Here is a 144179-nt window from a genome sequence, read left to right on the forward strand (position 1 = left end):
ATCTCCGTCCCAGTCTCAGGGTCTTTTGCAGACTCCATCAGGTTTTCTTCCAGAATGGTCCTGTATTTGGCTCCATCCATCTTCCCATCAATTTTAACCATCTTCCCTGTCCCTGCTGAAGAAAAGCAGGCCCAAACCATGATGCTGCCACCACCATGTTTGACAGTGGGGATGGAGTGTTCAGGGTGATGAGCTGTGTTGCTTTTACGCCAAACATAACATTTTGCATTGTTGCCAAAAAGTTCAATTTTGGTTTCATCTGACCAGAGCACCTTCTTCCACATGTTTGGTGTGTCTCCCAGGTGGCTTGTGGCAAACTTTAAACAACACTTTTTATGGATATCTTTAAGAAATGGCTTTCTTCTTGCCACTCTTCCATAAAGGCCAGATTTGTGCAATATACAACTGATTGTTGTCCTATGGACAGAGTCTCCCACCTCAGCTGTAGATCTCTGCAGTTCATCCAGAGTGATCATGGGCCTCTTGGCTGCATCTCTGATCAGTCTTCTCCTTGTATGAGCTGAAAGTTTAGAGGGACGGCCAGGTCTTGGTAGATTTGCAGTGGTCTGATACTCCTTCCATTTCAATATTATCGCTTGCACAGTGCTCCTTGGGATGTTTAAAGCTTGGGAAATCTTTTTGTATCCAAATCCGGCTTTAAACTTCTTCACAACAGTATCTCGGACCTGCCTGGTGTGTTCCTTGTTCTTCATGATGCTCTCTGCGCTTTTAACGGACCTCTGAGACTATCACAGTGCAGGTGCATTTATACGGAGACTTGATTACACACAGGTGGATTGTATTTATCATCATTAGTCATTTAGGCCAACCTTGGATCATTCAGAGATCCTCACTGAACTTCTGGAGAGTTTGCTGCACTGAAAGTAAAGGGGCTGAATAATTTTGCACGCCCAATTTTTCAGTTTTTGATTTGTTAAAAAAGTTTGAAATATCCAATAAATGTCGTTCCACTTCATGGTTGTGTCCCACTTGTTGTTGATTCTTCACAAAAAAATACAGTTTTATATCTTTATGTTTGAAGCCTGAAATGTGGCAAAAGGTCGCAAAGTTCAAGGGGGCCGAATACTTTCGCAAGGCACTGTATTTAACTAGGCAAGTCAGTTAAGAACAAATTCTTATTTTCAATGACGGCCTAGGAACAGTGGGTTAACTGCCTGTTCATGGTCAGAACGACAGATTTGTACCTTGTCAGCTCCGGGGTTTGAACTCGCAACCTTCCGGTTACTTGTCCAACGCTCTAACCACTAGGCTACCCTGCCGCCCCGTACGCCCTCGCATTGACCTGTAAAAGTTAGTGAGGGAATACCACGTCTGCCTATTTTCTGTTTTTGAGAAACGACGAGAGCACCCTGAGCCTTGTTTTTTTTAGGATTATTCTGTGTTTTTTGGGGATTCACAGAATGTGAAATTAGGAGGTTTCAAATGAATTAACATCACCCCTTTGAGCTAGCCCCGAAAAAGAAAACAAGTAAAAACATATATTAAAAGGTAATACATTTGTAGAATTGAGGAGAAGAAAAAGAAAGACCAGACATTCAGAACTGACAAATAGAAAGTACAAGTGGGAAAAACAGAAAGAAATTAGCTGAATTTCTAGGATATCAAAAATACAAAGGCCAGGTATTCCGAACTGACAGAGGGAGTAGAAAACGGAGTCAAAATGTGACTCGGCAGATACGGCATCCTGTGATGGGCCTTTTATTTGAGTGAGACGACTTCTGTCTCAAAGTGGTGAAATGATAAGACCTTGACATGAACATTAAAAACAAACCCAACATAAAGCATGATAAGATGGCTGAGGCGCCAAATGAGGGATTGTGACCCTGTGAACATGGCCGACTCCATATAATGGGGTGTGACAGTGGATTTGTCATGCGGCGTGATAGAGGATTTCTTGTGTCCGTCCGTGACCGTGCCTGAGTGGGAGAGAGACAGACACACACTCTTACAGACAGTCAGACAAAGATTACACAGACAATGCACTCGCACAGACTGACAGTCCTGGCTCTCAGAAGTAGAATGAGTACAATGGGACAGACGCTCAAATTTAAAGTATTGCATAGTGTGAGGCCTGGCAGCCATATTTAAGTTCATTTGGAGTTCCCCTTAAATTGATTCCCCTTAAATTGATCACATTAATCTTTGAGGTTCTCTGTATCCTATATGGTATATCTTAAAGATTAGAGACAAAGACATGCATAAATAACATGCATTACACAGATATGTCACTTGTCTGGATAATCTCTTTTATGTCAGAATAAAGTTTATTTAGGCACCAAAAGCAGAAAAATGGCCTGAAACAGGTATGGACTAACTGGACTCATCCAATAGGAAAAGCTGATTATCGTTTTCCTTTGCAGAACATTTTGAACACAACACTAATGAACACAACCCAGGAAAGGTAAAGGGGTTAGGGTGTTTCAACCCAGTCTGGGTTGTATTTATTAGGTATCAAACAGAAGAAATTAGATTGAAACAGGAAGGGACTACCTGGACTAAATGCACATTTATTTTTCTTTTGCAAATCGTTTTGATACGTTGTGCACTAATGAACAAGACCCAGGTGGTGTGAAGGGTGTCAAGGTGTTTCACCATAGTCTGGGTACACAGGGATCTGTGGAAGTTTAAGGATGCATCCCAAATGACACCCTATTCCCTATGCGCCCGATTCCGACTTAAGAAATGTATTCCTTTCCTACACACTTCTCAGTAGTTGGTATTTAGACTTACCTTAAGCAGGTGCGTAACGACCTTTGCTGGCATGGTTCCCTTATTTATGCACATTTTAGGTTAGGTATGAATTAATCATAAGGTTTGGAGAGCCTTTACGCAGAAAAATATATTGATGAATCAAAAAATACAGTGATACATGTCCCAAATTATTGCACGTTAGCCTAATAAGACCGACTAATGATAGCGACCCTCAGGAACAACTACACAGACATGACAGAGGAAAGGTAAACGGAATGGAATGATGCAAAATGCAAGCTACAAATCTAAGAAAACTAACACTAAAGTAACAGTTACACTGAACAAAAATAAAGATTTTACTGAGTTACAGTTAATATAAGGAAATAAATAAATACATTCAGTAGGCCCTAATCTATGGATTTCACATGACTGGGAATACAGATACAGTGGGGCAAAAAAGTATTTAGTCAGCCAACAATTGTGCAAGTTCTCCCACTTAAAAAGATGAGAGAGGCCTGTAATTTTCATCATAGGTACACTTCAACTATGACAGACAAAATGAGAAAAAAATCCAGAAAATCACATTGTAGGATTTTTAATGAATTTATTTGCATGCAGCGTGACACATGGCCTTCGCATAGAGTTGATCAGGCTGTTGATTGTGGCCTATGAAATGTTGTCCCACTCCTCTTCAATGGCTGTGGTAAGTTGCTGGATATTAGTGGGAACTGGAACACACTGTCGTACACGTTGATGCACAGTATCCCAAACATTCTCAATGGATGACATGTCTGGTGAGTATGAAGGCCATGGAAGAACTGGGACATTTTCAGCTTCCAGGAATTGTGTACAGATCCTTGCGACATGGGGCCGTGCATGCTGAAACATGAGGTGATGGAAGCGGATAAATGGTACGACAATGGGCCTCAGGATCTCGTCACGGTATCTCTGTGCATTCAAATTGCCATCGATAAAATGCAATATACCATAACTCCACCTCCACCATGGGGCACTCTGTTCACAACATTGACATCAGCAAACCACTTGCCCACACAAGGCTATACATGTGTTCTGCAGTTGTGAGGCCGGTTGGACGCACTTCCAAATTCTCTAAAATGACGTTGGAGGCGGCTTATGGTAAAGAAATAAACATAAAATTATCTGGCAACAGCTCTGGGGGACATTCCTGCAGTTAGCATGCCAATTGCACGCCCATTTGAAACATCTGTGGAATTGTGTTGTGTGAGAAATTAGCACATTTTAGAGTGGCCTTTTATTGTCCCCAACACAAGGTGCATATGTGTAATGATCATGTTGTTTAATCTGCTTCTTGATATGCCACCCCTGTCAAGTGGATGGGTTATCTTAGCAAAGGACAATTGCTAACTAACAGGGCCGAAAAAAATGTGCACACAAAATTTGAGTGAATTAAGCTTTTTGTGAGAATGGAATATTTCTGGGATCTTTTATTTCAGCTCATAAAACATTGGACCAACACTTTACATGTTGCGTTTATATTTTTATTCGGTGTATAAATGTCTGTGAGTATTACTGATGGTGGCTCCTGATAGTGGCTAATATTTAACATGATACAAATTGTAAAATAAAATGGTGAAAAGCTTATATAATTAAAACATTTTAAAGCGCATACATCGATTCAGCCCTACATAAACCTATAGTTTGGTAATCCAAATTGCATACACACATTATGAGGGCACACAATACAATTTTTGAATAACTGCGTAGCTATTTATAGCCTACTTCACTGAGGAAAATGGGCCACAATACATATGTTATTCATGGTTTCCTCGTGCATCAAGGTCAGAATACATCTGTAGACACACCTCAAACACACCTTTATTTCTTAGATCTCCACCCAAAATGAATAACGTGTGAACAGCATGCTATTCTCATGCTTAAGTTCAAGGTCAGAATGCGCATAGAGAGTGCATTAAAGGGAATTACGTTCCATTTACGCACGCTTAACTCAGGTTAGAATCGGCCCCAATATGCCCTACTGGCCCTGGTCAAAAGCAATGCACTATGTGGGAAATAGGGTGCCATTTGGAATTAAATCTGAAACACACTGACTGGCCTCAGCGGTAATTAAACACTAACTGATAAAATGAGCTCTCAACAGATTCTAATTATCCTAATTTCAACCTCTAATTCCACCAATCAGCCAGATCTTCCTTTTCCGTGGGAGCAAATTGGGAGGTAATCACTTCAGCACAGAGATCTCCTCAGTCTTAATTGTTGAGGGTGATTCAGTCTTTATCAGCAGTAAGACTGGGTCTACGTCCCAAATGGCACCCTATTCCCTAAATAGTGCAATACTTTGACTAGAGCCCTATGAGCTGGTCCAATGGGCCCTGGTCAAAAGTATGGCACTATGTAGGGAATAGGGTGCCATTTGGGAAGCAGCCTGGGCCTCTCTGTTATCGTAGAGGGCTAATTTATCTCAAATGGGAAAGCTAAACTGGGTTGAAAATCTTAATGAATCATTTGGGTGAGATGAGTCATCATGTTGGTGACTCATAATCAGGACAATTTGCATAACTTTGCAATTTCATCATCCTGTAAAATGAGACAGCTAAATTGGTGAACAATAAATTAATTCATCTTGGCATATTGTATATGATCATTTACAATGTCTATTTCATGCACGGCATAATATAAAAACATGCATTTACAAACAAAGGTTAAAATGTATCGTCATCAACGTACAATATGACATGATATGGTCAGCGTTGTGATTCTTTACCATCACACAAGGGACATTTATTTAATTTATTTTACTAGGCAAGTCAGTTAAGAACAAATTCTTATTTTCAATGACGGCCTAGGAACAGTGGGTTAACTGCCTTGAAATGAGATCAATGGCGAGAAAGGACAATAATCCCGGTGCATATGAGTAACATGTTTAAGTGTCTCTCTTAGGCCTTTATCACTGGGAGACTGTTTTTGTGCCCCAAATGGCACCGTGTTCCCTATGTGGTGCACTACTTCTGACCAGGGTTCATAAGGCTATGGACACAGCCCATTAGGGTCCTGCTCAAAAGTATATAGGGAATAGGGTGCCATTCGGAACACAGGCCATGTGATGAATAAATATAGTTAGTCAACACAGAGCATACATTTACATTTTTTCAACAGTGTCTTTATGATAACATAACCTAAATTTGACACAGCCGTTTAAATCATAAACACAACACACATTATGGGCAGCAGAAATTTGTTATAGGCAAAAAACTGTTAATGGAATTTGTGGAAGGCCACAACCAAAACAAAACACTTTCAAAAGACACCCACATCTAAAAAGGCGGATGGAAGGGACACGGCAGGCGGGCAAAAATGCTTTGATGTGGACTTCATTTCCTGTTCCCTACTTCCTGTTCCTCCGACCTTGTTTCTTAGGATCCTGTCCAGTGTCAACTTCTTGTCCAGTTGTCTTCCGTTATCTCGGGAATAGGGTGCCTTTTGAGTCGAAACCCTAACTTCACCATCCCTGGCCTCTCACTGTTGTTCCAGAAGGGGAGGGGCCTGTTTTTAAGCTTGTTTCAAAAAGTTTGTGCAAGCCAGCAACCCTGCAAGAGTTTGGCTGGTATTCAATTAAAAGTCTCTTTCCAATCTGTAAATCATGTCTACCTCCAGTCATTCTGGACGCCTGTGAATCTAAAATAAATCATTTACATCCCCACACATGCATAAAGAAACACACATTTCTAAACATGTCTCTATACATACTGTACACATACAGAACTTTACTGCTTCTAAAACATGTCAGCAGCTGAGAGGAGTGTTCTGATGATGGCCTGGTCCATAAACCACCCCTTCCAAATGGCACCTTATTCCCTACATAGTGCACTACTTTTGACCTGGTCAAAAGAAGTGCACTAGAAAGGGAATAAAGTGCCATTTGGGACGCAAACCCTTCCCCTACTGCTGATGTTTGTAGATCTCAAAGACCTGGATAGGTGTAAGCAGTATGGCTCACGCCCATTGGACGTCTAGTTGGAGCCGTATTATTTACACCACTCTGATTCCTTCAGATTTGCAGACACCAAATGAGGTAGGGGGGCGAGGATGTTTTCAGACAGGGGGCTGTAGAGAAGCAATGAGTGGGTCTGATTTAGGGTTGGAGTAATCAGTAATCTTTCCAAAATTCCAAGGTTTTCCAAAAATCCTGCTTGGAAGATTCCAGGAATCAAGAAGAAATATGGCAGAAACCAGGGAATCTTCCAACTGGGATCTTCCCGGAAAATCTGGGGAAAGTTAACAGAATTCTGCAATACCAGTCTGAGTCCTTCTAGCTATGGCACCTACACCACTCCGATCATGCTGTTCTTCTGGCCTGGGTCTGGCTGCCTGCCGTCCCTGTAGCCGCCGCCGTAGCGCTCAGGGCTGGCATCACGGTAACCGTCCCTGCCCACTGTCTCGTAGCGGGGGGCACGGGTGCCTGGTGGGGGGGGCACATCCTGGTGCTGGTCAGCCCGTTGGGGCGAGGATGGGTAATACCTGGGGTCCACCTGTAGTGGCCCAGGGGGCTGGCTGGAGGGGCGGGGCTGGGCCTCTTTAGGGGGGTAGTAGTTGCCTCGGCCGGAGTAACCGGGTGCTGTCCTAGACTGGGTGGGGTAGTCATTCGGATCCGCGCTCCTGCGACACACACACAGAGGACAGAATCATATTAGAGAGTGTAGACATTTATTTTCCATTCCCCCCCAGTCAACTTGTGTGTGTGCATAAGCTTGTGTGTAAATGCACATATCTGATTGAGTGTGTGAGTGTGTGTGACCAGGGGGGGGGGTAGCGCAGTAAGGAGGCTGCAGGCAGCTGGGTGTCTCTGATTCCCTACCAGTGACTGTGGGGTGATTAGGGGACTAAGCTCCTGGGGTAAGGAGACACGCAGGGCGACTCACAGAGGCAGGGTGGATCATCTTTCACAGCCACATCCACATTTTTTCCTGCTCACGCTCTGCCCTGCCTGGGCTAAGTTACACACACAGCCAACAACCAGAACCAAATCCCAAAACTAGGCCTTCTCCCAGGTCAGATAGAGGTGACAGAGGGGAAACTGCACTGGTAAATTCCCTGCACATTTTCATACATGTGTTTGTGATAACAACATGCGTTGCTTTGCTTTACACACACACACACAAATAAGCATTACACACATGACCACATCCCACCCGCCAGCTCTACATCCTCTGAGGACAATAAATGTCGATCTATTCATCAATTCAGCCATCCCTCAATCTCTGGATGGAGAGACGGATAAAGGAATAGATTAATAGATGTGATGCTGTGAAAGGGTAATTTCGGGGTCATATTTGGCCTGTGTAAGCTGGTGGAAAGATGTTTAGGCTAGTGGGAAAATGGAGAAGGATGTGGAGGTGAAAGCCTGTTTGGAGGCCTTGAGCTGGGGTGAAGGCTCAGGTGCTCTCCCCTCCCTCAAAACCCCCGCTGGCCAGCTGCTAATCACTAGTGATGAAACATCTGGTTTTCATTTCTCTCTCCACTTCTTTCTCACTCTCCATCTCTCGCTCCCTGCTTATCGCTTCTCTGGGCCCTTAGTGAGATCATAGGGCCCCCGGTGCTGAATGATAAGGGACCACCTGTCCGTGTTTGGGTGGTCAAGTCTACATAAACCACATGCTGTTGATATCTGGCATGCCTAGCCCACTGCCCCACACACCACAGAGATCTCCCAAGGGAAGCACATACACAACATGTTATGGCGCACAGTCAACAGGTGCAGAGCTGTCACACTGAGCACGCAGAGCTCTCTCACTGTCCACTGTGAGTGGACAGTGAGAGCTCTACTCTCACTAACTCTAGGAGAGCTAGAGACAGAGAGAAGGGTGCAAAGAGGGCTTTCAAACTCCATGCATACATTTTTTATTTTATTTTATTTGTACCTTTATTTAACTAGGCAAGTCAGTTAAGAACAAATTCTTATTTTCAATGACAGCCTAGGAACACTGGGTTAACTGCCTGTTCAGGAGCAGAATGACAGATTTGTACCTTGTCAGCTCGGGGATTTGAACTTGCAACCTTTCAGTTACTAAATGGGTGTATCTAAATGCATGTCTGTATAATGGATGTGTGTGTGTGTATGTATATGTATGTGTGTGTGTGCATGTTTGTGAGTGTATGCGAGTATGTGTAAGGGGTATAATGCACACTATATACACAAAAGTATGTGGACACCACTTCAAATGAGTGAATTCAGCTATTTCAACCACACCCGTTGCTGACAGGTGTATAAAATTCAGCACACAGCCATGCAATCTCCATAGACAAACACGGGCAATATAATGGCCTTACTGAAGAGCTCATGGTTTCCATGACCGAGCAGCCACAGACAAGCCTAAGATCACCGTGCGCAACGCCAAGCGTCGGCTGGAGTGGTGTAAAGCTCACTGCCATTTGACTCTGGAGCAGTAGAAACGCATTCTCTGGAGATGAATCATGCTTCACCATCTGGCAGTCCGATGCCAGGAGAACACTACCTGCCTGAATGCAACTGTAAAGTTTGGTGGAGGAGGAATAATGGTCTGAGGCTGTTTTTCCATGGTTCGGTCTAAGCCCCTTAGTTCCAGTGAAGGGAGATCTTAACGCTACAGCATGCAATGACATTCTAGACGATTCTGTGCTTTGTGGCAACAGTGCACAAAGCAAGGTCCATACAAAAATGGTTTGTCGAGATCAGTGTGGAAGAACTTGACTGGCCTGCACAGAGCACTGACCTCAACCCCGTCAAAGACCTTTGGAATGAATAGGTACGCCGACTGGGAGCCAGGCCTAATCGCCCAACATCATGCTCTTGTGGCTGAATGGAAGCAGCAATGTTCCAACATCTAGTGGAAAGCCTTCCCAGAAGAGTGGAGGCTATTATAGCAGCAAAGGGCAGACAAACTCTGATTTTGGAATGAGACGTTCGATGAGCAGGTGTCCACATACTTTTGGTCATGTAATACAACCTGACAGAGGGAAGTGTGATCCTATCCACATGGGCCAAGTGAACGCTACTAATAACATGTCATGTAATAAATCAGACTCACACCTCTCAACTGTCAACACTATGGCTGCATCCCAAATAGCACCCTATTCGCTATATTGCGCACTACTTTTGATCAGGGACCATAAGGCTCTGGTCAAAAGTAGTGCACCCTGTAGGGTATAGGGTGCTACTTACATTTTGGGACAAGCTACACCATGCAAACAGCCCTTGAGATGTGGCCTGAAAACAGGGAGAAGGTGCATGTGGTGTGTGTTTATGTGGTCTGTGTGTCTCTATGTGGCGTGTTGTGTGTGTTATGTGTATGCGCTGTGCGTTTGTGTGTGCGCAATGACATTTGGGCATAGTTTCCACCTTACGACAAGGAGGAATTTGGCCCTGGTGAGTGAGGGGGGACTATTTGCACCTGCCCAAGGAAACGGAAGGAAAATTAGGCCCTGTGGTTCTTACCTGACCCTCAATAAACTCCATTGGTGTGAGGGAACACAGCTGGTAGATAGCAGCCATGGAGGCCACCGAGGGCCTGCTTGGAGGGGATCTAACCCATTCTCTGGAGGGTCCATAGCACTTACTGACAATCTGCATACGTGTGTGTGTGTGTGTGTGTGTGTGTGTATACGTGCGAGTGTTTCAGTTTGTGCTATGGACTTTCCAAAATAATGGACAGACGGAGGGACACACACACGGCAGGCAGAGTGCTAAAAACAGGCCAGACCAGGCTGGTTTCACATTAAAGGGATACTTTCAGGATTTTGGCAATACAGTCTTTAATCTACTTCCCCAGAACTAGACACCCATAGATTTCCATTCATTGCGCTAGTACCTCTAACTTCATTCATACTGGGCGCAGAGACATACAAATGGTATCCACGAGTTCATCTGACACTGGAGAAGTAGATAACGGGCCTCATTGTAAAAATCCCAAAGTATCCCTTTAAAGGAAAACCATTAGGCTGCAATGGAGAGAGGTTTATTTGTGTTAATGAAACCAACCTAGATAAACATTGGGGAGAGGGCTTTCACACAGACATGCATGCACACACCCACACACAAAATGTCTCTGTGTTCTCCATCACTCTGTCTATTCTATAGTGAGTACAGTATGAATTACACTTTGCAGCACTGTATCCCACTGAGACCTTTACACAGGAGTAACACGCAATAAATGAGACTGAATAGCACCAACAATACTATCAGATATCCTGGTGGCCAATGACTAAGTGGCCATCTGTAAAGTCAAAATAAATATTCCAGATTTAACTACTGGTACTTCAGCTGGTTCAGATCTAAAATACAGTGTCAGCCTTGACTAGATCTTTCCATCTGTTTTGTGACTTCACTGGTCAGCGGTCAAAGACCTCACTCACTCAGTCTCTCTCGAAGTGTGTGTTTATCCTTTGTTTTATTTATAAATCCATGATTTAATTTTCCATAAATGCTTGTGTCTGCCTCGGTGTCTGTCGGAGAGGGAGAGACCGAAAGAGGGAGACAGAAAGAGCGTGACCTCTCCAGGCAGCCAGAGCCCATTGACGCGATGCCTTTATGGAAGCCTAAACGGCTAAACCAGTTTCATTTCCAAAATACTGATTTCATTACGGGCCCGTTTCATCGAAAACAGAGTTAGCGGGGGAAAAGAGTGCCTGCATTTACTCCGGACAGAAACGGCAACACACTGCCACAAAAAGGAGCAATGAAGTGGCGACGCCAAACAAAAAAAGGTCAAATCACTTCGTAACAGGTTCCACAGAGATTTGAAGAACAAACCAGGACTCGTATTCAACGTTTCCCACAGTAGGAGTGCTGGTCTAGAATCAGTTCACCCATGTCATTTCTTCCATTGTGATCATAAAGCACTCCTACTCTGAGATGCTTGATACATACAGCAAGGAGCATCGTGAATGAGGAAGCCGGTACGGAAAGTCTGCGTTTGGGTCTGAGAAACCTAAAATGACTTAGCATACCAACAAAAAGGTCAATGAATTGAAATGATCTGAATTGAAATGAAAAGTAAGGGATGAGATTAGTGAGAGACCAACGCTCATGTGCTGATCAAACATTTACCCAGCATGCACCTGTTTAAGCAACATACCGTGCTGACGTGGCCATCTGTCGGAGAGCGAAGCCATGCTCACAAGGGAGAAAACGCACACCAACACACACAGCTCCAATCACGGATCATTAGGAGGAGAGAAGAGACCACAGATCAGTGGGTCGGAGATAGGTGCCGTGGAACAAAACTACTGAGCTGAGACCAGGGAAGGTTAAACAGAGTGTATGTGTGGTCAGACTGGTCCTCATGTGTTCAAGAGTAGCATAGCCTTGCACTTTGTGAAGACATTTACATTACTACAGTAGCTCTGGAGTTAAAATGTGCCATTCAGACCAGACCCCCCCCACACACACACACACACACACACACACACAGACACCTTCTGCAGACCCCAATTGATGAGGGTAATATCATTCCTCCATCTGAAGCACTGGCCACCGGCTGCACATTAATCACGCAATTATCAGCCCAGCGACCACTGTTCACGCACACAACCTCGGCTTAGCGGCCTAATCCAATCACCTATGGGGTCATGGGCCGTTCAGACTGGATAACCTGGGGCTGAGCCGTGGAGCCCATGACCCAGTGCTTCAGAACAGTAATGACCTTAATGTGCTCCATATGGGGTAGAATGAGTGTGTGTTTTACCCCTCCCTCCCTTCCTCTGCCTCCCCCCGAGCACTAACACCCCAGTCTAGGGAAAAGCTGATCCCCACTACAGGAGCCAGGGTTGGGATGGGGAGAATAGAGGGGTACCACCATTCCCCCCTAAGGCACTAGACTTTCCAGACGTGCAGCCCCAGCCGCATCCCCAGCAAGTGCAGGCTCCTTCCTCACAAAAGACAGGCCAAATGTATGCTAATGGAACACAGCCGCACAGCAGAGACACACTCATTTGTGAGGAAATGACTCTCAATGAGCTGGGCCCCGGGGGGGGGGGGATCTCGCACAAAGTTCAGCTTGGTTTGAAAAACACATTTATTTCACTTCCCTCTCGATTCCTCTCTACATATCGCTCTCCCTCTTTCTGTATTATTTCCCCTCCAAAACCCAGAAATCATACACCCCCCCCGCCCAATCTCTCGCTCTTTGTTTTGTCAAATTCCTGGAATAAATTTAGGTCCCCCCCGTCTTGGTATTGACGCTTCGGGGAGATGTAGTGTTTCTGGGGTACAGGGCTCGTTTCATCCTCGAGTGAACATCTAAAACAAGAGAGCAAACATATAAGATTTGGAATGACTCATTCGGAGGCAGCGCGTGGCACTTTCCTCCCTCTTTGTTCTGGTGCTGAAGACGTGCTGCTCCCCACCAGCGGTTGAATGCTCTGTCACTCTGTGTACCGTCGTCTCACACAGAGACTTGAACAAAGGCTTGTGGGGTTGACACCTCTAACTAAAATCCGAAGAGAGGGCTAAGCGACAGCTCGGACATTTCTCTCGACAGTTCATTTAACCGCCTGCGATCCGACGCCGGTCGAGTGTGAGTAACCATAAGTTACCTCGTCTGAGACATGTGTTAGCATAAACTTAGCATTAGCTCAGGAAGTGCCTACATGCAGAAAGCCTTAGGCTTTAGCTCACAGTCCAGACCTAGTCAGGAACACTGCTCCTTTCAGTGGATGCTCTGTTCAGTTTTAGTGCATCTCAGTCAGCGTGTCTCCACTCCCTTCTCCTTGGTGCCCCTCATGTCAGCCGGAGCAATAACCCGTGAAATGACAGCTCTCTCCGCACCACTCCACTGTGTGCTCTGGTTGTCTCCCAGGCCCACCACACTCCTGGTTAGCGCTGGGGGACTTTAACACAGCAGAGTGTGTGTGTGTGTGTGTGTGTGGGTGGGTGGGGGGGGGTGGGGGTAGCGGGGGAAGAGTGTGTGAGTGAGTATGTGTACAGCAGGTACTAAGTCTACATGTGTGCACATGTGTAAGTGCCATCTGACATGAGGATGTTGAGTCAGATGGAGAGAGAAACGTAATAAGTGTTATATAATATAATGTATGTCATTTAGCAGACCCTTGATTCAAAGCGACTGACAGTAGAGCATGCATACATTTCCGTATGGGTGGTCCCAGTCGGAATCGAACCTGCGACTTTGGCATTGGGCCGTGCTCCGCTAACAGAGCTGCACAGAACCGCATCATGCTCATGCATAATCTAGGTGGACCTTTGTGGCGCAGAGAAAGGATCCATCCCCCGTCTATTCTTCGTCTCCCAGGAGCTGATCAGGGCTACTCCCAGGATGAGGAGGCTTTCCCAAGGCAAACACTCCAGATTTAATTATAAGCTCTAAAGAGGATTACTCTCTCTACTGCCGTGTGTGTGTGTGTGTGTGTATTGTATTGTATTGATGGTGGCCTAAAACAGATAAGACAGACAGACACACAGACAGACGTGCATGCACACACACGCCAAGGTTGGGCTCAATTCAAATTGAAGGCAGTCAATTCAGGAAGTGACTTGAGATACAAATTCAGAAATGTAAAAAACTTTTCAAATAAACAGCAATCACTGAAGTCACTGAAAATAACAAATGCCTTCTTTACGATTATTGAATTGTAATTAAAATGTACTTCCTGAAATGAACCTACCTGGAGTGGGCTGCGTACTGTCGCTCCTTGTCCTCATAGCAGGGTCCCGGGCGGGTATCAGGTCCTCTCACGGCCATCTGTGGAGGAGAGGGGCACATAATGGTTAATATTATTACTACACATCTGTCTGTCTGTCTCTCTCTCTCTCTCCACCATCACTAGCTAAGCCGGCTTAATGTTAAGGTTCATATTAGGGTTAGCGTTAGCTATAAGGGTAAGGGTTAATAATGGTTAGACGTAGCTGTAGCCTACAGTCACGTGAGAGAGGACAAATAATGTTATTACAAATACATGCCTGTCTACCCCCACCGTCACATAATAAGTCTCAGAATGGCTTAGTGGTAGGGAAGGGCTTTACAGTGCGACCATTTTACTCGCATATGCGCCTAAATATTTTGCTGTGCGACCAGGAATTATTTTAGTTAGAAAATGTAAGGAGTCTAGCTTTAATATCTAAAATATTTTCCATTGTGATCCTAGTTTTGTTTGTGTGCGACTATATTTTTCAACTTATGTGCACACATGTTCCTTGTAAAAAAAGGTCAGGGTAGGGTTTGTAGTCATGGTTAGAGGGTGGGCTTGGCCAACGACAAAAACATGCAATCCCCTGAAAAGAGCTTTCTACCGCCACATCCCACTCAACACATTCACCGTGTATTTATTCCCATGACACTACAAGTATTCATATATATATATATATATATATATATGAATTCTTATATATATATGAATTCTTATCGTGTAGAGAAACAATATACACTGCTCAAAAAAAGGGAACACTAAAATAACACATCCTAGATCTGAATGAATGAAATATTCTTATTAAATACTTTTCTTTACGTAGTTGAATGTGCTGACAACAAAATCACACAAAAATTATCAATGGAAATCAAATGTATCAACCCATGGAGGTCTGGATTTGGAGTCACACTCAAAATTAAAGTGGAAAACCACACTACAGGCGGATCCAACTTTGATGTAATGTCCTTAAAACAAGTCAAATTGAGGCTCAATAGTGTGTGTGGCCTCCACGTGCCTGTATGACCTCCCTACAACGCCTGGGCATGCTCCTGATGAGGTGGCGGATGGTCTCCTGAGGGATCTCCTCCCAGACCTGGACTAAAGCATCCACCAACTCCTGGACAGTCTGTGGTGCAAGGGGATTGGCGTTGGTGGATGGAGCGAGACATGATGTCCCAGATGTGCTCAATTGGATTCAGGTCTTTGGAACGGGTGGGCCAGTCCATAGCATCAATGCCTTCCAGGAACTGCTGACACACTCCAGCCACATGAGGTCTAGCATTGTCTTGCATTAGGAGGAACCCAGGGCCAACCGCACCAGCATATGGTCTCACAAGGGGTCTGAGGATCTCATCTCAGTACCTAATGGAAGTCAGGCTACCTCTGGTGAACACATGGAGGGCTGTGCGGCCCCCAAAGAAATGCCACCCCACACCATGACTGACCCACCGCCAAACCGGTCATGCTGGAGGATGCTGCAGGCAGCAGAACGTTCTCCACGCCGTCTCCAGACTCTGTCACGTCTGTCACATGTGCTCAGTGTGAACCTGCTTTCATCTGTGAAGAGCACAGGGCGCCAGTGGCGAATTTGCCAATCTTGGTGTTCTCTGGCAAATGCCAAACGTCCTGTACGGTGTTGGGCTGTAAGCACAACCCCCACCTGTGGATGTCGGGCCCTCATACCACCCTCATGGAGTCTGTTTCTGACCGGTTGAGCAGACACATGCACATTTGTGGCCTGTTGGAGGTCATTTTGCAGGGCTCCGGCAGTGCTCCTCCTTGCACAAAGGCGGAGGTAGCGGTCCTGCTGCTGGGTTGTTGCCCTCCTACGGCCTCCTCCACGTCTCCTGATATCCTGGCCTGTCTCCTGGTAGCGCCTCCATGCTCTGGACACTATGCTGACAGACACAGCAAACCTTCTTGCCACAGCTCGCATTGATGTACCATCCTGGATGAGCTGCACTACCTGAGCCACTTGTGTGGGTTGTAGACTCAGTCTCATGCTACCACTAGAGTGAAAGCACCTCCAGTATTCAAAAGTGACCAAAACATCAGCCAGGAAGCGTAGGAACTGAGAAGTGGTCTGTGGTCACCACCTGCAGAACCACTCCTTTATTGGGGGTGTCTTGCAAATTGCCTATAATTTCCACCTGTTGTCTATTCCATTTGCACCACAGCATGTGGAATTTATTGTCAAACAGTGTTGCTTCCTAAGTGGACAGTTTGATTTCACAGAAGTGTGATTGACTTGGAGTTACATTGTGTTGTTTAAGTGTTCCCTTTACTTTTTTGAGCAGTGTATATATAATGTGTATATATATATATATATATATATATATATATATATATATATATATATATATATATATATATATATATATATATATATATATATATATGTGAAACTTAGAAAAAACAAAACAATAAAGAATAAACGAACCGTGACGACAATTCTTTGCTAACAGGCAACTAAACAATATCCCATAACCCACAGGTGGATTATGACCCACAGGTGGACAACGATTACCAGCTGCCTCCAATTGGGAATCATACACAAACCCCAACATAGAAAATAAACCTAGAACCCCACATAGAAATAATAAACTAGACTAAAATGCCTAGTCACGCCCTGACCCACTCTATCATAGAAAATACAGGCTTTCTATGGTCAGGACGTGACAATTAGTTTACACCTGTTCTTTACGAAGCATATGAGAAATACAATTGGATTTGCTATACAGTACCAGTCAAAGGCTTGCACACACCTACTCAAGAGTTTGCAAACCTGTCATCAAGGCAAAGGGGGCTACTTTGAAGAATCTCAAATATAAAATATACTTTGATTTGTTTAACACTTTTGGTTACTACATGATTCCATATGCGTTATCTTATAGTTTTGATGTCTTCACTATTATTCTGCAATGTAGAATATAGGTAAAATAAAGAATGGAATGAGTAGGTGTGTCCAATCTTTTGACTGCTATTGTATATTTTCAATTTATCCACAGGGCTGCACACACACACACACACACACACACACACACACACACACACACACACACACACACACACACACACACACACACACACACACACACACACACACACACACACACACACACACACACACACACACACACACACACACACACACACACACACACACACACACACAGTTTTCGGACAGTGGGTTGAACATTGTACTCCAAAACACCTTGATAACTGGCTGATTCCCTGATGTCTTGCACACGTTTAAGGCTTCCAGAACCTCTAATGTTTGCTTGTCGGGAGAGTGTTCTTTTCTTTGAATGCTTTTTTGGTTGTTGGTAGCTCTGGGGTGCCAATAATTGTAATTCAAATCGTAAACAAAAATGTAACTGGTTCTGCAATGTTGAAAATCCAATAAGGTGTGGAGACCAAACCTTTTATCAACTTATTTTAGAAGAAATGGGGAATTATTTAACAAAAGTGCAAGGGTGCCAATATACTGTATTTGGCTGCAACTGTAACTAGCTACGACAAGGCTTTCCTAACCATACCACCATACCCATAACTCTCATCTGAAAATGAATGTAGAAAGGGAAATGGGGAAATGCAACATCCTAGTCAGTTGTACAACTGAATGCATTGAACTGAAATGTGTCTTCCACATTTAACCCAACCCCTCTGAATCAGAGAGGTGGCGGTAACAGAGGGTTAACTGCCTTGTTCAGGGGCAGAACGACAGATTTTTACCTCGTCAGCTCGGGGATCCCATCCAGCAACATTCCGGTTACTGGCCCAACGCTCTAACCACTAGGCTACCCGCCAACCCTCCATGTCTCGAGCTAGACAGAAACCATGAGCATAAACCACATTATGCCGAGGGGTAGGCCATTTGGGTATTGAGTATTGAGCCGCTCAATCTTTGTGTGAAGGTTAAAGGCATTATGCAAAGAGGTGCGGGGTAATGGCTGTCGTCGCTGTGTGCCATTTGTCTCGTCGGCCATGTTCCAAATGGCACCCTATTCCTTACATAGTGCACTACTTTTGAACAGTGCCCTACGAGCTGGTACTATGGGCCCAGGTCAAAAGTAATGCACTATAGGGAATAAGGTGCTAGTTGGGACGAAGCCAAGGAGAGCGGGAAGCCGGGGGCCAGGGTTCAGGTTAGAGCCGCTCGGTTGCATGTTAAGTTTGGTCATATGTGCCTCTGGGGAAGAGGGAGAGATGGAGGAGAGAGGGAGAGAAAGGATGAGAGGAAGAGAGAGAGAGTGAAAGGGGGGATAGGAGGGGAGAGAGAAGCAAAGAAAGAGAAGAGCAAAAGAGCGGGAGAGAAACCGGGGGAGAGAAAGGGGAGGGAGAGACAGGGAGACAAAGAGAGCGACAGACAGAGAGAAGGAAAGAGGGAGAGAAAGAAAGACAACGAGAGAATGTCAGCATAGAGAGCCGAAATTCACTCCAAACATTTTAGTAACAGAGTTGGATGGGTGAATTTGATTATCGGCCAGTGGACTACTAGTGGACTAGTTTATATTCAAACAAGAATACAAAATGATCATTTTGTTCATGTTGTAGCTATCGAGCGGGTTACTGTCAGTCTATGAATAGTGACCAGAAAAGAGTGTGTGCCGAAAGGCCTCGACTCCTCTAGGGTGGTGGTGGTTAACACTTCCTGGAGTCTGACCCCTCAACCTCCATCCCAAGCATAACTGCTCACCATGGCAACGGGGTAGAGTATAAATCTTTTGGACACAAAACAGAGAAGATCATATTAAATTCGGTTTCCTATTAAACTCACGCACATTTTGGTTTTGATCCTGATGATGTTGTGTAAGTGTAAGTGTGTGTGTGTGTGTGTGTGTGTGTTGCTGTGGATCGCAGAGGCAGTGTTAATGTGTTCTACAGGCAGGGTAGCTTACAGAGGAACAGCCTTTCTCTGGACACACTAAGCAGCTGAGGCCAGGCCACATGCAGCCCATGGGGCATTTTGAGAGGTTGGGGTTTCCCTCCTGCACTGAGAAAGTTAAGTGCGCCATGTGGCAGCCCACTCATCCCACCATGGACGACCTTTACGTCGTATGAAATTAAAACTACAGACTGCCATACAAGACTGACGGACTACTTACCCTCACAGTAAAAGACAAATGTCACAGCCAAATGGAGAACCACACAGTAAGAACACGGGCTTTTGAGTAAAGGACGAGTTGATTTTCAAGCTCGAAAATCACCCTCTCTCGCTCGTTTTCCCCAGAAAACTAAGCGTCTGGAGTGCCACTAAGTGTGCCGCAAAAACACACCAATCAAGTAGTTAAAGCCAGCTGTCGCATTCATCAAAAATACTGTGCATATACAGGAAATGAGTTTCCTGGAGCACTTCACTCCCCTAAGCAATTTACAGTCACGTGCGTACAATAAGCCTCAAACGAGGGCCTGAATGTCTTGACATAAAATACGAGGAATGCTTTCATGGTAAAACGGAGGTACGAGAGGAAAAAAAATAATATTCTGAGCCCCTCTCTTTCTCGCACCCTCTCTTTTTGAACAGAGTAATTGCTTGTGTTCTCTCTGCCATCCATCCATCTCTGATGCTAATTAGCCGCATCTCTCAGTGAGGAATCGCAGCCTGGCAGCGGACGTGTCCGCCTGCGGTCGACTGGCATGATGCAGCGGCGGGCGAGATCCATCCAATATCTGCACTTCCTCATAATTTTCCGTAATGAGATTCCATTGATTTCCGCTCGGGAAACAAACTGGCACTGAGGGAACAGTTTTAGCCGTGGCAGGAGGGTGGGGGCTTTCATGGGGACTGAAGTCTCAAACTGTGTTACTTTGTTCAAACTGTGTCTCACAAAACTCACACTGTGTCTCGCTACTAACTCAAACTGTGCTCATGGTGCTCTTGGTGTTTCGTAAAACAAACAAACTGTACTCAGTCAGTCTCTAAATCTCACTCTGCGGATCTCTCCCTTATGTCTGGCCCTACATTACGTGTGGTATTGGTCTGTTTGACGCTTCACTGCTACAGTCATGCAGCACTGTGCCCCCCCCTCAATGTCCCCTAAACACTCCCAGAGCTCGTTAGCAGCAGATGGTAAGACTGGCTCATTTGGGGCCTAGTCATGCCTCCCCATACAGCCATGTAAGGTTACTTCCAAACTGAGTGGAGAGCTAGCTTGATCAGTGCAAGTACATGGTACAATCTGCCTGTATTGTATTAACTTGTTTTGGGAAATTGGGGTGGGATGGTGGGTAAAGGGGTAGGGTCGAGGTTCAGTCATTTACATATAAACTTATTTGTAGCCCTTGGGGTGTGCGCTGTCCAATTGGCCTCTGATTGACTTGTAACTTTTCAACGACAGGGTTGGCCAAAGAAGCCCTCCCCCCTGGAGAGCTATGTAGGTGCATGGTTTTAGTTAAATCCTGTTGTAACACACTGGTTTGGATACCGGTCATTAAGGTCCCGGTGAGCAACTGATTAGGAGAATCAGGTGTGCTAGATTGGGGTTGCAGCAAAAGCCTGCAGGAGGGAGATCTCCAGGAGGAAGTATTGGCACAACTGTGGGTTTGAGTGGTGTTCTCCACATGTTCAGGGTTACACCTTTGAGTTGGTAGGGGTGTGAGGAAAATCCACAAACGGTCTGACCAATGATTTTGGTGGAGGTGATGAGGAATTGGGGTATTTCCCCTTGCCTGGCTCCAGGTGAGCTGCAGTATCGGATCTCCCATCTATTTAAAATGTTTGCTCACAGCACGTGTGTTTGTGAGAGGAAAATGTCCCCCATAGTCTAGACACACAGAGTGCTTCCAGTCCTATGAGCATTACAGTATTCTGTCAAGTCATGGCAGCATGCACACCCAGGGAGCCTGCCAACATCAAAGATGGGAAATTATGACCTCAACACACACACACACACACACACACACACACACACACACACACACACACACACACACACACACACACACACACACACACAACACACACACACACACACACACACACACACACACACACACACACTAAAAATAAAATAAAAACTGAGGGAAAGGTGATGAGGTGATGTGTCCCAACCCAAGCGAAGGCGAGAGTGTGGGGAATCGGGATTGTGTTCGATTGCAGTTTAAACTGCAAACAGATCACACACACACACTCCTGTTGGTCAAAGACAAGCTTTCAAGCCTCGGTGATAAAGAGGCCCAAATCAGTCCCGGTAGCCTTCGTCGGAGAGATAACCTAGTCTGGACTGTGCTCACGGAATTCAGAATGAACCGACATAAAACAAAGAGAAGAAGTGAAGCAATTTGTGTCAGGGGTCAGGGGATGAGGAGGCGGCGCGGGGGAACGAGGAGGGAGAGGAGAGGGGTTCCGTGTTCGGAATGACTCATTGTGACTTTGAAAAGCGTGGAGGAAAACTCTGGAGAGAACGGATGCGACACCTTAAAAATGTGTGTGTGTATTGCACATTACATGTAAGGTGTTTGCAAACACATTCATCAAAGGAACATCAGAGCGGACAGGAGAAAAAAGGCCATATCAAAAGCCATTCCAAAGACAACGGGAGGTAAGCTAGCTAAGCCACCAACGAAACTTAGAAACAAAACAGAATAAAGAAGCTGATGACAGATTGAGGGTTGAAGATGACTCTAGTCTCTAGATGCTGATCTAAGGTCAATTTGTCATTATACCCTCTTATGGTTATTTTAATTTCACCTTTATTTAACCAGGTAGGTCAGTTGAGAACAAGTTCTCATTTACAACTGTGACCTGGCCAAGATAAAGCAAAGCAGTGTGACAAAAACAACAGAGTTAAACAAACAAATGTACAGTCAATAACACAATAGAAAAATATATGTACAGTGTGTGCAAATGTAGAAGATTAGGGAGGTAAGGCAATAAATAGGCCATAGAGGTGAAATAATTACAATTTAGCATTAACACTGGAGTGAGAGATGTGCAGATGACGGAGATACTGGGGTGCAAAAGAGCAAGAAGAGAAATAACAATATGGGGATGAGGTAGTTGGGTGTGCTATTTACAGATTGGCTGTGTACAGGTACAGTGATGGGTAAGCTGTTCTGACAGCTGATGCTTAAAGTTAGAGAGGGAGACATAAGTCTCCAGCTTCAGTGATTGGGTGTGGTGGGTAGTATATGGGGCTTTGGTGACAAAACAGATGGCACTGTGATAGACTACATCCAGTTTGCTGAGTAGACAGTTGGAGGCTATTTTGTAAATGACATCGCCGAAGTCAAGGATCGGTAGGATAGTCAGTTTTAAGAGGGTATGCTTGGCAGCATGAGTGAAGGAGGCTTTGGTGCAATATAAGAAGTCGATTCTAGATTTAATTTTGGATTGGAGATGCTTAATGTGAGTCTGGAAGGAGAGTTTACAGTCTAACCAGACACCTGGGAATTTGTAGTTGTCCACATATTCTAAGTCAGAACCGTCTAGAGTAGAGATCGACCGATTAATCGGAATGGCCGATTAATTAGGGCCGATTTCAAGTTTTCATAACAATCAAAACAATCAAACGCCACTCGCTCTGAGCCTTCTAGTAGTTGTTCCCCTTGCTCAGCATGGGAAACGCTGCTTCGAAGGTGGCTGTTGTCATAGTGTTGCTGGTTCGAGCCCAAGGAGGAGCGAGGAGAGGGACGGAAGCTATACTGTTACACTGGCAATACTAAAGTGCCTATAAGAACATCCAATAGTCAAAGGTTAATGAAATACAAATGGTATAGAGGGAAATCGTCCTATAATTCCTATAATAACTACAACCTAAAACTTCTTACCTGGGAATATTGAAGACCCATGTTAAAAGGAACCACCAGCATATGTTCATATGTTCTCATGTTCTGAGCAAGGAACTGAAACGTTAGCTTTCTTAGATAGCACATAATGCACTTTTACTTTCTTCTCCACTTTGTTTTTGCATTATATAAACCAAATTGAACATGTTTCATTATTTACTTGAGGCTAAATTGATTTTATTGATGTATTATATTAAGTTAAAATAAGTGTTCATTCAGTATTGTTGTAATTGTCATTATTACAAAAAAAAAAAAATGGTCCTATTAAATCGGTATCGGGTTTTTGACCCTCCTATAATCGGTATCGGCGTTGAAAAATCATAATCGGTCGACCTCTACTTAATAGTATGACAGAATTCCAGCTATGTCTGCAGTAGATTGCAACTCAGCCCCCTATGGCAGTTCTATTTTGTTTGTAAAATGTTGTAGTTGGGGATGGAAATTTCAAGATTTTTGGTGGCCTTCCTAAGCCAGGATTCAGACACAGCTAGGACATCAGGGTTGGCGGAGTGTGCTAAAGCAGTGAATAAAACAAACTTAGGGAGGAGGCTTCTGATGTTAATATGCATGAAACCAAGGCTTTTACGGTTACACAAGTCAACAAATGAGAGCGCCTGGGGAATGGGAGTGGTGCTGGGGGCTGCAGGGCCTGGGTTAACCTCTACATCACCAGAGGAAGAGAGGAGGAGTAGGAAAAGAGTATGGCAAAAGGCTATAGGAACTGGTCGTCTAGTGCGTTGGAACAGAGAGTAAAAGGAACAGATTTCTGGGCGTGGCAGAATAGATTCAAGGCATAATGTACAGGATGGTAGGATGTGAGTACAGTGGAGGTAAACCTAGGCATTGAGTGACGATGAGAGGTTTTGACTCTAGAGGCACCAGTTAAGCCAGATGAGGTCACTGCATGTGTGGCGGGTGTGACAAAAGGACTATCTAAGGCATATTGGGCAGGGCTGGGGGCTCTACAGTGAAATAAGACAATAATCACTAACCAAAACAGCAATAGACAAGGCATATTGACATTAGGGAGAGGCATGTGTATCCGCGTGATCATCGGGTCCAATGAACAGAAATAGGTGAGTCATGAAGCCGATTCAGGAGTCACTACTATGCTAGGCGAGCTGGAGACACGGCGATTCAGACAGCTAGCGGGCCGGGGCTAGCAGAAAGGCCTTCGGCAACGTCGCAACGGAAGAGCCTGCTGAAACCACCTTGGGCGATTACGTCGGCACACCAGTCGTGATGGATCGGCGGGGCTCCGTGTCGGCAGTAAAAGGTCCAGGCCAATTGGCAAAAGAGGTATTGTAGCCCAAGAATTAGCTGGTGGACCTCTTCGGCTGGCCGGGAGATGGGCCTAGCTCGAGGCTAGCTCAAGACTAACTGGTGCTTGCTTCGGGACAGAGACGTTAGCCACTCGGTTTGCAGCTAGTTGGCTGCGATGATCCGGTGTAAAGGTTCAGAGCTTGCAGTAGGAATCCGGAGATGTGGTAGAGAAAAAGCAGTCCGATATGCTCTGTGTTGATATCGCGCTGTGTGGACTGGCAGATATTGATCGAGTTGAGGCTGGCTGGTGTTCGAGTTAACGGTGAAGACCGCTAGCAGTGGCTTACTGACTACTAGCTTGTTAGCTTCTGATGGGGTTCCGGTAAAGTATAAAAATAGCAGATGTGTACCACATTGGGTGAGGCGAGTTGAAGGAGAGTATATTCAGTCCATAGATGGAAAGTGAGATTAAAATATACACGAAAAATATATGAAAAAAATGAGGAAAACAACATTTACATGGGACAGGACAAAACACATGTCCGACTGCTATACCATCTGGGAAACAACTGGTTAGGGATGTGAGGGAAGAACACTGTGCATAGGTCTAACTTCAATCTCTAATGCTGCTCATCCGGGGTGCAAGATCCCAGTCTCTCTTTGGACAGACCCATTGGTCTCCAGTTCAAATACACTACATGACCAAAGTATGTGAACACCTGCTCGTCGAACATCTCATTCCAAAATCATGGGCATTAATATGGAGTTGGTCCCCTCTTTGCTGCTAAAATCTCCTCTTCTGGGAAGGCTTTCCACTAGATGTTGAAACATTGCTGAAGGGACTTGCTTCCATTCAGTCACAAGAGAATTAGTGAGGTTGGGCACTGATGTCGGGAGATTAGGCCTGGCTCGCAGTCGGAGTTCCTATTCATCCAAAAGGTGTTTGATGGGGTTGGGGTCAGGGCTCTGTGCAGGCCAGCCAAGTTCTTCCACCCCGATCTCGACAAACCATTTCTGTATGGATCTTGCTTTGTGCACGGGGCCATTGTCACGCTGAAACAGGAAAAAGCCTTCCCCAAACTGTTGCCACAAAGTTGGAAAGACAGAATCATCTAGAATGTCATTCTATGCTGTAGTGTTAAGATATCTCTTCACTTGAACTAAGGGGCCTAGCCCGAATCATGAAAAACAACCCCAACCATTATTTCTCCTACACTAAACTTCACAGTTGGCACTATGCCTTGGGGCAGATAGTGTTTTCCTGGCATCGGCCAAGACAACCAGAAGGTGAAGTGTGATCCATCACGCTAGAGAACACGCTCCACTGCTCCAGAGTCCAATGGCAGCGAGTTTAACACTATTCCAGCCGACGCTTGGCATTGTGCATGGTGATCTTATGCTTGTATGAGACTGCTCGGCCATGGAAACCCATTTCATAAAGTTCCCGACAAACAGTTCTTGTGCTGACGTTGCTTCCAGAGGCAGTTTGAATGGGCACTCGGTAGTGAGTGTTGCAACCGAGGACAGACGATTTTTACGTGCAGAGCACTTCAGCACTCTGTGGTTCCGTTCTGTGAGCTTGTGTGCCTACCACTTTGCGGCTGAGCCGTTGTTGCTCCTAGACATTTCCACCTTACAATAACAGAACTTACATTTGACCGTGGCAGCTCTAGCAGGGCAGAAATGTGACAAACTGACTTATTTGAAAGGTGGCATCTGATGACAGTGCCACATTGAAAGACAATGAGCTTTTCAGTATGGCCATTCTACTGCCAATGTTCGTCTATGCAGATTGCATGGCTGTGTGCTCAATGTGATACAGCTGTCACCAACGGGTGTGGCTGAAATAGCCGAATCCACTAATTTGAAGGGATGTCCACATTTAAAAAAATATATATAGTTTACCTCTGTCATTACGGAAAACAAGCATCTCTTTCTCCCTCTCACCTCTCTAGCTCTCTGTCTCCTTCCTTTGTGTCATTCTCGTTCAGTCCAATCTCAGCTAAGCCTTAGATAAACACACGTGCACACACACACGCGCATACGTACACACACAAACGCGCACTAGGATTACCTAGGTGTGTTTGTGTGGTGATACGTTTTTTTCTTTTTAGAACCCCACCAGATACAAATTCACACACAGGCACACACCATCCAAGGGCACCGAACCTCAAATATGTGCAGACCAAAGGCAGTTACGAGTTCAGTGCTCTTCAGGGGGCCAAGCCAAAGCCTCCCGACCCACCCTGCCCCATAACAACTTACCCACAGTCCACGCACACACACCTTACAGGGCTAGAGCGAGGGCCACTGCCACGGCCGGCTTCAGTTACAGCCTATAGCTACTGTGATTAAAGGCTAGTGTTAGTCCCCACCTTTGATTTGGGCTGGGCTGAACTTCTCAATTATACTGCAGCTTATGTAATTATATGGGTCTGTTAGAAGTTAGTCTTTGTTTCATACTCCAGGAATAACTGAGCGACTGGCATAGTTAGGAAAGGGAGGGAGACTATGATCAGTTATATTGGGCAGTCAGTTATACCAAAGTGTCCAATAGACACGCTGACATGAGAAGAGCTTAGAAGGGAGAGAACGAGAGAAGGGAGAGAACAGACCTGGGTTGAGACAACTGAGACATGGATTGTGTATGTGTGCCATTCAGAGGGCCAATGGGCAAGACAAAAGATTGAAGTGCCTTTGAATAGGGCATGGTAGTAGGTGCCAGACGCACCGGTTTGTGTGAAGAACTGCAACGCTGCTGGTTTTGTCATGCTCAACAGTTTCCCATGTGTATCAAGCTGTCCACCACCCAAAGGACATCCAGCCAACTTGACAACTATGGGAAGCATTGTAGTCAACATGGGCCAGCATCCGTGTGGAACGGTTGACACCTCGTAGTCCATGCCCCCACGAATTTAGGCTGTTCTGACAGCTTCCTGATCTTCTCATATACCTCTCAGATATAGGACAGACACTTCAAAACAAACGTTCTTTAGATTTTCTTTTGACTATGTTTATCCATGGATGAATCTGGTATTCAATGCATTTCTATGGGCTAATAGCAGTAAGGCCAAATTCAATGTTTCATCAAATATATATTTTTTTATATCTGAAGGGGTGCTAAAATTCAAATATCAAAATGATCCCTGGTATGACCACCTTAAAACAATTCCATATGTTACCCCCACTATTTGTTTCTGTAGTGAGGATGAAGAGATAATTATTTTGTAAATTATCTGCAGAAAAACATTGTTTTGAGCTCAAAAAGCAGTAGTAGCAGTATGCAAATCAGGGAGCCAAATTAACAGCTCTTTCACTGACGTGATTCGGTTCATGAACGACCCATCACAAAAAACTAGGCTGTCGAAGTATGGCATTGTCCAAAAAAGTGTGTATATTGTCATAAATAATTACATTTTTATTATAAAATATTCACTTAGCCACTCAATCAATGTGATTTTGTGAGCGGAGTCTGTCTGTATATTTGGTTAATTGATCCATTGCTGCACACAAACATAGTAGGCTTATATAGAGCCTTGGCTATTTTCCTATCCAGTCCAAATCCCACTGACACCCAAAATCCTAACTCCTGTTTCGCATTAAAAATTCCTACGCATGTCAAAATAACGCTATAACATTTCCCCCAGCTTCTCTGTGCTGTCTCGTACTTGCTGCCCATATGAGAGCATCGGTAGAGAATGTGTGATCAACGGTAGGAGAGTAGATATGGATATTTTCTTAAACAGAGTTGGGTCTCCGTTAATAGATCTTGACATATAAACTATTTCCACTCTTCAACTCCCCATTTTTCACGAGCTGATCTGCGATCTGTATAATCATCAACAAAATGTTGCCAAATATCTGAGATATTCTGCCATTCGTTGAATGACTTTATCTAGCAATTTTAGCATCTATGGTCATTTTACTTTTGTTTGACTGTCGTTTGTATGATTCGAAAATTTGTGCGATTCGACAATGCTATCGCCTACTCGGCGTGCATCCTGAGAGTCATTATTTTTTGGGAGATCCCTCGCATAGTAGCTATATCTTGATTTTAAACACTTTATATATGCACTTCCGAGTTTGGCAGTTTTTCCAAGGACTATTGAAATTAAGGATTAATATTTTACAGAAATCTACTAACTTCTACATTCTCCCTCTCTTGATAAACCTCCCTTTTCTCCCTTCTTATTTTCCACCATAATTTGCAAATAAATTCATTAAAAATCCTACAATGTGATTTTCTGGATTTTTTTTCTCATTTTGTCTGTCACAGTTGAAGTGTACCTATGATGAAAATTACAGGCCTCTCATCTTTTTAAATGGGAGAACTTGCACAATTGGTGGTTGACTAAATACTTTTTTGCCCCACTGTAATTTATAATGGACAATATTAGTGCAATCAATAAGGTTAATTTCTCTGAGATCAAAAAAAATATGTTTCAGGAATGCTAATCTCACCTGTGTCTAACTACAGAAATGATTATTTTATAACAATCTGAGATGGTGGGTGTCATGGCTTGCTGAAATGACATGGAGGGACTCTTCTACCTTTTCTCTCACTGTTAATAAACCTCCCTTTTCTCACTTTTACTCTCTGGTGATAAACCTCCCTTTTCTCCCTCTCGCTACACCTTCCTGTTCTTCACCAGTCTCTCCACAAAGCAGCCTTTCTTTTCATTTCTCTCCCCCCTCTCTGCTTCCCATCATTCTACCCCCTCCCTCTCAGCCTCCTCCCCTCTCTCTCCTCCAGTCCACAACATAATTCTGTGGTAGGCTACCCACTGTGCTACAGTATGTAAGCAACCCCCCACAGTAAGCACACACACACACACACATCAGGAGAAGCACACCAGCTCATCCATTACCCCTTTTGTGTTGGTGCTGCTGGGCTGTCAGGCCCAAACAAGACTGATCTCTGGTCAGTGGTAGATCAGTCACTGATCTAAACACAACACAGGTCACTTCTCTGTAGTACAGCATTAGCTCCCTCCTATGAGGCTTTGATATACTAGATAATAAATAATGGTCCGACTATTGCTAGCAGGGATAATCTAGACTCCAGTAGGGGATGGGCGGGTATCTCCGGTCCTGGAGGGCTGTAGAGTCGGCTTTTGCTCCAGCTCAGCTCTAATAACATTTCTATTCAAACTTATTGGGGTCTAAATTGAATGGGCACATGATCGAGTCATTGTTTGAGTTGTTTAGTGCTAGGCCTGAACAAAAGCCTGCCGTTACCGTGGCCCTGAGTTGCCCCGTCCAACCCACATCTAAAGGGAACATCATGCTCAAAAGACCCGGCTATACACACCCACCACACACAATTATGGTTATGCCTGGGCATCTGCGTGGCTCTAGGGGTTCTCTTGCCCCCTGGGCGTCCAACACTCCCACAGCGCTCCTGGAGGTAGAGTAGACCATCACCATCAGACGAGAGGCACGCTAGCCATCCATCACTGTGACAGCGGTGGTTTTTGTTTACTTAATGATGTGGAGGGTGTTTATGAAGCGACGCCCGCCCGCCACAGCTCGCATCATCTGCCCCCAGGAGCTGACATTAAAACATCATCAACGTGATCGATGTCCACCCGACAACAGAGGGAGGGAGGGGGGACTGCTCCGGAGGAAACGGGTCCTATCTTTTGTGGAGTGTGTGGGAGAGTGGAGTGTGGGTAGTATGTGTATTTGTGCGATAGAGTAGGTGTGTATTTGATAGAGTGTGTGCGCGTGTGCTTGTCTGTGACTTGTGTTCGTTAATGTGCCACTCACACTGCCCCTGTGTGTGTGATTCCCAGGGTAATGCGTTGGAGATAAGGTGTTGATTGTATTCCTCCTGCGCTATCGGCCCCGCCAGCGCCCTCCCTGATATCCAAGTTACAGTCTCTTGTAGCCAGTTCACTTCCTCAAGCCTTCATTTTTCCTCCCTTCATGGCTTCAATTATGGTTGTATCCCAAATGGCACCTTATTCCCTATATGGTGCTCTGCTTTTGACCAAAGCCAATGTGTCTTCTATCCATCTTCCATGGTCAAGACCATTTTCCGCTGTAAATCGCAAACTTCGGTACATGGACGTTTCAGAAAAGGACTTGTAAAACACTTCATTTTATTTCATTTAGTTGGGTGTTTTTCAGTCGGTTAGACATTTACCGAATACCAAAGATGTCTGGATTTGACCAAGTATGGCTGCCTCCCTATTCCCCAAATAGTGCACTCCTTTTAACCAGGACTCATTTTGGACACACCCTTCCCTTGCCTATACCACATGCTTGTGGTAGAGTGGAGCTCCAAAATGGCTGCCAGATGCATGTGGCTTACTGGGTAGGGAACATCACTGCCAGCTACTGTGGCAGGCGAATAGACAGCCACATCTAAAAATACCAGAAACTGGCCAGTCTGTACACGGAGGCCCAAGAGGCGACATGACATCATATACACAATCATTATCATGTCTCGAAAGGATAAAAAGCTCTAGAGCATTGTCCCAAATGGCACAGTATTCCCTATATAATGCACTACCCTTAAGCAAGGCAGTTAACCCCTAAAAACAAGTGCTCCCCGGGCACTGATGGTGTGAACTTCGATTAAGGCAGTCCCCCGCACCTCTTTGATTCAGAAGGGTTGCGTTAAATGCGGAAGCCACATTTCGGTAGAATGCAATTAGTTTTACAACTGACTAGGTATCCTCTTTCCGCATAGGGGCCTGGTCAAAAGTAGTGAGCTATTTTGAGAATAGGGTTTTAATTGGGACATAGCCCCTGTACTTGGACAGATGGTACAGCTGAAGTCGGAAGTTTACATACATTTAAACTCAGTTTTTCACAATTTAATCCTAGTAAGAATTCCCTGTTTTAGATCAGTTAGGATCACCACTTTATTTTAAGAATGTGAAATGTCAGAATTATAGTACAGAGAATGATTTATTTCAGATTTTCTTTCTTTCATCACATTCCCAGTGGGTCAGAAGTTAATATACACTCAAATTTGTATTTGGTAGCATTGCCTTTAAATTGTTTAACTTGGGTCAAACAGTTCAGGTAGCCTTCCACAAGCTTCCCACAATAAGTTGGGTGAATTTGGCCAATTCCTCCTGACAGCTGGTGTAACTGAGTCAGGTTTGTAGGCCACCTTGCAGGCCTCCTCTCACACACTTTTTCAGTTCTGCCCACAAATGTTTTATAGGATTTAAGTCAGGGCTTTGTGATGGCCACTCCAATACCTTAACTTTGTTGTCCTTAAGCCATTTTGCAACAACTTTGAAAATATGCTTGGGGTCATTGTTCATTTGGAAAACCCATTTGTGGCCAAGCTTTAACTTCCTGACTGATGTGTTGAAATGTTGCTTCAATATATCCACATCATTTTCCTACCTCATGATGCCATCTATTTTGTGAAGTGCACCAGTCCCTTCTGCAGCCAAGTACCCCCACAACATGATGCTGCCACCCCCATGCGTCATGGTTGGGATGATGTCCTTTGGCTTGCAAGCCTCCCCCTTTATCCTCCAAACATAACGATGGTCATTATGGCCAAACAGTTCTATTTTTGTTTCATTATACCAGAGCACATTTCTCCAAAAAGAACAATCTTTGTCCCGATGTGCAGTTGCAAACCATAGTCTGGGTTGTTTATGGCGGTTTTGGGGCAGTGCCTTCTTCCTTGCTGAGCGGCCTTTCAGGTTATGTCGATATAGGACTCATTTTACTGTGGATATAGATACTTTTGTACCTGTTTCCTCCAGCATCTTCACAGGGTCCTTTGCTGTTGTTCTGGGATTGATTTGCACTTTTCACACCAAAGTACGTTCATCTCTAGGAGACAGAATGTGTCTCCTTCCTACGCGGTCTGATGGCTTGCGCAGTCCCATGGCATCTGTAGAGATGAACGTTGTACCTTCAGGCATTTAGAAATTGCTCCCAAGGATGAACCAGACTAGAGGAGGTCTACATTTTATTCTGAGGTCTTGGCTGATTTCTTTTGATTTTCCCATGATGTCAAGCAAAGAGGCACTGAGTTTGAAGGTAGGCCTTGAAATACATCCACAGGTACACCTCCAACTGACTCAAATGGTGTCAATTAGCCTATCAGAAGCTTCTAAAGCCATGACATCATTTTCTGGAATTTTTCAAGCTGTTTAAAGGCACAGTCAACTTAGTGTATGTAAACTTCTGACGCACTGGAATTGTGATAAGGTGAATTATATGTGAAATAATCTGTCTGTAAACAATTTTTGGAAAAATGACTTGTGTCATGCACAAAGTAGACGTCCTAACCGACTTGCCAAAACTATAGTTTGTTAACAAGAAATCTGTGGGGTTGTTGAAAAACAAGTTTTAATTACTCCAAGCTAAGTATGTAAACTTCAACTGTATGAGGTAGTGTACCGAGACGGACGTCTGCACCGAGTGTACCGAGACGGACGTCTGCACCAGGTGTACCGAGACGGACGTCTGCACCGAGTGTACCGAGACGGACGTCTGCACCGAGTGTACCGAGACGGACGTCTGCACCGAGTGTACCGAGACTGACGTCTGCACCGAGTGTACCGAGACTGACGTCTGCACCGAGTGTACCGAGACGGACGTCTGCACCGAGTGTACCGAGACGGACGTCTGCACCGAGTGTACCGAGACGGACGTCTGCACCGAGTGTACCGAGACGGACGTCTGCACCGAGTGTACCGAGACTGACGTCTGCACCGAGTGTACCGAGACTGACGTCTGCACCGAGTGTACCGAGACTGACGTCTGCACCGAGTGTACCGAGACTGACGTCTGCACCGAGTGTACCGAGACTGACGTCTGCACCGAGTGTACCGAGACTGACGTCTGCACCGAGTGTACCGAGACTGACGTCTGCACCGAGTGTACCGAGACTGACGTCTGCACCGAGTGTACCGAGACTGACATCTGCACTGAGTGTACCGAGACTGACATGTCAAGATAAATCTAGAGAGAAAGGGGAACATGTGATGAAAAGGAGAGGGAACACGAGAGAGCATACAGGAGTCACAGACAAGAAAAGACGAGAAAGGATCACACACACACACACCTATATTCATATATGTGTGGATAAAGGGTTTGAACGAAGCACCAATTCACAATCTGCGCTTTTCTCCTCAAAGAGCTGTGGAATGGTTTGGAGATAAGTTGGGAGATATTTTAGCCAGGGATGGAGGGGGTACAATATCTTGTTGGTTAAATTCCCTTATTGTATTTTATGCCTCAAATATGTTTTATTGAGGAGTAAACGAAGCAGGATTGTGTACTACCTTTCTACCATTAAAAGACAACAGTGAAAAACAATTAAACAGAAAGGACACAGAAATACGTACCCTTATTGTATTTTATGTTTGCTGTTATTGTACGTTTGTGAAAATGCCTAAATATACGTACAGTGGGGCAAAAAGTATTTAGTCAGCCACCAATTGTGCAAGTTCTCCCACTTAAAAATATGAGAGGCCTGTAATTTTCATCATAGGTACACTTCAACTATGACAGACAAAATGAGGAAAAAAAATCCAGAACAATCACATTGCAGGATTTTTAATGAATTTATTTGCAAATTATGGTGGAAAATAAGTATTTGGTCAATAACAAAAGTTTCTCAATACTTTGTTATATACCCTTTGTTGGCAATGACAGAGGTCAAACGTTTTCTGTAAGTCTTCACAAGGTTTTCACACACTGTTGCTGGTATTTTGGCCCATTCCTCCATGCAGATCACCTCTAGAGCAGTGATGTTTTGGGGCTGTTGCTGGGCAACACGGACTTTCAACTCCCTCCAAAGATTTTCTATGGGGTTGAGATCTGGAGACTGGCTAGGCCACTCCAGGACCTTGCAATGCTTCTTACGAAGCCACTCCTTCGTTGCCCGGGCGGTGTGTTTGGGATCATTGTCATGCTGAAAGACCCAGCCACATTTCATCTTCAATGCCCTTGCTGATGGAAGGAGGTTTTCACTCAAAATCTCATGATACATGGCCCCATTCATTCTTTCCTTTACACGGATCAGTCGTCCTGGTCCCTTTGCAGAAAAACAGCCCCAAAGCATGATGTTTCCACCCCCATGCTTTACAGTAGGTATGGTGTTCTTTGAATGCAACTCAGCATTCTTTGTCCTCCAACCACGACGAGTTGAGTTTTTACCAAAAAGTTATATTCTGGTTTCATCTAACCATATGACATTCTCCCAATCTTCTTCTGGATCATCCAAATGCTCTCTAGCAAACTTCAGATGGGCCTGGACATGTACTGGCATAAGCAGGGGGACACATCTGGCACTGAAGGATTTGAGTCCCTGGCGGCGTAGTGTGTTACTGATGGTAGGCTTTGTTACTCTGGTCCCAGCTCTCTGCAGGTCAATCACTAGGTCCCCCCGTGTGGTTCTGGGATTTTTGCTTACTGTTCTTGTGATCATTTTGACCCCACGGGGTGAGATCTTGCGTGGAGCCCCAGATCGAGGGAGATTATCAGTGGTCTTGTATGTCTTCCATTTCCTAATAATTGCTCCCACAGTTGATTTCTTCAAACCAAGCTGCTTATCTATTGCAGATTCAGTCTTCCCAGCCTGGTGCAGGTCTACAATTTTGTTTCTGGTGTCCTTTGACAGCTCTTTGGTCTTGGCCATAGTGGAGTTTGGAGTGTGACTGTTTGAGGTTGTGGACAGGTGTCTTTTATACTGATAATAAGTTCAAACAGGTGCCATTAATACAGGTAACGAGTGGAAGACAGAGGAGCCTCTTAAAGAAGAAGTTACCGGTCTGTGAGAGCCAGAAATCTTGCTTGTTTGTAGGTGACCAAATACTTATTTTCCACCATAATTTGCAAATAAAATCATTAAAAATCCTACAATGTGATTTTCTGGAATTTCTTTTCTCATTTTGTCTGTCATAGTTGAAGTGTACCTATGATGAAAATTACAGGCCTCTCTCACCTTTTTAAGTGGGAGAACATGCACAATTGCTGGCTGACTAAATACTTTTTGCCCCACTGTATATACAGTGCATTGCGAAAGTATTCGCCCCCTTGAACTTTGCAACCTTTTGCCACATTTCAGGCTTCAAACATAAAGATATAAAACTGTATTTTTTGTGAAGAATCAACAACAAGTGGGACACAATCATGAAGTGGAACAACATTTATTGGATATTTCAAACTTTTTAACAAATCAAAAACTGAAAAATTGGGCGTGCAAAATTATTCAGCCCCCTTAAGTTAATACTTTGTAGCGCCACCTTTTGCTGCGATTACAGCTGTAAGTCGCTTGGGGTATGTCTCTATCAGTTTTGCACACATTGCTTTTACGCCAAACATAACGTTTTGCATTGTTGCCAAAAAGTTCAATTTTGGTTTCATCTGACCAGAGCACCTTCTTCCACATGTTTGGTGTGTCTCCCAGGTGGCTTGTGGCAAACTTTAAACAACACTTTTTATGGATATCTTTAAGAAATGGCTTTCTTCTTGCCACTCTTCCATAAAGGCCAGATTTGTGCAATATACGACTGATTGTTGTCCTATGGACAGAGTCTCCCACCTCAGCTGTAGATCTCTGCAGTTCATCCAGAGTGATCATGGGCCTCTTGGCTGCATCTCTGATCAGTCTTCTCCTTGTATGAGCTGAAAGTTTAGAGGGACGGCCAGGTCTTGGTAGATTTGCAGTGGTCTGATACTCCTTCCATTTCAATATTATTGCTTGCACAGTGCTCCTTGGGATGTTTAAAGCTTGGGAAATATTTTTGTATCCAAATCTGGCTTTAAACTTCTTCACAACAGTATCTCGGACCTGCCTGGTGTGTTCCTTGTTCTTCATGATGCTCTCTGCGCTTTTAAAGGACCTCTGAGACTATCACAGTGCAGGCGCATTTATACGGAGACTTGATTACACACAGGTGGATTGTATTTATCATCATTAGTCATTTAGGTCAACATTGGATCATTCAGAGATCCTCACTGAACTTCTGGAGAGAGTTTGCTGCACTGAAAGTAAAGGGGCTGAATAATTTTGCACGCCCAATTTTTCAGTTTTTGATTTGTTAAAAAAGTTTGAAATATCCAAGAAATGTCGTTCCACTTCATGATTGTGTCCCACTTGTTGTTGATTCTTCACAAAAAAATACAGTTTTATATCTTTATGTTTGAAGCCTGAAATGTGACAAAAGGTCGCAAAGTTCAAGGGGGCTGAATACTTTCGCAAGGCACTGTATATATATTTAAAGATGGAGAAATGCTACACGCTCCTCTATATTCTTTTCAATTAAACATTTTCCCCAGCGCGGTACGAGGCACAACAGAAGAATGGGCCTTGTGTGACCTCGTATGAGCAGCGCAATACTCAAGTGTCATTAAATCTTAAAACATTCAAGGCTACCAAACTAGGCTGCTGAAAAGAGCAAAGACAGACAGCTGAAAGGAGGGCACAATATAGGCTACGCAGGGAGACACGGGCGCAACAATTGCCAGAGTGAATGAAATGTTGAAACATTTTGATTTACTCTCTCTCTCTCTCTCTCTCCGTGTATACATCGTGACGATTGGTCTGCTGTCTCTTCCCATTTAACTTACAGTATTTCAATTTTGTTCTCAAGGTTTACCTCACACATTTTACATAGGCTACACAGGAAATAGGTTTAACATGCTTCTATAAAGGTCTCAAGATGCTTTCGGTCTCTGCCTGTGATTTCATTGGAGTCTCTGTTTAAATGATAATGTTCCATAAGCAGCTGCCTCAGGGGAAGCACCTACAGCTGTGCTGTTTGACGTGGTGTGTGTTTCCACAGCAACTAACAATGAGAGGATGGCGAGTTGCCTCACACTCACTGCCTCCTAATTGTGTTTGAACAAGGGTATTCGAAGGAACACACAACAACCGATTCCAAGAGGCATCGTTAGGCTGTTTCAGCGTGTGAATAATGTTCTTTGACGGATCAAACAGAACCGGGGAGCATGAGGATGGTTTAATTGTCTCAGTGTTTGGAGAACGTTATAAGACGGTTCCACACACGCAGCCAGAAGTGAGCAAGAGAGGAAAGTGAAAGAGAGCATGTTTGTTTCGGGCTGAGCAGTAGCGCTAAAAAGATCATATGAAAATGTCACCACCTTAATGGTTATTTGCTTAAAGAGAGAGAAATAGAGAGAGAAAGAGGCGACTGTAGAACACTTAATCCTAACAAGAGAGAGCTACAAATAAAACAGCCAGGCAGGCTCTAAGAAAAAAAAATGGATCGATGCACCCCCTTTTGCCCTCAGAACAGCCTCAATTCTTTCGCTGCTTGGACCCTACAATGTGTTGAAATCGTTCCACAGGGATGCTGGTCCATGTTCACTCCAACACTTCCCACAGTTGTGTCAAGTTGGCTGGATGTCCCTAGGGTGGTGGACCATTTTGATACACAGGAGAAACGTTTGAGCGTGAAAAACCCAGCAGCATTGCAGTTCTTCACACCCTCAAACCGGTGCGCCTGGCACCTATTACCATACCCCGTTCAAAGGCACTTCAATATTTTGTCTTGCCCACTCACCCTCTGAATGGCACACATACACAATCCATGTCTCAATTGTCTCAAGGCTTAAACCTGTCTTTAACACATACTAGCCACATCTACACTGATTGAAGTGGATTTAACAGTTGACATCAACAAGGGATCATAGCTTTCACCTGGAGTCACCTGGTCAGTCTTTGTCATGGAAAGAGACATGTTTTGTACCCTCAGTATATAGAGTGCTTAGGATCTCCTTTCTCTCAGAGCCAGGGTGTGTTTGTCCCAAATGGCACCCAAGCTCGGGCTCTGGTCCAAAGAGCACTTTCTAAGGAATAGAGTGCCATTTGGGAAGCGAGCAGATAGACACTTGATATCTCTAGGCAGTGGGCAGGGACTCGAAGTATGGATTATCATGGAGTTAATCTCCATGTTCTGCTGAGATGATGCGCGTAAACCACTTGTGGTGGTTAATCTAGTCGTTGTGATCTGCGTAGGCACAGCAGGAGGCGAGCCAGAGGACTCCAAGTGAGGACACACACACATTCATGTCCACACTCATACATTCAAGCACCCACACAGATGCATAATGTGCCCGAGCACACATGCGCATGCACACGCATGCCCCCACACTCACTCGTGGTGGGTCGTAGTCGAGGGCTCTGCGGCGGCTGACCCCTAGCTCTTCGTAAGCAGGCGCAGCACGGGCCTGCTGGAGCTCTCTCCTGAGCTTCTGGTCACGCTCACTGAGAGCAAGAGAAATTAAAAAAAAGAGAGAGAGAGAGCTCCAATAAAATCACAGGAAGACACAGGAACCATACATGTAGAATGCACTCTGCATTACACAGAAAGAGACAACAGACCAATATAAGATGAGAGAGAGCGAGCGAGAGAGCAGGAGTTCACCAAGTTTGGTAACCCACACACACACACAAATATACAAATTTATGCACACACACCCACACACATACCCACAAACAAACTAGACTCCCAATCTCTCCCACTCATACTAATGATGTGACCCAAGGCAGGTATTGATTCTGGGGCAGGAGTGAGAGCTTCATTAGAGGGGAACCAGCACAGGCATAAATGCTAGAAGTTCCTTTAATGACCATGGCCTTAATTAGCAGGCCTGGCTGGTGCTCTGGTGGTGCGCTGACAAGAGGATGTGTATGCGTTGCTCTAAATCGTCCTACCTCCTGTCAATGGGGACAGACTGAGGCAGACATCCATTGATATGCAGAGTCTTCTCTCTACCCAACCCAGCCGAATACACAGAGGAACAGACTGACAGACAGAGCTGCAGTCCCTCACCTGCCACACAATCAAAAACAGACACACACACACAAAACGCAATACCCTGCAGCTACCGCCACTCAGGGACTAATACCAACTTGAAATTTAGGCGCATAACTTGAGTTCTCGCCTAATTCTTCCATTGATTTAAATGCGCAATTTACAATAGGGCCAAATTAGAACACGGTCCTAAAGGAATACGTGAAGACTAACCCTTGGTCTTCACGTAGCATCGTTGATGTCATTTGTTTTGAAATTGAGGACTTCACTGTTTAAAATATGGACCAATCCTTTCATCCATCACCAACTCAACTCCCCACCCCCCTCCATCCATCCCCCTTCTAACCCAGTAGCTACAGCAGCTGAGCAGGGACATTCAGGGCAGAGAAATAAAGACATTTTCAAAAACCCATTCATGCGGTCTTCGGACCATCATTAGGGCTGCCATCTTGATTGAGCATGCATGTCGTCTCTCGTAATGAATTAAAAAAATAAAAATATTCAAATTATTGCTCCAACTTAATCTCGCACACCTGATTCTAACAATTAACTGGTTGATAAGCTCATGTTAGTTACAACTGGGGATAGAGCGAAAACCTACAGGAGGGTAGCTCTCCAGGAATAGGGTTGAGCAGCCCTGCATTATGAAGAGCACTTCTTTTAGGGACTAGGGTGGTGCCATTTTAGACACAGTCCATGTGAAGGTTCAGCACATACCTACTAAATGACTCCCCATTCATTCTGTTAACCTTTTTGGGATAGGGGGCAGCATTTTCACTTTTGGATGAATAGCGTGCCCAGATTGAACTGCCTTCTACTCAGTCCCAGATGCTAATATATGCATAATATTACTAGTATTGGATAGAAAACACTCTGAAATTTCTAAAACTGTTTGAATGATGTCTGTGAGTATAACATAACTCATATGGCAGGTGAAAACCTGAGAAAAATCCAACCAGGAAGTGGGACATTGAGGTTTGTAGTTTTTCAAAGCTTGGCCTACCGAGTACAAATCGAATCAAATGTATTTGTCACATACACATGGTTAGCAGATGTTAATGCGAGTGTAGCGAAATGCTTGTGCTTCTAGTTCCGACAACGCAGTAATAACCAATGAGTAATCTAACCTAACAATTCCAAAACTACCACCTTATACACACAAGTGTAAAGGGATAAAGAATATGTACATAAAGATATGAATGAGTGATGGTACAGAACGGCATAGGCAAGATGCAGTAGATGGTATCGAGTACAGTATATGAGATGAGTAATGTAGGGTATGTAAACAAAGTGGCATGGTTTAAAGTGGCTAGTGATACATGTATTACATAAAGATGCAGTAGATGATATAGAGTACAGTATATACATATACATATGAGATGAATAATGTAGGGTATGTAAACATTATATTAAGTAGCATTGTTTAAAGTGGCTAGTGATATATTTTACATCAATTCCCATTATTAAAGTGGCTGGAGTTGAGTCAGTGTGTTGGCAGCAGCCACTCAATGTTAGCGGTGGCTGTTCAACAGTCTGATGGCCTTGAGATAGAAGCTGTTTTTCAGTCTCTCGGCCCCTGCTTTGATGCACCCATATTGACCTTGCCTTCTGGATGATAGCGGGGTGAACAGGCAGTGGCTCGGGTGGTTGTTGTCCTTGATGATCTTTATGGCCTTCCTGTGACATCGGGTGGTGTAGGTGTCCTGGAGGGCAGGTGATGCGTTGTGCAGACCTCACTACCCTCTGGAGAGCCTTACGGTTGTGGGCGGAGCAGTTGCCATACCAGGCGGTGATACAGCCTGACAGGATGCTCTCGATTGTGCATCTGTAGAAGTTTGTGAGTGCTTTTGGTGACAAGCCAAATTTCTTCAGCCTCCTGAGGTTGAAGAGGCGCTGCTGCGCTTTCTTCACGATGCTGTCTGTGTGGGTGGACCAATTCAGTTTGTCTGTGATGTGTACGCCGAGGAACTTAAAACTCTCCATTACTGTCCCATCGATGTGGATAGGGGGGTGCTCCCTCTGCTGTTTCTTGAAGTCCACAATCATCTCCTTAGTTTTGTTGACGTTGAGTGTGAGGTTATTTTCCTGACACCACACTCTGAGGGCCCTCACCTCCGACCTGTAGGCCGTCTCGTCGTTGTTGGTAATCAAGCCTACCACTGTAGTGTCGTCCGCAAACTTGATGATTGAGTTGGAGGCGTGCATGGCCACGCAGTCGTGGGTGAACAGGGAGTACTGGAGAGGGCTCAGAACGCACCCTTGTGGGGCCCCAGTGTTGAGGATCAGCGGGGTGGAGATGTTGTTACCTACCCTCACCACCTGGGGGCGGCCCGTCAGGAAGTCCAGTACCCACAGGGCGGGGTCGAGACCCAGGGTCTCGAGCTTGATGACGAGCTTGGAGGGTACTATGGTGTTGAATGCCGAGCTGTAGTCGATGAACAGCATTCTCACATAGGTATTCCTCTTGTCCAGATGGGATAGGGCAGTGTGCAGTGTGGTTGAGATTGCATTGTCTGTGGACCTATTTGGGCGGTAAGCAAATTGGAGTGGTTCTAGGGTGTCAGGTAGGGTGGAGGTGATATGGTCCTTAACTAGTCTCTCAAAGCACTTCATGATGACGGAAGTGAGTGCTAGTAGTCGTTTAGCTCATTTACCTTAGCTTTCTTGGGAACAGGAACAATGGTGGACATCTTGAAGCATGTGGGAACAGCAGACTGGGATAAGGATTGATTGAATATGTCCGTAAACACACCAGCCAGCTGGTCTGCGCATGCTCTGAGGGTGCGGCTGGGGATGCCGTCTGGGCCTGCAGCCTTGCGAGGGTTAACACGTTTAAATGTTTTACTGACGTTGGCTGCAGTGAAGGAGAGTCCGCATGTTTTGGTTGCGGGCCGTGTCAGGGGCACTGTTTTGTCCTCAAAGCGGGCATTGAGATATGGATGAGGTTGCACTTCCTAGGGCTTCCACTAGATGTCAACCGTCTTTAGAAACTGGCTTGAGGATTCTACTATAAAGGAGGGGCTCATAAGACCTCAGTCAGTGGCCTGGCAGAGAGCCTTGGTCACATGACGTGCGCTCCCGACAGAGTTACTTCTCGTTCCAGTGCTTTTTCGTTTGACATGTTTCTAAAGGACTGTAACGGAACTGAGTTTTTGTCTGGATGAAGTGCCTGCGCCTCATGAAGATGGATTACTGGGCTGAACACGCTAACAAGTGGCTATTTGGACATAAATGATGGAACAAATCAGTCATTTATTGTCGAACTGGGATTCCTGGGAGTGCCTTCTGATGAAGATCATCAAAGGTAAGTGAATATTTATGGTGTTGTTTCTAACTTTGTTGATTCCAAAATGGCGGATAGTCCTCTGGCTGTTTTGGGTTCTGAGCGCCGTTCTCAGATTATGCTTTTTCCGTAAAGATTTTTTGAAATCTGAAACAGCGGTTGCATTAAGGAGAAGTCTATCTTTAATTCTGTGAATAACACTAGTATCTTTTATCAATGTTTATTATGAGTATTTCTGCAAAATCACCGGATGTTTTGGCATCAAAACAGATTTTTGGATATAAATATGCACATTATCGAACAAAACATACATGTATTGTGTAACGTGATGTCCTATGAGTGTCATCATTTCTGCTTTTTGTGACTCCTATCTTTGGCTGGAAAAATGGCTGTGTTTTTTCGACTTGGTGGTGATCTAACAATCATATGTTATGCTTTAGCTGCAAAGCATTTTTGAAATCGGCCTCCTGGGTGGCGAAGTGGTTAAGGGCGCTGTACTGCAGCGCCAGCTGTGCCATCAGAGACTCTGGGTTTGCGCCCAGGCTCTGTCGTAACCGGCCGCGACCGGGAGGTCCGTGGGGCGATGCACATTTGGCCTAGCGTCGTCCGGGTTAGGGAGGGATAGGCCGGTAGGGATGTACTTGTCTCATCGCGCACCACTCCCTTTTCACAGGACAAATAACTGCGAGGTACGGGTAAATTATAAATTATTTATATGAACACATGGCGTGAAATGGAACTGTTAAATGACATGCAATGTCTAAATCTGGCTTCTCTATGGCCTCTGCATGATGAATCAACAACGCTCCGGGTGGGGACAGACAGCCCATCTCAGTATGGAGCGCAGTTCACAATGCATGTACAGCAGACCTATCTCATCATGGTAACTTACTTTTACTGTGACAGGTAGGCCTGCATTTTCTGCAGCATGGTCTATGCAGTAATATAAAGACGGAATGCGTGTCTGATTTACCCATCTCTATATGGCTTTCGGGGTCACCTTATTTATTAATTGTAAAGATGATATATACAAATGTATTTTTTATTTCAGCTTGAATATCAATGCACGCGTGAGCACTCCCACAGTCTTTCTCTCTCCATCAACTGCATTCAAATTGCATCCACACTAAATAATCCTGTTCTAGATTGACACAATATATATATATATATATATGAGAGAGAGAGACTCCTGGACCTAATGAAAAATGTTTACCCAAGAGAACATATAGCTTGCTCCATCTATGGGCTTTTAGGTTGTTCCTGTTGTGTGTAATGTGCAGTAGCCATATATAATATATGTATTGGATAATGGCACAATCATTTGGGCTTGGCCTCATTAAAGGCCTCATTAAATGTCTAATGTAGGGCTCATAAGGCTCAGGTAGCGTCAGGCTTGAATTTCGATCAAAGCTCTAATCATCGGCCTATTCATATGCTTTACAATTGAAGGACAATTCCAGTTTTGGCGGGAAATACCAGGTTATCTGGGAGAAAAGTGATTTATTCTCAGGATGGAACAATTGTCAATAATATTTAACCCTAGTGGGAACTGGGCAGAGGGTTCTTTACTTCAGTCAACTGTTTAACAGAATACAAACATTTCAGAATAATGTGGGAGGTTATAACTCCTCTATTAAGCATACACTTTAGGCAGAAAGCAGAAATACTAAGATTAGAGAATTGGTGATTCAGCTGGCCTTTGAGGCCAGGTACACCCAAATGCACCATGTCTATGCAGGCACGTGTGTGTGTGTGCGTGTGTGTGTGCGCATCGAAACCAGGTTGTCATCAGAAGCTAATTTCCCATCGTTTGCCACCCAGACACCAGGGAGCCCAGAGCACCAATGGAAAGTTCAGTAAAGGGTAAAGATATTTATTTTTCCTCTTATCCAGGGGGAGGGATGTGGGAGCCAGAACTTTCAGAACCTTCCATTCCCTTTGGTCTCAGGGATGTTTGTCCAACCTGTGCGTGTGTGTGTGTGTGTCCAACCTCAGGAGGGCTAATTAGGGAGACTTGGCCATTGAACTAGGGCCACCGGGACTCGGACTGTCTCTGACTGGCCACATCAAAGAGAAGACAGGACAGAATGAAGGAAAGTTTAAGTAAACCGAATTGGTGCTGTATTGATCATCCGTTGAGGAACGTTGCAATTATGGTGGCTGAGAGGGCAATGGTGCAACGAGTCGGTCAGCATAGTTCTGGAGAACTCCAACCACACCATCTCCCCGTCTTTCCTACTGAAACCACTAGTGCATACTGTCCTTATAGGTTGCAGATGGACTAGTGTCTAGGACTAGGGCTATATACAGTTGAAGTTGGATGTTAAAATACACCTTAGCCAAATACATTTAAACTCAGTTTTTCACAATTCCTGACATTTAATCCTAGTAAAATTCCCGTCTTAGGTCAGTTAGGATCACCACTTTATTTTAAGAATGTGAAATGTCAGAATAATAGTAGAGTGATTCATTTCAGCTTTTATTTCTGTCATCACATTCCCAGTGGGTCAGAAGTTTACATGCACTCAATTGGCATATGGTAGCATAGCCTTTAAATTGTTTAACTTGGGTCAAATCTTTTCGGATGCCTTCCACAAGCGTCCCACAATAAGTTGGGTAAATTTTGCCCCATTCCTCCTGATAGAGCTGGTGTAACTGAGTCAGGTTTGTAAGCCTCCTTGCTTGCACACAATTTTTCAATTCTGCCCACCAATGTTCTATGGGATTGAGGTCAGGGCTTTGTGATGGCCACTCTAATGCCTTGACCTTAAGCCATTTTGCCACATCTTTGGAAGTATGCTTGGGGTCATTGTCCATTTGGAAGACCCATTTGCGACCAAGCTTTAACGTCTTGAGATGTTGCTTCAATAAATCCACATAATTTCCCTTCCTCGTGATGCCATCTATTTTGTGAAGTGCACCAGTCCCTCCAGCAGCAAACCATAGTCTGGCTTTTTTATGGCGGTTTTGGAGCAGTGGCTTCTCCCTTGCAGAGCGGCCTTTCAGGTTATGTCAATATAGGACTCGTTTTACTGTGGCTATAGATACTTTTGCACCTGTGTCCTCCAGCATCTTTACAAGGTCCTTTGCTGTTGTTCTGGGATTGATTTGCACTTTTCACACCAAAGTACGTTCATCTTGAGGAGACAAAACGCATCTCCTTCCTGAGCGGTATGACGGCTGCTTGGTCCCAAAGTGTTTATACTTGCGTACTATTGTTTGTACAGATGAACGTGGTATCTTCAGGCGTTTGGAAATTGCTCCCAAGTATGAACCAGACTAGTGGAGGTCTACAATTGTTTTTCTGAAGTCTTGGCTGATTTCTTTTGATTTTCCCATATTGTCAAGCAAAGAGGCACTGAGTTTGAAGGTAGGCCTTGAAATACATCCACAGGTACACCTCCAATTGATTCTCAATGTCAATTAGCCTATCAGAAGCTTCTAAAGCCATGACATCATTTTCTGGAATTTCTTAAACTGTTTAAAGGCACAGTCAACTTAGTGTATGTAAACTTCTGACCCACTGGGTTAAATAATAATCTGTCTGTAAACAATTGTTGGAGAAATGACTTGTGTCATGCACAAAGTAGATGTCCTAACCGACTTGCCAAAACTATAGTTTGTTAACAAGAAATTTGTGGAGCTGTTGAAAAACGAGTTTATTGACTCCAACCTAAGTGTATGTAAACTTCTGACTTCAACTGTACATTCTGTATTCCGACGTTCATATTTCTTATTTAACTACATTGAAATACGATACATGGCTTTATAAGAAACTCCTCAGGTGACTATTTTTTGTTCCCTCTTTCCTCCCTCTCCCTGGTCTGTGGAGAGACTAGATGACCTTTTCTCTAATAATATTTGGCAAGCGTTTTTATCCACAGGTCCACCCCTAGTGTCGCTGTAATCAAATGTGACACCCATCCATGGACGCACCTGCCATCGAAGTCCTAATAAAAACATTTCCGGGCGCTAAATTATGTAGACACTTCAGAGTCAACTTGCTCCTCTCTGACAGGTGAGGGGGGAGGAGAACGCATCACTACTGAGCATGTGCACATCAAACACACACACACACACACACCACACACGTGTACACACAAACACACACTATAATTCAGCAGCATTGGATTCTAGACTGGAGGGTTGCTAGGTTACAAAAAGGCTTCGCAGCAAAACCACTGAGCGGGTTTGAGTGTGTGTCGGCAAAGCTGTGTGTCCATATGCATGAATGAATCAATGAATGGGTGCGTTTCGCAAGCAGATGTGTGTTGTAAGTCTGTAAATGTGTGTGTGGTTGGAACACAGGACCATGTGGTGTAACTAAACTATCATACAGTCAATTCCAACCAGAATAAGTTGATCATGTTACGCTGTTGCTAGCTCGAGTTAGTCTTCCATTACACATGTCAGTAGAATATGGAGCGTTCAGATTATGCTGCTGTAGTCGAGCAGGGAGAGGAGACGGAGAAAGAGAGGCAGAGACAAAGAGAGAAAGAAAAGGAGAAAGGGAAAGCGAGAGGGAGAAATAGAAAGAATGAGGGAAGAGGAAAGAAGAACAGAATGGTGGAGTAATTAAGTGGCCAGTTAGAGGAGAGGAGTCTAACTGATCTGTCAAGCTTGCTAGACTGTGGCTAATTATCCTCCCCTTTTTTCCCCCTCTCTATGTCTGACTCATTCCCTTCATTGCAGTCAATCTATTATTTTCCTATCCCTCTCTCTCTTTCCTTCCCTCTATCACAAATCGCCCTCTAACTTTCAAATAAAATAACATTTTATTTGCCATATGCTTCGCAAAACAGGTGTAGACGAACAGTGAAATGCTTACTGACTGACGGGTCCTTTTCTCACACATGCAGAGTTAGGATAAAACATTTTTAAAAGAAAAAGTAAATAGTGACATGAGGAATAAATACACAGTGAATAATGAATAACAATAACGAGTAAAAATAGCATGGCAATATAAAAGGGAGTACCAGTACCGAGTCGATGCGCAGGGATACGAGTTCATTGAAGGAGCTATGCCCATATACAGTGGCAAGAAAAAGTATGTGGTTCACCCTTTGGAATCACCTGGATTTCTGCATAAAATGGTCATAACATTTGATCTGATCCAAGTCACAACAATAGACAAACACAGTGTGCTTAAACTAATAATACACAAGTTACTGTATTTTTCTTGATCATGCCACAGCATCTCAAATCGGGTTGAATACATCATTTAAACATTCAGTCTGGGTCTGAAAAAGTAAGTGAAACCCCGAGGCTAATGACTTCTCCAAAAACTACATGGAGTCAGGAGTCAGCTGACCTGGATTTGAGTTTGCTATTCACAAGAAGCATTGCCTGATGTGAACCATGCCTCGAACAAAAGTGATCTCAGAAGACCTAAGATTAAGAATTGTTGACTTGCATAAAGCTGGAAAGGGTTACAAAATGATCCGTCTACGGTTATACAAAGTGTCTATAATTGGAGAAAGTTCAGCACTGTTGCTACTCTCCCTAGGAGTGGCCGTCCTGCAAAGATGACTGCAAGAGCACAACGCAGAATGATCAGTAAGGTTAAGAAGAAACCTAGTGTCAACTAAAGACTTACAGAAATCTCTGGAACATGCTAACATCTCTGTTGACAAGTCTATGATACGTAAAACACTAAACAAGAATGGTGCTCATGGGAGGACACCACGGAAAAAGCCACTGTCCAACAAAACCCATTGCTGCACATATTTAGTTCATGAAAGAGCACCTGGATGTTCCAAATGATTCTGTGGACAGATGAAACTAAAGTTGAGTTGTTTGGAAGGGAGTGGGGAGGGGAAAAAAAGGCACAGCACACCAACATCAACACCTCATCCTTGCTGTAAAGTATGGTGGAGGGAGCATCATGGTTTGGGACCATTTTGCTGCCTCAGGGCCTGGACTGATTGCTATCATTGACGGAAAAATTAATTCCAAAGTTTATCAAGACATTTTGCTGGAGAATGTAAGGTTACCTGTACGCCCAATTGAAGCTCAACAGAAGTTGGGTGATGCAACAGGACAACGATCTAAAGCACAGAAGTAAATAAACAACAGAATGGCTTCAACAGAAGAAAATACACCTTCTGGAGTGGACCAGTCAGAGTCCTGACCTCAACCCGATTGAGATGCTGTGGCATGATCTCAAGTGAGAGTGATTCACACCAGACATCCCAAGAAAATTGCTGAACTGAAACAGTTTTGTAAAGAGGAATGGTCCAAAATTCCTCCTGACCGTTGTGCAGGTCTGATCTGCAACTATAGAAAAAATTTGGATGAGGTTATTGCTGCCAGAGGGTCAACCAGTTATTAAATCCAAGGGTTCACATACTTGTTCCACCCTGCACTGTGAATGTTTACACAGTGTGTTCAACAAAAGACATGAAAACATAATTGCTTGTGTGTTATTAGTTTGAGCAGACTGCATTTGCCTATTGTGTTGAATTAGATGAAGATCAGATAACATTTAATGACCAATTTATGCAGAAATCCAGGTAATTCCAAAGGGTTCACATACTTGTTCTTGCCACGGTAGGTAGGGGTAAAGTGACTAGGCAAACATGGTAGATAATAGACAGTAGTAGCAGCATATGTGGTGCGTGTGAATGTGGCGTCAGTATACGTGTGCGTGTCGTGTGTGCGCACGTTCTATGTGTATGTAGTGTGTGTTGGGGTTTCAGTGTAAGTATGTGTGAGTGTGTGGGTAGGATCCAGTGTGTGTGCGCAGAGTCAGCACAAGAGAGTTGGTGCAAAAAAGGGTCAATGCAGGTAGTCTGGGTAGCATTTTGATTAGCTATGTAGCAGTCTTGTTTAGCAGTTTTATGTCTTGGGGGTAGATGCTGTTCAGGGCCCTGTTGGTTCCAGACTTGGTGCACTAGTACTGCTTGCCGTTCGGTAGCAAAGAGAACAGGCGTTTGACAATTTAGAGGTTGTTTGTTACCTCTCTCTCTTTAAAAATGACACCATCTCCTTAATGATTCTAAACAGCGTACATTAAATGTTTGCTTCGGGCAAAGCTTGAGGCTCTGCAGACCCTAAACCCCCATGCTGACAGACGCTACAGTACAGTCTACTGATAAATGATGCATCCACGGCTGCGCGTTGGGTTGTTAGCATTCGGAAAATATTCAGACTCCTTGAGTTTTTCCACAGTTTGTTGTGTTACAGCCTTATTCTAAAATCGATTAAATCGTTCTTTCCCTTCTCTCATCAATCTACACACAATACCCCTTAATGGCAATGCAAAAACAGGTTTAGAAATTTTAGCAAATGTTTAAAAAAAACTTTTTTTTAAATGAAATCACATTTAAATAAGTATTCAGACCTTTTAATCAGTACTTTGTTGAAGCACATTTGGCAGCGATTACAGCCTTGAGTCTCCTTGGTTATGACGCTACAAGCTTGGCACACCTGTATTTGGGAAGTTTCTCCCATTCTTCTCTGCAGATCCTCTCAAGCTCAGTGAGTTTGGATGGTCATTCCAGAGACGTTTGATCGGGTTGAAGTCCGAGCTCTGGCTGGGCCACTCAAGGACATTCAGACTTGTCCCAAAGCCACTCCTGCATTGTTTTGGCTGTGTGCTTAGGGTCATTGTCCTGATGGAAGGTGAACCTTCGCCCCCAGTCTGAGGTTTTCATCAAGGATCTCTCTGTACTTTGCTCTGTTCTGCATCTTTCCCTCCATCCTGACTTGTCTTGTGGTTCCTGAAGCACTGTCTATAAGCTTCAGGCACCAACTCATATCGTAGTGTAAACTGTCTTCCAGGGAGAGAGCAGCTAGTACTTCCTGGGCTTTCCCAGACAATTTACATTGCAACAAGAGCGGTCAAACCTCGAGTGGCCAATGCAGCGCAGCTGCCACACACTCAAACGCAGAGAAATAGGAATCAACTTGCGACTCTCGAAATGGAGGGACTAAAGCAATATGTTCACTCACATCGAAGTGGGCTTGATGATGAGCAGCTTGTGGAGTCGCACTGGAGCCAGCGTCTAGCGCCAGTTGTCGGATCCTCACCTCCTTGTCAGCTTCTATTTTCCTCATTTCAATTTCAAACTGCATCTGTCTCTCTTTATTTTTTTGCTCCATTTCTAACCGAGCCAGCCTCACCTTCAGCCTAGCGGTCCCATCTGAACAACCTGAAGCAGAAGATAAAGGGTCAAATCGGGGCAATGTAAAGGGGATACGAGCAACCCCTTCCTCCGCCCTGTCCTCCGACTTGGCATCGGAAGGTCTACCCGTCTCCTCTCCTTGCAACGTGAGAGAACGAATTCTCTCTAAACCCTCCCTGACCAGCACCAAAAGCTCAGCCTTTAGGGCTTTCTCAGGGATAACAAATCCATAATGGTCAGCTACAGCTAAAAGGTCTACTTTATGAAACCTCACCAAACAATCAATAGAGGGCGCTTCAAAAAAACTTGGAGATGGCGGAGGCATTCATCTTGTACACAGCAATCTACTGGACACACAAAAAACTAAACAAGTCATCCAAACTCACAACCCACCATCACACCTCAATCACTAATCACAGAGAGCTCAGTGCAGCAGGGTCCGGTGGGTTTAATGGAATGATCCCGGATGAGCCCCCATTATGTTATGTACGCCTCTGTGAAGAGGGAACGCAACACACTGCTACAACTCAACTCTCCATGAAGTGAAAGAGGTATGGGACTGTAGGTGCAAGTAAGGATGACAAAAAGCAGAGACGTTACCGTTTAGTAGGAATGTATTCCTTCACACGGTAATATGGGGAAAAGGGTCTGGACGGAACCAAAGCAAACAAAGTAAATATCAAAGCCCCCTCTCCTACCTTACCTGTCTACCCACCTCTTACCCAACTTAGCACCACGTGGTGCGCTAACCAAGACACAGAGGGTGGTCCGCCCAGGTCTTTCCTAGCGTGCCTAGACTGAATATACTATGGGTATATGTATGCCCGCGGGCCTCTTGCCTAAGCACTCCCTAGGTGCCGTCCCCTTACCCCCTGGGAACAAATGAAACAGAATATTATTAACAATTTCCCAAACACACTGAGAAACACAGGACACAGGCTCTGACTGAGCAACAAACTCACACAGAACATACCAAAGCTGCTCCCATCTACAACTAACATAGTACATAACAACTGCCTGAGAAACAACCAACCAGCAATGACCTCCCAGCAATGATCTCTCTCCTAAACAACAGAACACTGGCTTTTATAACTGGAGAACGAGTCTAATGGGATACAGCTGTAACTTTACGAGGGGGTGGGGTCAGCTCCAATTAGCCGTGGAGTCGACCAATCAGCTGCTTGGGGAATTTCAGGAAGCCATCTCCTGAAACACACACTCAAATACACAAACTACAACACAGAAACTGGGGAACGTAACACCCAGTCCCTGATGATCAAAAAAAAAAAACATCCCCACAGTATGATGCTGCCACCACCATGCTTCACTGTAGGGATGGTGCCAGGTTTCCTCTTGACGCATTCAGGCCAAATATCTCAATCTTGGTTTCATCAGACAAGAGAATCTTGTTTCTCATGGACTGAGAGTCCTTTAGGTGCCTTTTGGCAAACTCCAAGTGCCCTTTACTGAGGAGTGGCTTCTGTCTGGCCACCCTACCATAAAGGCCTGATTGGTGGAGTGCTGCAGAGATGGTTGTCCTTCTGGAAGGTTCCACAGAGGAACTCTGTCAGAGTGACTATTGGTTTCTTGGTCACCTCCCAGTCTAAGGCACTGCATCTCAGTGCAAAAGGCATCACTACAGTCCTGGTTCGAATCCAGGCTGTATGACAACCGGCCATGATTGGGAGTCCCATAGGGCGGCGCACAATTGGCCCAGCGCCGTCCGGGTTTCCCCAGGGTAGGTCGTCATTGTCAATAAGAATTTGGTCTGACTTGCCTAATTAAATAAAGGTTAAATATATGTTTTTAATTTTTTTTAATTTGCACACTTGACAATCCATCAACCAGCTTCACCTGGAATGCTTTTCCAACAGTCTTGAAGGTCTTCCAACATTTGGTGAGCACTTGTTGGCTGCTTTTCCTTCACTCGGTGGTCCAACTCATCCCAAACCATCTCAATTAGGTTAAGGTCAGGTGATTGTGAGGGCCAGGTCATCTGATGCAGCACTCCATCAGTCTCCTTCTTGGTCAAATAGCCCTTACACAGCCTGGAGGTGTCTTGGGTCATTGTCCTGTTGAAAAACAAAGGATAGTCCCTCTAGGAGTAAACCAGGTGGGATGCCATATCCCTGCAGAATGCTGTCGTAGCCATGCTGGTTAAGTGTGCCTTGAATTCTAAATAAATCACTGACAGTGTCACCTGCAAAGTGCCCCCACAACATCACACCTCGTCCTCCATGCTTCACGATGGGAACTACACAAGCAGAGACCACCTGTTCACCTGCTCTGCGTCTCACAAAGACACGGCAGTTGGAACCAAAAATCTCAAATTCGGACTCATCAGACCAAAGGACCGATTTCCACCAGTCTTGTGTCCATTACTCGTGTTTCTTGGCCCAAGCAAGTCTTCTTCTTATTTGGTGTCCTTTAGTAGTGGTTTCTTTGCAGCAATTCGACCATGAAGGCCTGATTCACGCAGTCTCCTCTGAACAGTTGATGTTGAAATGCGTGTTACTTGAACTCTGTGAAGCATTTATTTGGGCTGCAATTTGAGGTGCAGTTAACTCTAATGAACTTATCCTCTGCAGCAGAGGTAACTGTGGGTCTTCCTTTCCTGCGGCAGTCCTCATGGGAGCCAGTTTCATTATAGCACTTGATGGTTATTGTGACTGCACTTGAAGAAACTTTCAAAGTAATTGACATTTACCGGATTGACTGAGCTTCATGTTGTTTTTCTTTGTTTATTTGAGCTGTTCTTGCCATAATATGGACTTGGTCTTTTCCAAATAGGGCTGTTTTCTGTATACCAACGCTACCTTGTCACAACACAACTGATTGGCTCAAACACATTAAGGAAAGAAATTCCACAAATTAACTTTTGAGAAGGCACACCTGTTAATTGAAATGCATTCCAGGTGACTAACTCATGAAGCTGGTTGAGAGAATGGCAAGAATGCAAAGCTGTCAAGGCAAAGGGTGGCTATTTAAAGAATCTCAAATATAAAATATATTTAAATTTGTTTAACACTTTTTAGTTACTACATGATTCCATGTGTTAATTTCATAGTTTTGATATCTTCACTATTACTCCACAATGTAGAAAATTGTAAAAACAAAGAAAAACCCTGGAATGAGTAGGTGTGCCCAAACTTTTGACTGGTACTGTACGTATGTGCACACACAGATTCCATGTCAACCACACACGCACACACACACACACACACACTAGCAATTCACAGCTGAGAAATGGTACCCATCGCTCACACAAACACTATTACACCCACACACATATGAACCAAACTCACTCCCAAACGTTAGCGCCTTTTAGCGCCTTTTCCTCTGGTACAACGGTTAAAAGGTTGGTGATAATGCAGTGTGATCATTTTCCACAGTGTGTTAATGCAGTGGGTGTGTTAGTGAGTTGGAAATGTGGTTGAGATGATGATTAACTGGTATTAATATACAGCATGTATTCTGAACTGATACCACATGCTTTCTGACAGACAGAGGTGAGAGTGTGTTGCTCCGGGGAGAACTTTCCCCTAGGTACAGATCTAGGATCAGTAGGATCATCCCCCTACCCTAACCTTAACCGTTAGTGGGGAAAATGCAAAACAGACCCAAGGGTCAGCATCTACAGGAAACGTCACCTTAATCTGACCCCTAAAATATTTTAGTTTTATCTTCTCCCAGATATTGAACAAAAATATAAATGCAACATGCTAAATTCATTAAGCCCTAATCTATGGATTTCACATGACTGGGCATTGCCTCAGTCATGGGTGGGCCAAGGAGGGCATAGGCCCACCCACTTGGGAGCCAGGCCCAGCCAATCAGAAATAGTTTCCCCCAACAAAATAGCTGTATTACAGACACAACCCCCCCCCCATCCTCAGACAAACCAGCAGGTGAAGGAACAGGATATGGAGGTCCTGGGCTGGCGTGGTTACACGTGGGCTGCGGTTGTGCGGCCGGTTGGACATACTGACACATTTTCTAAAACGACATTGGAGGCGGTTTATGGTAGAGAGATTAACATTAAATTCTCTGGTAACAGCTCTGTTGGACATTCCTGCAGTCAGCATGCCAATTGCACGCTCCCTCAAAACTTGAGACATCTGTGGCATTGCATTGTGTGACAAAACTGCACATTTCAGTGGCCTTTTATTGTCCCCGGCAGAAGGTGCACCTGTGTAACAATCATGCTGTTTAATCAGCTTCATGACATGCCACACCTGTCAGGTTTATGGATGGATTACATTGGTCAAGGAAAAAATGCTCACTAACAGGGATGTAAACAAATGTGTGCACAACATTTGAGAGAAATAAGCTTTGTGTGTATGGAACATCTCTGATATCTTTTACTTCAGCTTATGACACATGGGACCAACACTTTACATGTTGCGTTTATATTTTTGTTCTGTATTGTTTATTGATTGATTCATGTCAGTAATTGGCCGAAGTCTATTTGCCTGGTATACCGGGTCTGAACCAGTCCCTGATTAGAAGATTCAAAACCAGGGCCTGTATTCACAAAACATCAGTAGAAGTGCTGATCTAGAAACAAATCTCCCCTCAATCATTTGGATTAAAAAATGCAAAAATGATCCTAGACAGCGCACTTTGTCATTACGAGCCCTACAGTGTTTTTGCTCTCCAGGCATGGAGTTGAATCACATGTCACTCTCCAGCTTTTTAAGGGACACTCTCAACCAAAACATGGTTCTCTGAGCTACTGATTATTCCCCCAATGGCCTTCACAGACAGAAAGACATACACATCCCTTGATTAATTCACATATCCATACTGAACGGGACCCGTGGTGTTTGGTGTGTGCGTGTGCCTGTCCGCTCCCAGTCCAATCTGATGTCTGTGTTTAGCTCATTAGGGACAGGGGCTTGTCTTAATTATTGTCACTGGCTCTTCTCATTTACAGCCCTGAGGGGGACATGGTGTGAATGGCAACCCAGACAGAGGACAGAGGACACACTCAAATCAGCTGATGATCACTGCACTGCTGCTGGGTTGCCAGATTGGAGGGGAATTATCACAGAATACAATCGCATTTTAACCTTGTCACTTTGTAGCTGACCCAGGTGCATGGGTTAGTCCTAGGCCATATTTTTCAAGCATCTCGGGGGTAGGATCACTTTTGCCTTTACATTATGGACAGGGAGGACCTGATCCTAGATCAGCAAATTACTCTGAGATGCTGGATAAATACGGACTCTGGAAAGCAAGCTAATGCTAGTCAACTTTGCACCAGTGACACTTAATACCTTTGAATATGAAAGTGCAGCCTCCATCAGCCTACTCCAGATTACATCTCCAGACTATAAAAACAGCTGGGAATAAAAAAGCTCACTTGGCATTCAAACATTTCTTCAAGGCCAACTAGCCTAGCATTGCTTCCCGTACCACCTGCAGACATTGAATCGTAATATGAATGGCGGATATTATTGCCCATTCTTAGCATGGTGCTGGCAGTAGTATCTATTTCACAGACACTGGCAGTCTGGCCCTCAATGAGAAAAGTGAGCTGGGTGGCTCGTCCCGCTCTTTCACACAGTATTGTGTGTGTGATGGAGATCCACAGATGGCCTGATCCTTATGTGTCCATAAATTAGACCACCTCTCGTGTGAGTGAGTGAGACAGAGACACAAATCGATATTAAACATTAGGAACACCTTTCTAATATTGAGACCCCCTCCCCTTTTTCCTTCAGAACAGCCTCGTCTGGGTATGAACTCTACAAGGTGTTGAAAGCGTCCGAAAGGAATGCTTGATCATGTCGACTCCAATGCTCCCCACAGTCGTGTTGAGTTGGCTAGATGGCCTTCGGCTGGTGGACCATTCTTGATACACACGGAAAACTGTTGAGCGTGAAAAACCCAGCATTAGGCTTGGGCAGTATGCAGATTTTCATATCATCACACAGTCCTCTAATTCTGGGTTTTACAGTATTACTGGCATAGCACACAATGGGGCACTAAAAACACAAGAAAAGCCTGTTGGGCTTCTGTTACCAGAATGCTAACAAAATGTGAAAAAACGAATAGTCAAAATCACATAGACGCTGGTAGCTAAATGCTAATGAGAGAAAACGAACAAAGTAATTGCATATCCAGATCATAAAGTTATACAAGCATAGCTAGTAGCTACTGAAAGTCATTTTCGGGAGGGTGCAGACATTTACAAGTGAAAGTTAACAAGATAAATTGTGCAAATGAACAGCTGTGATGCATTATTTTCTGAAGGAAGAGCAGCATGGGTACATGGAGCAAATGGGAGAAAAACTGATGGCAGAAAGCCACAAGATATCTGATGGCAAACATTTAGTAGTGAATTGCATACAAACACGTGACTGGCTCAACTGTTCTGGGGAACAACGGTAAGCTTCATAATGTACACATATTTTAAAGGTATCGAAAAACCATCCGTGTCTTTTCCCAAGTACCCCAGTATAGGGTATACTGCCCAAGCCTACCTAGCAGCATTGAGGTTCTTGACACATTCGAACCGGTGTGCCTGGCACCTACTACCATACCCTGTTCAAAGACACTTCAATATTTTGACTTGCCCATTCACCCTCTGAATGGCACACATACACAATCTATGTATCAAAGCTTAAAAATCCTTCTTTAAACCGGTCTCCTCCGCATTCATCTAGACTGATTGAAGTGGATGAATGAGGGATCATAGCTTTCAGTATTTTTACTTAAGTACTTTACACCACTGACACTCAGTATGTACCTGCCATGGGGAAGGTTCAAACCCACTTCCCCTCCATCATAACTTTTCACCCCTTCATTTCCATAATCTCTTCCTCTCTCCTCACCATTTCTTTTCCCAAGACAATCAGGTTGTGGAGATCTGAATTGGTGGTCAGATTTGTTTTAAGACAATAACAGAAATGTATCGAGCGAGACTCTTCGGAGCTGGATTCTATCTAAGCTGTGCAAATTTGTCCTTATATCAAATCATGTTTATTCAGACATACAGATGTCATTTCCTGTTCCCATTTGATGCTGAGATACCTGACAGTCCCACACGCTAGAGAAAACACAGGAAGATGGCCGCCACCCTGTGTGGGAAAGCTCATTGGGAGCCACCCACAGCCACACAAAGAGTGGGAGATCTAATTTAAAACACACTACACCTACATCATAGCACTGGCTGCATTACTTTCAAACAATGGTGTAATATGGATGCTCTGGGTTACTGGGTCATTGGTGTCAGGGTTTAATGTGGTCCTACTGTCACAAGGGGCCAAACGGAACCATTATTAGCATAGCACTGTCATCATTAGTCTGCCTTTGCCGGTGTGCCAGAGTCACCAGAATGTCTCCTGGGTTTACAACGGTGACACTCCCCCTGAAAGGAAATGAAAAAACTACAACCAATATCCCCAAAATGTCCAAGTATGACAAGACAAAAGACTGTCCGGTTGAGTCCCAGTGAAAATATACTTTTTTGGAAGGCGCCTTTACTCATCATCTTTAATCACCTCTTCCAGAAGCTTCCCCATGCTCATTACATGACATTCTGAGGAAGTGGGTGAGAGAAGGGGGGGGGGAGTAAAAGAAAAGGATTGTGTCTTCTTTCTAATGAGGTTCAAAACACAGTGAGATCACAGACAGCCTGGGTGATGTAACTGCCCTGCGACCTGTGGAATTGGCTCCCTAGGGAGGGAGGGAAGGGAAGGAAGGAAGAAGGGTAAAAAGAGGGAGAAACAGAGACGAGGCAGAGAGAGTGAGGGAGGGAAATAGAGAGAGTAAGAGAAGAAACATACTGTGGCCTATTAACCAGTATGTGTGCTAGCTACACGATATAACAGCTTTTACCTATGTGTGCTAGACTCATTTCCTCCATTATCATCTCTGTGGTTGGCAGCTCAGGAAATGAAGCTGCTTTTATTTTTTACAGTGTGACAACAAGCAGAGAGCAGGGAGTGGTGAATAAACAGGCTTCCTTCAGAGCTGGTGGACGGAGCCAGTGGGACACTGGTTACCGGTGAGCACTATCGAGTAGCTAAACAGGCATTCAGTCGGCAAGAGTGATGTGTCAGGAGACAGTATACAGTCTGTCTGTCGGTCTGTCAGGGGAGTTCATTGATGGCGTCTGTCTTTTATGATGGAAATGAATGAGGCTAATAGCTGAGATGGTGCGTCTGGTGTTACATATACGCGCACACTGCGGGCACCCGCACACTTCCAGTTCCACGCACACAAAACCTCTGACATTTTTCCAGATGGGTAGGACTGACCTCTTAGGCCAGCTGAAGCACCACATACACACACACACACACACAGACACACACACACATTCCACAGCACGAGGAGTTGATCGCCAATAATGCCAGCTAAATATGCATCTGCCTTTGAGTACCAAAATAACAAGCTGGGAGAGAAAGAGCGAGAACGATAACGAGAAAGCGCCCATGGAGAATGAACGAGAGAAAAAACGAGAATGAGAGAGGGAGGGATAAGCTAAAGCTCCCATGAAAGTAGGGTACGGTTGGAGCTTAGGAATATATAGAGAGAACAGTGAGGCTTCCAGTGGCGGTGAGAGAGATAGAGATAGAACACTTAATCTCACAGCCTATAAATGTTATCACGGTAATTAGATTGCTGTGTGTATTTTCTACCGGTACCTCGGTGGAGTTGGAAGTTTTGGAAGCCAGAGAGACAAGTAGGGATAAGTTCAATTAAAAACTACAGTTGAAGTCGGAAGTTTACATACACCTTAGCCAAATACATTTAAACTCAGTTTTTCACAATTCCTGACATTTAATCCTAGTAAAAATGCCATGTTTTAGGTCAGTTAGGATCACCACTTTATTTCAAGAATGTGAAATGTCAGAATAATAGTAGAGAGAATGATTTATTTCAGCTTTTATTTCTTTCATCACATTCCCAGTGGGTCAGAAGTTTACATACACTCAATAAGTATTTGGTAGCATTGCCTTTCAATTGTTTAACTTGGGTCAAATGTTTTGGGTAGCCTTCCACAAGCTTCCCACAATAAGTAGGGTGAATTTTGGCCCATTCCTCCTGACAGAGCTGGTGTAACGGAGTCAGGTTTGTAGGCCTCCTTGCTAGCACACGCTTTTCAGTTCTGCCCACTAATTTTGTATATGATTGAGGTCAGGGCTTTGTGATGGCCACTCCAATACCTTGACTTTGTTTGTTGTCCTTTAGCCATTTTGCCACAACTTTGGAAGTATGCTTGGGGTCATTGTCCATTTGGAAGAACCATCCATTTTGTGAAGTGCACCAGTCCCTCCTGAATCAAAGCACCCCCACAACATGATGCTGCCACCCTCGTGCTTCACGGTTGGGATGTTGTTCTTCGGCTTGCAAGCCTCCCCCTTTTACCTCCAAACATAACGATGGTCATTATGGCCAAACAGTTCTATTTTTGTTTCATCAGACCAGAGGACATTTCTCCAAAAAGTACGATCTTTGTCCCCATGTGCAGTTGCAAACCATAGTCTGGCTTATTTATGGCGGTTTGGAGCAGTGGCTTCTTCCTTGCTGAGAGGGCTTTCAGGTCATGTCGATATAGGACTCGTTTTACTGTGGATATAGATACTTTTCGCACCAAAGTACGTTCATCTTTAGGAGACAGAACGGGTCTCCTTCCTGAGCGGTATGACGGCTGCGTGGTCCAATGGGGTTTATACTTGCAGACTATTGTTTCTACAGATGAACGTGGTACCTTCAGGCGTTTGGAAATTGATCCCAAGGATGAACCAGACTTGCGGAGGTCAGGTTCATCATTTTTTCTGAAGTCTTGGCTGATTCCTTTTGATTTTCCGATGATTCCAAGCAGAGGAGCACTGAGTTTGAAGGTAGGCCTTGAAATACATCCACAGTTACACCTCAAATTGACTCAAATGATGTCAATTAGCCTATCAGAAGTTTCTAAAGCCATGACATCATTTTCTGGAATTTTCCAAGCTGTTTAAAGGCACAGTCAACTTAGTGCATGTAAACTTCTGACGCACCGGAATTGTGATACAGTGAATTTTAAGTGAAAGAATCTGTCTGTAAACAATTGTTGGAAAAATGACTTGTGTCATGCATAAAGTAGATGTCCTAACTGACTTGCCAAAACTATAGTTTGTTAACAAGACATTTGTGGAGTGGTTGAAAAAACGGGTTTTAATGACTCCGACCTAAGTGTATGTAAACCTCCAACTTCAACTGTAGATAAAGAGGTGTGATGTAACAAGGGCTCTTTGGTGTCTTCTGGTACAGAACACTTGAATGCTGCAGTGTTCTGTGCAGTAGTGTACATCACGCAGAGGACAGTTAAGAAGCTAGAAGTTTACAAGTATGTTGAGAAAGAATGAAACGGTCCATCTAAAAAAATCAGGGGGTCATGACTCTCATTTGTGTCCTTTCATTCAGAAACACAGACACGCACACAGAACTCTGCCACCCTCCACACTCTTCCCCACTATATCCCTCTCTACCTTCCTCTTCCCTTGATTGACAGCATGATAAGCTAATCCCAGTTCCTTCCTGGCAGCAGAAAGCTACGCCCCTCTTCAATAATTAAAACAGAGTCTCTCGTCTCTCGTTATTCCCACGGGGCATAATTAAATCTATTTATCTTATTTCTCTCCATATGCATACTGCAGCAGGCGGTGGCAATTTGGGCTAAATCACCTCCCATTAACGCTTCGTATTACGAGTTATATGACCAAATGGATCAAAACCAACCTCCCAGATGAATCTATTGCCGTTAGAACCGCCACTGCCGTCGAGCCAACTCGGATCATCGCAATAAAGACGGTGTTGAAGCGAGTTTTGAGTGAAATACCGTTTCGTTCAGCTGTAGGCCCAAAATGTATGCTGTTATTGATTTAACGGTTCCTCGATGGGGATGCAATATGCGTGCACCCGCACACATCCAGTTTCCATTGACGTCCCAGTTGCCTGGAAATCCAGCAGCACGCACAGACGAAATCAAGATATACAGTCTAAGAAATGAACGCAACACAAAATATGATTACCAATATCGAGAGGCAGAATGGGGAATGGAAGAAGAACCGAGGAGAAAGTAGGGTTGTAAGCAGAGAGAGTTGAGAGACCGAGAGAGTAAAAGTGGGTAAGCGACAAGACGGAGAGAAAAATATGTTTTCAGGGTGTGAGGTCGGACTGGTGTGATAGATATAATGTTATCAGGAGTGTCTTCATTAACGAGGGACGAGTGTGTATGTGTGAAGTGAAAGGTGTATGGCGTGCCTGTGTGAGAAAAGTGAAAGGTGTATGGCGTGTCTGTGTGAGAAAAGTGAAAGGTGTATGGCGTGTCTGTGTGAGAAAAGTGAAAGGTGTATGGCGTGTCTGTGTGAGAAAAGTGAAAGGTGTATGGCGTGTCTGTGTGAGAAAAGTGAAAGGTGTATGGCGTGTCTGTGTGAGAAAAGTGAAAGGTGTATGGCGTGTCTGTGTGAGAAAAGTGAAAGGTGTATGGCTGTCTGTGTGAGAAAAGTGAAAGGTGTATGGCGTGTCTGTGTGAGAAAAGTGAAAAAGGTGTATGGCGTGTCTGTGTGAGAAAAGTGAAAGGTGTATGGCGTGTCTGTGTGAGAAAAGTGAAAGGTGTATGGCGTGTCTGTGTGAGAAAAGTGAAAGGTGTATGGCGTGTCTGTGTGAGAAAAGTGAAAGGTGTATGGCGTGTCTGTGTGAGAAAAGTGAAAGGTGTATGGCGTGTCTGTGTGAGAAAAGTGAAAGGTGTATGGCGTGTCTGTGTGAGAAAAGTGAAAGGTGTATGGCGTGTCTGTGTGAGAAAAGTGAAAGGTGCATGTGAGTGTGCATCTTTAAACAGTGTCTGGCCAGTCCCGGGTGTAACGCTGCGTCAATCAGACTGCCTAGCCGAGAGAGGAATGAGAGGAGAGAGGGAGGGGGGCACTCCCTCTCTGACAGCCACAGAGTGAGAGATGCATCTGTCACCCAAGGGCGGCACGTGAAATATGGGCTTTATTTTAATTGTTTGCGTTTCTGACTTCTGGCATATTTTAACGATTCAGGCACAAAGCGCTAGCTCCAGGCAATTTGTCTTGTCTCCATTTCCCCCCCATTTCTGTCAAAAACAAATGAATATTTAACAAGTCAGTTACACGTTTTATTTTCACACTCATTTGGGAGGGAGAGAGTGATCTTTGGCGTGTGTGTGTGTGCGCGCAAGTGAGTGATTATTTGTGTTTGTGTGTGCGAGTGAGTGAGCATGTGTGTGCGCATGCGTTTATGTGTGTGTGTGTGTGTGTGTGTGTATGTGCTCATCTGTGTGTGTGTGTTTCTCCAAGCACTGTTTGAGCCAGTCACTATTCCAGCCGCGAGTCCAGGACAGCACACAGAAACCGTGATGAAGAGATACCGTAGGGTGAGAGAGGGACTGATCAAAGGTCCCAGTAGAACTACTCCATCCAGGTTACTAAAGGTGTCGAGGATTCAGACACACCAGAACAATGACAAAGACCCTAACAAGTAGTGAGCAGTTGTAATGAAAGACAGAGGGGGGAAAGAGAGAATGTACGTGACAGAGAAAAGGAAAAGAGAGAGAGAGGAAAAAGGCAGCCGCACCATTGGCCAGCCAATAATTGCACTGCACTTTGATTTCAAAACAGTCCAAGGAAGAAAACGAGAGAATAAGAAAGAAGTGTGACCCTCCATATCTCCAACTCCCCCCTACAGACTGCATTCCTACCCCATGAAAAGGGCACGGTTAGAGGTTAACGTGCTGTGACCACTCCTGCCCTTCTCCTTAGACCTCATAAGAGCCACTTAATCTTTTCCTGTGAGGGAGGGTACGTCACACACACACACACACACACACACACACACACACAGGCAGCCGGCAGATACCTATCGATCACATTGAGCTTGACGACGGGACGGCGGCAATGGGAAGAGGTGTAATCGCTTCCCGGCGTATGTTGTTTCTGGATAAAGACAGAGTGAATGACACAAAGCAATGCGATCAGATGACCAGTAGAAGGAGACAACTTCCTGATGGGCTTTCATTGGGCTTTTTCATTGGTCGATGAGCCTCCATGTTTCTGGATGAAGATAGAGTGAAGGACCTGAAGTGCTGTGGATCAGATGACCAGGAGACAACGTCCTGATAGCTCAGGACCACTTACAGTGGTTGAAGAGGTCTTAATGAGCTTCTTTCATTGGCGGATCAGCCTCCATGAAGACAGAGGCCATAATCACGAGCATCAAAGCCGTGATGAGTCATGGCTGAATTGTGACTGATCTACAAATCATTTTGAGTAGTTATTTATGATGCACGGAGATTCGTAGATAAGTCAGTCTCGAATGCAACGTGAAGGACCTTAAGTGCTGGAGATCAGATGACCAGGAGACAACTCGCCGATGGCTCAATGAGCTGCTTTCATTGGACGATGATGAGCATCCGTCGTCTGAGGTTGACTGGTGTTTTCGTCTAGCCATATACATATGTCTGGAATATCCAGACGTCCATATATAAGTCTTTACTGAAGACTCATCTCTTCAGTGGGTCATATGATTGAGTGTAGTCTGGCCCAGGAGTGTGAAGGTGAACGGAAAGGCTCTGGAGCAACGAACCGCCCTTGCTGTCTCTGCCTGGCCGGTTCCCCTCTTTCCACTGGGATACACCGCCTCTAACCCTACTACAGGGGCTGAGTCACTGGCTTACTGGTGCTCTTTCATGCTGTCCCTAGGAGGGGTACGTCACTTGAGTGGGTTGAGTCACTGATGTGATCTTCCTGTCTGGGTTGGCGCCCCCCCTTGGGTTGTGCCGTGGCGGAGATCTTTGTGGGCTATACTTGACCTTGTCTCAGGATGGTAAGGGTCAGTTTGTTATATCTGGAGTACTTCTCCAGTCTTATCTGGTGTCCTGTGTGAATTTAAGTATGCTCTCTCTAATGCTCTCTTTCTTTCTCTCTCTCGGAGGACCTGTGCCCTAGGACCATGCCTTAAGACTACCTGGCATGAGGACTCCTTGCTGTCCCCAGTCCTCCTGGCCGTGCTGCTGCTCCAGTTTCAACTGTTCTGCCTGCGGCTATGGAATCCTGACCTGTTCACCGGACGTGCTACCTGTCCCAGACATGCTGTTTTCAACTCTCTAGAGGCAGCAGGAGTGGTAGAGGTACTCTTACTGATCGGCTATGAAAAGCCAACTGACATTTACTTCTGAGGTGCTGACTTGCTGCACCCTTGACAACTACTGTAATTATTATTATTTGACCATGCTGGTCATTTATGAACATTTGAACATCTTGGCCACGTTCTGTTATAATCTCCACCCGGCACAGCCAGAAGAGGACTGGCCACCCCTCATAGCCTGGTTCCTCTCTAGGTTTCTTCCGAGGTTTTGGCCTTTCTAGGGAGTTTTTCCTAGCCACTGTGCTTCTATACCTGCATTGCTTGCTGTTTGGGGTTTTAGGCTGGGTTTCTGTACAGCACTTTGAGACATCAGCTGATGTACGAAGGGCTACATAAATACATTTGATTTGATTTGATATACGTATCCTGAAGCAATTTACCTTAGAGGTTGTCTTGTTATCCATCATCGTACATGCCAATATATTGCACTGAATGCGGGATTAGCAATACAAGGCCTTGAACCCGCCTGCCCTTTGTTTGTCAGGCCAAAGCCCAAGCCATTACACCAAGAGGTCCAAACCTCTTGACATAGATCAATGGTGTTGTACTAAGGGAGCTATGCTATACAGGAAAGAAGCCTGCCCGTCATGTTGACGGTTTAGTAGCCGATATATATGCATGGGGATTTTCCCTTTCTTTGGCCGTTTTTTCTTCTTCCAAAATCCCTCTAATGCTTGATTGACAGGTCACCACAGCAACAAGTAAATTACCAAATCATTTCAGGAAGCAGTCCAACAGAGCAAAAAAATATATATAATTTGTTTTTCTCGGGCTGCGTACCTCGATAGCGTGACCCGCTGTTGACGTCCATAGGAAAGATATAAATTAGAATTGCGCCATGCCAGAAATATAGGATATAGGATGCACCGTGCCTCAGAACGACAAACATTTTCAGGGAGGAGGCAATTTGGTGGTGGTTGCTGATGGACATTAGACAGGTTTTTAAATCAACATTCCAGAAAAATGACAAAAAAAACTACAACAAAAAAACGAAATGAAAACTACTGCCCTGACTACTCAAAGATTCTAGTTGTAAGTAAGTCATTTACCTACAGGATGAGTGGTGAGACAAACTTGGGAGTGAACGCAACCTGCAAACAGACACAAAAAAACACAAGACAAACATTCTCCAAGACACTCTGACATGTTTTTGAGGTGAAAACCTAAGGTCAACAAATCCCCTCCTGTGAGGACAAAGAGCCACCAGCCTTCAAAGCGTCAAAACGGTAAACCATGAAGTGACAAACCATGACAAACTTAGCTAACAACATTACGGTTAAGAAAAACATCCCAGCTTCAGCTCGTCACAGCTTAATGTCACGACACGTAAACACATCTAAACACGTCTTACAGCTCCAGCGTCACTCTAGTCCACTTACAAGAACTACGCCTAAGTCTCAATTCACCCAAAAGTGTGCACTTGCACACTCCCCGTCATGGATTTAAAGGTATTGGATTGGTGTAAGCATTGGCTAAATCCATGATGGAAAAAGTGCAAGTGTACACTTCGGGAGAAGGGTGGCAAATCGGGATGCAGGCCATCTATGGGGGATTTACAGTAGGTCTGAGGAGGGTGTGGTCCGTCTATGGCGCCCATCCTTTAGGATAACATAACCACATACTGGGCTTTCTGATGGAAATGAGAGAATGTAGGTCCGGAACTGGCCCTGCTAATTGGCTTGGTTCCCTGTCGGATTTCATCCGTCCCCGGGAAGAGAGAAAGAGAGGGAAGAGGATCGAAGCAAGCGGAAGGGGATTTGTAAACAGCGGATCAGCATGCTGGCTTTCATGTCCCCAATTTGGCAGTAGTAGCGGGGACGGCCGTGTCCTGTCTGTCTGTCACACCGAGGGCCTTAGTGACAGCCATTCTGAGCCGGAGTGACGGGCAGAAGAGGTGGGGAGGGTGACGGAGAGAGAGAGGAAGCAGTGTGGGATAGAAAGACCGGGCGCACAAATGTACAAGGATACGCACACATACAGGTCACAGGAAAGTGCCTGTTATTGGAGCTGTGATCAGGCAGAAGAGTAAATACAACCTACAAACAGCCACACAGACGAATGCATACAGACACACAGGCCGTGTCCGGAATTTGTCTTTACTATTACTTACTAAAACAAAATATTGTGTACTTATTATACTACATACTATTTAGAACATACGGTTTAGTAGAAAAAAAAATGCAGTAAGCAACAAATAACATACTTGGCTCACCCATACTGAGAATGCATTCACTGATGCGCAATTGTAAGGTTGGCGCCATTCATTCCTTTTAGCACAATGAGTCTTCTTATGGGCAATTCCTTGGTAACATGGAAGCCAAACTAAAACCGATGTTTGCAAAATTTAACCATACAACTCTATGCACGAGAACAACTTTTATCAATTTTCACTGAAAGTATTTACAAAAACACATTTACTTGAAGATCAGTGCAAAGTTTGGTAACAGAATGACGGCACAAACCGCACAAACTGTCCTTCTGTTACCAAACTTTGCATCTGCACTGTTCTTCAGGTCATTTTTCTTTTATGGGGGAGAAATTGTTATAAGTAGAGTTGTAAAGGTTTGTTTAACTTTGCAATGATCGGTTTTTGTTTGACATACATTTTAAAGTGAAAAATCTTTGTTACTGTGGAACTGCCCTTATCTGATTATCAGCTCATTATCAGCTGCTGTCAAACAGACGTGGGTCTGAAAAGACAATATCTTTCCTTAATAGCATGCAGCGAATTTGTACAAGATGAAAAGCTGAAATGAGTATGACATCTTGGCATTTAAAGTATGACATCTTGGCATTTAAAGCGCACAAAATGTTCTAAATGTCTCATACTATAAAACTACCTATTTTCGCATACCCAATCAGCCAACTATTAAGAATACAATTATGGGTTGGGTATTCGGGCACGGTCAGGAAGAGGACCTCAAAACAGGCAGGCTCGTGTTGACAGGACCATTGAGACACCTCATCGTGCAGTAAATGTAGACATCTTGCACACATACCCATGAGGATATATAGTCAATTTTAGGCTTCGCCAGCACTTTGAAAAAGCTGCCACACCAGCCTCTGTACTGAACATACTGTACACATCTTCCATAAGAGCCTATGAGAGAGTGTACTGTATATGTGTGCACACGGTGGGGAGTCTCACGTGGCGGACGAGTAACGTGGCTGATCTTCAAAAGGCCTGTCAATGCCGAAACTCCCTCAGGCGGTTTACTCGGCAAGGACACTTCAATCTCTACTGTTGTAGGTACTGAAGGGACAACCAGCCATCTCGCATCAAAGACCGTCTTTATGGTTGGGGGGATAGGAATATGAAGTGTGTAGGAGTGTGTGGATGGCGAGGGGAGTGCAGTTGAGATAAAAATCTAATTTTACTACAGGTGTAGTAGACCTAACAGTGAAATGTTTACTTACAAGCCCTTAACCAACAATGCAGTTTTAAGAAAATACACGGTCACGACTTCTACCGAAGTCGATGCCTCTCCTTGTTCGGGCGGTGCTCGGCGGTCGACGTCACCGGTCTTCTAGCCATCATTGATCCATTTTTCATTTTCCATTTGTTTTGTCTTGTCTTCTTACACACCTGGTTCCAATCCCATTCTTTACCTGTTATGTATTTAACCCCTTGTTTCCCCTCATGTCAGAGATGGCTTGTTATTATTTCCGTGTTGTGTGCATTGGTGCGTGTTGTGTGTATTGGTGCGTGTTGTGTGTATTGGTGCTCGTCGGGTCCTCGTACCCACTTTGTTTTGTGTATTTTTTCATGGTTTTGGAGTCCATTTTACCAAGATAAATTCTCCTGCGCCTGACTTCCTTGCCACCTATACACACGCCTATGACAACAACAAATAATGAAAGAGCAGAAGTAAATAACAATAGCGGGCCTACATACAGGGGGCGCCGGTTAGTCGAGTTAATTGAGGTAATATGTACATGTAGGTAGAGTTATTAAAGTGACTATGCAAAGATAACAGAGAGTAGCAGCAGCGTAGAACGGAGAGGGGGGGGGGGCAATGCAAATAGTCTGAGTAGCCATTTGATTAGCTGTTCAGGAGTCTTATGGTTTGGGGGTAGAAGCTGTTTGGAAGAAGAATCTGAGATGGAAGTATCTACTAGATTTTGTGAATGCAATAGAGACCATACTGTTGTCCTCTCAAGAGTGGGGGAAAGAATAAAATAAAGGAAAAGGGGACAAAAAAAGAGGGAAAGAGAGAAATAAAGAAACTAAGTACGATAAGATAGAAAGAGCAAAATAACGAGAAAAAGACAGAGGGCAACAAAGACAATAATCCAGTTAATATTGGCACGGTCAGTGTTTTGATTTCAGAATAGCCTTGTTGAGCGGTGAGTCCCAACTAACGAAACGGATTGTGGAAGTCCTGCCGACGCAAACAAAGGATCTGGCAGTCCCAAAATAATTCGGTAAACATGCATAAAAACCATAACGGCCGTGAAAATAACTCCGCTTCTCAAAATACATTTGTCCCGCTACAGTGTTGCACACACTTTCGATCAGAGGGGAATTAGAATCATATGTTTTTAATTTTCCAGTTTGAAATACAGCCATCAGAGTAAAACATTTGTGATCAACAATTAGATTGGATATGGGAGCGTTTAAGTGTCTTGTCCTCCACTTCTGCTCCAACTGCACTCCGCGTTTAAGACTACACTTGGCTGGAAGTTGAATTCCAATGTAAATGTGTCTTGGAATTTTGATTCAGTCAAATGGTTCAAGAATGTCCTGGCTAAAGCCTTCAACCCATTGAGTAGTCAGAGAGAGCACAAGGCTATGTCTCTAACCTTCTCCATTGAGGTTCCCCCTCACTGTATCAGAACAAGCTGGGGAGCAAGAGAGTTTGTGATGGACTGTGTGTGTGTGTGTGGTGTAAGTGAGAGTGCGTGTGAGTGTGGTTAGTGTGTAAGTGTGCGAGCATGGGTGTGTGTGTGTGTACACTGGCAAGTCTGTGTGTGTGTAGGGCCTCCCGAGTGGTGCAGCGGACTAAAGCGTTGCATCGCAGTGCTGAGGCGCCACTACAGACCGGGAGCCCCATGTTACGACGCACAATTGGCCCAGCGTCGTCCGGGTTAGTGGAGTGTTTGGCAGGGTGGGATTCCCTTGTCTCATCGTGCTCTAGCATCTCCTTATGGCAGGCCGTCGCCTGCAAGTTGACTTCGGTTTTCAGTTGGGCGGTGACACATTGGTGTGGCTGGCTTCCCGGTGAAGCGAGCAGTGTGTTAAGAAGCCGTTAAAGATGCATGACTCTCGACCTTCGCCTCTCTCAAGTCCGTTGGGGAGCTCTAGCAATGAGGCAAGATTGTAACTACCAATTTGATGTCAACGGCCCTTTCCTGTCATTTGTTGTGTGTGCACTGTGAGCATCTGTGTGCATGCATATCTGTGTACGTGTGTGATAAGAGGTCCAATACCAACAGCCCTGTCCTGTGACCTCTCCATCTCCTGCCTGCAACCCTCCCATAAACCAACCAAGTAAAAGGTTGTGTGTGTGTGTGTGTGTGTGTGTCCATCCTGGTACCAAGTCAGATGTTAACAGCGTACTTCTCCCCACCATTACCACCGACATGCTGGACGATTGGATTCTCATCGGAGGGCCTAAAATCGATAGACATTGAGGCTCTATATAAGTCCATCTATGATCGCAATCGAATCACAAATGTTTGAACTTCTATGGCTTAATAACAAGACCAGATTGAAAACAAATGTTTTGCTATACAGTATCACATTACAATTACAATTCTTAGCTTAGAACTAGTGCAGGGCTCTCCAACCCTATTCCCGGAGAGCTACCTTCCTGTAGGTTCTCTCTCCAACCCTATTCCCGGAGAGCTACCTTCCTGTAGGTTCTCCCTCCAACCCTATTCCCGGAGAGCTACCTTCCTGTAGGTTCTCCCTCCAACCCTATTCCCGGAGAGCTACCTTCCTGTAGGTTCTCCCTCCAACCCTATTCCCGGAGAGCTACCTTCCTGTAGGTTCTCTCTCCAACCCTATTCCCGGAGAGCTACCTTCCTGTAGGTTCTCTCTCCAACCCTATTCCCGGAGAGCTACCTTCCTGTAGGTTCTCCCTCCAACCCTGTTCTTGGAGAGCTACCTTCCTGTTGGTTCTCTCTCCAACCCTATTCCTGGAGAGCTACCTTCCTGTAGGTTCTCCCTCCAACCCTGTTCCTGGAGAGCTACCTTCCTGTAGGTTCTCTCTCCAACCCTATTCCTGGAGAGCTACCTTCCTGTAGGTTCTCTCTCCAACCCTATTCCTGGAGAGCTACCTTCCTGTAGGTTCTCTCTCCAACCCTGTTCCTGGAGAGCTACCTTCCTGTAGGTTCTCTCTCCAACCCTATTCCTGGAGAGCTACCTTCCTGTAGGTTCTCTCTCCAACCCTATTCCCAGGGAGCTACCTTCCTGTAGGTTCTCTCTCCAACCCTATTCCCGGAGAGCTACCTTCCTGTAGGTTCTCTCTCCAACCCTCATCTAGCACACCTGATTCTAATAATTAGCTAATTGATAACCTGAACTAGGTTAGTTACAACTGAGTTTACAGTGAAAACCTACAGGGTAGCTATTCAGGAACAGGGTTGGTATGCCATGTACTAGTGAAATAAATTGAGAGATGTGTTAAGTGCTTATTGGGATGGGGAAAACGGCGAGAAAACGTTGGGTGAGTGATACTGTAATAAGCCTTGGCTGAATGACCTGAACAGTTGAAAAAGGGGAGTGCTAAAAGAGGCAAGAATGGAACTAGAATTCAGAGATACATATTATGAAACGTAAAGAGGGGAAACATTGGTCCCGTGTGGCTCAGTTGGAAGATCACAAAGCTTGCAACGCTAGGATTGTGGGTCTGATTCCCACAGGGGACCAGTACAGTACTGTAAGTTGCTCTGGATAAGAGCATCTGTAAAATTGTGAATGGTTCCCTACCTTAAGAGGCCGAATCCTTTCTTCTTGGCCTTCTCCTGGTCCTCAGAATTCGCAGTTTTCTTCACTTTTTCTTTGCTTTTCTTCTCTTTCTTTTTCTTCCCTTTGGTCTTCTTCTTCCCTGCCCCTGATTCGATCTGGTCCTGGCGGGATGAGCCACTGACGGGCGTGTCTCGGCCGGAGCCCTGCTCTGACAGGTCACCTGAGAGGGAGGTATCAAAGGTCAAAATGTCAACGAGGGCTGACTCCATTTAGTCTGGTTGATTGTTCTGTCAATAGGCTGATGGTCGCCCGAGATTTCTTTAGTCGAGCAGTCACAATTTCTTTCTTTCATGGTGCACAAGACACCACCTGTCAGTTTCACGCCCGTCTCAGTGGACTAATCCATTGCTGAGGCCACGGGGATGGGACAGTCCATCACTCTAAGACACGTGATAGTGAAATTGTATGTGGTTATATTATGTCAAAAATAATGGCGCAACACTAATATTATTTTGTAACAAATGCGTTTTCTCCTGCGTTGGATACGGTCACTGTCTTCAGTTCTGAAACATGATCTTCATTTCGCCGTAGAATTGGTGCCTTTCCCTATGTCGCTATGTGCATAATAGCAAAGATAACCAGCATATTGAGATGTAGAACAATGCAGCAGAGGCAACAGCAGCAGAGATTGGGAAACAGCCCTTGCCTTAGACTGATTGTCTCAGAAAATGTAGGAGGGTGGCAAACCCAACTTAATTAGGTCTATAATCAATAGTCTAACTTAGATGTGCCTGGCTTTATAAATCATCCCTATATATCTACAGAAGTAAGACAGATCGTGCTTTTGTTGCCTGTCTGAGTGTTTGTTTAATAGCCTACTGATTCCGTGAGCACCAAGACTCATGCAACGGGCAAAATGTTGGATAAAGCAATTTCACAGATTCGTCTGTTTTTAAATCTTTGCTATGCTTTAATAAATGCTTTACACTTTTTTTCCCCCGTTACAAAAGACTGCTATTACTTATAATTTATTTAGTGTTGTTTACACTGTTCCAAACAGGCAGAAAAATTGTTGTAATCCAACAGCACCTGTTTGTCACACATAATATGCCAGCAGCTCTCGCTCCCACACCCTCGTTTTCTTGATCTCCTACTTAGTCATTACAATTATTATCATCATCATTATTATAATAATAAGCAATGTCGTTATCATTAGGAGGCTTTGTATAGTAACCCCCATTGAGCTGTATGTAGGCTTAAGAGCACATCATGTTTCGTCTTAATACCATAACTTATTTAGGCCTATATTTCAATATATAGTATCAATCAATCAATCAATCAATCATTCATTCATTTGTTCATGCCATCACACAGCATACGAGGCGTTCATGCTTTGAAATGGAATCAAGAATTTTTGTTCAAAATGTAATAAAGGGAGCTTTGAATAATTAGCCTAAACAATAAATAAAAGAGCAATTCACGAACGCATGCAACTGTTTTCAGTTTGCTGTAATTCGAACCGGCTCTCTGGTGCGCTTACATATTTAGTGTTGTATACGCTGTTCTAAAAGGTCAGGAAAAAATGGAATATTGTAATCTAACAGCAACCGTTTGGTACACATAATAGTCGCGCCACGCTTGCTCCTCTGCCCTCCTTTACCTTGATCGCCAGTAGCATTCACAACTAAGTTAAATGTCTTCCACAGATCCGACTTCCCCTCTACCTCCTGAGCAAACGTTCACCCGTTTCGAGTTTCTTTTTCACGTCCTCCACATCCATCTCGCTGTCACGTGTTACGGTGTTCAGAGATTGTTCAAACCAATTTATTGATGTGATTATGAAAGGCTACAAGTCAGGCCTTGGCCACATACTGTACATGCGACACTTGCATGTTTCAAGTAAAGAGAGCTCAGGGTTCAGGGAATATTTTCCCTAAACAAATTTCCGTAACGGAACATTTCAGTCAGAAACAAGTATTAAACTAAATGGCTGAACATGACGTTGCAGCTAACACCGTGCGTTAAACACTTGCTGTGCTGTGGTGCCTTCACGCTGCAGGAGGGAGGAGAGCGAGACAACGTGCGCCAGTCACACGATGCCATTGTTTTAACAGTGTGGCCATTGAGCTCTTTCTTGAGTCATTTGTGTGTCTTAACTATTTCATCAAACAGTGTGCTTAAAGCATCAGACAAGCTCAGTGCACATGTAGTTGATTTTATTCAAACACATTGGGCGTGTCTATATGTGGAAAAATAAGTTTAAACATTTCGACCAAACAATGTGAACAGGACGACTCACAGTCGACCAAGATTTTTTTTTTTTGTTGCCAGGGACAGCCTTAAGGTCAACACAGATGCCGTACACCCAATAAAGTAGGCGGACAAACACAAACTCATATACCTCCCCCATCCCTCCTGCAGTGACTCAACACTTTGCAGCCAGGTTCACCGACATCTCTTTTTGGGAAAGTGGGAGAGGGGGGTGCTGACTCCAATCTTGTATTCAGAATCACTGGTTCCCCCCTCTAAGCCTGAGGCAACCACTCCCTGAGGCCAGAGGGAAAGTCAGAGGCAATTCTAGTGCTTTACAGTTCAGTTTGGATGCTCAGATGGTCACACACACACACACACACACACACACACACACACATCACACACACAGACAGATCTTTGGCTTCACATGAAAGATGTTGCATCAAAAATGTGCAGCTGTGGGATTAAATAAGTTCCCTGGCCAGAAACGCTGACTACATATTCATTGAGCCGCTAAACAGTGTGTCCTTTTGCGACCCCCCCGTTCGCTGAACGTCAGCGAGTTACGCAATGGCTAAATTACTCATTATTAATATCCGTGATAAATCAAAGTTTATACAGCTCATGTGTGGATATTTCTGAATAATCGGTCCAAAGGCAATCATACACTGAGTGCACAAAACATTAGGAACACCTTAATAGTGAGATGCAAATCCTTCTGTCCTCAGAACAGCCTTAATTCATCAGGGCATGGACTCTACAAGGTGTCAGAAGCATTCCACAGGGATGCTGGCCCATGTTCACTCCAATGCTTCAAAATTCACTCCAAATACTCAAAATTAAAATACGTATTTGTCCTCCCTGCCCCTTCGACCCCTGGTTTAGAAGATAGGGCTGTGGGAACACTGGGCCGTGGGAACACTGGGCCGTGGGAACACTGGGCCGTGGGAACACTGGGCTGTGGGAACTGAGGGAACATAGGACCCAGGGTACATACGTCCAAGGGAACATAGTCATGTTCAGTGTTGCATTAACGTTTATGGTGATTTCCCTTACCGTCCTCCGGCTCCGAGGGCCCGTCGTAGGACTTGTCGATGGTGGCACGGAAGCTCTGGCGCACCGTGTGAGGCCTGGGACGGTGGTAGGGCACCTGGCTCAGCTGCCGGGCCTCCGACATGGCCGACTGGAGGCTTTCCAAGGAGCAGGACTTCCAAAGGACCAAGGTGGGACCCAGGTCACTCCCCCTGGATGAGGCCGCTGACAAGGGGAGAGACGGGGAGGGAGGGGAAGGAGCACCCAGTCAGCATGGATAGAAGGATGGAGGAGGAGGACTGGAAGTGGAGAGAGAGAGAGAGAGCGAGAGAGCGAGAGATGAGCTGGACAATTTAAAATGGGGAGTTAGAGTAAAAAGGATGGATAGGGACAGGTGTAACAGATGGGAGGCGAGAGAGGGGGAAACGATGCATTCATGTAGAAGCAAAGGAAGAGGATGAAGGGGAGTGGAGGAGAGCCAAAGGACTGCCGTGAGTACACAGGCACGGGCCACAGGAGGAAGTGAGACATGAGAGGAGGACCACGAAGACGATTGGACAGACGAAAAAGAGGAAGATCGCAGGTAATGAAGAGGGAGAAAAAGAGAGAGACGAGGTGGAGGTAATGGAGGAGGAGTGCGAGGAGGATAAAGGAGAAGAAACAAAAGCGGGAGGACACAGAGGAGAAGGGAGCGGACAAAGAAAGAAGAGACAAAGAAGAAAAGGGCCAGGCAGGAAAAGGTCTACTGCACATGTCATACACATGGCCAACCCTCTTCAAGGGGAGCTCCTGGGTGTACAGGTGTTTGTTTCAACCCTGCTGGAACACACAACAAAAGGTCCCGGTGAGCAGCTAGAGCAGTAGGTGTTCTAAATTAGGGTTGGAGCAAAAGCACGCAGGAGGGTATAGCACTCCAGGAGAAAGGTCAGTCCAATGGCTAGTGCTGTAGGTTAGTCACAGAGGTCCATCGCCAGACCAGGGCATGCATGAGTAGGCCGCAGAGACAGACAAGCAAAGGGGATGTGGCGAGAAACACACAGCCAGTCCCAAATCGTTCCCTTATCCTTCATTTGGCCCTAACGCTATTTTGCTAAAAAGGTATGGAAAATAGTTGAAAACCGACTGAAAAAGTGACTATTTCTAAGTGTCTGTTTCTAACTCCCACCAGGGATTTGCCAGACTTTTATGCTTCAAAACGCTCTCGGAGATGGTAAACGCTCAAAATGTTCTCGTTTTAGACTCTCTTTTGTCGACTCAGTCTTCAAAGCATGAGAATATTTCTCATTGAAATTGATCTTTGGAGAGTGGGCGATAGAGTCGAGGGGAAAGGAGGGAAAGTGAGCCAGAGCTGCTGCAGCAGTGGCTTTTAAGTCCTAAATTGACTTTGAGGAAGAAGTTGGATTTGTGTGAAATAAGGGTTTATAAATAGAGAGCGGGTACGTTTAGGAATAAAACACTCAATTTGAGAAGCAGGATTTGTGTCACAAATGTAATTGTGGCTGTCCGGCTAGCAGCTTGATAGAATTAAGCCGCTTGCTGCTGGGTTCTGCAGTGAACGCTGTGCTCAGAGTGTGTGTGTGTGTGTGCAGTACACGCTTGTGTGCATTTGCAAGCATAACACCACCTGTATGTGTGTGTGTGTGCATTGCATTACGCACGCAAATGCACGCATACATGTTTGTGTGTGTGTTTGTGCGCGCCCGTGGGCACGTGTGTGTGTCTGCATGTTTGAGAGAGTGTGTGTGTGTGTCTTCTCTTCGTCCATATCCAGTGTAGGTATGTCACATGGGTGAAGGTAGATGTAACTGAATAATGAGCGCTACAGGAGGGCGATCATCCGCCTGCAGAATTTCAAGGGTGAAACAAGCATTTGACTCCTATCACTGCCTGCTGTGGACCAGATGCTCAATGTGGGTTCACTCACTCATCATGTCAGGTCAACAAGCATCGGTGATAGGTGCAATCCTCTGACAGGAATTCCGTAGGGGGATTCACACAAACCAATACTGCCCATCTGAATACAACTTTGAGCAATATGAGTAATGTTACGCAACTATCTCCAGCAACACACACCTGTATATTTCAAATCAAAACACATTATGACCACAAGTATGATGCAGAGAAGCATAGACTCACACGCCAGAATGCCTCTTGACTTGAATACTGCAGTCACATTGGATGCCGCTGGCAGAGGGAACGCGGCATAGGGCCGAGGGAACGCGCATAGGGCCGAGGGAACGCGCATAGGGCCGAGGGAACGCGCATAGGGCGGACCCCAATGGTACGGTATGGTGTGGTATAGAGAGAATATAAGACATACTTTATTAGTCCACGCAAGATGAAAATTCTGCTTTTATTCAACCCCCGATATACATATAGTACACAAACACACATTAGATTGGAGAGGCTGGAGCAGAGGGCAGCCACAGTGCATCGCCCAATGAGCAATTTAGGGGGTTAAGTTACTTGCTCAAGGGAACATCGACAGTAGGTGGCACTTGAGATATTGATGCATTTGTAGGCATTTTCATTCTTTGACTAGAGTGAGCATTTCTGCAGCTCAACTGAGCAAGGTCGCCACCGGTGATGGAAATGCCACTTTTTAAGCAGCCTCTCCCTGCAGTGGATGATTTAAAAAGGTCAGTTGTCATGGAGACACCTCTGTCCGTGTCGGGGTGTGTGTGTGTGTGTGTGTGTGTGTGTGTGTGAGAGCCTCCCTCTTCTTCTCATCATCACGGAGGATAAACCGATAATGTCTATCTTTCCAACTCGGAGAACCCTGGATTCAATCTCTCGTCTAGCCTATAAAACCACGTTCACTGTGATGGGAACTAGTGAAACAACCTATATTTGAACCCTTTCCAATAAAGGTATATAATGGTTTCAATGTGGGTGGGTGGAAACCTTCAAACCTATTTTAATACCACAACCTTTGGGTGTTGACATTTGAGCTCTACCAGATGAAAACCGAATAATTTAGTGTTCATTGGGCAAGGTAAAGTATAGGAGAGGCAGACACAACAAAACAAACAGGTTTTAGAGTGGTACAGTAAGCAATGCACATGAAAGTGGCCACTACCCTGTCTTGTGTGAAATAATTCACTTAACCCAAAAGTTCAAATCAAAGTACAGTCCAATTAACGTCCCGACCAATCACAGTTTAGTTCCAATTAACGTTGCAACCAATCATAGTTGATCTACTCTCCCTGAGTGCACTCTGATAAATCACTAACATTGCGTCCCCAGACGGGACACAGATGCAGGCAGTAGGCAGTAATCCTGTTTAGATGTATAGATGGAGCCTCAGGCTGCATATTTGCTCCGTTGGACGTATGGCTCTAATAATGGTCGGGGACTTAAAAGGCCATTTCATCATTACAGACTCACCTTTAGTGGATTAGTCGCATGGAGGGATGGGAGGGGGGGCAGGGACTAGAGATGGGACATGTGCCACTTGTTAAAGCTAGGTTTAATGAAATACACTACTATGCTGCGGTTGAACACAAAGCATGTAGTGTGGGCAGAGCACACACATGTACACACACACACACACAGACAGATGGCCCTTCCCGCTACAGAGTGATCCATCAATTCAAATCAGCCCAACATGGTGACTTTCAACTTGAATCAACAACAGTGAGATGGGGGAGAAGGGGGCTGGGTAGAGAGAGAGCGATACGAACTACAACAAAGCAGGGTTCCATGTTGGCAGTGGAAAAGGGAAGGCGACATGTTTTCAAAGTCTAATTGCAGAAGGGGACAAGACAGAATAATGGACACAGCCAGTTGCACAGCAGGCCAGAAGCTAGCCAGTGTTTGCCGCATCTAACAGGGCTTCAGCGTAGGTGGATATCCCCCATCTCCAACAGAAACAAACCCAGGCATCAGCAGAGCAAAACATGCACACACACACACCACAACATTTGTTAGAAGACCTGTGTGCGCGCAGGGCTACTAAGTGGAGTGTGTGTGTGTGTGTGTGTGTGTGTGTGCGCGCACGCATGTTGGAAGCGTTCCCAGACCTGTGTGTGAGTAGAGCTGCCAGAGGGAGATGTTAAGAGCCGGGGGACAGACAAAGAGGAGGATGGAGAGATGGTGACAGAGACCACACCGGAGAGATGGAGTGAGAGAGTCCCCCTCCAAACATCCATCTATCCCCCTCTCCTACAATAGCATGTTCTCCTCCGGCTGTTGATGCATACTAGTCTATTCAGAGGACCTGAGGATTACTGCCCTCTTTCTATGTTACATACATGCAAAGAAACACACATGCACATGTGTAATCCACAAGTTTCTTGTGTCTATGCGTTAGTGTTTCTTTGCGCACGCACACACACGCACAGAGAGAGAGAGAGAGAGAGAGAGAGAGAGAGAGAGAGAACCTAAATCAGGAGGCTTTAAAGACTGGGCTTATATAGGCTGTAGCTATGAGAAGGTAGAGGGCGAAGGAGATATAGGGGCACTAGGAGAGAAGGGAAAGGGAGGATTATTTGGAAGGGGAAGCTCAAAGGATGGAGCATGTTACCTATAATCACATAACACTAGGAAAGCACAGAGGAACAGAGAGAAAGGTGGATAATTGGGATATGGAGAATAAGAGAAGACGAAGTTGGGATAGGTGTGGACAGACTAAGCGTGAGAGAGACAAGACTGACCCTTCCGGAGAGAGAGAGAGGCGAGAGATCGAGCGAGAGATAGTAGAGAAAGAAGACTAAGAAGAGTAACAAGAAAGACGCTTAAAACAAACATAAAATGGTGAGGAAGATAGAAAGGGAGTGAGAGCACGGAGAGAGCGAGGAATAGAGAAGGTATGGAGAGAGGGAGAGCAAGAGAGGAAGAAGTCAAAAGCAAACGAGAGAGCGAGAGCGATTGACCAAGCATGACCGAAATAGGAGAGAGAGAAAGAAATAGTAGGAAAAGAGAGCGAGTGAGTTGGGAGAGAGAGACAGGAAAATAGAAGGAGAGCGAGAGAGAGAAATAGAAGGAAAGAGTAACTCTGCATCATACTACATCTCTTCTCTCTCCCCCCCCTCCCCCTCTCCGCCCGAACAGAGGTTTTAGCCAGATTAAAGCCAGAGGCGGAGCCCCTCTTAAAGACCATCCTACTAATGAAATATGTCAAGGCCTATAAAGAAGCATGGGGCCATTTAAAGAATCATGCACGGGGCCAAGTCCAAAACAGCCCTGTCAGCAAACTGGCCTCAGTGCAGCCTGTCAATACACATTAGCTTCCACATCAGTTAGAGGCTGATGTAGAAAATGAATCTCTTTATCTATCATAGCCCATAAGGGTTATTATGACTACCGATCAGAAAATGGGCTTTGAGGGAAATCATGTGGGGGGTGGGGGCTGCGCCTGGTACTTTACTGTGGGGGTGGGGACTTGTAGAGTTGTTGTTATGCGGCAACAGGTTTTTGCTGCGGGAGATTTAAGGTGTGTGTGGGCGCGTGTCTGCAGGGGGCGTGCGTTCAAGCCTATCACTCAATCCCTGCACCCTCTTTCTCACTTAAGTGAAAGGAGACAAATTAAGAACATCCCGGTCTAATGCAATCTAGGGCTGTCGGAGCAAAGAGGCAGCTTAACAAATCACTTCCTGCTGCTTCCAGCTGAGTAAGGAGAACACATAAAACAGGTGCAGTGACACAAAGCATCTCCCCGCTGAAGTGTGTTCGCTCCAGGGTGAAGTTTCCCCAAAGGTACAGATCTAGGATCAGCTTCCCCTTCCCTCAATCCTTACATGAACCATTAGTGGGGAAATGCAAAACTGACCCATGACCAGTGTCTAGGGACAACTTCACCCTACTACGGAAGGGTCCTGAACAGGTCATAACTTGTTTTGCGGTAAGTATGACAGCACACTGAAAATTCTGATTATTTTTCATACCTTTTTTCAATGTTCAGTCGCTTTCTTTGTTTGAGAAGGTGTGTGTTTGTGTGTCTGAAGAGTGTGCGTGTGGTGTGTGAGAAGAGTGTGTGTGTGTGGTGTGTGTGTGTGTGTGTGTGTGTGTGTGTGTGTGTGTGTGTGTGTGGTGTGTGTGTGTGTGTGTGTGTGTGTGTGTGTGTATGTGTTGGGGATATGGATAGGGGGAAGAGCGTGTTTCTTCACCTGGTCTCTGCTCTGCCAGGGATCTCATGTTGCTCTCATCAGCCACTGAAACACAGAAAACACACACAGTGAATATTGGAACACCATAAACTGTTGCCTTTGTTTTCTCTGAGCAGAGATGGAGAAAAAGAGAGAGGGAGCAAGACACGGAGAGAAGAGTGAGAGGGAAAGACCGATAGGGTGGGGAGGCAAAGAACTGGGTACTCTCTCCCTCACCCCCCCCTTCTCTCATCACTCTTTCCCTCTCTCTAATCCACACCAACAGGATTGAGGAGGCAGGCAGGGAGCGGCATCAGCTGCCAGAGGGGCACTGCACCACGGGACACAATAATAGGTTTTCATTACGTTGCAATTTCTCTGAAATAATCCCTTTTCATATTTTATGAGGTCAATTTTCTCCCGGCAGAGAAACGAGAGAGCGGAAGAAGAAAAAAGGAAAAAAAAGAGAGGGAGAGGAAATGCAGCTGCGACAGAGGGGACAATGGATGAGACTGGCTGTTATATTTGCTGTCTTCACGCGTTACGTTTTCCCTCAAATACAGTAGCCACAAAAAGGTTGGTGGTGTGTGTGTGTGTGTGTGTGTGAGAGCTGTATGGCTCGAAGCTAAAAAAATAATGTGCATATGAATCTGCTTTTATTGTTACAGAGACCCCCCCCACCCCCTGTTCGGAGAGCAGCATCAACAATCTCTCACCCACCCACAGATAAATGTTCTGCTGCTGGGATAGGAATTTGTCGCTGGTGTTGGTGAGCTCACTATGGCTACTGCTCAGTGAATTCCACGGTTTCTTCTCCACGCGTGTGCCTTCATGTACATGACTCAACTAATGTTGGATCAGGTCATGTGGTCAAGGGAAAAACTCCTGGGTCTGAATTCAAAACGTGTCTCAGAGTAGAAGTGCCGATTTAGTCCCCACCTTATGATTTCAAAAGCAAAACTGATCCTAGATCAGCACTACTACTCTGAAAGGCTTTATGAATACGGGCCCAGGTGCAACCATTAAGACAGACTTGAGAGCGAGTGTTTAGGATCACAGTTTTGGCTAAGCCTATTTAACCAACGTCTGATACCTCTGGAATGCTGAAGAAGCCATGTGTGCATCCTAAATGGCACCCTCTTCCCTATTATAGTAAGTCAAATAAATAGCCTTGTAGCATGAGGCAGCTTGATGTATAAGTACACACTCTGGCCAAAAGTTCCCGAATAGGGTGCCATTTGAGATGCAGCCCATGTTTTGCTTGTGCACCCTACAGTCCCCATAAGAAAACATTTGCTAAGCACCAGAGCTTAGATTGCTTATTACTTTTTGCTTAGTGCGAAAAATAAACCCTCAGACTTGACTCAACTGGCTTAACCCCCGTTTGGAAATGGGAAACTACCCCCTTGTAAAGGGGGTGATCCTTACAAATGTGACACACAGCACAGGGTCACAGTGTCATACAGTCCCCATGCCTCTGGTAACAACCCCCCCCAGATAACAACCTCCCCCATCCTCAGATAACAACCTCATCTCAGTCTGTCATTTTCATGACGGAGAGAGAGAGAGAGAGAGAGCGAGTGAGAGAGAGATTCACAGAAAGAGAGATCCACAGAGAGAGAGAGAGATCCACAGAGAGAGAGATCCACAAAGAGAGAGAGAGAGATCCACACAGAGAGAGAGATCCACACAGAGAGAGAGAGAGAGATCCACACAGAGAGAGAGAGAGCGAGTGAGAGAGATCCACACAGAGAGAGAGAGAGAGAGTGAGAGAGATCCACACAGAGAGAGAGAGAGAGAGAGAGATCCACAGAGAGAGAGAGATCCAGAGAGAGAGAGAGAGAGAGAGATCCAGAGAAAGAGAGAGATCCAGATCCACAGAGAGAGAGAGAGAGAGAGAGAGAGATCCAGAGAGATCCACAGAGAGAGAGAGAGAGATCCACAGAGAGAGAGAGAGAGATCCAGAGAGATCAGAGAGAGAGAGAGATCCACAGAGAGAGAGAGAGAGAGAGAGATCCACAGAGAGAGAGAGAGAGAGAGAGAGAGAGAGAGAGATCCACAGAGAGAGAGAGAGAGAGAGAGATCCAGAGAGAGAGAGAGAGAGAGAGAGAGAGAGAGAGATCCACAGAGAGAGAGAGAGAGAGATCCACAGAGAGAGAGAGAGAGAGAGAGAGAGATCCACAGAGAGAGAGAGAGAGATCCAGAGAGAGAGAGAGAGAGAGATCCACAGAGAGAGAGAGATCCAGAGAGAGAGAGAGAGAGAGAGAGAGAGAGAGAGAGAGAGATCCAGAGAGAGAGAGAGAGAGAGAGAGAGAGAGAGAGAGATCCACAGAGAGAGAGAGATCCAGAGAGAGAGAGAGAGAGAGAGAGAGATCCAGAGAGAGAGAGAGAGAGAGATCCACAGAGAGAGAGAGAGAGAGAGAGAGAGAGAGAGAGAGAGAGAGAGAGAGAGATCCAGAGAGAGAGAGAGAGAGAGAGAGATCCAGAGAGAGAGAGAGAGAGAGAGAGAGAGAGAGAGATCCAGAGAGAGAGAGAGAGAGAGAGAGAGAGAGAGAGAGAGAGAGAGATCCAGAGAGAGAGAGAGAGATCCAGAGAGAGAGAGAGAGAGAGATCCAGAGAGAGAGAGAGAGATCCAGAGAGAGAGAGAGAGAGAGAGAGAGAGAGATCCAGAGAGAGAGAGAGAGAGAGAGATCCAGAGAGAGAGAGAGATCCAGAGAGAGAGAGAGAGAGAGAGATCCAGAGAGAGAGAGAGAGAGAGAGAGATCCAGAGAGAGAGAGAGAGAGATCCACAGAGAGAGAGAGAGAGAGAGAGAGAGAGAGAGAGAGAGAGAGAGAGAGAGAGAGAGAGAGAGAGAGATCCAGAGAGAGAGAGAGAGAGAGAGAGATCCACAGAGAGAGAGAGAGAGAGAGAGATCCAGAGAGAGAGAGAGAGAGAGAGAGAGATCCAGAGAGAGAGAGAGAGATCCAGAGAGAGAGAGAGAGAGAGAGAGAGATCCAGAGAGAGAGAGAGATCCAGAGAGAGAGAGATCCAGAGAGAGAGAGAGAGATCCAGAGAGAGAGAGAGAGAGAGAGAGAGAGAGAGAGAGAGAGAGAGAGAGATCCACAGAGAGAGAGAGAGAGAGAGATCCACAGAGAGAGAGAGAGAGAGAGAGAGAGAGAGAGAGACAGAGAGAGAGAGATCCACAGAGAGAGAGAGAGAGAGAGAGATCCACAGAGAGAGAGAGAGATCCACAGAGAGAGAGAGAGAGAGAGAGAGAGAGAGAGAGAGAGAGAGAGAGATCCACAGAGAGAGAGAGATCCACAGAGAGAGAGAGAGAGAGATCCACAGAGAGCGCGAAAAGAAGGAGAATGATGGACGGAAAGGGTGTGAAAGAACAAGAAAGAAGGAGAGAGATTAAAAAAAGAGAAAGACAAGAGAAGCAGTGAGTAGGATGCGGGGATCTCTTCCTAATAAAAGCCAATAAATGTGCAGTAGCGGCGTGCAACTAGTTTAGGAGGGGGAACCTAATCCACAACACTAATGAACTGGGATTGGAAACCAGCGACAGGCAAATAAAAAACTTCACAGAAAAGAGAGAGATGGGGGAAGAATGAGAGAAGAGAGCAACAAAAAAAGGCGGGAGCAAGAAGAAAAGAGAGGCTAACAGGGTCACCCAGGGGCCAATATGAGGAAATAAGCTGCTGTGCTCTCAGCTTTCAGGGAGAAAGTTGGGTACGACTGAAGGATCAATGCTTGGCACAGACTGGCAGTGTCATGCGGAGACGTGCGCATACGCACGCATACAGAGCAGTGTCAGACTGACTAGACACACGAGTCTAGTTCAGGAATTTTTGTCTTGAAAAGGTCAGGCCTCCCAAGTGGCACAGCGGTCTAAGGCACTGCATCCCAGTGCTTGAGGGGTCACTACAGACCCGGGTTCGATCCCAGGCTGTGTCGCAGAGTCCCATAGGGCAGCGCACAATTGGCCCAGTGTCGTCCGGGTTAGGGGAGGGTTTGGCCGGGGTGGGGGCTTTACTTGGCTCATTGTGCTCTAGTGACTCCTTGTGGCGTGCCAGGCGCCTGCAGGCTGACTTCGGTGTGTTAACTCTGACACATAGGTGCAGCTGGCTTCCGGGTGTTAAGGAGCGCGGATTTGGCGGGTCATGTTTCGGGGAACAAATTACTCGACCTTCGCCTCTACTGAGTCCGATGGGGAGCGATGAGTTGAAATTGGGTGAAAAAGAGGGTAAAATACCCCCAAAAATATATCATGTTAAAAAAATTGGCAAAGCTTTAATGGTCATATGTGTGCCAAGTTAATAACATTACAATGGGCCCATGTGATAATGTTGAATCTGTGTTTGAAATGCAATACTTAACTAGGGACCTTACAGATGTTGTATGCATGGTGGACAGTGGAAGGGTCAACAAGTGCTCAGCAACAAGTGCTCAGCATATGTGGGAACTCCTTCAAGACTGTTGGAAAAGTGTTCCAGGTGAAGCAGGTTGAGAAAATGGGCAAAGCTGTCATCAAGGCAAAGGATACTTTGAAGTATCTCAAATATAAAATATACTTTGATTTGTTTAAAAAAAGAAGGTTTTATATATATATATATATATATAATACCAGTGAGATGTTTGCACACCTACTCATTCCAGGGTTATACACACACACACACACACACACACACACACACATATATATATATATATATATATATATATAGAACCAAAAAATATTTACACAACATATGAGGCAATCAGTCAATTGAAATAAATTCAATAGGCCCTAATCTATGGATTTCATGACTGGGAATACAGATATGCATCTGTTGGTCACAGAAACCTTAAAATAAAAAAAATAGGCCTCAGGATCTCGACACGTTATTTTTGTGCATTCAAATTGCCATTGATCAAATACAATTGTGCTCATTGTCCGTAGCTTATTGCTTGCCAATACCATAACCCCACCATAGGGCACTCCTTTCACAACATTGACATCATCAAACTGAAATGCAATATATACATTTTTTTTAAAGTGATTTTTAAACTGAATGCAATATTCATTCAAGTCAGTTTCAAATCATGAAATACAATACTGAATTTATGAATGAAATTATTCAATTTGTGCATTACCAATTAAAAAAGAATACATTCAAATTCAACATCTCAATACCAATTAAAAACTATGGAATTCAAATGCAATTTCGGTTGGCACTGAAATCCCTCCATATCGGAATGTGAGTGCATGTGTGCAACACTGTGTGCTCACCCAGGTCCGTGCTCTTAGAGTTCCTTGTCTGAGGGTAGTCCGTCTGCCTGGGTTGCTGTGCTCTCTGTATGAAGGGGACCCTCAGGAGAATAGGGAGTCTTGTTCCGCTCACTGAGAAAAGAGCAGGTGTTTTTAATGTTTTGTATACTTAGTGTATAACATAGTTGTGTCATGATCTGAGCTGAATCATACATCACTTATTCGAAAGGACTGGACAGGTGAAAGCTACAGTACGTGGTGGAACCCATGCGTCCACCTATCCAATCATGGTCGTATTCACTAGGAACCAAATGGAAGCACGTTTGTTTTCGTGCAGAGGAGTTGGACGGGGAGAGGATACGGACAAACAGCACAGACAGACACATATCAATCAGAAATTCCACCAGTGACCAGTGCCTTTAAAAGAGTAGGATGGAGTGTTTCATCAAAGACCAGTTTTGAGTCTATCGCCCTGAAGACTACGGTTAAGATTGAGGGTGGTTAAGCTGAACCTAGATCAGTGCTGAATGGCAACTTCTACTCTACTACTACTGTGTCAAGACACATGAATGAGGTCTATGCCATGTAAATGCAGGATCATATTTGGCAAAAGTGATAGTCCTGTTATAAGAGGAGAAATATATCTTCCTCTGGCTGGAGCTAAAGCAGTCATCACTTTTCATGATGGGCCACTGAGACAGGAGGCATTGGATATGTCCCAAATGGCACCCTATTTCCTATATAGTTCAATACTTCTGAGCCCAATGGGTGCCATTTGGTATACAGCCATTGCATTGGAAGCTGTGTCAATGCTAGTTGTCTGTAAGACTGCCTGCCTAGGAGAGTAATGCAGTAGACCTAAACACACTCAATCAACTGACGGAGACAAACAGTATTGAGGGATAGATTTTCAACTGTGTGCACGCAAGCACATACACAATGGAAATGAAAGCAACTGATTCTCTCTGAATAATGGATCCATACTTCATTTAGCTGAGCAAGGCCAACTCTGTACGTCTCATGAAACATGTACAGAATACACACACACACTTTCCGTATTGACTGTCTTAAAGTAATGAACTGTTGTTTCTCTTTGCTTATTTGAGCTGTTCTTGCCATAATATGGACTTGGTCTTTCACCAAATAGGGCTATCTTCTGTATACCACCCCTACCGTGTCACAACATAACTGATTGGCTCAAACACATTAAGAAGGAAAGAAAATCCACAAATTAACAAGTTAATTCTGTTAATTGAAATGCATTCCAGGTGACTACCTCATGAAGCTGGTTGAGAGAATGCCAAGAGTGTGCAAAGCTGTCATCAAGGCAAAAGGTGGCTACTTTGAAGAATCTAAAATATATTTTGATTTGTTTAACATTTATTTTGTTTACTACATGATTCCATGTGTTATTTCATAGTTGATGTCCTCACTATTATTCTACAACATAGAAAATAGTAAAAATAAAGAAAAAATTAGTAGTTGTGTCAAAACGTTTTACTGGTACTATATATATAGGCCATCATCCCGGAGTCGCCTCTTCCCTGTTGATGTTGAGACTGGTGTTTTGCGGGTACTATTTAATGAAGCTGCCAGTTGAGGACTTGTGAGGCGTCTGTTTCTACACGGTATTTATGATCATATTGATGTTATTTTGATGGACCAAAAATGAGCTTTTCTTTCAAAAACAGGGAAATGTCTAAGTGGCCCCGAACTTTTAAAGGGTAGTGTACACACACACACACATAGAAACTCAGCATAAAAAGAAACGTCCCTTTTTCAGGACCCTGTCTTTCAAAGATATTTAGTAAAAATCCAAATAACTTCACAGATCTTCATTGTAAAGGGTTTAAACACTGTTTCCCATGCTTGTTCAATGAACCATAAACAATTAATGAAAATGCACCTGTGGAACGGCCGTTAAGAGACTAACAGCTTACAGACAGTAGGCAATTAAGGTCAGTTATGAAAACTTAGGACACTAAAGAGGCCTTTCTACTGACTCTGAAAAACACCAAAAGAAAGATGCCCAGGGTCCCTGCTCATCTGCGTAAACGTGCCTTAGGCAAGCTGCAAGGAGGCATGAGGACTGCAGATGTGGCCAGGGCAATAAATTGCAATGGCCGTACTGTGAGATGCCAAAGACCGCGCTACAGGGAGACAGGACGCACAGCTGATCATGCTCGCAGTGGCAGACCACATGTAACAACACCTGCACAGGATCAGTACATCCGAACATCACACCTGTGGGACAAGTACAGGACGGTAACAACAACTGCCCGAGTTACACCAGGAACGCACAATCCCTACATCAGTGCTCAGTCTGTCCGCAATAGGCTGAGAGAGGCTGGACTGAGGGCTTGTAGGCCTGTTGTAAGGCAGGTCCTCACCAGACATCACCGGCAACAACGTCGCCTATGGGCACAAACCCACCCAAAGACAGGGTCCTGAAAAGGGGCGTTTCTTTTTTGCTGAGTTTATATATTAACACACACTGTACAAAAATATAAAAACAACATGTAACGATTTGAAAGATTTGACCTAGTTACAGTTTGTATAAGGAATTGTGTACAGATGCCTGTGACATGCATTATCATGCATGACAATGGCTCTCGTCATCTCTGTGCATTCAAATTGCCATTGATACAATGCAATTGTGTTCGTTGTCCTTAGTTTATGCCTGCCCATACCATAACCCCACCGCCACCATGGGACACCTTGTTCACAACCAGTCACCCACATGACGCCATACACGTGGTCTGCAGTTGAGGCCGGTTGGACATACTGCCAAATTCTCTAAAACAACGGAGGTGGCTTAAGGTAGAGAAATGAACATTCAATTATCTGGCAATATCTCTAGTGGACATTCCTGCAGTCAGCATGCCAATTGCAATCGCCTTCAAAACTTGATCCATATGTAGCATTGTGTTTTGTGACAAAACTGCACATTTTAGAGCGCCATTTTATTGTCCCCCAGCACAAGGTGCACCTGTGCAATGATCAAGCTGTTTAATCAGATTATTGATATGCCACACCTGTTAGGTGGATGGATTATCTTGGCAAAGGAGAAATGCTCACTAACAGGGATATAAACAAATTTGTGCACAAAATATAAACGTCTTTTCTGGGTATGGAACATTTCAGCTCATGAAATATGGGACCCACACTTTACATGTTGCGTTTATATTTTTGTTCAGGGTATATAACTGTTGTGATAAAGCCGCTGTACACTGTTTGTTTTTATGGCAAGTGTGAATGTTTGCGTCTGTGAGTATACTATATTCATCTGTGTGTGTGTAAGTCAAGCACCAGTATGAGTGTGCTCATCTCTTCCCTAGTTCAGGCCCTACTGTGTCCTCTCACCTCCAAAGCTGGGACCGTTGCTGTGGTGGTGGGACTCCAGGGCTGCAGCTAGAGCCGGGGGTCCGGAGGGGCCGTCTGGGATCTGGTGGCTAGCCGCCTCCTGGCTCTCCTGTCACAGCCAGGGGGAGAGGAGCAGAGGTCAGTGCATTGCATTAGGGCCTAGGGAGTTTTTCCTGCTCCTGGGGAGTTTTTCCTGATCATTTGATTTGGAATGGCCCAGAGTTTTCCCACATTTGATGCACATTGAATGTGTTTTTAAGTTTTCATGTGCGAGGTATGTAAAAGGTGCGTATATAAAATATGAGAAGGATGACACTGGACATTAAATCATTGAGTGAGAAAAATATATATGTGCTTTTTAATTGAAAAGGTTTGAGGACAATAAGTGCATAGTATAGATGCACATATGTCGTGCTGAAGTGTACTTACGATCATAGAATATCTTTGAGAATCAGAGTACTATATCTATGGCTACAGTCGGAGACACAGTAGCCGCTTACCCACTATCGTTCTATTTCCGTTCGAGCCACAGTGGGCTAGCGTCAGAGAAGCTTGAAAACCGAGAAACTCAACACGCCAGTGAATGAGAGTGTGCCACTCTTCCATTGACTTCAGTCGGAATCTTCCTCATGCTCTCATGAGAGACCACAGGAAGTAATCAAATCGCTTATTTGGTCTATCGATTTTCAAGCTTATCTGGCGGCAGCATGCACTGGCTCGCATGGAAGTAGTGTCAGTTTCTGAACGGCTATTGCACAGAATCAATGCACTATACACACACTCTACCGGATGCACTGTACAAGAACTCTACCTATTTCATATTGAAATCATAACGGACATCTTCCCATTGGCTTACATTGTGTTTCATCAGTGAGAGGACAATAGCGCCACTGAGACTCACTGTTTGGTTGAGGGTTCGTAAATAGCGTAACTACATGAATCCCTCATGTGATGACAGGCATGTTATCGAACAGTCTCCACCGCCACAGAGGAACAGGCGGAAAAGCACCCTCTGGGCCCCGGTCAAAAGTAGTGCGCTATGTAGGGAATAGGAAACCATTTGGGACGCACCCAGACAGATAGGAAGGGCTGGTGGCAAAGTGAGATGTACCGCAGATAAGATATGACTCTCCTTTGAGAGCGATGTGTGGTGGGATCTACAGCTGTCACACACACAGGCGCACACACACACACACAAATAAATGGATAGACACAAAATCACCCACACCCAGTCTCTCTCGAACTCTGTGGGCGTGTGGCTATGGGCTTTGCATCATCGCCACATTATACGTAATGAGCAGTGGTGGCGTTGCGCGCTCACCGTCTCTATGTGATAACTCTTTTCATTAGACCATCATCCTCATATCAAAGGGGATTTTCATTGTGTGCGTTTGGTAGCACAGTGTGTGAGTTAGGCTTTGGGGGGGGTGTCCGGTGTGCTTTTGTTCCTGCGTGCAGTCACACACGTTCCCAATGGTATCATTAGCCGGCAAACCACAGCTCTTTACATGTATTACTGTCACACACACATCTTAGTCTGTCAGAACGGCTCTCTCACACACACACGGTACTGCTCCATCCACCCATCTGTCTCATGGGGCTTTGACAGCCAGGCAGAGCCATCAAAGAAGCCAGAGAGGAGCTCACATCCTAATCCACAGAACAATAAGAACCTGCTGGTCAACATAATGAGGCTATGGAGGAACACCCCACCAAACGCACACGGTGTCCCCCAACACCCGCTCCTCGGAGTTGGGTAGGGTGAGCGAGAGAGAGAGAGAGAGAGGTGGTGGTCTTTCATCTTGGGGTCTCGTGGTCTGATAAGATTATACCTGGTGTGTGTGTGGATTGCTGAGTGAACATAGGCTGAGGCCTACCGAGATATGCAGTGAGAACTGCACTGGCAGTTATACAATTTTCCTACAGGCTCTGAGGGAGCACAAACACAATGTATTTTTCTGCCGATTTGGAAGGATGTGGGGTGGGGATATCTTGCACCCACATACACAATTTTCCATGCCAATTTCCTAAGACCGCACCACTTGGTGTGGCCAAGGAGAGACTGACGGGAGGACACAAAAGGGGCGGGTCATTGGTCACACCCATTTAATCCCATAACCCCCTGCTGTCTCATCTCATTCTCCACCCTGCCCCTCCATTATACCCTACCATCAGACATTAACACTGTAATAGATCATTTTTTTCTAGTCTTTCTTCTTCCACTAATAGCTACCTCGTCACGGTTCACAATGCTTCTGAATGGCTGTTGAGATTAACCAAGGTACAGCTGTTCACTAGGGCTGGGATTCAAACTTTTTTTTTTACTCGGGGGCCCTCCCAGCATTGGGGAACATCCCGCGCCACCCGTGCACACGTGTCACAAAACCTATTTTTTTTAGCTGACATGATCTAGTTAATCTGGACATTTCTGATAAGTTATAAAAAAGCTCTCCAAGGTATATAATGACTAACGTGACAAGAGGAAGTGATGATACACTACCCAATTTCCAACTTTCAAGAGGAAGTTTAAAAGCAAGACCGAGTTCGCCCCTACGGTTTGGGAACCGCTGCACTTGAGAACATCACAAACATTTATTAACTGAGAATGAGAACAAATCAGTAACAAAAACCTAAATAATTGGTAGTAGTGCAAAAAACAACTAGGTATGGCAGTCTGTCTGTATTATATTGTCATGAGTCCACTTTTCTGTCATATTGCTATAGCCCCTTACATACTGTTCTTCCTTTTCTGACCGTGGAATTCTGAAGTGCATATACTCATAGAAAGAGGATAGTGCAGTAAACTACACAGTAGTAGAAAACGTGATCATCACTAAGGGGAAATTGTTTTTTCCAAATTTCTTTGGCTTCTTTAGATGAGACTCAGTGAGTCACTTGACTGTGTGTGTTAAGGGCCGGTATGGGGGATAAGGGACGATACCCAGCGGAGAGATAGAATAAGGCCAGAGAGAGAATGAGCCAAAGATGGAAACAAATCATTCCAAAGAGAGATGGATAGGTATATAAACATCAGGGAAAGAGAGGACAGGAGTACTAGCCAGTAGAAAGGAATCACCACCCCACCACCACCACCACAGTGAAACAGACAGACAGCATGCAAGAGGAAGACTTTTTATTGAACAAAGGACTATTGTGAGATTAAAACCATAACATTGAGTGACTAGTCTGGTGACAAATGAACAACACAAAAATAATTAAAATAAATAAGTTAGCAAATACAAGGAACAGAACAGGTTTAACAAGCATTTCAGGGATAATGGTAATATTACCCGATTGTCAATAGCATTGCAGACAAAGATTTGAAGACAGTGAAACAACAGTGCCCATTTTTGTGAGTTACAACTATTGTCTACAAAATTAGTGGTAACTTCTTAATAATGGTCATTAATACGCAATTCATTATTTATAAGTAGTGCACAGACATTGTTTTTCTCCTGAGTTTTAGTCACAGTGGGTTTCTGGTTAACAGTCATTGCCTGTATGAAGGTGGTCATTGTGGGAAGAGGGAACAGTTTGGGAAGGGGAAAGAGTTAATGCTGCACACACACACACACACACACCTCCCATATATACACACGTATCAGTAAATGCACACACACACACATATATATATATATATATATATAAAAATATCCGCACAAACATGTGTGTGCTCTCTCAAAGTCCTCCCGAGAGCCTGCGGTGGTGATGTCGCATCAGGTCCTGGTTGTGTGTATAGTTGGATCCCTGTGTGTCTCTGTTTCTGTCTAAGTGGTTGTGTGTTTTGTCGTGTCTGTGTAAGTCACCGTACATTGCCCCTGTCAGCACCCTTATGCTCTCTGCATAGGCATGTGTGTTGCTGATGTGTATGTTGTCGGGTGAGTGGCTACGTGTGTGCCTTTCGAGTATCTGTGTGTGTTGTGTGTTTGTGTATGTTACCGAGTGTTGGACTACGCAAGTTCCCTTGCGTTGTGTACCTGTGTATATCACTAAGTGTATAGCTTTGCGCTGAGCCCTGCATATATCTGTGCCTGTATCGGAGACCCCTCGGGTCAGAGGCTTGCCAGCGAAGTAGTGAACCGTGGCGATCGTTGTCCCTGTGCCCTGTTCGTAGCGTACCTGTGCGTTGGCGCTGTGGGCGGAGCCAGATGAGGGGGCGGCGTGGAGGAGCACCAATTGGATGGTGCCGCGGGCATTGCCCTCCTAGGACATGGAGTGGCGTAGGGTCTCCATAGCGACGTGGTTGGAGAGGTCCAGCAGCTCCTCGCCGTTCACCACAATCAGCTGGTCGTTGACCCGCAGGCGGCCGTCCTGGAGAGGGGAGTCGGTGGGAAATAGTAGAGGTGGGGGAGAGCAGTGAGAGAGAAAGAGAGGGGTAGGAACAATGATAGAGTGAAAGAGGCATGGAGAAATTAAGGAGAGAGAGATAAGGAGGTGGAGAGAGAGATAATTTGTATGTAGTAGCTACTGTTCTAGAGACCAAGAAACACTTATATATATATATATATATATATATATGTGTGTGTGTGTGTGGAGTGAGTGAGTGAGTGAGACCGACATACAGAGACATGGCCAGAGGTACTAAAGACTCCCCAGTGCCACCAGCCCCATCAAGCAATTAGTCACCACTGACCTCAGTCATTAAGCAGCCCGCGCCGGGCCCTGACCTCTCACACCACCAATAACCTTCTGATCCTATCAGATCACACACAATTTCAAAGACATGCAAGCAAGCACACACACCAAGTAACACGTACAGGCAAGCAGAAGCCCACACACACACAGAGAATTACACATACGTGTGTGAGCAAGCGCACACACACACCTTTAGACACACACAAACAGGAAGTCAGACACAAACACACGTTTGTTTCACTATCCTTGTGGGGACCAAACAATTGATTTTTAAAATCCTATTTTTCCAGGCCTCCCGGGTGGCGCAGTGGTTCAGCGCCAGCTGTGCCACCAGAGACTCTGGTTTCGCGCCCAGGCTCTGTTGTAACCGGCCGCGACCGGGAGGTCCGTGGGGTGACGCACAATTGGCCTAGCGTCGTCCCGGGTTAGGGAGGGTTTGGCTGGTAGGGATGTACTTGTCTTATCGTGCACCAGCGACTCCTGTGGCGGGCCGGGTGCAGTGCGCGCTAACCAAGGTTGCCAGGTGCACAGTGTTTCCTCCGACACATTGGTACGGCTGGCTTCCGGGTTGGATGCGCGCTGTGTTAAGAAGCAGTGCGGCTTGGTTGGGTTGTGTATCGGAGGACGCATGACTTTCAACCTTCATCTTTCCCGAGCCCGTACGGGAGTTGTAGCGATGAGACAAGATAGTAGATACTAAACAATTGGATACCACGAAATTGGGAAGAAAAAGGGGTAAAATTAAAATAAAAAAAATACAAATACAAATTTTCCTAACCATAACCCTAACCTTAACACCAAACCTAACTAGAGGTCAACCGATTATGATTTTTCAGTGCCGATACCGATATCGATTATTGGAGGACCAAAAAAAGCAGATTTTTAAAATGTATTTGTAATAATGACAATTGCAACAATACTGAATGAACACTTATTTTAACTTAATATAATATATCAATAAAATCAATTTAGCCTCAAAAAAAATAATGAAACATGTTCAATTTGGTTTAAATAATGCAAAAACAAAGTGTTGGAGAAGAAAGTAAAAGTTCAATATGTGCCATGTAAGAAAGCTAACGTTTAAGTTCCTTGCTCAGAACATGAGAACATATGAGAGTTGGTGGTTCCTTTTAACATGAGTCTTCAATATTCCCAGGTAAGAAGTTTTAGGTTGTAGTTATTATAGGAATTATAGGACTATATATATCATTAACCTTTGGCCATTGGATGTTCTTATAGGCACTTTAGTATTGCCAGTGTAACAGTATAGCTTCCGTCCCTCTCCTCGCCCCTACCTGGGCTCGAACCAGAAACAGGTCGACAACAGCCACCCTCGAAGCAGCGTTACCCATGCAGAGCTAACTAGCTAGCCATTTCACTTCGGTTACACCAGCCTCAACACGGGAGTTGATAGGCTTGAAGTCATAAACAGCGCAATGCTTGACGCACAATGAAGAGCTGCTGGTAAAATGCACGAAAGTGCTGTTTGAATGAATGTTTACACGCCTGCTTCTGTCTACCACCGCTCAGTCAGATACTTGTATGCTTGTATGCTCAGTCAGATTATATGCAACGCAGGACACGCTAGATAATATCTAGTAATATCATCAACCATGTGTAGTTAACTAGTGATTATGATTGATTGATTGTTTTTATAAGATAAGTTTAATGCTAGCTAGCAACTTACCGTGGCTTACTGCATTCGCGTAACAGGCAGTCGCCTTGTGGAGTGCACAAGGACTTAGTCAACTACATCTTGCAAGATTGGATCCCCCGAGCTGACAAGGTGAAAATCTGTCGTTCTGCCCCTGAACGAGGCAGTTGACCCACCATTCCTAGGCCGTCATTGAAAATAAGAATGTGTTATTCACTGACTTGCCTAGTTAAATAAAAATTAAAGGTGTAAAATATATATATATATAAAAATTAAAAATAGGCAAAAATCGGTGTCCAAAAAATATCCCAAAACTTGAAAATCGGCCCTAATTGAATTGGCCATTCCGATTAATCGGTCGACCTCTAAACCTAACCTCAATTCTAACCCTAAAGTTAAATAAATTCAAAAATGTACCTAACCCTCTTTCCTTGTGGGGACCAGCAAAATGTCTCAACTTCTGGTCCTCACAAGGAAACTGACTTCCACATGACTTCTGGTCCCCACAAGAATAGTAACCATCCCCCCCACACACAAACAAACAAAAACACACAAACACTGTCAGAATTGGGTTAGGTCCCAGTTTCAGTGTAAGGCTGTGGCTTCTCCTCCCCTGGCTGCCTGTAGAGAGACAGCCAGAGAGAGAGACACTGGGGACAGACGGATTGTCTCAGCCCTCCCTGCACACGCTCATTAGCTAGCCTCTTTAGAGTTTTCAATTAGCATTCACACACACACACACACACACACAGCGCAAGGAGGGAGCCTGCGACAACGGGCAACACGCACATGCAACACACAAGAAGAGAGAGACACGCGCACATACACACCTCAGCCCCCCGAACATACGCACTTTCAATTTATGCTAAAATATCTCATCAACTTTCTCTCGCTCCAAGTTTGCCTTTTTTAAATCTCTCTCAATCTCCTTTCTTCCCTGTTTCTTGTTTTTGAAAAAGGGTTGGACTAAAACATTTTGAGAAGGCAACCAGAAGAGGAGATAGAAGATCTCTTTTCAGGTTTTTTTCTTTATTTTTACTATTTTCTACATTGTAGAATAATGGTGAAGATATCAAAACTAGGAAATAACACATGGAATCATGTAGTAACCAGAAAAGTGTGAAACAAATCCAAATATATTTTATATTTGAGATTCTTCAAAGTAGCTACCCTTTGCCTTGATGACAGATTTGCAGTCTTGGAATTCTCTCAACCAGCTTCATGAGGTAGTCATCTGGAATGCATTTCAATTAACAGGTGTGCCTTGTTAAAAGTTCATTTGTGGAAATGATTACCTTCTTAATGCGTTTGAGACACTCAGTTGTGTTGTGACAAGGTAGGGTTGGTATACAGAAGATGGCCCTATTTGGTAAAAGACCAGGTCCATATTACGGCAAGAACAGCTCAAATAAGCAAAGAGAAACGACAGTCCATCATTATTTAAAGACATGAAGGTCAGTCAATTTGGAAAATGTCGAAAAACAGTGCAGTCGCAAAAACCATCAAGCACTATGATGAAACTGGCTCTCATGAGGACTGCCATAGGAAAGGAAGACCCAGAGTGATCAGCCCCCTCTTGTTCACCCATGACTGCGTGGCAAGCATGCCTCCAACTCAATCATCAATTATGCAGACTACAGTGGTAGGCTTGATTACCAACAACGATGAGACAGCCTATAGGGAGGAGGTGAGGGCTCTGGGAGTGTGGTGCCAGGAAAATAACCTTCTCACTCAACGTCAACAAAATTAAGGAGATGATCGTGGACTTCAGGAAACTGCAGAGGGAGCACCCCCCTATCCATGTCGATGGGACCGCTATGGAGAAGGTGGAAAGCATCAAGTTCAAACTTTTACAGATGCACAATTGAGAGCATCCTGTCGGGCTGTATCACCGCCTGGTACAGCAACTGCAACTGCACCTCCAACAACCGCAAAGCTCTCCAGAGAGTGGTGTGGTCTGCCCAACCCATTACTGGGGGCAAACCTCCCGCCCTCCTTGATACCTACAGCACCCGATGCCATAGGAAGGCCAAAAAGACGTCAGCCACCCGAGCCACTGCCTGTTCACCCCGCTATCATCCAGAAGGCGAGGTCAGTACTGGTGCATCAAAGCTGGGACCGAGAGACTGAAAAACAGCTTCTGTCTCAAGGCCATCAGACTGCTAAACAGCCATCACTAGCACATCAGAGGCTGCTGCCTATAGACATAGATTAGGAATCACTGGTCACTTTAAGGAAATGAAACACTAGCCACTTTAATAATGTCTCCGTATCTTGCATTACTCATCTCATATGTGTAAACTGTACTCTATACTATTCTACAGCATCTTAGTCACTTTAATTGTTTGTAAATATTGCATCACGCATCTCATATATATATACTGTACTCTGTACTATGCCGCTACCTTAGTCCAACGCCGCTCTGACTTATGTATATATATCATTAATCCATTCCTTACTTAGATGTTGTCACATTCTGACCTTAGTTCCTTTGATTTGTCTTTTGTTTTGGTATGGTCAGGGCGTGAGTTGGGTGGGTTGTCTATGTTAGTTTGTCTATGATTTCTATTTCTGTGTTTGGCCTGGTATGGTTCTCAATCAGAGGCAGCTGTCAAAATCGTTGTCCCTGATTAAAAACCATATTTAGGTAGCCTGTTTTCCATTGTGTTTTGTGGGTGGTTGTTTCCTGTTTAGTGTTTTTGTTTCACATTTCAGGACTGTTTGTTGTGTTTGTTGTTTTGTCTAGTGTTGCATATTTCATTAAATAATATGAACACTTACCACTCTGCACCTTGGTCCTCCTCTCCTTCCCCAGACGACAAGCGTTACAGATGTACGTGTATTTTGGGTATGTTGTTTAACTGTTAGATGTTACTTGTTAGATATTACTACACTGTCAGAGGTAGAAGCACAAGCATTTCGCTACACCCGCAATAATATCTGCTAAACACGTGTATGTGACCAATAAAATTGTCTTTGATTTGCAGAGGATACATTCATTTGAGTTAACTGCACCTCAGATTACAGCCAAAATAAATGCTTGACAGAGTTCAAGTAACAGACACATCAACATAAACTGTTCAGAGGAGACTACGTGAATCAGGCCTTTATGGTCAAATTGCTGCAAAGAAACCACTACTAATAATACCAATAATAAGAAGAGACTTGCTTGGGCCAAGAAACACGAGCAATGGACATTAGATCACTGGAAATCTGTCCTTTGGTCTGATGAGTCCAAATGTTTGATTTATGGTTCCAACTGCCGTGTCTGAGACGCAGAGAAGGTAAACAGATGATCTCTGCTTGTGCGGTTCCCACCATGAAGCATGGAGGAAGTGGTGTGATGGTGTGGGGTGCTTTGCTGGTGACATTGTCAGTGATTTATTTAGAATTCAAGGCACACTTAACCAGCATGGCTACGACAGCATTCTGCAGGGATACGCCATCCCATCTAGTTTACTCCTAGAGGGACTATCCTTTGTTTTTCAACAGGACAATGACCCAACACACCTCCAGGCTGTGTAAGGGCTATTTGACCAAGGAGAGTGATGGAGTGCTGCATCAGATGACCTGGCCTCCACAAACACCCGAAATCAACCCAGATTAGATGGTTTTGGATGAGTTGGACCGCAGAGTGAAGGAAAAGCAGCCAACAAGTGCTGAGCATATGTGGGAACTTCTTCAAGATTGTTGGATAACCATTCCTCATGAAGCTGGTTGAGAGAATTCCAAGAGTGTGCAAAACTGTCATCAAGGTGAATGGTGGCTACTTTGAAGAATCTCAAATATATAATATATTTTGATTTGTTTAACACTTTTTTGGTTACTACATGATTCCATATGTGTTATTTCATAGTTTTGATGTCTTCACTACTATTATACCATGTAGAAAATAGTAAAAAAATAAAGAAAAACACTCGACTGAGTAGGTGTGTCCAAACCTTTGACTGGTAATCTAGGTAAATTGCAGTTGGTCCAGAACAAAGCAGCGTGTATCGCCCCTAGATGTACACGGAGGGCCAGTGTCAGTAACATGCATGTCAATCTCTCCTGGCTCAAAGTTAAGGAGAGATTGACAGCATCAATATTGGTATTTGTGCGATGTACTGATGTGTTGAATGTCGCGAACAGTCTCTTCAAGCAGTTGGCACACAATTCAGACACTCATCGGTACAACACAAGACACGCATCCAGAGGTCTCTTCACAGTCCCCAGGTCCAGAACAGAGGCTTGGAAAAAAACACAGTATTAAATCGAGCCATGAAGACATGGAACTCCCTGCCACACCAGGTATCTCAAGCTAGCAATAAAACCAGGGTTTAAAAAAACATCTAAAATAATACATTACTGCACAAAAGGGGACTGTGAAGAGACACATCCGTTTTATATATCTTGTATTGTAATTTGCACTGTATTATGCATTAGACCTAGAATATAGTATGTATGTACTGAGATGTAGACTGTGTGAGACGTTTTAAATTGATGTAGTTCAGTCCTTGACTAACAATGTTCTGTACCATGTATTATGTCATGCTTCATGTGGACAGAAAGAGTAGCTGCTGCTTTTGCAGCGGCTAATGGGGATCCTAATGAATACCAAATACCTCTGAGAGAAGAGTTTATAAGTCCAGTTTGAGGCTTCCATCGAAGTACTGATGTACTAGTATTGCTCAGGTACCTCATCTCCCTGTTCCCAGTGCAGGCCTTATCTACATAGGGACACAACACCTGCCCTACTGCTTTCATCTGATCTGTGGAAAGAGATGGGAACCAGGGGAGTTCAGAGTGTATCTATCAACTCCAAGTGTCACTACAGTGATGGAGTGTGGCCCTCAGTGGAAGATTCTAGAAAGGGCCCTCAATCCGATCCACCCGAAAAGAGAAAAGTCTAAGAAAAGTCTGAGCACACTGCCAGAGGGCCGAGGTCAATGGGGTCACCAGGGGTCAGAGGTCAGGGGAACTGAAACAGATGTGGGCTTCAGACTGGACAGGACTGCTGAGTATCGGGGTTTACAGAGTAAAGAGAAACAGATGGGACAGAGAGGGCCGGAAGATAGAAGGAAAGAGACAGTAGAAAGGGAACCAAGGTAGAGAGAGAGACAGAAAGAGAGCAGGCTGAGTGAGAATTGGAAAGAGGAAAAGAGAGACAAGAGAGAAAGGGAGACAGACAGAGAAAGGAAACATTGAGACAACAGCACAGTTAATTCCTGCTTCTGTACCTTGAAGGCGGCCCCCTCCGTGAATGATGGACTTGATGAAGATGCCCAGGTCCTCGCCCTTCTCCCGGGACTTGTTGCCCTTGAGGCTGATGCCCAGGCCGGCCGAGCCCGTGTCGTTCAGGGGCACCTCGAACATCAGCTGCTCCCGCCCATCCTCCAGCACCAGGGGGCTTGCCTCCTCCCTTTTCTGAAAGAGGGAAAGAGAAGAATGAAGAAGAGGACAGAGAGAGAGAGATTGTTTTGATAGTGAAACAAGCATAGGGCAGTTAATGAAAATTTAAAAAATACAACGCTGAGAGTGAAATAGACACACAGAAAATGAAACATCTCGTCAATATGAGAACTCATCGAATGAGGATGACAGGGAGAGGGAGCGGGAGAGGACGAAAGAAAAAGGTAACAGAGAAGGTGAAAGAAAAAGGTGAAAAAGGTCAAACAAAAGAAGAGGGATATTTGCATTATGGATCCAAGGTGGTGGAAAACGGGTGAGGGGATGAAGAATACATTTTAAAAAAAGAGGAAGAGGATGATGGGAAGTGAGAAGGAGCAGGTGGTGAGAAAGAGAGAACGAGGGAGGTGACGGCAGGCAGAGAGGTAATTCCATTTGAACATGAAAGGCAGACAGAGAGCGTGCCATTTCAAAAGGAAGCACAATAACCTTTTTATACATCCTTCTAGAGAGCGATGGAGGGAGGGCGACAGGGGGATCATTTAAAAGTAATAACCCATCCCTGGAGATACCCACTCTCCCATTCACTCTCTCCCCCCCCTCGCAGTCTCTCTCCCCCTCTTTTCTCTCTCCTCCTTCATCCCACTCTTAACGTGAACAAAATGACCCGGTGGTTCGGGGAGCGAGAATTGGCTACCAAATGAAAGAAAGAGAGAGAGAGAGAGAGAGAGAGAGAGAGAGGGGGAGAGAGAAGACAAAGAAATGGCAACAAAAGAAAAGAAAAATGTCTGTCATTATGACAGAGTGGTGAGAGAGAAAGTGGTGCTAGGGTTTTGTCACCAGGGAAACGGGCCTGTAAAGAGGTGCTTTGAGGCTCTTTCACATAGCCGGCCTATTTTCCTGTGAGGAGGAGAGCGAACAACGCAGGTGGGGAAAAATACTGTGTGTACTGTATATGTTTACATTTGTTAACAATAATGGTGTGTGTTACACCACATTAGTCCAAACTAAGAGACACCGAGTGTGTATGTGAAGTGTCTGTGATTTTGTTTTTTCACAGCTGCCCAATATAAAATCCAAAAGCTCATTGAGCTGCTTTCCTTCATACCTTATCTGTTATTGGAAGCAGATTTATTTTGAACCTCCCAGGTTGCCATATAATATGGCCAGCGGTCTAGCGACAGAGGCAGGAAAGAACGGCTCAGTGTAGCTTTACAGGTTTCTCACTATAATCCCACTAGTGTTGGGTGACATTCACCTGAGTCCTGAGGAGGCCCTTGTTTAGCCAACAGAACACCCCCACTGTTCTCCACCCCTTGATCCTCAGCAGGGGAAGACCTGACAGCCTCTTTACCTGGGTAGAGCCCCTTAGGAAAATGGGCAGTCTAGTCTGGGGCCTCACTCTCATGGAGCTCCATCACCATCACCTCGAGCTATTGTGGAAACTCCGTTGTACACTGAGTAGTAAAGATGGGAAGCTTTCATTCGGAACGAGGCTCCATTTATTCTTTATTCAATGGAGTCAGTGAGAAGACTGACGCAAGGATCCAGCAATCCAGCTCAGACTAGACACTTTGACAGCTGACGTGACAGACAGACGGGTCTCGTTGGGCATCTCTATCCCTGACACACATCCATAAGGGAGAGGAGGAGAAGAGGAGAGGTGGAATCTGAAGAGACGCAACAGCTGCAGGATATTCCATTGTCAGTGTAAGGGGAGAGATATTCCAGCAGCACTTTGTAACTAAAGTTATTGAAACTTTTTTTATGAATGTCTTTGGTTTGATCTGTTGATGCAAAGAGCTGTCTTTTTGGGTCACTGTGTGGCAGGCTAAGTTAAACACACACACACACACACACACACACACAGATATGTCCACCGTTCTTAAGGGACTAGACTAAACCACATTTAAACAGCCAACTAAATCTCCCGGTGTAAGACACACACCCCTGGTGGTCCACACACACACACACACACACACACACACACACACACAGAAATAATCCCCCCCCACACACACACAGAGAGCAAAACCCTTCCATTCCTGAGCCCTGTGGCTCCACTGGCACACAACACGCCTCATTGTCTCTCCTCAAGTGCTTGTTAACAGGCTTTAAGAGGGGAGACCACCCTTGATCAGAGGAACGAGGAAGACAAAGGGAACCTTTCTACCCATGGGGAAGAAGAAGAGGTGGGGGTGTAAGGAGACCGATTAATACACACTCCTGTCAGCCGGGCTTCTGAAAAGACGCTTTTCAAAGTGGCAGATTAGCGACGAGAGCGACATTCAATTAAGATGAGATCTTTCTCGCTACTGCTCGATCGGAGAGAAATGAAGTCTGCCAATTATTGGAAGTAATGTTGAGTTCTTATGTTCCCTGTAGCTGTGCCTCAGTAGGGGGAGGAGGGGAAGCCAAATTGCTGAAGGTTGGGATCATTTGTGTGTGTGTGTTTGTGACCTTGAGTGCTTAGCTACCATGGTTCCAGGACACAACCATCCTGGTGCCAACCCAAGAATGAGAAAAGAAGTGCAGAGGAGTGGAGAAGGGAGAGGAAGTAGCTCTATGCGTGATGGGCATGCCGACAGCTCTATGCGTGATGGGCATGCCGACAGCTCAAGTCGAGACTGATTGAGATCTACAAACCACCTTGCATCACAAATTCAATCCGAAGGACAAACTAAACACTGACAATCAAGTCCAGATCAGGTTTTATCAGCAAGTTATTCTTGAAAGGCGAGGATCACACCTCAATACAAACTACAGGCCCGGGACCCGGTCACCTATTCTTATTGTCTAAGTAACCAGAGTCACGTTCTGCGCATGTGCAAATTGAACTTGAAGCTATCATTTCGCTTCTAAACAAGGGCCTCAGCTCATCTGATGGACAGCACAGTTTGTGACTTGTATGAATATTTCCAAACAATATTAATAAGCATGTGGCAGTAATTTAGATGGCAGTATACTCTAAGCGTATAAAACATTAAGAACCCTTCCCCCCTTTTCCCCCTCATAAGGGCCTCAATTCGTCAGGGCATGGACTCTTTAAGGTGTCGAAAGCATTCCACAGGGGCGCTTTCCTAGCCACCGTGCTTTGTTTTTCCTAGCCACCGGGCTTCAACATCTGCATTGCTTGCTGTTTGGGGTTTTAGGCTGGGTTTCTGTATCGTACTTGGTGACATCGGCTGATTTAAAAGGGCTATAAAAATCTATTTGATTGATTGACTCCAATGCTTCTCACAGTTGTGTCAAGTTGGCTGAATGTCCTTTGGGTAGTGGACCATTCTTGATACACACAGGAAACTGTGGAGCATGAAAAACCCACCAGCATTGCAGTTCTTGGCGCACTCAAACCAGTGTGCCTGGCACCTACAGCCATCCCCCGTTCAAAGGCACTTTGTGCGGAGTCAGAAGACTATTTTTAGCTTAGGGGTTAGGTTTAGGTTTACAAATGGGGTTACAATAAGGGTAAGGGGTTAGGTTGAGGAGTTAGGTTGAGGGAAAATAGGATTTTGAATGGAAGTACATTTTAGGTCCCAACGAGGACAGAATAACAACGTACGTGTTACCGGCCAAATTGTCAGTGTGCCCGTCGAGGGGGGATTCTTTCTCCAAAACAGAGTAAATACGGCTTCAAGAATGCGACTTCTTGAGGATAAAGCAGATGGCTAAATAGATGGGGCTTTGTATTGGGGGCTTTGTGAGCGCTGCTGCAGTATTAGGGTTGTGACTGAGGCAGAATAAGGAGAGAAGACGAGTGTTATGTACGTATGCGTTTGCTGTACAACGGACCACAATTGCATCTAAATGTGGAAGTTTAAGGTATTGGAATGAGTTGTGGTCGATTGTGTGTGTGTGCGCCTGCCTGCATAAGTTCTGTCTGTGAGCATTGCTAAACTTGAGTGAGGGTGAACATGTACATGAGTTTGAGGGACATGAAACTATATTTGAGGAGGAGGCCTGCAGAGAAGATAAGGGGTTCATCTTTAAGGGAATCTAACTTCAACAGCCCAGATAAAGACAGAGTTCAAAAAGAACAAGATAAGAGGAAGTCAAGAAGCACCTTAGTGTGGATGTTGTGGAAATGTTGGGTATTTTAATGAGGGCTAATGTGAGCACTGTGTGTATGTGTGCATGCGTGCGTGTTTCCATGTGAATATGCATCGTTCACTACAAAGCGTCGGAGTTGTCCCTCCTGAATGCTTTGAAGTTGAGGAAATGGAATAATGCGAATAATCACAGGAGTAGTGAGTGGCACACAAGGACAGAGCGCTGTTTTCTGAGAGGACCAACACACACACACAGGACACGCACATGCACACACACTGCTATACACAGGACACGCACATGCACACACACGCTCCTATAGGGTACCACCGGGGCAGTTGACAGGCAGCTTATTTAGATAAAGGGGTCAAAACACGCCACTCGGCTAGGAGTCAGAAAGGTCTCTGGCCACAGCTAAACGGTCACTTAACACCCGTGTGTCGGCACGCAACACTTCCTGCGAGGCCGCAGGGACGTGTGTGTGACTTCCTGTCAGCCTCTGAGTCAACAAACCCAGATAAGGGCAGGAAGAGGAATGGGGCTCTGGGTACGTGTGCTGGGCCTGGGTGTGTGTGTGTGTCAGTGCTTGTTTGGAGGTGAGGGCATGCTGCGTGCAGGGGGGCAAAAGGGCAGTTGAAAGACGTTGAACGCCTTTCACTAGTAATAGAAAGAGAAAGACGTTTCAAGGGGTAACAACATGTATAAGACAAGGAGGGGAAAGGTGGAAATTCCTGGTAACGTATCTGCATCAAAGATCATGCAGAGTCAAGAGCAATTGAAGGTGGCTAGAGAGAGATAAAGGTGTCTGTTCTCACTAGCTCTCTGGGTAGGAAGATCTCCTCTTGTCTGGCCACAACCACAGAGACACACTCCCCCTGCTTGGTGCTGCGCAGCATGGCCACCAGCTCCACCTGAGTTCGATCCGTCAGGTCTACACCGTTCACCTACACACATCACAGGAAAGGGTTCAAATATGTACAGTATATACACAAAGTGCTTCACAGTGCATATAAATACCTACACCTAGATTTTTAAAGGTTTAAGGACCAACTTCCAGAAAAAAATACAACTAGTTTATCAGCCACAGACGGCACTGTTTGAATACTTGAAAAAGTGCTTCCTTCCTCCATTCCATGAAGCAATCACTGATGATTAGAAATCAATGGACAGGTGAATGCCGTGTGGTGGAACACTTGAGTTCACCTATCGAATCATGCCGAATCAGTCGTTACTTCAAGGATGGCAGGAAGATGCACTTTTAAGGAATTCAAAGGTCAGAGGTCAAATGACTCTTTCACCTCCAGGATGCGGTCGCCAGGCTGCAGGCGGCCATCTATGATGGCGGCGCCACGGGCAAGGATGCTCTTGATCAGGATGGGCCCCGGGCCATGGACTGGCGAGTCACCACAGTGAAACCCAGCCCCTCGGTACCTGGAGAGGAATGATAGAGGGACAGAGAGAGGGAAAGAAAGAGAATGATGAAGAGATAGGAAAAGAGATGAAAAAACAAGAGATAGAAGGTGAGTGGGGGACAGAGGGATATTATCAGCTATCCTGATAACAGTCTTAGCTATACCATCTTTCTTTTCCTTGATTTGATTGATTAGGATCCCCATTAGCTGACGCCAATGGCTGGGGTCCGACATAACGAAAAAGAGATCACACACAAAATACTTGACAGTTTACAGACATTCACACGTAGTGTGTGCGCGCGCATCAATCAGTTACACATACATGTCAGTACATACACACAACAACAAGTGACATGGGTGAGAGGCATTGTGTCATGTGGCGTTGCTTTATTTGTTTTTTGAAACCTGGTTTGCTGTTCCTTGCGCTTTATAAGACGTAAGGGAGTTCCATGCACTCATGGCTCTGTATAATACTTTATGTTTCCTTGAATTTGTAGTTAATTTTACAAGCGCTCCACACCTGTTGAATATAGCCGGTGTCAGTAAACGTCGGCATAAAAAAAGCATAATTAAATTGTTGCCAGCAGCAAAGTAACAGTCACCAACGCTGTGGATAACATGAAAACTGCCTAACCAGCTCTGCTAGGGCGAGTAGAATGGTCAGAGTGGTCTCATTTGTGTCTGGAAGTAGCTAGCCACCGTTAGCTTGGGTGCTTGACGTTCTATGGTCAGAAATCTCAAATTAACCCTACTCCTCGGCCCGAGCGTCCAGTGTGCGCTCCGTGAGCGAAACGCTCTGAATTTATGAGTGCACTCTGGCACTCCATATTGGATTTAAGAACTCACACGAATGTAAAATGTCAAACTAGAGGGCCTTCCGAGTGGCGCAGTGGTCTACGGCACTGCAGTCCTAGCTATGCCATGGGAGACCCATGGGGCAGCGTACAATTCCCCCAGCGTCGTCCAGGTCAGGGGAGGGTTTGGCCGGCAGGGATGTCCTTGTCCCACCGCGCACTACTGACTCCGCACAACAACACGGTCGCCAGGTGTACGGTGTGCTTCCGGGTTAAGTTGGCATTGTGTCAAGAAGCAGTGCGGCTTGGTTGGGTTGTGTTTCGACCTTCGCCTCGCTCTTTCGAGTCCGTACAGGAGTTGCAGCGACGAGACAAAATTGGATACCACGAAATTGGGGAGAAAAAGTTTTAATAAAAAAGTCTAACTAGTCATTTGTTAAGCTAACTAACTAGCAAGAGGTTGCATAGCAACAGCATCAACTTCCGGTAGATAGGCCGAAGAGCTAGTACGCTCAACTGAACAGTATGCTAAAATGAACTAATAATATATAGTATGTAGTATATACTCATTATGTAGTATACAGTACATTAGTATGGGTATTCGAACATAGCTTAGGTCTTTCTTTGCAGCACTTGATCATATGACTGGACAATAATTGTGATAAGATAAAACTAGAGCCTGCAGGACTGGAGTGTGGTGTCAAAAAAGCAGAGCATTACGGACAGACCTGTCCCCATCATCACGACCCCACATCATCCCATCACGTCGCAATAAGGTCACTTGGTGTGCTAATAAATGGAGGGTGACATCTCCCCACTTGCCCCGCATCCTGTGTGGGGCTTAGTGGGTTCCTCCTGAGTAAACTGGTGATCAACTTCCACTGGTCTGCTGAGGGGCCCTCTCTGCTAGCACCATATTCCCTTTATAGTGCACACGGGTCCTGGTCAAAAGTAGTGGTACTATAAATGGAATAGGGTGCTATTCGGGATGCAGACCTCAGCCAAAAGCAAGCGGAAAAACGGTTTTCTTATGTGGATTAAGAGGAGGACTGCCTTCAATTTCACGTGTGAGCAGGCCTCACACTGCCTGATGGAGGAAGGTGAAGGGAGAGAAGGAAGGTGAGGGGAGGGAGAGAGAGGTATCCGGAGATATCATTCCCTCTCGCATGGCTCCTCTCCCTGTGGACTCACAGTTTGATTTCAAGAGTGCTTGTGTGTGTGTGTGTGTGTGTGTGTGTGTGTGTGTGTGTGTGTGTGTGTGTGTGTGTGTGTGTGTGTGTGTGTGTGTGTGTCCAAGCTCACATGTGTATCTATTTGTGTGTTTGTGCAATGAGTGAAAACTGCCACCTTGGTGAGCAGTGGAGAAAAGTCAAAAGAGGCATACTAAAAGATAGTGAGTGATAAAATCTCATCTGGCAGCTAAGCTTCTGCCTACCTTCCATTAACGCTTCTAAACCTCCTAGCAGTCACTCACAGTGGGAGAGTAGTCTTTAAAGGGGAAATCATTAGTTGCTACGTCCAATTTTTTGACTTATAAATTACTAGTATGTACCCATTGATTCTTGACGAATATAATTTATGAATGCCTCATGAGCTTAGTTCAACTGTCGTACCCCATCAGATCACAAAATATAAACTTGTTTGCTCCCGAGTGGCACAGCGGTCTAAGGCACTGCATCTTAGTGCTAGAGGCGTCACTACAGACACCCTGCTTCAAATCCAGACAGTATCACATTTGGCTCAGTTTTGTCCGGGTTTGGCCGTCATTGTAAATAAGAATTTGTTCCTAATTGACTTGCTTAGTTGAATAAAGGTTAAATAAATAAAATATACATTTACTAAAATGTTTGTAAACAAAGTAAATGTAAAAAAATTATTTAAAAAACACAATATAGCCTCAAAACATGGTTATAACTATTGATTTGAAAGTGGTTGCATTTCTCCAGCCCCATACCTCAGCTTTATACCGAAACAGGGGGGGGGGGTAAATTATTGTTTCTACAGCTGATTGACGCTTTAACCATGGAAGAGCACAACCACATTCAAAGGCTAGGTTTACACAGGCAAAATATCTGATATGAATAATAACAGAATTGGGCTGCCTGTGTAAACACAGCCTAAGAACTCCGTTCCCAATTTATCCGTTTTCTAGGATGATTCATTTCACTGAATCGACTGTATTGAAAACTAAATTGACCCCAACACAGCAACACATTATACCTTTACAAAAGTACAAAAATCTGTTGTGGGGCTTACTGGGTTCCTCCTGGTTGAATTGCTGCAAAGAAACCACTACCAAAGGACACCAATAATAAGAAGAGACTTGCTTGGGCCAAGAAACACGAGCAATGGACATAAGACCAGTGGAAATTTGTCATTTTTTGGTTCCAACCGCTGTGTCTTTATGAGATGCGGTGTGGGTAAACAGATGATCTCCGCATGTGTATTTCCCACAGTAAAGCATGGAGGAGGTGGTGGTGTGATGGTGCTTTGCTGGTGACACTGTCTGATTTACTTAGAATTCAAGGCACACTTAACCAGCATGGCTACCACAGTATTCTGCAGCGATACGCCATCCCATCTGGTTTGGCCTTAGTGGTACTATAATTTGTTTATCAACAGGACAATGACCCAACACACCTCCAGACTGTATAAGGGCTATTTGATCAAGGAGAGTGATGGAGTGCTGCATCAGATGACCTGGCCTCCACAATCCCCCGACCTCAACCCAATTGAGATGGAAAAGCAGCCAACAAGTGCTCAGCATATGTGGGAACTCCTTCAAGACCATTGGAAAAGTATTCCAGGTGAAGAGAATGCCAAGAGTGTGCAAAGCTATCATCAAGGCAACTGGTGGCAATTTGAAGAATCTCAAATATAAAATATATTTAGATTTGTTTAACACTTTTTTGGTTACTACATGATTTCATAATAATAATTCTTAGCTAAGTGGTATAGTCATGCGATTCATTGGCTATCTACTCCGATTTCAGAGCACTCTCGTGCAGAATAACTGATGAATTTACGAACACTCAACACCCGTTGAATACGGCCGATGTCAGTAAACATCAGCAAAATAAAAAAGTTATTAAATTGTTGCCAGCAGCACAATTACAGTCACCAACGCACTGGATAACATGAACAGCCTAACCAGCTCTGCTAGGGCAAGTAAAATGCTCAGTGAGGTGTTCTATCTTTCGTGTCTGGAAGTAGCTAGCCAACGTTAGCCAGTTAGCTTGGGTGCCTGACTGCCATTGAATGCTCGGATCAACCCTTTTCCTCGGCCAGAGCGTCCAGTGTGCGCTCTGTACTCTGACAACGCTCTGGATTTACGAATGCCCAGAGCACACTCTGGCACTCCAGATTGAATTTACGAACACACCCGAAATCGTAAAATGTTTAGTTAGTCATTTGTTAAGCTAACAAGCTAGCAAGAGGTTGCATAGCAGCAGCATCAACTTCCGGTAGACAGGCGAAGCTCTAGTACGCTCAACTGAAAGGATATACTGTAGTTTGTTTCTAGTATACTAAAATGAACTAATAGTATGTAGTATATACTCATTAAGTATGAAGTATATACCCATTAAGTATGTAGTATACAGTATGTTAGTATGGGTATTCGAACACAGCTATACCCCCTTTTCCATAGTGCTTCCAAACCTTTCCTCCGGTCTATCTTCAGCTTCCGGCCTCCCTTCTGGTTGGCCAGGTTGGCCAGGTTAGGGAGCCCAGTGGGACTCTTTCCCCGGGACAGGGGGCTCTCGCTGACCCCCACCGCCGTGGGGGAGGCCCCATCCCGATATCTGACCACCGGGGCTGGGGACACACTGAGGGGCATCTCCTCTGGGACGTGCCCAGTCTGGTGCTCCCATAGCGGGGTGAGAGAGGCTGGCAGATCGGGGGTCTTGGAGCGGAGGACACGGAGCTCTGGACGTCTCGGCTCTAGTTTGGGACTGATGTGCTCTGGTTTCACGGTTTCTGGTTTCACTTCTGGTTTAGCGTCCATTTTTTGGGTGGATCATGAGGGGGCTCTTGGCTTTGGGGACGGAGTCGTGACTGTCGGTGAAGAGCTGCCCGATGAGGCGTTTCTCGTATCGCTGCTTGTTAGCCAGCGGCAGGATCTTCAGGCGCACCAGAGGGGAACACATGGCCTGACGGAACACTTCCTGGGACCTGTGGGTGTGAGGAAGTGACATCATCAATGTCCGCCTCTGGAGGACATGACTGAAGGTTGAGAATACTGTTATATCAGACTTGATTGTACGGTTTTCCACTATGTACACCAAGCACAGAGCTTCCATTGGTATCAACACCAGTACAAACTCAAGCTTACTAAGTTCTCATTCAACACCCGCATTGACTAGAGGTCACAGACTAGAACCTCAAGAGTCAATTCACTAGAGACAAGTAGTCTTTAGACAAGTAATCTATAGTAGTAGTCACTAGCAGCAACTGCTTATCCAGAACCAGTGTCAGACCTATTGTCAAGCCTCTTCTGGGCTATACTATCAGATCTAACAAGGTCCATCTCTTTTACTGGGCATTTCATTCAGGTAGGGGATTAGACAATCCTCCTTGATGCCCACCAATTCTTTCTCTTTTTACTATTTGTTATCTCTTATCTTTCTCACTCACTAGCCCCACTCCTTTTGAAGTCTAACCAAATGCTGTGATGGTCATAAATGAACCTATTCCCGACAACAGTGAAGCGAGAGAATGAGTGTTTCTCGCTTTCGTTTTCTCTCTCACACGCTTTTGTTGCTGTGGAGATGGGGTGTGAGATAAATCCAGGAATAGGGAGGATTTGTAAGAGCAGGGATTAAGAAGGGCTCCTAATAAAAGGGAAAATAAAAGGGAAACTGAGTGACAGACCAGCCTCATACTGGTAGATTTGTGATAGTGTAGGGCAGGCTTGCATCCAAAATGACACAGGATGCGTCTCAAATGGCAACCTATTCCCTACATAGTGCACTACTTTTGACCAGGGACTTATGGGTCAAAAGGAGTGCACTATAAAGGGAATACAGAGACATTAGAGAATCATCCTGCGATAGCGTAGAGCCGAGGTACGTACTGGGCAAATGTCTTGTCCATTAGCTCGGTGCCGCTAATCTGAACGATGCACTCATCCTCCCGGAATAGGCCCTCTCTCTTGGAGCGACTGTTCGCCTCGATACTTTCGATGTGCAGGCCCAGGGTCCTGAAAGTGAGTGTGTGCGTTCCTCACTGTCCACTCAGCGATGAGCAGTAGGGGACGACATGGATCCCCAGCGGTCCCTGTTCTCCAGAGAGCTCCCCACTATCTCAGATGATAAACACAGTCTGATCACACACACACACACACACACACACACACAAACAGCCTTCAATGCATGGGTAGAGAATGTGTAAGAGAGTGCGTGAAAGTGAGTGAGTTACAGTGAGCGAGTGAAAGTGAGCGAGTGAAAGTGAGTGTGTGCGTTCCTCACTGTCCACTCAGCGATGAGCAGTAGGGGACGACATGGATCCCCAGCGGTCCCTGTTCTCCAGAGAGCTCCCCACTATCTCGGTCAAGGGGCTGAAGAGATAAAAACACAGTCAAGAGATAGAAAGTTTGTGTTTGTCAATCTCACTCACGCACAAAAATGGTAACAGGAACACAGATACCTACAAATACAAATCTATGGGTGCAAGTTAACCTCCCCTTTCATGTAAAAAAGTAATGACCATAGTGCTTCTAGGGAAAGAGGATTATTTTGTACATTTATTTACCTGCAAGTTTGACCAATTCCAATCCCCTTGCTTAAGGGGGTCCTGTGTCCTTTGAGATAATTTTTTATGAAGAAGGACTGAGAAGCTCAGTTCTGATGACTTTTTAAAAAGGACATTCTACTCCCAAATGAATACAAATGTCATTATACTGACACCATCTAAAATATCATTTCCACCTCGAGAAATTAGCCCAATAACATATTGGTAAGAATTGAGTAAAAATGCGTAAAAATTTGTGCCATTAGCAGTTTTAGTTGAGCGCCGCGGTGGTGGTGAGCATTATAGATTGATGTTCAGATGACGGGAATTAAACGTCAGCAACAATCGTGCATGTCAGTTCAGCACACAAAGCGTAACAGTGAAAATAAAGTTTTGTATTTCGTAGAACAGACATGCTTCTGTATTAGGCTGCCATCTCCAAACCAGCCCACCCCCGAACAGCCCAGAGACTTTTATTGTGGATCTACACGGATCTCAAAAAATGACCTCTCTAGAATCCATTTGATGTATATACGTTGCAGTGACAGAACTTAAACCCTTGCAAAACAGAGACAAAAAACAGAGTCACACTCTCTCCCCCCTTCCCTCGCTCTCTGAGCCAGACAGTGGTTGAGTGAACAAGGTCAAGGTGAATTAACTGGCATTTACATGGTCCAGCTGCGCTTATGCAAGCGTGTGAAACCTGCCCTGTCAGGTTGTGCAAGTATGATGCTGGAGCGTGGTGGAGCGGAGAGGTGTGTGATGCTAGGTTTAGCTGCTTGCCTTTCGAACGTGATTGGTTTCAGGCCACAGGGCATGCTGCCCTTCGACCTAGTCTGAGTCCCAAATGGCACCCTTTTCTATATATAGTGCACTACTTTCGACAAGAGCCCCTTGACTTTGTTAAAAAGTGGTGTATTATAGAGGGAACGTGGTATCATTTGGGACGCATTCCAAGACTGTATACACACACCCTCTACTGTAACAAATCTTTTTCGCGTACACACATGCCAGGCTGCCATTAGACCCTAGTAGACAGAGGGGAAGGATTCTCACAGTGAATGTGCATAGATTTACCAACACACCACTGAGCAGGGGAATGGAGCTAATGACTAGATCTGGCTGGCCACAAATTTACACACGTACACACTCAAATGTGCATCAAAAGACCCTGTATGCCCAGTTGAGAACCGGGATACTGCCTCTGGCAATTGAAGTATGTAGGTCCAATGCCATTGATGAAGAAAAGCGGCTATGTACAGTCTGCAATTTAGGGAAGAAGAATGAACGGGATGGAGAATGAATGGTACTTTCATTTTACTGTACTTTATATGATGATTGAAGAGTAACTAGGATGAAACGCAACAACAGAGACCATAGCAATTCTGGATTAGTGATTAAGACAAACTTGAATGGATATTTAGAAAAATAAGTGTTCCTGGGTGCAAATGTTATTTCCAAAGCTTAGAAGATAAGACAAGGTTTTTATGTTTTAAGTTTAAACTATTTTCATTTCCCTAGGAATGCTTTCTGAACATGTCTACATTAATGTGGATGCTACCATGATTACGGATAGTCCTGAAAGAATCATGAATAATTGTGTGAGAGCGTTACAGAGGCACAAAGATACGCCCACGAGATGCTAACCTCTCACCGTTACCAGTACCAGGGGAGGTGAAGCTCTCACCGTTACCAGTACCAGGGGAGGTGAAGCTCTCACCATTACCAGTACCAGGGGAGGTGAAGCTCTCACCATTACCAGTACCAGTGGAGGTGAAGCTCTCACCATTACCAGTACCAGTGGAGATGAACCTCTCACCATTACCAGTATAATACAATTATTATGGATATATTAATGTAATAGTTTGTTTAAAATGTTTAAAACAATCAAAATGAAAGTTCTACCACAGCGACCATGTTATTTTTGCGAAGCCTATTAGGAGTTTGGACATATAAAGTTTGTACGTGAAAACTATAACGTTTTATACATTTTTTTAATGTGAACTCACTTCACTTGTGAATAAGAGGGAGGCTTGCGCTACCGTTGCTGACACATGACCAGATCAAATGCACTGCTGGAACGCTGATTAAGCTCAGAAAAACAGGTGTTTTAATCAGTGTATGCTTACTTCGATTTTGAACTTTCAAGATAAGCAGAGTATTGCCATACTCAGCCTACTGCCATAATCAGTTTAATATCGAAGTATTAGTGTGCATGTAAACGTACTCATTGTCTTACAGGCCCATGTGGGCTGGGCATCCTGAAGATGAATAATACATACGCAAACACAACTACTTTCCCTCTCTCGCGCGCACACACACACACACACACACAAACATACACACACACACCAGGGATGACCTGCTGGCTGGCTGCCTGTCCTGCTCATTAGGGCAGTGTAATTAGTTGTGGTTCTGGGGGTCTGCTACAAACACAGGAGAACTGACTATCACTCATACACACAGACAGGAGAGAGGGAGGGAGAGGGAGCGAAGGAAAGTGGAGAAAGAGAGAGAAGGAGAACAGGAGCCTGATTAGAGTGGTTATGCATTAAAGAAAAAGGGAGCGAGGGGTAGAGAGAGTGAGAGGGAGCACGAGAGAGAGAGAGGGAAAGAGGGGGGAGAGAGAGTGAGAGGGAGCACGAGAGAGAGAGAAAGGGAAAGAGGGGGAGAGAGAGAGTGAGAGGGAGCGTGAGAGAGAGAGAGAGAGAGAGAGAGAGAGAGAGAGAGAGAGAGAGAGAGAGAGAGGGAAAGAGGGGGAGAGAGAGGAATGAGCATCAGGTAAGTCAGCAAAAGAGGAATAAAAAGATGAAAGGGAGGGCGAGAGAAAACGAGATGCAAGCAAATCAACCTGAATGAGCAAGGTAATCAACCTGAATGAGCAAGGTAATCAACTGCCTATCATATAAGCCTTTATCAATAACACAGGACCATGTGTTAGTGGAGAGCAGAAAGGACATGGTAGACACACACTAGAGAAACACAGATGCACACACTCGCCCTCTCCCTCCCCTTAGCATCCACTTCAGATCCATTTGCTGTTTCCTGAGAGCTACAGTAAGACAAACAAATGAGCTTAAAAAGGTAGGTGTGCCGAGGTGGAACAATGGAGGAAAGAAGGGTGTGTGTGTTTGAGTGTGCACGTTAGTGACAGAGAGAGAAAAAGAGCGAGAGAGAGAGAGAGAGGAAGCATGCATGTGTGTGTGTGTGTGTGTGTGTGTTCGCACGTGATTTGTTAGCAATTGTGCATTTAGACGACTGTAATTTTATTAAGGTAGGTAGGTGAATACTTATAATGTTAAGGTACAAGCACCACTAGTATGGATGCATGTTTGCATGCATTCAATTTAGGTAAGGCTGTGTGAGCCTCAATGTACAATGAACATAACTGGGTGTGTGAGTATGAGTGAATGTAATTTCATAGAGGTTGTGCACAGTACAATCCAGTACTGTATGTATGCAGTGTGTGTGTGTGTGTGTGTGAGAGAGACCCTAGCGAAGGTTAAAAAGAATAGTGTGACAGTGGAGTTCTCCCTCTCTCTTAAATGATGCCAGCCATGTAGGGAATAAACCTGACCCATTCCACCCAGATACAACCCGTACTCAATTCTAACATATGCTGGACTTTCCAGTGACCGTTTTCTCTTCTGTCCTTTCTCAAAACAACCCTTCCCTAGTCATTATACTGCACACACTAATGACTACCATAATGATCCTCATACATTAGTTATGTCCCTGAGCTCTACACACACACACACACACACACACAAGTGTGCAAACTCCCACACATGCGCAAATGCACACACGCACACGTGAATACGCACAAGCATACAAACTGCGGTTTCCTCTGATCTTATCTATGGGAACTCTATCACTATCAAAGGCCGTGCTCTCTGACTATCGGCGCTGTGATGTCCTTGTTTATCTCTGGTTGAAAGCCACAGCTCAGTGCTTTGGAGATAAACTGGTGAAAGAGAGACACACAAACTCATCACTGTCATTTATTATATTTCTCTTTTCCTCTGTTCTGTCCTTTTGTTTATGGGGAAGTTCATAGATAGAGTACACCTGCATCCCAGGGTTAGACACACACACACACACACACACACACACACACACACACACACACACACACACACACACACACACACACACACACACACTCTCCCCCTTCTCTGCAACAAATTTACATTCACAAAAACAAACGCTGGCACAAACAAGCTCATCAGAGGAAGCCAGAGCTTGTTAGAGCCAGGCTATAATACATGCATGCTACGCTCCTCTCCCTTTTTAGCATCCCTTGCATACACAAACAAACACATCCATTCCTCTGAGGTGGTGGAGGGAGGGAAAGAGGGAGAGGAGAAAGAGATGGAACACCCACTATTTTCTGACTAGTTGTAGATCAACTTTGGTCTGAAGAATCTCCTCACTACCGAACTTGCTTTCCCTTTTTTTTGCCATATAAATGGCAAATTATTGTTGATAAACGAAGCCAATTGCTGGTGTTGAAAGTGTTTTCACTGCTCGTAAGATAGGTGAGTTCTCTCCATTTACAAAGTACAGTTCTTTAAACTCTATAGGCATCGAATCCATTCTTAAATCGGAACGAAAATACTGGAGCACACTGTCAATATATTGGTCATGGTTTACTGTATATCAGGTTAGGTTGTGCATCCTGGCTCCTGGGACTGTGACAACTACAGGAAGTGGAGACACACACACAGTCACACGCCACAGGGAGTCACATGACCACCGACAGACTGGGATATTATGGTCTCTTGGGGCACTAGCCATGGGCGGCACTAACAGACAGCAGCGGTTGCCATGGAGAGACACACACACCCGCCTAGCCAGGTCTCTACAAATTCAGCTTGCAGAGTGAAGTGTCTGGGCAGCTACTGGGCAGGAGTCAAAGGTATGGTGGACTAAAAACTCTCTCGCAATGGAACTCTCTCTAGCACACACACACATACACACACACACCCGGCTAACGGCTAAGGCAGTTTAATCTTCTCACAGCAGGAGAACAAAGAACGGAGGCATTTGTAATCCCTCTCAATGTTGTCAGTCCAGCCCAGAAAGTGAGAGAGCGAGCGAGCAAGAGAGAGAGAGAGAGAGCGAGAGATGCACACACATAAGAGACAAGTAGTTACAGATATGCAAACAAACATGCTTATGAAATAAGAGAACAGCACACAAACAAACCTTGTAAACATATCAACCCATGCAAACATGTGAATATGTAGTTGTGTGTTCACACACACACACACCCCCTACCTGAGTGTGACCCGGCTCATCTTGGCTGTGGTGGGGATGTCAAGCCTCAGTCGGTCTTCGGGTTCTCCTCTGTGGGTCAGTGGATGGCTGTCATCCTGTGTACACACACACACACACACACACACACACACACACACACAGTTAGCCAAGTCTACTGTTGGTATCTCAGTCCCTCGCTCTCCACTAGTTCAGAAACAGGGACACCAACCAACCAAACAACATCTTCAGTTGATATCTATCACCGAGTCCAAGACCTTTAGACATGACAATGGCCAGATGGACCTGGGTTCCAACCTCATCTGTAAGTGTCCCTCTCTCCTCCGTCAACTTGATCTGTTCTTCTTTGTTTTGCTCTCCTTCCATATCGCTCAGAAGAGAGAGGCTCATTTGAAGTCATGAATGCTAGCACCACAACAGCAGCCCCGGAGTGAAATGTAAAGGAAAAGAGGAAAAAATATATAAAATAAATTAAAACGGCAGAATCAGTGTTGACGGACGAGAAAAATAAAACGGGGGGGAATGACGACCTTCTGCCTAGTCACTTTCATTGTGTCACCAACCTCCTCCATTGTCTCAACCCCCTCGTAATGACACATACAGGGGGGCCTCCCACTTACCCCTCCACGATCCCTACGCCCTTGGCCAGCCAGGACCCTCGGTCCAACCCCTGCTTCTCCTCTCCTAAACACACATCTCAACACCACCACAACACACAATGATCCGTGCACAGATAGACAAATAGTGGCCCAATTATTAGGCCCCCTAAGCTGTTATCCACAATGGGCCACATGTTACCATATCTCCATTGTTATTGTGCATCGTCCCTCGATTCCTCCATCTCACCCATTAAGAGTTATGCTATATTCACACGGCCCATGGGGAAAATGGACAGAGAAACAGAGAAAGGAGGGGAGAGGGCGAGTGTGAGGAGGGGGGAGAGGACAAAAGGCTAAAATGGGGTTTAACCCTATACACTCGTCTGAATTGGTCTATATGGATAGGGGTAAATGTAAATGTTTCTTACAGAAGAAATATGCATAAGCATGGTAGCAACTGAACAGGGACGTGTTGGAGATAATGGGAAAATTATTAGACCAAAGTTGAGGACACAACAGTTCACCTGATAAGACTGAATCCAAACACTGTTGATTTTATGTGCATTTTACATTCTGTACTTTTTGCCACATTTGTTGACAACTAAATGTGAAAATACTCTGGATACATTCAGTAACATGATAAGAATATTCTTGTTAAATGTGGGGGTAGGTGCAACATAAGACGAAACATGTTGAAGGGTTTGAGTGAGAAGACTGGTGTCTCCAAGTGGCCACACACACACACACACACACACCTCTCTAAAGTGTGCACAGTTAATAAGTTATTTCAATGCACTTTTATGACTCAAAGAACAGTCAACAATACGTTTAATTTTTTTTTTAAATTACTCTTCTAGCTGTGCCGTTGAGGAACTAGAGCAAGCACACTTACTATTGTTGTTAACACAATCCAAAAACCACCCATTTTAAATAGCAATCTGCGTCAGGTGGGCATCATTTGAAAGCTTGTTCAATTGACAACATGACTAGCTAAATTAGAAAATACTATCGTACAGGGTTAGGTTTTCACAAGGCAATTCAGAGAAAAAGATTGTTATTTGAGTGCATTCAGGTGAGTGTTCCACAGCTAATTTTCTTAACAATAGACTTAACATAGGCTCATTCTGTTCAGAACAACCCAGGGTATGACGGCATGTCATCTTTTAACTGTGCATCAAACATTGTGATCATAAACGTTGACACACAAGTTTTATGACATGGAAATGTGAAGTGCACATTTGGACTCACGGGAGTTCTCTTCAATGACAGCATTACCCTCACTCAGACGACAAAAAAGTTGAAAAAGTGGCCCAATTACCGGGAGGGATGGGGGCAACTTCTTGTTGCGGTGCTCAAACTGCCTTATTAATTATCTCCCAATGATTAGTATCCAATACATTCTAATAAAAACGCACTGACGCTTGGATTTCATAAAGTAAATAATAGTATGTTGCTGTGTTTTTTCTTCTTGTGACTGTTTTTTCCTCGGGAGAAATGAAGTATTCTGTGGCCAAATACATGCCGGGGCCAGCGAGAACGTACATGACAAATGAGGTGTGTGTGTGTGTGTGTGGTTGTTGTCATACGCATGAGAAATGAGGTGTGAGTGTGTTCTCTGGGATCACGTCAGATGTGGTGAGAAATGGTGTGTGTGTCTGTGTCGGGGAGTACTTTCCTGTGACCCTTGACCCCTGTCATATCCATCACAGAATTGCCCCTTACTCACAGCTGAAGCATTACCCCTCTAGGGAAGGGGTCAGGACACACACACACACACACACACACACACACACACACACACACAACCGTACTACTGACGTGAGCTCCTCTGTACAGTTCTCACTCAACATTACAGGGTATGAGCAGTAAAACCACACCAAAACTGCTGCCTTTTAAAACTTGCCCTACACTCACGCCCTTCGCTCCTTTTTTTTTTTTACATGCAGGGTGATAAATGTTAGTTTCAGTGTTTGGAGGTGAAATATGGCCTTACGTCCCAATACAGTGCCAATAGAAAGGCTACATCCCCTTGAGCTTTTTTCACATGTTGCCGTCTTAAAATGTCATCCAAAAGGGGATACCATTACAATTTTTTTCCCCTACAGATCTACACAACCTACTCCACATTTTCAAAGGGAAAGAAAGTTGTAGAAAATGTTCCAAATTCGGAGAAAATCTAAAGTGAAATATCAGAATTGGATAAGTCTCCACCCCCCCTGAGTTAATACTTGGTGGAAGCACCTTGGCAGCCATTACAGCTGTGAATCTTTTGACATGACAACTCTTATGGCAGCATATATATATATACATACACTGAACCAAAATATAAATGCAACAATTTCAAAGATTTCACCGAGTTACAGTTCATATGAGGAAATCAGTCAATTGAAGTAAATTCATTAGGCACAAAACTATGGATTTCATACGATAATCACAGATAACTTTTTAAAAAATGGGCCTTACAACAGCAACAGGATCTCGTCACAGTATTTTTGTGCATTCAAATTGCCATTGATAAAATGCAATTGTGTTCGTTGTCCGTAGCTTACGCCTGCCCATACCATAACTCCACAGCCACCATGGGGCACTCTGTTCACAACGTTGACATCAGCAAACCGCTCGCTCACACGATGCCATGCACATGGTCTGCAGTTGTGAGGTCAGTTGGACGTACTGCAGCGGCTTATGGTAGAGAAACAAACATTACATTCTCTGGCAATAGCTCTGGTGGACATTCCTGCAGTCAGCACGCCAATTCCACACTCCCTAAAAAATGTAAACACCTGTGGCATTGTAATGTGTGACAAAACTGCACTTTTTAGAGTGGCTGTTTATCGTGGCCAGCGCCGGTGTAATGTACATTTTGTTGGAAATCAGTGATGGATGGACTGCAATATTCAAATCTTGACTAGACCACTCAGGAACACTCACCACCTTTTGGAAAGCCAATCTGGTGTGTCTTTGGCATCTACATTTGTGTAATTGCCTCGCTGAAAAATTAAACTAACCCAGGGTTAGGTTTTCAGAAGACTGAGGCGGGTTTTCCTCAAACTTTTTATCTGGGCTTTGCTCCTTTTATATCTATTTTGATGCTGACAAACTCCCCAGTCTCTGTCGATGACAAGCATACTCATAGCATGATGCTGCCACCACAATATTTGAAAATAGAGAGGGTTTCACTCTGTTGTGTTGTATTGGATTTGACCTAACCTTGTAGTTTGGCTGCCAAAAGGTGCTTCGACCAAGTATTAACTCAGGGGCGCGGAGACTTAAACTTAAATAACTTATTTGATATTTGCAAATGTTTTTAATTTGTACATTTTTCTATAACCGACTTAGAAAATGTGGAGTAGGCCGTTTTAAAAACTTTAAGGCAGCAAAATGTGATAAAAGCTCAAGGGGGTGTAAGACTTTCTTTCTGACGGGCAGTGTTCACTTCCCTAAAAAAAGCCCACCGGAGTGTGTGTGTGCATATGTGTTTTTGCATGTGCACGTGTGTGTGCGCAAGTGTGTGTAGACAGCTCCAGGGTGGAAAGGTTTCACCTGAGCCGCCTCGGCAGAGAGAGGGAGCAGGTCCTGCTACGTTTGATACCTCACTCTGTGCGACTTCCGAGAACACCACCGTAGCAGAAACATCTATTTGGGGACGAACTGGGATGTTTATTGCTGCACTGACCTTAATTACACAATCTTACTTTCGCCATCCCCTCTTCAGAAAGAGAGGGAGAGAGGGAGGGGAAGAGAAGGGGAGAAACTTAATTGCATACTCCTCGCGTCCTCGCCTCCTTCTCAAAGCCCATTGGAGGAGAAGGTCAGATGGGAGGGACCTCTGGCTTTTGGAACCGATGAGTTTTGAGAAGGAGATGAGAGATGACCCGAGGAGTATGCAATTGAGATCTTCCCAAGGAAAGAGATTGAAGGAGAAGATGAGGGAATGAGAGGGAGAGGGAGAGAGAGTGAGAGAGCTGGATCAAAAGGAGGGAAGCGAAGGATGCAGTAGAGGAGTACGGATGAGACGATTGCATCGGTCCTTGGAAAAAGAGTACGTCCCAAGTGGCACCCTATTCCTTACATCACGCACTACTTTTGACAAGGTCCCCCAGAGGGCTCTGGTCAAAAGCAGTGCACCATAGGAAATACAGTGCCATATGGACTGCAGCCTCAATCTTGTTTAAGGGCGTGACGGTAAGGGAGCTAGGGTTGCCACCACATACAAGCTATTCCAACTGGTAAGGCCAACAGCCGTGGTGTAGCCTATGGGCGATACGGATATCACTTGATATCTACATACTGTACCACATTGATGTGAATCACACTGCTGCCCTCTATTAGCTATTTGCGCTTTACGGATTGTGGTTGTTGTGGATGGCTGTTCACAAATGTGTTTGCGTATTTTAACACAATAATGGTTGAATTTAAAAAAGTTTAAGCAGCCAAACAATCATTGTTTTTGCGACCAGGGGACAGTCAGTGAAAAAAAAGCGCTTTCGCAACAGCTGCATAGTGCGGATCCCAGCTAATGGAATAAATGTGAATAAATCCTCCCTTCGAAACTCCTCCGTGGTATTGTGCTCCATACTGTCAAAAACAAGTTAATTTAAGAAGACCATCTGTGGGGATTTTATTGCTCAATCTAATAAGTGCTGGTAAAAAAAATCTCTAAAAGGCCTAATGGACACACAGTCAAACATGCAAACTTTTAAAAGACTTAGATAGCTGCAAATGATCGCGATTGCAAAGTGTCACCAACAAAAACATAAACAACAGGCCTATAGCAAATGCAGCATATAGCATTCATTATTCACATGCAAATAGCATTTTTCGGTAGTGCTCAAACCATCCATTTATTTTTCAACTTGAAGCAATGAGCCCAATCAGTCCTCCATGTAAACAAAACCATAAACAATAGAGTGGCCTAATACAGCACAGTGTTACAGCCCGAATTCAAAATGGATTACATATTTTTCTCTCACACATCTACACACAATACCCCATAATAACAAAGTGAAAGTGTTTTTAGAATTATTAGCAATCTACTGAAAATGAAATACAGGAAAGTAATTTACATAAGTATTCACACCCCTGAGCCAATACATGTCAGATTCACCTTAGGAGCTGTGTGTCTTTCTGGGTAAGTGCTTTGCACACCTGGATTGTACAATATTAGCACATTCTTTTTTAAATTCTTCTAGCTCTGTCAAGTTGGTTGTTGATCATTGCTAGACAACCATGTAAGCCTTGCCATAGATTTTCAAGCCAATTTAAATCAAAACTGTAACTAGGCCACTTAGGAACATTTAATATATTCTTGGTAAGCAACTTAAGTGTATATTTGACCATGTGTTTTAGGTTTTCCTGCTGAAAGGTGATTTGGTCTCCTAATGTCTGTTGGAGAGCAGACAACCAGTTTTTCCTCTAGAATTGTGCCTGTGCTTAGCTCTATTCCCTAGATTTTTATCCCCCTCAAAACTCCCTAGTCTTTGCTGACAACAAGCATACCCATAACATGATGCAGCCATTCATTTATTTGCCACATTTTACTTTAGTGCCGTATTGCAAACAGGATGCATATTTTGGAATGTGTGTATTTTGTACAGGCTTCCATCTTTTCACTCTGTCATTTAGGTTAGTATTGTGGAGTAACTCCTATCACAGCCATTAAACTCTGTTTTAAGTTGTTTTAAGTTTAAGGTGTGCGTAATGGTGAAATCCCTCAGTGGTTTCCTTCCTCTCCGTCAACTGAATTAGGAAGGTCGCCTGTATCTTCGGGTGTATTGATACACCATGCAAAGTTAAAATAATTACTTCACCATGCTCAAAGGGATATTGAATGTCTACTTTTTATTTATTTATACCCTACCAATAGGAAGGTGCCCTTCTTTGTGAGGCATTGGAAAACCGCCCTGGTCTTGTGGTTGAATCTGTGCTTAAAATTCACCGCTCAACTGAGGAACCTTACAGATAATTGTATGTGTGGGGTACAGAGATAAGGTAGTCATTGAAAAATCATGTTAAACACTATTCTTGCACAGTTCATGCAACTCACTGTGACTTGTTAAGCAAATCTTTAGTCCTGAATTTATTTAGGCTTGCCATAACAAAGGGGTTGAATACTTATTTTTTATTCATCAGTAAACATTTGTCAAACATAATACCATGTTTACATTATGGGATACTGTGTGTAGACCAGTGACTCAAAATCTAAATTTAATCCATTTTAAATTCAGGCTGTAACAACAATTGGAAAAAGTCAAGGGGTGTGAATACTTTCTCAGGGGGGGTGGGGGGTGGTCTCTCTCTCCCATCCATCAGAAAGAGAGAGTGACTCAGATTACGCAACAGTCCATCCCATTGTGCGGGAGCCAGCAGAAGGACAGACAAATAAAATGTGATTTTACTCGAGAGGGTGGCGGCGTCCCTTTTTCTCTCTCAATCCATGATTGTGTCCCAACGATCTCTTCTTCATCCCAAAGTGTTACCTTGTTCACATTCCTTCAATGATTTGAAAAGGAAATGACTGGTATAAGAAAGTCCATGCTGCCTCCACCAGTCCAATGCTTTTATAATTATTGGTATGTAACGTATAGGTTTATAGGACAGGGGCCAGTTACACACATACCTTAATACACACCAATGTAAAATGTGAAAAAAAAATATTGGGGAGCACTGCCTCAGAGGAAAAAGGGCAGAAATTTAAAAAAATTAAATCACACAAGCCACGCTCCATGATCAGACAGAAACATACTCAGGGATGCAAACTGGTGAGGGCTCAAAAAGGTGACACTTTTTAAAACTTTTTTTTTTACACTGAAACATGCAAAGAATCCCTGCTAGGGGGAAATTCAGGTTTTAACTCATTAAAGAACAATTAAAATGATCTACATGATCAGTCTGTGTGTAAAATAAAAAGTGCTAAAAACTAAGGAATGCAATCTAATGTTATTTGTTGCCTAGACTTTACTGCAAATGACACTCAAGTCTTGAAAAAAAAAACAATACACTAATATTGCAGTTAGCCATGACAGCCTTTATAATAGAATGCTTGTGACCACACACATCTAAATATTGCACTTGGGGAAAAAAACATCTTTAACCCTAGGATTAAAATGACCCGGCCTAATGTGCTCTAATATTCCAGGAATAATGAAATGTCTTTTATGTTCTAACATCCTAGTTGTGTTTTTTTTATTTTTTATTATTATGTTAAGTAAAAGTAGTTTGAGCATCACTACCTCAAGTTTTCATTTGTGGGTCAAATAAGACCCGTATGTATTTCCTATGGAAATACAATAATAAAATCTAAGTAATTCATAAAATATTTATTACATATCTTTTAATGTTCTTAATCACCATTTTCATTTGTCCTTTTCAACTCATTGAGTAAAATGAGTTTCATAAGAATGTTGCCAGATATACAACCAAAATGGTTTTATAGATGCTGGATGAGGAAGCCATTGGTGCCTCTGATTCAGAATCTGAGGTATCCAATTCAGGTGACACAGACTATGTGTAGTTGTGAATGCAACTGGTAGTCCAGCTGTCATAGATGATTCTACAGATGGGGAGGATTCCTCCTCTGAAGAGAGTGAAAACATGTCAAACAGACTGAGTAAAAAGGGGTCTTACTGGAGTGAACACCCCCCACCCACTAAAGGCTGAACCAGAAGCGATAACATCCTAAGGAGCTGCCCAGGGCCTGTGCTGGGGTCAACCGATGTGTCACCAAATGTTAGTGACATCATCATTGAGGACGTCCTAAAAGTGTACAAATTTAGAAGGACGGGGAATAGCAACAGCAAAGGGGACAGAGGTGTAGAGAGGTCAACAAAGAGGTACTAAAGGCCTTTATCGGCATGGAGAAAAGGTGGGATGTCTCCAAACGGGAGCTATTTTTGGATCCACTGCAGAATCCAATGTACAAGGCCACCATGTCGGTCGGAAGATATGAGGATATCCGTCGCTACCGGAGGCTTGATGACAAGAGGACCAGAGTGTTCAGAGAGGCAATGGACCACCTTGTCAGCATTCCGGTGTGTGTGGGACCTTTTCCAAGCAAACTCGGAAAAGGTCACAGTGGATAAGAAACTTTCTTCCAGACGTGACGCTTGGCATTCCATCCAAAGAGTTCAATCTTGGTTTCATCAGACCAGAGAATCTTGTTTCTCATGGTCAGAATCTTTTAGGTGCCTTTTTGGCAAACTCCAAGTGGGCTGTCATGTGCCTTTTACTGAGAAGTGTCTTCCGTCTGGCCACTCTACCATAAAGGCCTGATTGTTGGATTGCTGCAGAGATGGTTGTCCTTCTGGAAGGTTCTCCCATCTCCACAGAAGAACTGAGGCAATGGAAAGATGTGGGGTGATGAAAGAGTCATGCCACCACCACTCAGATCAGCCAGGGCCAGAAGAGGTGCCAGCTCTGCCCAAGCGCAAAGGAAAGAAAAGTCAGTTGCTAGTGTTCTCAGTGCAACCCACCCGTCTGCAAAGAGCACAGTCACATGCTTTGATTTGTAACAAATGCACAGACTAAGACAGCATAAGTAAGCATCACAAACACGCACACTTTTCTGAATTCACAATCGTTAGTGTTGTCTTTTATATTGATGATGAACTTTGGATTTTAAAATAAATGTTTTGAAATATTATAAAACATGCTTAAAAAGGTGGTTTTATTTTTGTTTTTCACACTAAAAGGTTGAAGGTGAAACTTGGATTGTAATATTGATTGTAAGAAAAATATGCTAATATTTTCAACAGCTGTTATAATTTTCTTAATATGTTGTCATTGAAATGTGTATCAAATTGTTGAAGAGCGACTAAAAACATTTCAAACAATAAAATAATTATAGAAAGGTCCAAATCATCACTCAAAATAATTATGTTCAACAAAAAGGATAATATTTTAGATCCATATAAATAAAACACAGATATCACATTATCAGGTCATTTTGGCCCAGCATATACATTCTTGGTGTGCCATGTTTACTATGCATCCTAGGGTTAAAGTAGAAATAGAACGCCTGTTCCATTCTGTTTGCTCTATTATAGTGGCCACTATAGTAGACATCGATCAAGTGCACAAGGACACGTGTGCAAAAATAACCCCCCTCACTCACACAAAAGTGTTACTGTCAAGTTCAACACAACAAAAGCAATATCTTTGGGCTACACTGCACATTATTACATTGTACACGTTCTGCCTGCAGACATCTGTTTTACGATGTGCCAGCAGAGCATGATACCATGTTGGCATAATCTCTTTCAGGCAGAGAGTACACCTGGCATACCCCTTTTTATCCACTGTATTGAAAGAGGGGAAGTGTGTGGCGTTTCTTTCACCTCTATTGGCATCCAGCATAATAAGCAAGGCCCAGCTCCAGCTACACTTGATCCCCGAATCCACTTGTTTAACAAGCCAGTTAACACCTCATTTGTCATCTAATTCTCTCATTCTGAAAATTAACCACATACTGTAGAGGGAAAACATTAGATCAAAGATTACTAGTTGAATCCAACAGACAAAGAACTTTATGTGACATTAAAAAAAAAGATACATGAAAAATAATTATTGGACACCCTTTTTCTATAGTGAACCGGTTTCACAAGCTTTCCACGCGTTAATTAACAATCATTTTAAATTTAAAGATAGGCTCTCGTGGAATAACCGTTTATGTGCACCACTTAGAATGGATGGACAAGCGCACAACTTTTCTGTTGCTGATGAAAATCGCCGAAATGTGGGAAGGAAACGTAAAACAAAACTAAAAGAATGGAAAGACAGGCAAAGGAAGACCTTTGGATGCGGGAAAACCCTATACAAATCATAAGGGTCAAGAAAACCCTATACAAATCACAAGGGTCAAGAAAACCCTATACAAATCATAAGGGTTAAGAAAACCCTATACAAATCATAAGGGTCAAGAAAACCCTATACAAATCATAAGGGTCAAGAAAACCCTATACAAATCATAAGGGTCAAGAAAACCCTATACAAATCATAAGGGTCAAGAAAACCCTATACAAATCATAAGGGTCAAGAAAACCCTATACAAATCATAAGGGTTAAGAAAACCCTATACAAATCATAAGGGTCAAGAAAACCCTATACAAATCACAAGGGTCAAGAAAACCCTATACAAATCATAAGGGTTAAGAAAACCCTATACAAATCACAAGGGTCAAGAAAACCCTATACAAATCATAAGGGTTAAGAAAACCCTATACAAATCATAAGGGTCAAGAAAACCCTATACAAATCATAAGGGTCAAGAAAACCCTATACAAATCATAAGGGTTAAGAAAACCCTATACAAATCGTAAGGGTTAAGAAAACCCTATACAAATCGTAAGGGTTAAGAAAACCCTATACAAATCGCAAGCATCAAGAAAAAAACTGGGAAAAGCTGTCCAAAAGAGGTATGTGGAAGAACCGTATATCAAACAATCAAGCTAGCTAGCTATAGAGTACAGTAACTAACATGTATGTTCTGGGTTGTCTAATTCGTAACTATAGAGAAAACATATTAGCTAAAGTTCGTTGGCTATTAATTTATACATTATCGTTACAAATGTTATTGCTAGATGATAGAAGAAACATAGCCAGCTACTTTTTCTCCATCCACCGGATGATTCGACATGGCTACAGTAGCTAGCTAGTTATATGTAACGTTACACTGTATCCTGCAGGGATTGCACACCGAGGGTCCATTGAGGTGGCAAGCTGCATATTGAAGTGGTACGCAAGTTGATCATCGTCAGTGACAGATGCTGTGGGCAGAATAACAACTGGCGGATGCTCAATCTGATGTCGATGCTCGTCTCTATGGGTTACTTTACCCAACTTGAGCAGAAGTTCATGGTCTCTGGTCATTCTTTTCTTCCTTGTGATCGATCTTTTGCCACCATCGAGAAGAGGCGCAAGGGGTCAGTCCTTCATACACCTGATGATGTTTCAAAGATGATACTTGAAGCACAACCAGCAAAACCATTCAAGGTGATGAGGATGCAATGTGAAGACTTCAGGCACCTCCCAGATTCTGTCCTCAAGCGACCAGCTGGACTACAGATCACCTCAGTGAGGTGGTTAAAAGTCACAGGTATTGCACAGAGAATAGTTTACTAACATCCCATCAACATGCAACATGTTGTTCTAACAATAAAATATCCTAATGCTTGACTGTGAAAGTTGTTATTGATGTCAGGAACATAAACTGTTTCTGTTCTAATTTCAGTTGAGGATCCTTGGAATCTGTATGCCAGACAGAGCCACAGTCTATTTGAGGGATGGAAATCGTGGCTGATCTCCAAACCAAAACAAGGAGCTACACCTCATCCTCCCTATTTTGCAAGCCACTACCCTAGAGCATATGAGAGTCCTTTGCCCATCAAAAAAAAACAAGTACCAAGATCTGATGACCATGCTCGACTACTTGCCAGCTGCTGCACACTCTTTTTATGAATCACTACAGAGTGAATAATTTGTTGTTAAACCAAGCTACATAATTAACTGTTTTTTTCTGTGAGTTTATGATCCCCTGAACCTGTATAGTATGTTGAATCTGAATACATTTCAGAAGACATGTCACCCCTATTGTAGGAAATTACATGTATAGTAGGTGTTTTCTATGTGAATCGATTTAGGTATGATTTGAACCACCACAATATATTGAATTAATTGATTTTTAAGATGTTGTTCCTTGTGTAGAAAATGTTATGTACAATGTGTTCTGTTGAGAATTATTTTGTGTGTGATCATTTGAACCTTTTTTAATCTGAATTGATTAAAAACAAATAAGTCATCACATACAGTATGCGAGTATTCATTTGATCTTGATTCCATTTTTTAAAAATTAATTACAAAATACAGTACATCTCTCTGTCACCACATTTAGCATGAACTCTAAGCAGTTAATACTTATGTACTGCTGTCACCTCAGTACAGAAGGACATGTCTTGCCTTTAGCATGGGTTTAACGCAATTCAAAACATAATTGCTGATCATAGTGTTAAACACAAAGAGAATGGTTTTCTGAACGTTTTGTAATATTGACCTTCGGGACCTGCATAATGGACATGCATATTGGCACATCACATTGATCCATATTTGATATGTACAAGTTGTGCTGGTTTTGATTGAATTAATGTAATTGTATTCTATTTTTGTACTTATTCTATGGTATGTTCACATTGAGGGCTTCATTTTAAATGAGACTACGATTTCATGACTCAAAAGTCATCAGTGCTAAAGTTGATAGACCACCTTTAACTGAACCTCCATACAAATTAATTAATAACGTATTGCATTTAAGTTATTTACATGAAGGGCATCTTGAAAGTACTTAAAACATCATATCAGGTGTTAAAAAAGGACATCTTACAAGAGTCATGCAAAATGTCACATATACTGTTCTTCCACAAACTGTAATCATCACTGGAGATATACTGTTCTTCCACATTCTAAAAATTAAAACGGCAATAAAAAAAGTATTTTTTGAAATAACAAAAAAAATATCAATTGTTGGAAGATATGGGTATGGTGAATTATTTGTCAACCATAAAACACCTAATGTGGTACACACAATTATTAATAATTGATTTATTTTCAAATGGAAAAATTGCCACATATGGTTCTTCGTCTGTAGGATTCAGTTAACGAACCAACTGCTAACATTTCACACAGATTGCCAAGGTCCAGTAATAGGCTGACTACACCGCTCACGACACGTGCAGGCGTTGCAAAATACATTTAGAAATCTATATTATTCAATTATTGCACCCACACTGCTCGCGCACGCCAACGAGCATCTGCGTTGCCAAAGGATAAAATAGAAGTCAGTTCTATTTCTGACGCAGATCGTGCTGCAAGTCCTGCCTCTCCCATCTCCTCATTGGTTTATAGAAGCAGGTACCCACGTGCCATCTCCTCATTGGTTATACCCATGTGGGTGACTGAAGACAAACAAGGTTAGTGGCAGAAATGCACCTAATTTATGAAAGTTGCCCATCGCAAAATAAAGTCAAGAGATGAAAAGCCCTGGAAGGATGAACGATGACTGTTTTTTTTCGGTTGACCGTTTTAAGTGTGGATTAATTGGTGGAGTAGAGGACCTTCTGCATTTCAAGTAAAATAACAACTCAATGTTTATATCCCAGGACAAATTAGCTAGCAACAGCAAGCTACCTAAATAGGATAAATTAGCTAGCAAGTGCATGCTAGCTAGCTACGTTGCCATAAATGTTCAATGCTTTTCGAACTGTCCCCAAATTAATATAATTTGTTCAGAGTTTGTTTTGATATTTTAACCTGCGTGTCGTGATCGCGTTTGGTGTGGGGGAGACAAAATACATTTATGCAGGATGGCGCACTCGAAGCCAGTTTGGGTTCCATGTTAGCCCTTAGCAACGCAGACGTTCTAAATTTATTTTTGCAATGCTCGCATCGCATGCAGTCAACCTGTAAGGCTTCTCACCTACCTCTCCGTTATCGTTCAGCGGACGCGCTGCTGTAACTGCATTGCACGATCTGCTGTCTTGCCAGAGCGCGCGCTGATTCTGTAACCAGCAAATTGGTTGTCTCTTCTCTCTACTGTCACGTGTGGCATTCTGTTGTTATGTGAACGATTGGCTGAGCCTTGGATACAGCCAGTATTGCTCCAAACATGCATCACTCGTTCACTTACAGCCAGTAATGATCCAAAGCCCCCACCCCATACTCCCACCCCCACACACACTTTTTCTCATCGGATCTACACGATTCACTTAGGTCACCTATTTTGGATTCAAAATGGCAAATTTTGCCGAAAGGTGACTAGTTTGCATCCCTGCATATTTTATGTGCTGTGAGACCCTGGACAAAAATAACTCTGTGGAGGGGGGGGGGCTTGGTGGTGAGGTCTCACAGAGGGCTGCAGGTGCTGCTAGCCCTGAGGATTAAAAACAACCTCAGAGAGAGGAAATTACTGAGACCACAGGGCTGCTCGGAGGAAAGGAGGTTTGGGGGGGGGGGGCAGAATGAGCTAGAGGGCCCAAGGAGGAGGGAGAAAGGGGGTGCTAGAGAAGGAGAGACGAAAAGAAGGGGGGGGGGCATGGAGGAGTTACAGGTGGCAATAGCCTGCAGACTAGGAGGAGGGAATCGGAATACAATAGGTGATACAGAGAGCATTCCCAAACGGGAAGAGAGGGAGACAGGGGTAAAGACAATGGAGAGACATAAAGAGTGTCAAGCGAGACAGATCATATTTCCATGACCCGGTCACGGACTGTTTGGGAGGCTGAGGGAACATTGTGTGTGTATATACACGCTCGGCTCTGTGTGGAGCCTCTTACAAGGAGTGACTGTAGGAGCCTGCTTTCTGAAGAGTGTACAGGTGTGTGAGGCAAGGATGGAGGTATAGGAGTATAAGGGTCTAGGAGTACAACTGCATGTCCAACTCAGTGACAGGCCAACAGTGACTTGTCTGGGTTACGGGACGTAAGTTGTCAGATGGTGGAAACATAGTCAAGTCACAAAAAGAGAGAAGAAATGAAGTAACCTCTAGACCAGGGGTATTCAAATCCTACCCTGGAGGTTAGGGCCAAAGACTAACTTTTCTGTATACCAGCCACTGTGGCAGGTAAATAAAGAAATCTACCAGCCACTCAGATTTTTTACCAGGCAAAATGTGTTTTTTTCCCAGTATAATTGCACCAAAAAAACACATGAGCATGCTTAGTAACGTCTTAAAACAATAAATGTATTACTAATAACAATGTGGTATACTGCTCAATTTAATTTAATATTCTTTTAACCAAAATATCACAGAGGCAAAAATGTTGCCCCTTTAAGGTTACTTTGGTAAGAGGGCCACTCAAGTCATCACTTGTTCCTGCGAGAATCTCACTAGTAGAGGCTGACAATGTCTCTTTTTGCTAGCAGTGGAAGCAAAATCAAACATTGAAAGGCAACCTTTTGAACAAAACAATGTAAATTGAAAAGAAATGTGAGGACAATGTCTCACTTTAGTAGACTTGAGTAAACTACTTTTTCAGTACTTCACTGTCTGTGCTCACAGACCCCAGACAGATAGTATTGCCTCATGAGGTGGGATAGCTATAACGGTAGGAGTCCGATTTCTTTGTGCATTACTCAAACAAACAAACTCAAACAAAATGGCAGAAATGAATTTGTAAATGTAAATTTAGGCCCTGCTGGTTTCTATTGTTCTTGATAATTAAAATAGCCCCCACCTGGTCTCCCAGGTCTAAATCAGTCCCTGATTAGCGTGGAAGAATAAATTAAAAACTGATTTGAGGTACAGATTTGTATTTGAGGACTCTAGACTCCAACCACATCTCTGGGGGAAAAAAAGACTCTTGGACTTTTTTTTGTTCTCGTCTTTGTATTACATTTTCTAGGCTTGCTGTATTTTACTCAGCTGAGCACAGTTTGTACTTTAAGACAGTCTTTCTCACCATTTCAGCTGGTCTGGCATTGAGGTCATCAGGGGGAGGTGTCACAATTTCCAGTGGTGGGGCCAGGGCAGAGTCACTGCTGCTCCTCACCAGTAGAGGGATGTCTGGGAAATACCAACACACACAGAAAGAGAGAGGGAGGAGGTCAATGTTGTCCATCAATGCAAATGTGAGCCTCCTGCAGTAGTACACTGATTGTGTTTGTGTAAACTGATCTACGCTTGGTATTAAGTTAGGCACTGTTTTCCAACAACACAAATCCACTGTAAATCTGCCCAAGATTTTGAATTGTCAAGATATGATTTCAGTGCCTTTTTGACAGGAGGATGAAATAAGCATCAGAGGGACAGAGGGAGGGAGAGAAAGAGCGAGTGAGCCGGGACACACACACACATACTTTGCGCCCCCCCACCCCTCCTTAAATGGGAAGTCAATCTGATCAGCAGCTGCTGCCCCCACCCCCACCCCCAAACACACCCATGCCTTGCAACCTAACCCACTCCCCTTACGCAATCAAGCCAATTACACCACATGAAACGGCTTGGGGTACCAGAGAGGTACACCGAACTACGGGGGAGGAAAATATTTTTACTCTGCTTTTAAAAGCGGCATCAGGGCCAGACCTCAAATAGGCCTGGGCTAACTCGCAAATGGCACTCTATTCCCTATATAGTACACTACTATATAGAGAATAGGGAGGCCCTGGTCATAAGTAGTGCCCTACATAGGAAATAAGGTGCAATTTGGGACACATCTAAAGAGCTGTAGGGGCAACTGAGCTTTTTATACGACTGTAACCTAAAGAGAGTTGGTTAGACCTGGAAGCCACAGAGGAGCGAGATAGAAAAGGGCGAAGGAGAGGGAGGAGTGAGGGAGAGAAGCCAAAGTGATCCCTCTGATCTTTATAATCCCGTCATCAATCTCACTTTAAAGGGGAAGAGGCCAGGTCTTTCTGGTCCAATTGGGCCAAAATAAAAGACGGATGAGTATCAAGTATATGAAAAAGTTCAAAGGAGAAGAAGTGTTACTGCACTGTATCGGCCAGTCCCACTTTGCTCCTTTGACCTTGCTTTGATGTTAGGACTATGGTGGAATCTCCGTCCCTATGGTAGCGGCTGTATGAAAGGCCTAAAGGATAGATCCTCTGCAGAGACAGGAGTAGGGGCCAATCATTTTTATTGACCACATGACCTGACCAGGACAAGCGCTCCTTGCTCCTAGTGTTGACCCACCCAGGCTGCTGACCACATCAACCAAGCAAGTCACCCTACACCATACAGACAACCTCAGACCAGACCTACCAGGAGGTGCTCTCTACTAGAGTAAATACACACACACTTTCAGAGGCAGGCACACATCTTAAGGAATCCAGAAATGCCTCCACCTTAACAACCAATTTCAAAACCCTTACAGTACTATGCTCCTATAAAAGACCTACCATCTGGAAGCCCTTATTTCCAACGATTTACAAAGAAACAGACACATTAGAATAGTGTCCCCAATGTTTAACCGAACACTGCTTCTGTTAGGCGATGATGTATTGTCTGTCTGTGAGGTAAAGCTCTGTGTTTAATCCTCTCTATGTCACTTGGATCCATTTCCTATCTGTCTATCACGGCATTTGTCTGTTACTCTCTGTGTGTGTGTGTGTGTGTGTGTGTGTGTGTGTGTGCGCCTTTCTCTCTCTCAATTTCTCTAGGTTCTCTGACTTAAATTAACTAAACTGTTCTTTAAAAAAAATACTTCCGAACATCTAAAATGTTGCTCATGACATCTCGAGGCAGAGACCAGGCAATAACTCTAGGTACACCCCAAACCCAGATTGTACACAGAGTCGATATTTAAAAAGGGTTCTGTATATAGAAGCAGTACCCTAGTAAAACCTTAATGGACAGCTTTACAACCAATATTGTCAGTCTCTCTTACTGGTGGACCTACCTGCATGACATCTCAATATGACTTAAACACAAACTAAAACACATATGCATTGACACTTTACGTTCACACACACACACACACACACACACACACACACACACACACACACACACACACACACAGAGCTCAATATATTTTTTTAATTATTTTATTTAACTGACTTGCCTAATTCAATAAAGGTTAAGAACAAATTCTTATTTACAATGGCGGCCTACCCGGGCCAAACCCTAACGAAGTTGGGCCACTTGTGTGCCGCCCTATGGGACTCCCAATCACAGCCGGTTGTGATACAAACTGGAATTGAACCAGGGGCTGTAGTGACGCCTCTAGCACTGAGATGTAGTGCTTTAGACCGCTGTGCCACTCAAGAGCTCCAAATAAGTACACGTAGAGTTGTATTATAATCGATATTTGACTACGAGTATTGACTACGAGTATCAATTTTATTTCCATTACTGATCAAAACAAATTGTCTCATGCTGTCTCTTCAGCAAGATGTTTGGAACATCAAATTGCAATATCGAATTGCAATACATACAGTGCCTTCAGAAATTATTCACAAGCCTTTTCCTATCTCACATTTTGTTGTGTTACAGCTTGCATTTAAAATGGTTTAAATTGAGATTTGTGTCACTGATCTACACACAATACCCCATAATGTCAAAGTGGAATTTAGTTTGTAGTACGTTGTAGAAATTAATAAAAAATGTTAAGCTGAAATGTCAATAGGTATTCAACCCCTCTGTTATTTTGGCAAGCCTAAAAAATGTGCCAATCAAATTGCACAATACGTTGCATGACCTCATTACATGTTCAATAATAGTGGTTAAAAGTGGATTTCACCATAGTATAGGAGAGTTAAAATGGTTATTCCCATCACACTTCAAATTATTAGAATAGTTCACAAAACAGAACAGTGCATCCAGGTTAAGGTTCAGAGGCGCAAAATCGCGAACAGGAATGTTCCAAGTTCAGACAGAAGGAGGAAACAGATCGCTATGATCGCCAGGAACCATACTTTTGATTTATATTTTCATCTGTTGCGCTACTAGTACTGCCTGTTGATGTTAAGGAGGTAGCTACAGTAGCTGGATGATATTAACATCTTCGGTTTTTATTTGATTAAATCTACTTTATTTCATCTAAGTGCTTACGTCACCTACTAACACCCTGGTACTACCCGTAGCTCCCGTTCTCCTCAGTCCGTGAAAACACAGAGAGAAATGGGTGTCGCTGATTACTCCTGTGTAGAAGTCCATAATGTGAAATCCAGCACACAATAAATAAATGGAGATGTGAGACAGAATGCGTTTTACTTTCCTCCATGCTCCTCCAAAGAACAACTTGACAGATGGTGCATTGAAGAATGATGCATTCCAGTCCTAACGTTTTCATAATACCATTGCAGGTATGGTTATATCATCTATGAATTGCTATTATACAGTCTGTGTATTGAAGTTTGTTTATTACTGTAGTCTATACAGTATTGCTTTATCTATAAATGTGTGGGTCCGTGAAAACAGAGAGAGAGAGAACAACTTGTCAGACGGTGCATTGAAGACTGATAATCATTCCTAACCTGACTTTTAATAATACCCTTGCAGATCTACATAAAAGCCCAAAAAGGACAGCCATGGTGTCGCTCTTCATTTCTTGGTTCTTCTGTGGTACATATAAAGACCGCTCCAATGAGGCCAATGGTGATTTGAATGGTTGTGAAATGAGAAAACGGAGGATGGATCAACAACGTTGAAGTCACTCCATTACATTAACCTAAATGACAGAGTGAAAAGAAAGCATGCACAGAATTAAAATATTCTACACCATGCATCCTGTTTGCAACAAGGCACTTAAGTAATACTACAAAAAAAGAGTTCTGTTTGTGGCAAATCCAACACAACACATTACTGAGTACCACTCTTCATATTTTAAGCATGTGGTGGCTGCATCATGTTACGGGTATGTTGTCATTGGCAAGGACTAGTGATTTTTGTGGGGGATAAAAAGAAACGGAATCTATAAGCACAGGTGAAAACCTGGTTCAGTCTGCTTTCCAACAGACACTGCGAGATTAATTCACATTTCAGCAAGACATTAACCTAAAGCATAAGGCCAAAACTGGAGTTGCTTACCAAGACAACATTGAATGTTCCTAGTGGCCTAGTTACAATTTTGACTAAAATCTACTTGAAAAATCTATGGCACAACTTGAAAATGGCTGTCTAGAAATGATCAACAATCAACTTGACAGAGTTTGAAAAAAAATTATGGGTAAATATTGTACAATCCAGGTGTGCAAAGAGACTTATCCAAAAAGACTTACAGCTGTAATCACCACCAAAGGTTATTCTACAAAGTATTGATTCAGGGGTGTGAATACTTGTGTAACAGTTATTTATGTATTTCATTTTCAATAAATTGGCAAAAAACACATTTTCACTTTGTCATTATGGGGTATAATGTGTAGATGGGTGTGTAAAAAAACAACAACATTTTAATCCATTTTGAATTCAGGAAATAACATAACAAAATGTGAAATAAGAAAGTATGAATACTTTCTGAAGGCACAGTTTCGTATCGGCGCCTAAGTATCATGATAATATCGTATCGAGAGGTCCCTGGCAATTCCCAGCCCTACCAAATACCAGCTCAGACTACTCAGTCATGGACAAAAAGCACTTCAGAGTCCTCCCAGGGAAAGGTACCTATGATTTTGTTATATGAAGAGGCTGATTACACATAATTTAGGGCCCAGAGTTTATCCTCACCTGACTTGACCAGGAAAAACTCTGATGACCAAGGTAGAGGTTAACTACAGATCAGTAAAATGTCTCTCTCTTCAATGCTCCCACTTTAAGGGGCAAAACTCCCACTTTTAAGTAGAATTTTCAATGGGAGATTAAGTTTTTTGCTTAAGTGAGATTGAAAATGTGCTTCCTAAACCTGAGGTATTTAGGGAGAGCGAGGGAGAATCTCAATTGCATATTCTTCACGTCCTCTCGCCTCGCCTCCTCCTCAAAACCCATTGGATGAGAAGGCCAGAGGTCCAACCCCACAGATAAACGTCTCTGACCCTAAAGCATAGGTTCATGGGAGATCAGAAGGCCCAGAAGAGAAGGGCAGTAGATTGTTTAGTCTTCTTTGTCTCAATGTTGAGTTTAATGATAATCCATTGAGGAGTATGTATCCTAATGGACTGCTAATTCTGTTTGTAATCTGTCATGGAATTTTGAATATTCAAAGAAAAAAACTCTTCAAAACGGTTATTGAGCTCATCTAAACTAAGGCAAAGCCACAGATGAAATAACCATTCCCATTTGGCATGCAGTCTTGGGTGTGAGTGTACGCGTCTCTGTGGGAGCGTGTCTGTGCGCGCCCAGAGTGATCTTGTCTAGGTCAGATCAATAGAACCCTCCTGCCCAGGGTGCTTGTGGGACGCAGTGATAAGGACTGTCATCCCCTCTCGTCGACAGGAGAGTGTGTGTGTGTGTGCTCAGTGCAGTACAGGGATCGATGCAGGTCTAATCATCCAACTGGGACTCTGCTGGGGCTCAATCACAATGTTAAAACAACCAAGTTCCAATCCTGTCCTCTACACTGCTATAGCACATCCACACACAGCTGTCAAATTGTACCACTAAACAACACCCAGTGTTATGACTGGGGCCAGAAGTATTTCCTCACCACAGCGGCTAGTGAAGGAACTACGGTTGTCTGCCGTTATCTCGCTTTCCAATCAAGGTGCATGAATTGAGGAGAAACTGAAGTGAAAATGCACTCACCACAGGAAAAAACTATGAATAGAAAAAAAACAACTGTGCCCTAGTTACGGCACATAAGTAGGACATCATGACCGATCATAAAACAAGACCATGTACGCTGAACAAAAAACATAAACGCAACATGTAAAGTGTTGATTCCATGTTTCATGAGCTAAAATAAAATATCTCAGAAATGTCTCCTAAGCACAAAAAAAGTACTTCTCTCAAATTTTGGGAACAAATTTGTTTACATCCCTGTTAGTGAGCATTTCTCCATTGCCAAGATAATCCATTCACCTGACAGGTGTGGCATATCAAGAAGATGAAATAAACAGCATAATCATTACAAAGGGGCACCTTGTGCTGAGGACAATAAAAGTCCACTCTAAAATGAATAATTTTGTCACACAAAGCAATGCCACAGATGTCTCAAGTTTTGAGGGAGAGTGACGCCGGAGGGGAGGGCTGCCGTTTTATGGGCTCCAAACAAACTGTGCTATTTTATTAGTCTTTCTGCATTGTTTGTAACTCATTTTGTACATGATGTTGCTGCTACGACTGTCTCTGATGTCCCGAAAATTGTTTCTCGATTACTCACCTCAAACTGGACTAAGATTTTTTTTTTACGAGTTTGACGCGAAGGACATACTGCTTTGTCAAGACAAGGCCCAAATTCGTCATAAGCGTGAAGATGGAGGAAAAGGGGGAAGAGGGCGGGGTAACTTGTAAGAATTTGCAGATGATTAGGTTAAACCCCTAATACGCTCAGTATTATTGGCCAACGTGCAATCATTGGAAAACAAACTGGACGATCTACGATCAAGACTATTCTACCAACGGGACATTAAAAACTAATATTTTATGTTTCACCAAGATTTGGCTGAATGACGACATGGATAACTAGGGCTGGCCGTCTTCTCCATGTATCAGCGGGACACAGCAGCTACATCTGGTAAGACGAGTGGCGGGGGTGTGTGTCTATTTGTCAATAACTGCTAGTCTAATATTAAAGTCTTGAGGTATTGCTCGCATGAGGAAGAATACCTCATGATAAGCTGTAGACCACACTATCTACCAACAGAGTTCTCATTTATATTACTAGTAGACGTCTATTTACAACCACAAACTGATGCTGGCACTAAGACCGCACTCAATTAGCTGTATAAGGCCATAAGCAAACAAGAAAATGCTCACCCAGAAGCAGCCGGGGACTTTATTACAGGCAAACATAAATCGGTTTTACCTCATTTATACCAGCATGTGCAACCACCGGAAAAGAAATAATACTCAAGACCACATTTACTCCACACACAGAGACACATACATAAACACCATTTGGCAAATCGGACCATAATTCTATCCTCCTGATTCCTGCTTACAAGCTAAAATTAAAAGCAGTAAGTACTCACTCAATACGGAAGTGGTCAGATGACACAAACGCTATGCTACAGGTCTGTTTTCCTAGCACAGCCTGGAATATGTTCTGGGATTCATCCAATGACATTGAGGAGTATACCACCTCAGTCACCGGCTTAATCCATAAGTGCATCGACGACATTGTCTCCATAGTGACCGTACGTACATTTCCAAACCAGAAACCATGGACTACAGGCAACATCCACACCGAGCTAAAAGGGTAGAGCTGCAGCTTTCAAGGACCGAGGCACTAATCCAGATGCTTATAAAGAAATCCAGCTATGCCCTCAGACGGACCATCAAACAGGCAAAGCATCAATACAGGACTAAGATTGAATCCTACTACACCAGCTCTGACACTCGTCGGATATAGAAGGGCTTGAAAACTATTACGGACTACAAAAAGAATCCCAGCCGTGAGCTGCCCAGTGATGTGAGCCTAGCAGGCGAGCTAAATGCCTTTAATGCTCACTTCGAGGCAAGCAACACACTGAAGCATGCTTGAGAGCACCAGCTGTTCCAGGCTGTTATCGCTCTCCGTAGCCGATGTGAGCAAGACCTTTAAACAGGTCAACATTCACAAAGACGCGGGTCCAGACGGATTACCAGGACGTGTACTCAAAGCATGTGCGGACCAACTGGCAAGTGTCATCGCTGGCATTTTCAACCTCTCCCTGTAATGTCCATGAAGTGCTTTGAAAGGCTGGCATGGCTGACATCAACACCATCAAGCCAGAAACCCTAGACCCACTACAATTCGCATACCGCCCCAACAGGTCCACAGATGACGCAATTGAAATCCACAATTCCCTTTCCCACCTGAACAAAAGGAACACCTATGTGAGAACGCTGTTCATTGTCTACAGCTCAGCATTCAGAGTGCCCACAAGGTTCATCACTAAGCTAAGGACCCTGGGACTAAACACCTCCCTCTGCAACTGGATCCTGACAGTCCGCCCCCAGGTGGTAAGGGTAGACAACACATCTGCCACGCTGATTCTCAACACTGGGGCACCTCAGGAGTGGGTGCTTAATTCCCTCCTGTACTCCCTGTTCACCCATGACTATACGGCCAAGCACGACTCCAACACCATCATTAGGTTTGCTGACGACAATGATGAGAGTCTGATCACCGTCAACAATGAGACAGCCTATGGGGAGGTGGTAAGAGACTCCGCAGTGTGGTGCCAGGACAACAACCTCTTTCTCAATATGAGCAAGACAAAGGATCTGATTGTAGACAATAGGACAAGGAGGGCCGAACAGGCCAGCATAAACATCGACGGGACTGAAGTGGAGCAGGTTGAGAGTTTCAGGTTCCTTGGTGTCCACATCACTATCATGGTTCAAACTAGGGTTGCACATTTAGGGGAATATTCAGAGGTGGAAACTTGGTGAGAATTAACGGAAATATATGCAAATTATTATTAATACCATTTAAAATGTAGATGTTTTTTTGCATTGGATATACAGTGAGGGAAAAAAGTATTTGATCCCCTGCTGATTTTGTACGTTTGCCCACTGACAAAGAAATGATCAGTCTATAATTTTAATGGTAGGTTTATTTGAACAGTGAGAGACAGAATAACAACAAAAAATAAACAAACAACAAAAAATCCAGAAAAACACATGTCAAAAATTTTAGAAATTGATTTGCATTTGAATGAGGGAAAAAAGTATTTGACCCTCTCTCAATCAGAAAGATTTCTGGCTCCCAGGTGTCTTTTATACAGGTAACAAGCTGAGATGAGATATGTTGGCACGACAGCCATATTGCATCTCCATCCCAAAGCCCTTGCTTGGAAGTGTACTTCGTAAGACTGCCAAGAACATTGCCCTCATCCAGGGCAAGGTGGCGAGACCCGGTAGTGATGACACCATAGGCCTTGTTGATCTCTGCAGCAGACGGATGCTCTTGCCAGCCCACTTGGGGTCCAACATACTCTGAGGTGTGTATGGGCTTCAGGTAGAAGTCTTCACACTTTTGTTTTGTATTTCAGAACTGCAGTTTCCTCTGCTTGGCGCAACAGTGAAGTGGGCAGGACAATACGGATTTCTTCTCTTACATCTGCAAGCAGAGTCTGAACATCAGCAGGATAGCATTGCCTCCCTCAATCCGTGCAATGGCTACCACTATAGGTTTCAGGCTGCTTACCACTCTCTCCCAAAATACCTCATCCAGGAGGATCCTCTTGATGGGGCTGTCCATATCGGCAGACTGTGATATGGCCATTTCTTGGAGAGACTCCTTCCCCTCCAGGAGACTGTCAAACATGACGAAAACGCCACCCAACAGGTGTTGCTGGGCAGCTTCAATGTGGTGCTCTTATTCTTCTCACTTTGCTTGGTGAGGTAGATTGCTGCTATAACTTGATGACCCTTCACATACCTAACCATTTCCTTGGCTCTCGTGTAGAGTGTATCCC

General features: G+C 44.3%; 2 protein-coding genes and 1 pseudogene across 2 annotated transcripts; all 3 read right to left on the minus strand.

The window, feature by feature from the left end:
• Positions 1 to 4278: 4278 nt before the first annotated feature.
• On the minus strand, positions 4279 to 90091 carry LOC112267738 (partitioning defective 3 homolog B-like). Its single transcript, XM_042296649.1, has 9 exons — positions 90086 to 90091; positions 89657 to 89765; positions 86315 to 86425; positions 81084 to 81128; positions 75001 to 75201; positions 71713 to 71911; positions 38554 to 38662; positions 14368 to 14444; positions 4279 to 7368 (listed from the first exon to the last, which is right to left on the minus strand). The coding sequence occupies exons 1-9, from the start codon at positions 90089 to 90091 to the stop codon at positions 7035 to 7037; spliced, it is 1191 nt and encodes a 396-aa protein (XP_042152583.1). The 3' UTR covers positions 4279 to 7034.
• Positions 90092 to 92774: 2683 nt separating this feature from the next.
• LOC112255172 (partitioning defective 3 homolog) lies at positions 92775 to 107867 on the minus strand. The gene is made up of 4 exons (XM_042297070.1): positions 106679 to 107867; positions 106196 to 106324; positions 101165 to 101351; positions 92775 to 93967 (listed from the first exon to the last, which is right to left on the minus strand). The coding sequence occupies exons 1-4, from the start codon at positions 107024 to 107026 to the stop codon at positions 93543 to 93545; spliced, it is 1089 nt and encodes a 362-aa protein (XP_042153004.1). The 5' UTR covers positions 107027 to 107867; the 3' UTR covers positions 92775 to 93542.
• On the minus strand, positions 106683 to 115039 carry LOC112253913 (annotated as a pseudogene).
• Positions 115040 to 144179: the final 29140 nt, after the last annotated feature.

This window comes from Oncorhynchus tshawytscha, linkage group LG14 (assembly GCF_018296145.1).
Source record: "Oncorhynchus tshawytscha isolate Ot180627B linkage group LG14, Otsh_v2.0, whole genome shotgun sequence".
In the NCBI taxonomy this organism is placed as follows: Eukaryota; Metazoa; Chordata; class Actinopteri; order Salmoniformes; family Salmonidae; genus Oncorhynchus; species Oncorhynchus tshawytscha.

Excerpts from the sequence above, each read along its gene's own strand:
- LOC112267738 (XM_042296649.1), bottom strand. Across the intron at positions 71,912-75,000 it reads GCCCTCGGAGCCGGAGGACG|GTGACCTGTCAGAGCAGGGC; the intron begins GTAAGGGAAATC and ends CCTCCCTCTCAG. Across the intron at positions 7,369-14,367 it reads CAGTACGCAGCCCACTCCAG|GAGCGCGGATCCGAATGACT; the intron begins GTAGGTTCATTT and ends TGTGTGTCGCAG.
- LOC112255172 (XM_042297070.1), bottom strand. The coding sequence starts at position 107,026 with ATGTCGGACCCCAGCCATTGGCGTCAGCTAATGGGGATCCTAATCAAT. Across the intron at positions 106,325-106,678 it reads CTGGCGACCGCATCCTGGAG|GTGAACGGTGTAGACCTGAC; the intron begins GTGAAAGAGTCA and ends TGATGTGTGTAG. Across the intron at positions 101,352-106,195 it reads TCTTCCTACCCAGAGAGCTA|AAAAGGGAGGAGGCAAGCCC; the intron begins GTGAGAACAGAC and ends TCCCTCTTTCAG.